At 41.5% G+C, this 107,844-nt stretch overlaps 3 protein-coding genes across 3 annotated transcripts; 2 read left to right on the top strand and 1 right to left on the bottom strand.

Moving 5' to 3' along the window:
* Positions 1–6,620: 6,620 nt before the first annotated feature.
* Positions 6,621–12,433, top strand: LOC103175829 (transmembrane protease serine 9). Its single transcript, XM_007889056.2, has 6 exons — positions 6,621–6,835; positions 8,152–8,220; positions 8,937–9,105; positions 10,400–10,668; positions 11,304–11,440; positions 12,124–12,433. The coding sequence occupies exons 1-6, from the start codon at positions 6,697–6,699 to the stop codon at positions 12,202–12,204; spliced, it is 864 nt and encodes a 287-aa protein (XP_007887247.2). The 5' UTR covers positions 6,621–6,696; the 3' UTR covers positions 12,205–12,433.
* Positions 12,434–20,385: 7,952 nt separating this feature from the next.
* pi4k2b (phosphatidylinositol 4-kinase type 2 beta) lies at positions 20,386–48,376 on the bottom strand. Its single transcript, XM_042341875.1, has 9 exons — positions 47,936–48,376; positions 40,268–40,468; positions 38,088–38,219; positions 35,057–35,210; positions 31,121–31,188; positions 30,361–30,460; positions 23,239–23,372; positions 22,132–22,191; positions 20,386–21,378 (listed from the first exon to the last, which is right to left on the bottom strand). Exons 1-9 carry the CDS (start codon positions 48,374–48,376, stop codon positions 21,205–21,207), a joined length of 1,464 nt encoding a protein of 487 aa, XP_042197809.1. The 3' UTR covers positions 20,386–21,204.
* sepsecs (Sep (O-phosphoserine) tRNA:Sec (selenocysteine) tRNA synthase) lies at positions 47,730–89,431 on the top strand. The gene is given in 13 exon segments (XM_042341093.1): positions 47,730–47,784; positions 56,332–56,424; positions 56,427–56,452; positions 60,634–60,788; positions 64,326–64,444; positions 66,853–67,011; positions 68,045–68,198; positions 69,203–69,305; positions 73,281–73,410; positions 75,130–75,221; positions 81,776–81,869; positions 88,199–88,289; positions 88,832–89,431. Coding segments are annotated over 12 exon segments (1,539 nt in total). The 5' UTR covers positions 47,730–47,784; positions 56,332–56,339; the 3' UTR covers positions 89,163–89,431.
* Positions 89,432–107,844: the final 18,413 nt, after the last annotated feature.

Genomic DNA, 107,844 nt, shown 5'->3' with positions numbered 1-107,844 from the left:
AATTTGAGGAAGTCCAGCATTGCCTCGGAGTTGGCATTTGAGGTGAGGATGGGCGAGGCAAGGAGTAGGTTCGTGATGGGAAAGAGGAGCCTGGGGTTGTCGTCAACCCCAACACATCAACACATTTACTATTTGAAAAGAGAAGGCAGTTTCTCCCTGCGTCCTGGTGAACAATCACCCAAATTAAATTAATTATTCACTTCATGCTGGTTACCGGATGTTGCTGTGAGCAAATTGACTGCTGGGTTCACCTACAAGTGTGTACAGTCACTACACTTTACAGAATAACAACAACAACTTGCATGTATATAATGCCCTTCACACAGGTAGTGTCCCGGAGTGCTTAATATCATATAAAGTGCTTCAAGACATCCTTTCAACATGAAAGGCACTAAATCGAATGTAAGGTTTATTATCACCATGTCTCCCACATTTCCCAGTATTTCTCCTCAAAGCAGGAAGTTCTTTGCATTTTGATTGATTTGCAGCCTGACCTATATAGTGATGTCTGTTCAGGGAAAATAAACCAGCAGAGTTAACAGATTAATTTTAAATTAGGCATGAGTTTGATTTAAATTATTTTAATTTATAGACAATTTAAAACAAGCAACAAGAGGCGCATTAATTGGGCACTATGAGCAATATTAATGTATTTTTTTATTAGCAACATTTGAATTCACACAAGCTGCAAATTTCTTACAAAGCTGAATTAGTAGCTAGTGTTCGTGCAATAAGCCTCAGTCCGGCGAACAAATTCATAACACTGCTTGTTTAAACGCGTTTATAATAGAGAAGCTGTTTTGATGAGTGAGCTCAAAGCCGTTCTGCCCCTACTCTCTCGAAATCCATCACGAAAACCCTGCAAATCACTCCTTCTCCCCCGCTCCCCCCCCTCCATCCCGGGTCAAAATCCACCTCAACGTACTTCTGTGACCAGGTTCTTGGTCATCTTTACTGTCCCACTCACTGGTTCCCATCCCCAGCTCTGGTGCCTAATCAGCAGTGTCAGGTGCTTTAAGACATCCTTCCAACATAGAAGATACTCTATAAAGGTAAATTGCATTTTTTGAAAATAGTGTTATAATTCTTCATCCATACATTCATTAAATCCAGGCTCGATTACGGAAACTCCCTGCTTGTCAGCCTCCACAACTTCTCCCTCCACAGGCTGCAGGTCAACTAGAACTCTGCAGTTCTCTCTCACACGAGGCTCCGCGACCCTATCACCACCATCCTCGCCCAGCTCCCCATCGTTCAGATCGTACAGGTCTAGATCCTGCTCCTCACCTTCAAAGCCCTCCGTGGGAGTGAGGGTGAGACACAGTGAGTGTTGGTTAACCCATAAAACCTGCCTAAGGATACTAAGGCGCCTTGCCACCTTGGGAGGACGTCCCAAAGAGCTTCACAGGATTCACTGTAAAGTGTAATGACTGTGTGTTTAATGTGGGAATGAGACGCTCTCATGCGTGTTTTCTTGTCACAGTCAAAAACGAAAGTCTTGAGATGGGCCTTCAAGGAGGCAATGGAGAGGTGATGCAGAGGGACACCGGGATGGAGTTCCAGATAGGTAGAAAAGCTGAAGGTCCGACTGGCAATGGTGTATTGGGCAGGGCGGGGACATTGACCAGACACCAGCATGATCCTCCCCACCACCACCCACCTCTAGTATTTTTGCTAGGATCATCAGCTTGATGATCCATTGCCGTCTCGTTCCCTCAAGGCACAAGTGTGAGCTGCTGAACGCGCTTGGTCCAAATTCAAACTCATGGTCCATCGGCAGATTTGGCTTCACACCAAGTCCTATTGCTGCGCTCTTGCCTCCGCCAAATCCTCCTTCTAGTCCAAGGTAATCTTGGAGGCAAAGGACAACTCTAGGCTTCTCTTTTCCACCACAAACTGTCTCCTCCGTCCACCTTCCCACGTCTCACCTATCTTCTCCTCAAACGCCAACTGTGAGGAGATGCTGGACTTCTTCGAATCCTAAATCAGGGGATACGTTCAGCCACCTCTGCCCTGTCCACCATCACATCACCTCTCCCTCATGACCCAAACTCCACCCATCCCTCCCTATACTCCTTCAATCCTATCTCTCCCTCCTCCCTCACTACGACTGTTTGCAAACTCAAACCCACCACCTGCTCCCTCAATCCCATCCCCACCTCTCTCCTCGTTTCCCAGCTCCACCTTCTGGCCCCTCTTCGGTCCGATGTCATCAACCTCTCCTTGTCCACTGGTTCAGTTCCCATCACCCTAAAAACAGCTGTCATCACTCCCATCCTGAAAAATCCTTCCCTGGACTCATCCCTCTTCTCCAGCTACCACTCCATCTTTAACCTCTCATTCCTCTCCAAGGTCCTGGAACGAGTCGTCAGGTCCCAGCTCCGCTCCTTCCTTTCTCGCCATTCTCTCTTTGAACCCCTCCAATCCGGCTTCTGCACGGTCCGCAGCACGGAAACAGCCCCGGTCAAAGTCACTAATGACATTCTGAACATCTGTGATCAGGGCTCCCTCTGCCTCCTTGTCCTTCTCGACCTCTCTGCCGCCTTCGACACTGTCGACCACTTCATCCTCATACACTGCCTCTCCTCTTTACTTAATCTTCGCAGACCTGCCCTTGCCTGGTTCGATTCCTACCTCTCTCACCATCTCCACTTTGTTGCCTCTAACGGTTTCTCCTCCAGCCCCCGCACAGTCAAGTCTGGTGTCCCCCAGGGCCCTGTCCTTGGCCCTCTCCCCTTTAATATCTACATGCTCCCCCTTGGTGACATCATCCACAGACATGGGGTCAACTTCCATATGTATGCGGATGACACCCAACTCTTTCTACTCCACCCTCAACTCCAGGACCACTGCTGTCCTGACAGACTGTCTGTCGAACATCAAGTCCTGGATGAGGGCAAATTTCTTACAGTTGAATGTGAACAAGACTGAGGCCCTCCTGATTAGCTCACGCCAGCGCCTCAGCGCCTCAGGCTCTGGCAGTATCAGCCTCCATGGTTGCACACTACAACTCACCATAGCCAGTCAGGAACCTGGGTGTCTTGTTTGACCCTCAACTGTCTTTTCTTCCCCACATCCAAGCCATGACCTGCTCTGCCTTCCCTCACCTCTGTAACATTACCCGACTCCGCCACTACCTCACCCCTCAGGCCCCTGAACCTCTTGTTCATGCCTTCATCACCTCCAGGCTCGACTATGCAAATGCCCAATTGTCGGCCTTCCCAACTCCTCCCTCCACAGGCTGCAGATAATCCAGAACTCTGCAGCCCGTGTCCTCTCCCGCACCAAACTCCGTGACCCCATCTCCCCCATTCTTGTCCAACTTCTTTGGCTCCCTGTCCTTCAGAGGATCCAGTTCAAGATCCTGGTCTTCACCTACAAAGCCCTCCATGGCCTCGCCCAACCCTACCTCTGGGACCTCCTAAACCCCTGCCCGTTCCCTCCGCTCAGCCGGCTCTGGCCTGCTCCACGTCCCCCGACCCACCCGCCCCACCATTGACAGGAGAGCTTTCAGCCACTCTTCCCCGAACCTCTGGAATTCCATCCCCAAATCACTCCATCTCGCCTCCTCCTTAGCCTCCTTCAAGTCCCACCTCAAAATCCTCCTCTTCGACCATGCCATCGGTCACCCCCCTTCCCCTCCCCTCCCTTCTCCCCCCCGACCCCAACTCGGGTCTGAAATTCTGTACACTGTCCAGTACCTTGGGACGTCCTCCCTACGTGAAAGGCGCTATACAAAAATGTAACCTTGTTGTTGTTGATAGATGTTTCCTGCGAGAAAGAGAGATTGTGTGTGTTTGAGATAGAGTGAGAGAGACAGACAGACTGTGTGTGAGAGAGAAACAGAGAGAGATTGTGTGTGTGTGTGTGTGTGAAAGAGCGAGAGAGACTGAGGCAGAAGATTTGCAGGGCCCAGGGGGCTTGTGTAAGCCAACAAGGATCACTGGATCCTTTACAATACAATACAAAATTACATTTATAAAGTGCCTTTCACATCGGGAGGATGTCTCAAGGTGCTGGACAGTTAGAGATTAGGACCCAAGTGGGGGGTTTGGGATCAGGGAGGGTGGAGGGCAGAGGTCGAAGGCATGGTTGAAGAGGAAGGTCTTGAGGCTATGCCTTAAAGGAGGAAAGGGAAAGAGCCAGGCAAAGGGAATGTGGGATGGAGTTCCAGAGCGTGGGGGCAGAGAGGCTGAAGGCCTGATTGCTGATGGTGGGGTGGGCAGGGCTGGGCTGGGGACATGGAGCAGGTCGGAGCCTGCAGCGCAGAAGGAGCGGACAGATTGATAAGATGCTTGCAGAGCCGGTCATGGCACGGATGTGTGGGAGAAAGGATGGTTGAGGGTCGAACAAGATGGCTAGGTTCCTGACTGGCTTGGTGAGGTGGAGTGTGCATCCGTGGATGCTGAAGCTGCCAATGCCTGAGTTGGGGAGGCGCTGGCATGAGCCAATCAGGAGAGCAGATTAAGAGGAGGATTTCAACACGTTCCTAGCTCAACCTGCCACCTTTTGGTGCACTTTATCTTAGCATCACCTCAGATGTTGTTCGTACCCACTAAGGTAACAGGCATGCTCTGCCCCATTTACTTTCTGGTTAGAATCCAAACCATGAATCTCAGCATCAAAATAACTTATTACCTTTCTGACCGCGGTCCTATTATTTGGTAAACATCTCTGGTAAACCCACAAAATGAGAAAACCTTGCCATACATTTCTGTTGTTGAATTTACATAACAGGAAATCAAGGGGTTATAGTACAAGGAAGTAAGTGCTTAATATTATAGGCTTTGGTTTACCAGTCTAGCTCAGTTGATAACACTCTTACCTCTGAGTCAAGAGGTTGTAGGTTCAAGTCCTGACGTGGAGCTTAAACTCACATAGTCTAATCTGAGACTCTAATACAGTGCTAAAGATGTGTTTCATTGTTGGAGGTGACTTTGGATGAGACGTTAAACCAAGGCCCGTCTGCAAATTCAGATGGACATTAGAGATCCCATTTGCATTATTCAAAAAGAGAAGGGAGTTTCCACTATGTCCTGGCCAAAAATTCCCCCAAATAAAACCGATTATTCTTTTCCTGGCTGTTTGTCGGAAGTTGCCGTGCACAATTTGGCTGCCGTGTTTGCCAACCAATTCCCAGACCCAGTCACAGTATTTACATTTTTCCCATTTGGCAAAGATGTGTGCTACACTCCCAGGAAAAGAACAGGATTATTATAAAATAACAACAACAAAATTACATTTGTAAAGTGCATTTCATGTTGGGAAGGATGTCCCAAGGCGCTGGACAGACAGAGTTACGGACTCGGGTTGGGGGTTGGGGTGGGGGAGGAGGGAGGGCAGGGAGGGAAGCAGGGAGATCGAAAGCACGATCGAAGAAGAGGGTCTTGAGGTGGGTCTTGAAGGTGGTGAGGGAGGGGGCAAGACGGAGGGACTGCGGAATGGAGTTCCAGAGGGGGACAGGAAGCAGGCCGGAGCCCGCTGAGTGGGGAGAGCGAACAGGATGGTAGGTATTTATGTAATATATATAATATAATAATAGAATATAGGTCATTTCTCTTGGCATCCTTCCTTGAGTTCTCCATTGTCTAGTTTGTACGAAAGTCTAGTCTACAAACTGAATTTTCTTCTCTAGATTTTAGCAGGAAAATCATAGCAATATCCAAAAATACCAATAGATTTGAAGTTTGTTGACTGAAAGCCAATTCTCTGCAGATCTTAGAAGAACCAGTTTCCAAATTTAGAGGGATTTTCAACAATTCCGCACAATTTTAAATCTTCAGTAATCCTACATCAGGTGTAAACCAGGAACAAAATGATAAACTTTATCCCTATCAACTTGAGATGGCCTCGCAATGATTACTGAAGCTCGAGTCGTGTTCAGTTCAGTAATCCAAACCAGTTGGCGAAGAAAGTGAAGTAGGAAAGTGGCTCATTTATACTCACCCAATGACCCATTGGCAAATCAAGGCTCTTTAAGGATAGTGCAACCTATTCAGACTTTTCACATAGCCAGTTGACTTTTATCTTATGTTTAATACTGTGCTTACATTATTGTTCTGCATTTTATTTCATGACTTGCAAACAAGTTATAATAAATAATAATCCTTGCATTTGATTATAGATGTCTCAAAGCGCTTCATGGAATAGACTGCAAAGTGAGTTGACTGTATATTTGTGGGCAAAACATGGCAGCCAATTCCGCACAGCAGTGTCCCACAAACAGGTGGATTGAAGTGACCAACCTTATCATTGTTCTTTTTTTGAAGAAATATTATCAAGAGTAAAGAAATTTGCCCAAGGTTTTGCCCTGCCAGGAATCGAACCCAGGTCTCTCGCTTGCGAGGCGAGTGCTCTAACCAATGAGCTACAGGACTCCTATTCACTTTGCAATAAAGACACCACACCCTTCCCATCATTACTGCTTTAACTTGATCCACCACTTTCCCATCCACAGTGAAAGGCTGATGTACGTGCGGGTGTCTCAAACAGGAAAAAGTTAACAAAAAATAGGCAGAAATTCCAATTATGTCTTGAAATCTACGTTGACTAGCTGGAGGCTATTTTTGTATCCTTTGTAATACTCACTTCACTCTACCATGTGCATATGACTTCAGCTTAGTGCAGGAGTTGTTCAGGAGAAAATATATATTTCATGCAGTGAATCTCCTTTGCTCTGATCGCAAACAGTGACAAATGGAAGGAAATATTGAAGCACCGAAGGCAGAGGCAATCAAAACACAGACACTGACATACAGACATTGGAAGATTCTTGCAATAGTTTTATTTTCAGTGTCTTTTTTGTTATTGGGGCTAGCTGTTGCTGTTACAATGTGTGAGTATTCTATTTGTTGCTGTAACACGGATTGCATGATTGTACGGTCTGCTGTGTAATCCTAGAAACTGAAAGCTGAAATCGTAGTGAGATTAACAGTAGCTGTTTCAGAATGTCTTTCTTGAACATTTACAATGACTTGGATGGGATGAGAGACTTGCCGAATAATTTCCTCTACCAATTAATTAAAAGTGTAAACTTTAAATGTCAAATGTCTTTAGCAAAAAGCTTTTTAGCTAACATTCTTTTTGCAAGCTCTTCACCTATTTATTCTGTTCCGAACAAGTTTTACCAAACGTTAATTGATGAAGATGGTCTCTGTTTAACTTAGTTTAGAACTAGGTCATTGAAGTATACCACAGCTACCTAAAGGGGCACAAATCTCTATAACTGCATCTGAATATGATCTGTGATGAAGAGAATGAGTTCTGTAGTGTCCTGGTAAAATTCATGGCTGCCATCATGTTGAGCTAGTGACACTCTTGCCTCTGAGTTGTGGGCTCAAGCCCAAGGTCAGTACTTTAGCTCATAGATTTACATGCCACTGTTGTATTCTTGAATGGATTCTGTGGTTCAGACATTAGCACTGACAGCATCAGCATCCAAGGCTGCACTCTGCAGCTCGTGTACTGTCCCGCACCAGGCTTCGGGACCACATCACTCCCACCCTCGCTCGCCTCCACTGGCTCCCCATCCCCCAGAGGATCGAATTCAAGATCCTCATCCTCACCTACAAGGCCATTCACGGCCTTGCTCCCTCCTACCTCTCCAACCTACTATCCCCCTACCTACCTGCCCGTACCCTCCGTTCCTCTGGCTCCGGTCTGCTCCACATCCCCCGCCCCAACCGCCCTACCATCGATGGCCGGGCCTTCAGCCTCTCAGCCCCTAGGCTCTGGAACTCCATCCCCCAGTGCCTTCGCCGCCTCCTCCCTTTCCTCCTTCAAGGTCGGTCTCAAGACCTTTCTCTTTGACTGTGCCTTCAGCTCCCCTCTCGACTCTCTACCCCCTCCTCACCCCCTCCCTTCCCTCCCCTCACCCTGACCATTTTCCCCCTAATTAATAAAGTTCTATTAAGACCAGATCTAAACTAGTTCTCCCTTTAGTTAGCTTATAATAGCTAACTTGTGAAGCTTTCAAGGAGGGAGAAGGAAATGGAGAGGGAGTAGGAGCGGTGATGGCTCATGTGAACTATAAATATTAGTGTACTACCGGTTCGGCCAAATAGCCTATTTGTGTGCTGTAGCATTCTATCGTGGAACTGGTGTATAACTTCTCACTGCACCTGAGGTAAAAAATTTAACTTTTTCTTTCAGATCTTTACTTCCCTGTCCAGTGCACTGATAATGAAGCTTGTAGAAACAGTCGTGATTTTGCAGGCTGTGGTAAGTGCTTCCTGTATTATGGAACTCTTTTAAACAAGCTGTAGTCCTGTAGCTTAGTGGTTTGACAACTCACCTCGCAAGCGAGAGGACCTGGGTTCGATTCCTGGGCAGGGCGAAATGTTGGGCAGGTTTCCTTACTCCACACGCCTCTGTTTTCCGGGAATAATAATCTATTGAAACAAGAAATAAATAACAATAATAATTTGGTCACTCAATCCAAGACACTGCTGTGCCCATTTGGGTGCCACACTTCTCCCACAAAATATACAGTCAATTCACTTTACAGTATATCCTGTGAAGTGCTTTGAGACATCTCAACAATGTGATAAGGCACTATAGCAAATGCAAGAATTATTATTATTAATCGATTTAGACACAGAGGTAGTTAATCTTTTTGGTTGGCCAACCGAATACATTTTTCTTTGTTGAATTTTTCTTTATTTATGGCTTTGTAGTAGCCCACGGACTACTTTGGGGGTGTCAAGAAATGGCAATAGTCCAGGCAAATCTCGGCCAAATCTTTGTTTCCAGTTGCTGCGATGCTCAAGGCGCTGCCATAAATAAAGAAAAATCAATTTTAAAAAAACTGTATTTGGTTGACGGACCAAAAACTATTGGCCACCACTTGAGTTAGAAAAAATGGGAAACATTGCTACGAATAATTCCTTTATTGCCTTTCAACGCACTCTAATAACTGCATTCCTTTCCTGTAACAGGTTGCGGAAGACAAAAAGTAGTAACTCACCGAATAGTAGGAGGATTGAGTACAACAGACGGCGAGTGGCCTTTTCAAGTGAGTCTGCAACATCACGGGCAACACTTCTGTGGAGCAACACTAGTATCCTGCAGGTGGATTGTCTCGGCTGCACACTGTTTTGAGAACAGGTAAAGTCTGCCACAGCTGCTTCATAATGGAAGTCAATCCTTGATATTATACCTTTCATGTCAGGAGGATGTCTCAAAGTGTTCCCCAGAATTATTTTGTGAACCATTGTGACTATGCATTTTGAAGGCAAGTTGCAAACTGTTCAGCTTACAAGTGTTTAGAGCACACGTGTATCTATTGTATACTGTACTGTTTATTTTTAGAAAGGTTCTTGTACTGCATTTTAGTGTTACTGAATCTCCATAGGATTACAGTGCTTCCACAATCCACATAGAATGAATTTGGTTTGTTGAATTGTTATTACACAATTCGTAATTGTGCAAGTCTTAAATATATGTGTATATTTTAAGAATTATATATATACATATATAAATGTGGGTATGTATAAATATATTATATACTCATCCTCAGCACTTTTAAAGCTCATTAATTAAGTACTCTTGCACTGAGTCTAACCTGAATAAGACGCATCTACATTAATTATGCCTCTACAGGTTATGTCCATTCTCATTTTTCCTCAATTAAAATGATTGGTTTAATACTTTGAGGATCTGGGTTAGGAAATAAATCATAATAATTTCCCAGCAAATAATGCATGACTAATTTTATTTTCTTCTCATCCACCGCCTCTCCTCTCACCTCAAAGCTTCACGGTTCTGCCCTTGAATGGTTCAGATTGCACCTCTCACACCGCCTCCACTTCATCTCCACAAATGGCTTCTCCTCCAGCCCCTGCCCCATCTCATACAGCGTTCCACAGGGCTCTGTCCTTGGTCCACTCCTCTTCAATATCTATATGCTCCCTCTTGGTGACATCATCCGCAGACATGGGGTCAACTTCCATATGTATGCGATTGACACCCAACTGTACCTCTCTGCCTCCACCCTTGACTCCAGGATCACTGCTGTCCTGACAGAATGTCTGTCAGACATCAAGTCCTGGATGAGAGCTAACTTTCTTCAGTTGAACTTCAACAAGACTGAGGCTCTCCTGGTTGGCTCCCGTCAGCACCTCCTCAACTCAGGCTCTGACAGCATCACTATCCATGGATATGCACTCCACCTTGCTAAGCCAGTCTGAAACCTTGGCGTCTTGTTTGACCCTCAACTATCCCAAGTCTCTCCTCTTCGACTGTGCTTTCGATCACCCTCCTTCCCCCCCTGCACTCCACCCTCCTCAATCCCAACCCCCAGCTCAGGTCTGGAAAACTGACTGTCCAGCACCTTGAGACATCATCCCAGTGTGAAAGGCGCTATACTAATGTAATTTTGTTGTTGTTGTTCTATTGGCAGGAATGAGGATTCTTTGACTGCAGTCTTTGGTGTGCATTATTTGAATAAGGAAATGAATCCAAATGTTCAGATTCGAACTATCCGGAAAATAATCATTCATCCCGATGCAAACTTTTCTACAACTGATTATGATGTTGCTCTACTGGAGTTGACTACACCCATTCATTATACAGACTTTGTCCAACCAGCTTGCCTGCCTCCAGCGACACCATTGTTTACTGATGGTCAATACTGCATAATTATTGGGTGGGGAAAAATATCTGAAAATGGTATGTATTTTTTTATTAATCCTGAACATTTGAGTCCCAAGTTAGAATTGCACCCCTGATGTCTTGCCTTTAGCTTTTTCTAAGAGTCAATCTGTGGAGGTCACCAGGGCAAATTAACTCAGGAAAGACCCTTTGTAGTGTTGCTCAAGCATTCTGGATGGAAGGATCACATTGAATCGTGATGTTTGTTCTGGAAATTTGTCTTCAAAATAGTCTTTGTAAATAAAGGTGCCCAAAAAATCTACAGTCAATTCAGTTTACAGTGTATTCTTACGGAGGGCTTTGAGACGTCTCGAAGATGTGATAAGGCGCTTTATCAAATGCAAGCATTATTATTAAAGTGGATGCAGTTTCTGCAATCGGACGAAAAGAAATGTGCCATATATAATCAAACTCTCCAAGTGGACTGTTATTGTTGAATTAACGAGAGCTTAGTAACAATTTCTTTACGGCAAATATGACTGGTAGCAAACAAATGTATTTTCTGAACCCACACACAGTGTGCTACCTCTGGATGTCATTGACATATGTTAGAATATATTGTACACTGTTTTGCCACTCTTGACTGGGTCCGTTGTTCTTTAATGCGATTGTACAATCTAAAAGTATTGTATGTCCATCTGTTTTGTTAACAGGAGCCTCCAGTAATGAACTTTTGAAGACGGAAGTTAAGCTTTTCAACAATAGTGATTGTGAAGCCTTAACATCCCAAACGATAACTAGGCAGATGATGTGTGCAGGGGTCCTAGAAGGTGGCAAAGATACGTGCCAGGTATTGAATAACAATTTTATTGACATTTTTATTTTCCTAAGATGGATATTAACATGAAGACATTTCCAATTGTGGGATGAATGTCAGCATTGAATATTCTACATCTGCTGTAACACAGGCAGATATTGTAGTCTTGCCACCCTACTCCTCAAATCACCACCACAATGATAATGCTCTCTATTTGCCATAGATCACATTGTGACCTCTCTGATTGAGATTAGTTAATACTGAATGTGGGTCTGTATCTTTACAAAGTGGTTGTGGCTCCCTCCAAAACATTTTATATCCGTCAGCTTGTGATGCAATCATATAACAATAACTATAGAAATTAGCCCATTTGGCCCACTGTGTCTGTGCTGACTTTTTCAAAAAAAAATCTATTCAGTCCCGTTGAGCTGCAAATTATCCTACTCACTGATTTGATACTTTGGATTTTTTTTTTTTAAAAATCAAATAGTACAAAATGAGTTTAATTTGCACTTGTTCAGATTTTTGCTGTTTATTGATCAACAGTTCTATTTCCAATTATAAAAATGTCTGCAAGTTCATGAGTCACAGAATAAACTTGCATACTAATAGTACACCAGATTTTTCAAAAAATAGATGATACAGAATTGAACGCAGATCAATCCTGATCTTTGCAATCTTCACGTATCTGAACTTTGTATTTTGTGTATCCCTAGGGAGATTCTGGAGGACCTTTGCTGTGCCAAGATGTGGATTCTCGGCTTGGATATTGGCAGGAATTGTTTCCGGTGGAATAGGTTGTGCAAGACCTAATCTTCCAGGAATATATGCAAAGACCACTGCCTTCAGTAATTGGATTACTGAAATCATAAATGGATGAAAATTGTGACCCTGTATTCTCATGAAACGTGATGTTCTCAATAGGCTTAAATTACCTGTGAGATGGGCGATTGAATTGATTGTGGTTAGACTGAATGATTGTAACAAAATACCAGGGGGCAAAATTACTCCCAAAGACTATTTTAATGATGCAGATTGTTTTTGAAGTGTGATTGAATAGATACACAATGGCTTCAAAGCAGTTTTAGATTCTTGCTTAGACAGTTGTCTGTCAAGTTGTTGTTGATCACGTTTTTGTGATGCCTTGCATTCCTGATAATGTATAACATTTCTGTTGCTCATTTGATATGCTTATTGTAAGTCCTCTTCCTGTGCTATGACCAACACTTGCTGTTCTTGGAACGAGTTGTTGCAAATCAAGTTTGCTCACACCACACCCTCCACTCCCTCCCTTACTCGAACCCCTCTGGTCCGGTTTCTGCCCAGCTCACAGCGCTCGTCAAAGTAACAAATGATGTCCTCTCTTTCTGTGACCAGGGCTCTCTCAGCCTCCTCGTCCTCGTGGACCTCTCCTCTGCATTCGACCATGCCATCCTCCACCACTGTCTCCCTCATCCACCTTAGTGGGACTGCACTCACATGGTTCGAGTCCTACTTAACCAACCGCCAGCACTTCTTGGTTTTTCCTGTCGCCCCTGCCCAGCCCCTGCAGGGTACCCCAGGGCTCCATCCATGGCTCCATTCTTTTCTTCGTCTATATGCTCCCTCTCAGCAATGTCATCTGCAAACATGGAGTCAGCTTCCCCGTGTATGCAAATATGTCAACTTACATTAAATGAACATTGTACAGCCTTTGTTACAATTCTCTAGTTGAATTGTTCACTATTTTCTAACTCACTGTTGGTGCATAGGCTTTTTAAAGGTTAATCTTAATTAACCTATTCTTTCCATTGTAAAGTAACTCCAGGCTAATACTAACCTTATACAAACTCACTAATTTCAGCAAAATGTTCTCAAATCAATGCTAACCACTCCCAAAATTATAACCTTGCAATAGTAAAGCTGGGCAAGCATTACCAAGTCCACTTTATCAGGATTGAGATGAGAAATTGCATGTAACATTCTTTACTCTGTGCTTTACAGGGTCTCATCTATTGCCTCTAAACATTCATTGAGCCATAAACAAGTTTTTTGGATAACGTTTTATTGATTGAGTTTCTGTTTGAGAGTTTAACAAGGTCACCCCTGATTAAAACCTTTTTGTTAGCTTGGAATTACATATGTTGTGAAATGCTTCCACCTGTGTGTGTATATATGTGTGCTTTTGCCTTATTCAACAGAACTAAATTAGACATCAAACCTTTTTTAAGGTTGGCAGCTTACATCTGTATGTAATGTGGACAGTTGATCAAGCATAGAAGGAAATGAAAATGAAAGAAGGAAAGAGTTGCATGGTCTCCTGTATCTACTGATGCATTACATCAAATACTTGCTGCAGAAATCCCTATATCACATCCAGGGAAGAAGAGTAAGATTTTTAAACAATATATTTATATTCTCTATTTATTAACTAGGACTCCTAATGATTAATAGGCCTAGCCATTTCACAAGGACATCTTTAAGATGTGCTCACATCATTGATTTTTTCCCCCTGTATGTTACAGTGTAACGTGAACATTCAGATTGTATGAAGTTACATCCTATATTTATTGTACGTTTGTGATCTAAATGTTTTCAAAATGCATGCCTTAAAACAACCTTTCATTAAAAAGTTTAATTTCTATAAAAGCTCTGAGATCTGTTTGTTTTCTTGGGAACATGTATAATATCATTCTTCAGTATAAGTGGCTATTTTGGATGCACTTGGAACTTAGCATTCCAGATTTGCCATTTGGAGATGCTGATACTGTTAAGTGGTCTGTTCCATACACTATAAATTCTGCAAAAAATGCTGCCTGCTATCAAATCAATGTCAAATCACAATAACAATATAAATCATGTTCTGGATTCAAGACAAGTTATTTGCAGGACTAAGCATGTACACATAGATAGAGGCTGTTTGAATTACTGGCTTAAGTGCTTTGAGCCAGTACCTCATGTGGAAGACGTTATATAAATCCAAGTTGTTGAGTTATTTTGTAAAAAATAATCACTGCAATATTGACTTGGGGGAGTCAAATGTGTAATTGTAAGTGTGGGTGTAATTTGGGTGTGTGCTTGTTAGACATGAGCTGATGGCTTATGTCAATGTGGTCCAATTTGACACGTGAAGGACAGCACTTCTGATAATGTAGCACTGTACTTCTTCCAGCAGTGACAGCAAAAACAAAATGTACTTTTGACTTTGTAGTTCTGAAACAAAACTTGTGCAAAATCAAAGCAAATAAAAATTTAAAATATTTAAAAATATTTAAAATAGCAGAGTGAGGTTAAAATGGTAGGAAGTATTCAGTGGGGTGTCCACAAGTCCACGCTGGGACCATTGGAACTAAATAGAGCAGTCAGTGCAAAGTAATACATTTTACAGACAGAGGGTGAATTGTGAAATCAAAGGAGGCACCCAAGGTCTGGAAAAGAGAAATCAACATGGACTGCACCTGCTCTGATTACTGATAAATCAAATTCAATGAAAATTAAAGGTTACTGCATGTAGGAATTACAATTTGAGGCGTATTTACTATATGGTGGAGTCCTGTCCTCAGTGGTTAGAGCACTTGCCTCGCAAGTGAGAGTCCTGGGATCGATTCCCAACAAGGGAAAACCTTGGGCAAGTTTCCTTACTCCACACACCTAATAATAATCCCTCATGAAGAAAAAAACAATAATAAATTAGTCACTTCAATCCACGACTGTTTGTGGGACACTGCTGTGCGCAATTGGCTGCCGTGTTTTGCCCACAAATATGCAGTAGATTCACTTTACTTTTATTTATTAATTAATTTATTATTTAATTAAATTAATTGATTTATTATTTCATTTAATTCGGGTATGAAATGCTGTACACTGTCCAGCGCCTTGGGAAGTCCTTCCGACGTGAAAGGCGCTATACAGATATAATCTTGTTGTTGTTTACAGTATATTCTGTGAAGCACTTTGAGATGTCTAGAAGATGTGATAAGGCACTATATCAGATGCAAGGATTATTATTATTATAAATCACTATAAAGTTAGAGAAATATTTAATATTAGCTGTACTCGATGCAGCTTTGCTTGCAACCAAAGGATCCGCTATGGAATGTAGATTGAAAGATAGACAGCAGCCTCCGGCCTGCTTCACGTCCCCCGCCTCGCTCGCCCCACCATTGGCAGGTGAGCCTTCTGCCACTCTGTCCCCACCCTCTGGAACTCCATCGCACAGTCCCTCTGCCTCGCCCCCTCCCTCGCCTCCTTCAAGACCCATCTCAAGACCCTCCTCTTCGACCGTGCTTTCGATCTCCCTGCTTCCCCCCCTGCCCTCCACCTTCCCCGACCCCGCGCTTGGGACCAAATCTCTGTCTGTGCAGCACCTTGGGACGTCCTCCCAACGTGAAAGGCACTTTACAAATGTAATTTTTTTTTTGTTATCTATAATCAGCTGGGAGGACTCCTTTTGGAGGACTCAGTAGGACTCAGTAGGAGGACTCCTGTGGGAGGACTCCTATCAAAGCTACTGTAACTGAAGGGGTTTACTGTGTGATTCGGCAGTTCCTTGAGTTATTGCAAGGCTTCTGTTTAGATTACATTTGCAATTTTTCCTCCTTCGGCCATGATTTACAGGTTTTGAGATGAACCCACATGTGAGCATACAACATAGAACTGTCTATTAGAAAAGCAGGGTGTATTCAAGAGGAGGCCAACAACCTTTCATCTCTGCCCATGCCTTGATAATTAACATGGCAAAGCACATTCGAACAGGGAATTGGAGCCTTTTGAATTCAAACGGGTAGTCACTTGGGAGCTGTGGGATGCAAGGAATGAATACATCTTCCCTTTTGAACTGACCAGTCAGAAGAGTTACTTCTACAATATGTGGCATCAACTGCTTTACCACCAAACTTGTGCCATTGCATTGCTTCGGTGCATCTTGATTAAACAGTAGCTTGATTTGTTGCAGAGTATATATCTTAGTACAGCTGCATCTCTTTAGAAGGGTGTGCGATTTCCTCTGCAGAATACCATACATACCTCATACTTTGAGGCCTAATTAAAGCATTTTTTAAATATAACTCATCAACAATAGGAGATCTGAAAATAAAATGCCAATGACACTCCCATCTGCAAGACCTTTCCGATTAAGTATAAATCATGTCTCTACGTCAATCGGTTATTGAGTTATTGGCGGAAACACAGACACACAGTGACACTTCATCTTTATTAGTATAGATTTAGTTTGGAATTTCCAGGCTACATTTGATTTGTGATTACTCCAGATGATAGATTTAAATTTGTACATTATTCTCATTGTATTGTAACTGGCAAAGATTTTCTTGCATTTCAGGTTTCAGAACAGAAGATAATCTCATGTCAGATTCAAAACAACTGGTTTTGTTTGTAAGACTGACTGAACCCTATCATGACATTTAGACAGATTAAAAGCAATGGCATTGCACTTGTGGCATTTCAATTTTCAGAACACAATATAACATATCAGAATAAAAACAAGTTGCATTTATATAGCACTCTGGAGCCTGGGTAGTCTCTTGGAGTCTGATGCTGAACCAGGGGGAGGTGACTGTAGGCATACTCAAAAAGGAAGATCTTAAGGCGTGATCTAAAAATGGGATGGGGGAGGGGACAAGGTGAAGGCGGTGAAGGATTGAAGGAGAGAGTTCCAGAGTTTCATAGCGTAGTGGATTAAAGCACTGCTGCCGATGGTGGAATGGAAGGAATGAGAGAAAAGCAGGAGGCTAGCCGAGTCGATGTGGCGGGTGGTGGCGTGGGGAATAAGCAGGTCGGAGAAATAGAGAGGTGCCAGGGTGTGAAGGGATTTGTAGACGAGTATGAGGATCTTGAAGTCGATCTGTTCTGTGATAGGGAGCCAGTGGAGCCTGGCGAGGACTGGTGTGATGGGAGTGGTTTACTTTGTTGCCTCTAACGGTTTCTCTTCCAGTCCCTGCACCGTCACATCTGGCGTCCCCCAGTGCTCTGCCCTTGGCCCTCTCCTCTTTAATATCTACATGCTCCCCCTTTGGTGACATCATCCGCAGACATGGGGTCAACTTCCATATATATGGATGACACCCAACTCTATCTTTCTGCCTCCACCCTCAACTCCAGGACCACTGCTGTCCTGACAGACTGTCTGTCGGACATCAAGTCCTGGATGAGGACAAATTTCCTACAGTTGAATGTGAGCAAGACTGAGGCCCTCCTGCTTGGCTCGCGCCAGCGCCTCAGCACCTCAGGCTCTGGCAGCATCAACCTCCATGGTTGCACACTACAACTCACCATAGCCAGTCAGGATCCTGGGTGTCTTGTCAGGCTGCAAAAAACCCTCAACCAATCATTCGTCACCTCAAGACTTGATTACGGGAACTCCCTCCTCATCGGCCTTCCCAACCCTTCCCTTCACAAGCTGCAGATCATCCAAAACTCTGCAGCTCGTGTACTCTCGTGCACCAGGCTCCGCAACCCCATCACTCCCACCCTCACCCAACTCCACTGGCTCCCCATCCCCCAGAGGCTCGAATTCAAGATCCTCGTCCTCATCTTTAAGGCTATCCATGGCCTTGCCCCCTCCTACCGTTCTGATCTGCTGACTCCCTACAAGCCTGCCCGCTCCCTCCTTTCGTCAGGCTTCGGCCTGCTCCATGTTTCCCGCCCAACCCACCCTACCATCGGTGGCTGGGCTTTCAGCCTCTCTGCCCCCACACTCTGGAACTCCATCCCACGGTCCCTTTGCATCACTTCCTCCCTTGCCTCCTTCAAGGTCGGTCTCAAGATCTTTCTCTTCGACCGTGCCTTTGGTCTCCCTCCCACCTCTCTGCCTTCCCTCACCCCTAGACCACACCCCTCCCCCATGCTCGGGCCCCGACACCCGACTGTTCAGCGCTTTGGGACGTCCTCCCGACTTGAAAGGCGCTCTATAAATGTAATTTTGTTGTTGTTATTGTTCAACCCTCAACTGTCTTTTCTTCCCCACATCCAAGGCATGACCCGCTCTGCCTTCCCTCACCTCCGTAACATTATCCGACTCCACTACCTTATCCCTCAGGCCACTGAAACTCTCGTTCGTGCCTTCATCACATCCAGGCTCGACTATGCAAACTCCCTGCTTGACGGCCTTCCCAACTCCTCCCTCCATAGGCTGCAAATAATCCAGAACTCTGCAGCCCGTGTCCTCTCCCGCACTAAACTCTGTGATCCTATCTCCCCCATTCTCGCCCAACTCCATTGGCTTCCCTATCCATCAGAGGATCCAGTTCAAGATCCTGATCCTCACCTACAAAACCCTCCATGGCCACCCTACCTCTGCAACCTCCTAACCCCCTGCCAACCCGCCCACTCCCTCCGCTCAGCCGGCTCTGGCCTGCTCCATGTCTCCCGACCCAGGTGTTTGAATAGTTGAGTTGGTAAGTGACGAAGGCATGGATGAGGGTTTCAGCTGCAAGGCTTTGTCCTTTTTGTAAGATTGGATATCTGCACTCATGACATTTAGAAAGATTAAAACCAATGATGATGACTTGGATAGTTTCAACAGGTAATTAGCCATGCCTGGGTCTGTGAAACATTTGGATATGCAGAACCTGTTGGGCATGTGCTGAAAGCTAACACCGAGCCCTGGAGTATACATAAAGCACAAAAAGTTAAAAGTATATAATGAAATAATTTGGCCAATTGTGTGTCTGTACTAGTACAGTACTAGTCCACCTTTTTTAAAATGCTGTTCTGGACTCAGTTTCAAGTCATTTGTAGGAAAGAATTCTGAATTCCAAGAATCTCCCAACTTTATGTACTGTCCCGCACCAGGCTTCGCGATCACATCACTCCCACCCTCGCTCGCCTCCACTGGCTCCCCATCCCCCAGAGGATTGATTTCAAGATCCTCATCCTCACCTACAAGGCCATTCACGGCCTTGCTCCCTCCTACCTCTCCGACCTACTATCCCCCTACCTACCTGCCCGTACCCTCCGTTCCTCTGGCTCCGGTCTGCTCCACGTCCCCCGCCCCAACCGCCCTACTATCGGTGGTCGGGCCTTCAGCCTCTCAGCCCCAGGCTCTGGAACTCCATCCCCCAGTGCCTTCGCCGCCTCCTCCCTTTCCTCCTTCAAGGCCGGTCTCAAAACCTTTCTCTTTGGCCGTGCCTTCAGCTCCCCTCTCGACTCTCTTCCTCCTCCTCGCTCCCTCCCTTCCCTCCCCTCACCCTGACCATTTCCCCCCTCCTCTCTCCCTCCCTTCCCTCCCCTCACCCTGACCATTTCCCCCCTGCTCGGGTCATGACCCAACTGTGCAGCGCCTTGGGACGTCCTCCTGACGTGAAAGGCGCTCTATAAATGGAATCTTGTTGTTGTTGTTGTTGTTATTTTGCGATTTTTAATAAAAAAAGGTTTTCTTCCTTTTGTGGACCACTTAATAATATTAATTCTTGCTTTTGATATAGTGTCTTATCACATCTCTTAAACACCCCACAGCCCTTCACAGAATATACTATAAGGTGAATTGACAGACTGTACCACAGAACCATTCAAACTTATGGCACAGAAGATGACTTTATAGCTTTAAAGATGGGGAGGGTGGGTGCAAGCAAAGGGTCTTCGAGATGGAGCTCCAAAGGGTTTGGGTAGACTAAAAAACAATGTTGGGCCATTAAAAAAAAATGAAAGCTTGCCCACTGATGAGTGGATTGAGCCAATAAAATAAAATCCATTTGGTTCACTGTATGTTGTCATGTATAAAATAGATTCAAGTTAGCTTTAAACATGACGTAGATGGATATATTTATTTCCCTTATTGGAAGATTTAATTTTTAAAAATACAGTTGATGGAACCAGAAGCTATTTTGGAAAAAATATAAAAATAAGATAATTCAGCAATCGAACATGTTTCTATTTCAAGACCTGATCTTACAATATTTCAGACTTACCTTAAAATGGAACATATTCTTAGCTACAGTTCCTGAGTGCTTTTTCAAGAAAAACCCCACCATTTGCAGCAATGGTAAAGTTCACAGCAGTGTTTATTGAAACACAACCAGTCACATAAAACAGCGATGTTATATGAAATTCTCTTGCATTTCAAAAAGGCATTTTTCAGTTATTACAAGTTTAGGGAAAAATTTCCATCCAGAAAATATTCAATTACAATAATATCCTTTAATAGTTCGTCAAGTTCAAAAATAAAGCAAGCATATATCATTCAGTAGTCTTACCATTCAAACACAACTTTGCTACAGTGTAATGTAATGCAGTGTATTTAACTATAACCGAACAAATTAATCAATTTGAAACACTATATTTGAGGCCTTTTAATGAAACAAAGTGGTCAAATCAGTGCTGCTTACAAAAAGCATTTTCTCCTAAACTTTCATTTGTATGAAATTAATTACAAAGTTTTTGGTCTGAATGTACAAACACATAAACGTCTTTATTCAAGAATTTCCCTTTATAATAGCCCTGCCCAGATATTTAATACATTATGAATCGAGAATTAATGTACATATCCTATAAAAATACATTACGACCGGAGTTTGTATATTCCCTGACACTACAAAATTCACGCAGAATTTCAACATTGCAATATCTGTAAACTTTACTTTCAGAATCTAACATTTTATGAGTTACATCAAAGCAACTGTTTTTGGCAGTTTTAGATACAGTAGATAACTTTCACCTCATTTAGAATGCGTCCACAAAAGGAGACACCCAGTGCAATCAAGCTATTCATTTCCCGAGTCATTTTCATTTTATTGCATTGTATTTACAGCAGTAGGCCAAGAGCATCTCTCTCTAAATCAAAAGTTTGTTTCTTTAAACGTTCTCTACCAAGAGGAAAAGAAGGGTTTTCTGCAATGAAAAGTCTGGGTAAAGGCATTGCTCAAGTGGACTATTCTGCCTTGGCTTCCAGATTGACTTCTTTCCACAATCACACGAGGCATCTGGACGAGTTGAATAGGGCTTTTGCCATCTTTAAGTGCCTGAGTAAGGTTTAAAATCTAAACATAGAAACAAAAGAAAGGTCTAAAATAAGCAATTGATAAACTGATAAGCAATTTAACCTACGGCAATAGGTGGAGGAGAAATGGGAGGAGGCCTGCTCAGAAACAAAATGTACTCTTGCTAAGTTGACAAATGAAATTGCTATAGTAATCTTGCAAAACTCATAATAATTTAAAGGAAGAAGTAGCAGAAACCTTGTTTCAAGACCAGGATCTAATGAGGAATGGGGAACACATGCATTCTGCAGTTTGGTTGAAATAAGTGGTTTACTTCAGTGATTTAGTTTTTGGATGTTTTCAATTTTCTCTCCTCCAACCCCTTATCAAGATATTTTCATTAGTAGTGTCAGTCCTCTGACAACCAAGTGGCATTTAAAACATCTCTGTGCGTCACAAGCATTTCGCTCCCATAAGCCCTGCAAGGCAAAGTCCCAACAGGTGGCATGGTCCAAGCTGGACAAGCAGCAGTGAGCTTGTCAGACAGTGTGTGCAATGGCAAGTTGCAATTTTAGCTGATTAAACTAACTAAATACACACTTTGGCTCTTGCCTACTTGCGCCTAATATTTTCTGGAATCGGGTAAGCAGATCTGCCCGTCTGAGGAAAGAGTGAGCACATTGTTTCATATAGAAAAATGTCCATGTATATGTGAAACTCTGTCTGGTTTTGATAGTCCTAAGCATGGAGATGGATTTGCACACCAGACACCTGACACCCAAACCAAATGGCAAAGAAGCATGTTCAAGTTACCTGGCCTCTCATTACTGACATTTGCAATTCAAAAGTAGCTTTGTCAAATCCTTTATCAGTCTGGAATAGAAAGAAAAACATCATCGGTATTACCAATTCCATTGGAAATCATTTCCACTCATTGGAAAGCATTAGATATCTCACCAGAAATTCTAAAAGCAAAAACTAAAGGTCTTAATTTCCAATAAAGTGCTTGTCAGCCAAATGACTAGTCAATGATTCCAGAAAATTAATACCAACATGGTTTTTGCATGTTAAACTAATAATTTTTGGTATCATCTTCCTGATATTTTGATACATTTCACAAGAATAAATGTGGAAGTTGTCTTTCAACCTAGGCAGGAAATGGCCCCCCCGTGAAAAAGTACATGAATCTGTTAGCCATCGTTATGTATGAGTAAAAATCCTTCTATTCCTCTGCACCATTTTATTTTGTCAATATTTCATCGTTTTTGCACCTTCTCCTCTCCCAAAGATGTCGACACGTTTGGATATGGTTCCATGACGTCCTCCCATACTTTCATGGATCAAAAGTGCCCATTCTTCAGGTGACCCCAGATAATGTATTAACAAGCTATTTAATCATGCAGCCACCAGAACCAAGTTCTTTCCTGACCCAATAACGTGCACTTTCCAGAAGTGGGGGGTGTCCACGGGATATTTATTTATCAGAAAACTTGATTGTTTCCCTTCCTAAGGTTAAAGGTAACTGCCCTTTACCCACCTCATCTTGATTCAGAATGTTTAATTTCAATGAATTGAAGCTTCACAAATATGAAGTTCAGTTCTTTGTGTATATTTTAAAAGGATAAAAAAACAAGTCGATGGGAACAGCAACAGCTTTGTGAGTCCTCATAACGTTAAATATGAAAGATGAATCAACAACCAACCGATCTGCAGCAAGACTCAAAATCATTTCTGCTGCCTACCTTATCAACTGTCACTAGTTGATATATGAATGCACTGTATAAAAAAACATGCATTATTTTAGTGAGGAATTGTGTTTACATAACCAGTAACCAGAATGTCATTTGAATAAAATTAACCTGGAAATGTCTGCATAAATATTCCTGCCTTTACTATGTACATAGAATAAACTAAACCAACCTTAAACAGTTCATAGAGATCTTCACAAAGGTCCTGCACAAAATTCATATCTGAAATTCGAGGAAGAACAAAGTCTCGCGTCTCCTGTGTAAAAGGAACTTTGGCTTGAAGAAGCCAGGCCCAGTGAAATGGATCTGTTGAAGCAGACAGAATATTGAGCTCCCACATAGACAATAATGTATCGTAGTGATGGTTATTTTAAAGAAAAAAGAAATTGTGATCATATACTAGCTAAATTCAATTTAGCCAAGTCGTGCATAACAATAGCTCTACATCATTAAGATTCTCCATTGACCCAGAAACACAATATTGTAGTTAGAAAAAAAAATCACATGAGTTTTGAAGGCAACACATGTCAAAACAAAGTATATAGCAGATTATGTGCATTAAAACAAAGCAAGCACAACAACCAGAAATCTCCATAATGCATTTATCCACATAATTAGATAGAAAAGGCAACTGAGTGACACTCTTGGTGTCACATTATTGTCCCTAATTAGAATTTTATGTTTTAATAGCTAAAGGCAGTCTGGGAAACATGCGTACTATCCTGTACTGACACAAAGATTTACTTCAGTGAAAGAAAGTGACCTTATTACAGTATATAAACTCCTTTGAAGCATAGTAACAAATAACTGAGGGAATCATGTAAAAATAAAAATTAAGCCTATATTTAATGAACTTATCAATTATGGGTCTTTAATGTTGAACACGTTTCTACCTTCCAGCAGCATTATCAAAAATTTTAGAACAATACTCATCTCTACTGCCTTAATCTCAGTGACACAAGAGCACCAATCTTCTGAGGATCAACACTCAATTAAAGTGGGTTAAGGAATATCCAAACACATTCTAGTTAGGAACCTTCCAATCACAAAAGTGTTAAATCACAACACATGTTGAATCCATGTCAACGGGAAATAACTTATTTAACCCAAACATGTGAAATGGTCATCAACAAAGCAAATTAAATACTAACTTACATCTAAAGGGCATTTGATGAAGTCTAAATAAGTTATGCCAACTATGTTTAGATTACTGGTGATGTCAAATCTAGTTTTGGGTACCCTACCTTCAAAAGGACATCGGAGAAGGTTCTGAGAACGGTGACAAGGATGATTCCACGACTTAGGGCTCTAAGTTATGAGGAGAGACCTGCAGAGCTGAACGTGTTCTCATTGGAGAAAAGAAGATTGAGAGGGGACATGATCCAGGTCTTTAAAATGCGGAGGCATAGATGATATAGACGTAAACAGGCTATTTGATTTAGATAGTGAGCATAAAGTTAGAAAACAACAAGCCTCCAACGAGAGTACAGATTAGATTTATTTTTTCCTACCAAGTAGAGGATTTGTGGATCACACTTCTAGCAAAAATATTTAAAGTTTGGTCAATTAACTTATTTAAAAAAAGGAGTTGGATAAATATCTAGTGGGAAACACAAAGAGGGATTATAAGGAAAGGTTTACACTGAGATGGTGTGTGTAAGAGGGGAGCATGTCAGGAATTAATAATGGGAGAGGGGAGGATAGATGAATAGGAGATTTGCATAAAAAGCTTTAGGGAGTAGGGACTTTGATAGGATTATCTATCATGAGATTAAAAGGGAGAGGGGAAGAGGAGGGGTAAGGTCCATGTTGGGGTACCTTGTAGGAGGAAGGAGCAGGCTTGAAGGGCCAATAAGGCAGTACATTAAGCTGTACCACCACCCAGTCTGTAACACTTCCATAATATAACACTTAGCATTGTGTAATTATACTTCCTTCCTCCAAATAATGCACAACTCACTTTCCTCCAAATATATACTCAAACACCTGCAAAGTGCATACATATGCCAGATATGCTATTTTGGGGCTGTCAAATATATTTATTACATTTTAAAAGACTCGGTTTGATTTCCATTCTCGACATTAGGCATTCTATTACCATGCATGACTTCCACTTTTGAAAAATGTAATAACAAAGAATCCAACTTTACTTAGTATCACATCATGTCTAGATCTCTGCTATAGCTGAATTATCTTGGTATGACTATCAAATAAATCACCCTCATGTATCCTCTCATAAAACCTTGCTACAAGTTGAAATATTGAAGAGACAATGATAAAGAGAATAAAGCCAGACTTAAATTCAAGGTAAAGTGAAATCTACAACGAAAGACTTTACTCAGGAGAAAAACAAATTTTCTCTATTAAAGATGGCACAGTGGAAATTTCCTGGTAAAGACAGTCAATAGCTGCACCTGGTTTGTTTTTATTGGTAATATGTCCTTATTAATGAATTTAGGATTTTGTTTCAAATGTAAAAAATACATGAAAACATACCTTAAATAATAAGATATTCTGATTACTGAGGTAGCTATAAGATCACCATTTAATAAATCTGGCATAACTGAAATTCACCATGTTTTGCTGTGTCACCTTGACTCAGGTGGTAGCTTATTCACCTCTGAATAATAATAATAATCGTTGCATTTGAAAAAGTGCCTTATCACGTCTTCGAGACGACTCAAAGCGCTTCACAGAATATACTGTAAAGTGAATTGACTGTTTATTTTGTGTGTGAAACGCTGCAGCCAATTGTGCACAGCAATGTCCCACAAACAGTCGTGGATTGAGTAACCAATTTATTATTTTTTTTGAAGGAATTATTACCCCTGGAAAAGCGATCCGCCAATCAACTAACAACCGGGTTCCTACTTACTGCTAGGTAAACAGAGGCTTGTGGATTAAGGAAACTTGCCCAACATTTTGCCCTGTGAGAAAAGAGCCCAGGTCTCTCACTTGCGAGGCGAGCGCTCTAACCACTGGGCTACAGGGCTCCAGGATGGATCACAGCGGGTCTCGGAGGTCATTCGACCAGTGCAGCGTCTCCCCCCCACTCATAACTGTTGTTAGGACTTGAGGAGAGTTGGGACCTAGAACGTCTTCATTGTAAAACATGCAGATATCCTGGCTGCTGGAAAATGGGAATCATCGCTGCGGGAACCTTAACTTTACCCTTATACATATTTTATCAAAAAAAACCCTCTCAATAAAGCCAGGCGCACACACTGATCACTGACTGACACACGCTAGTTAATCTGGGGAGTCGCTCACTTATAATAATACTTACATTTGATATAGCGCCTTGAGGTGGAATATTCAAAGAAAGAAAACAAGTTGATGATCGGCACAATTTCTGGGTTGTCAACCTCCCCTTTCCTCCCCTCCTCCCCCACCACCATATATACACACACACCATACATGCAAGCGCGCATATAAGGTAGGAAAGACCTCTTGAGGTAAGCCTGGTGTAGCTCAGGCTCGGATAGTGAATGCTTTCGCCACTGCAGTTGGTCACCGATCGACCATTAAGTGCTACATGCTCTCAAGCAGACTAAATTCTGAAGCAAGGGTCTAACCTTAATTGACAGGGTATCAGCAACACCCTCCCCCGCCCCACCACCTAATCAAGACTAACAGACTCAGTCTAGGTTGACAAGAGTGCTCTACTGTTGGGAGAGTTGGTTTTTGGATCAGACAGGTCTGCTTTCTTTTTAGGTGAATATTAAAGATTTCATGACACTGTTAGGAAAGAGTGATTGTGGTGATAAATTCATGAATTGATTATTCACCTCATGGCCATTTGTGGGATCTTGCTGTGCATAAAATGGCTGCCATATTTGTCTTAAATAAAGCTCACCCCATTTGACAACAATTACTGTAATGCATTTTTGAAGCATTTGATGAGATAAGATGCCAGAAAACAGCAAATTATTCATTAAAACAGTCAATGCTGGATGACGATGAAATGAACCTCAGCTGTGATAACACCCCCCACCCCATGTTGATTCAATCAACTAAACAAACCATGAAAAAACAAGAGTATAAAGGAATTTCTGAACACAAGTAGAACTTTATCTAGGAAAGAAAAAAATATCATTGGGGAGCAGAAAATTGGTAGAAATCCCTTCCCCAAAGTATCAAATCCTTGGAGACTTGATTTATTTCGGATAAACAGTTTCCGTTCTAAATGGATGGAATATTCTGAAAACCTTGTCACCCACTCTAAATGCAAACTGCATCAGCCAGTTACAATTCAACACACTCATTATTTTAATTAGTTGAGACAAAAAATATGATTGCAAAAAGAGTCTAGGTCAAGGTAAGTTGTTACTTTTTTACGGTATGTCCTATGAGAGCTCGAATTCATCACAAGCAAGTCATACAGAAGTGAATAGAAATGTATCTTGAATCAAACTATATATAGCTGGATTCACTCCTTTTCTAAGCACTTTGAAGTAATTAGATACAACACTAATAACTCCCATATCAACCTGTCCGCTCCTTCCGCTCAGTAGGCTCTGGCCTGCTCCGCGTCCCCCCACCACCAACGGCGGTCGGGCCTTCACCCTCTCTGTCCACCATCCGCTGAAATTCCATCCCATATTCCCTTCGTCTCTCTCCCTCTCTTGCCTCCTTTGAGGCATGTCTCAAGACCATTCTCTTCGACCGCGCCTTCGGCCACCCTCCTTTCCCCGCCCTCCCTAATCCCCAAACCCTGCTCGAGCCCAAATCCCTGACTGGCCATCACCTTGGGACGTCCTCCTGATGTGAAAGGCGCTATTCAAATGTAATTTTGTATTGTATTTCATTATGAAATGAGAACATATGTTCATTTTGGTTACTTTTTCTCATAATATTGCACTATAGGTACTGAAGTCCGATGATATTCACTATCAGGATGTCTCCATTGATAGTTTGGGGAGAGGGTGAGTGTAGATCAACAATTTAAAAACTAACCCATCACCAATGCATCTGCCTATCCAAGTTGTGCAATAGAATAAAGAAGGATCTCAAGTGAAATGTGAGAGCATTTGAGTGATAAATGGAGATCCTCTAAAGGTGAAAAATGTTAGTGGATTTGCTGTGGATACAGGATTTATAGTCACATTCACAACAATTTTCTGCTTCAGAAAAATCACATGAATCTATTTGTCTAGCCAACCCGAGATGCAATAATCTATGAAAGAATTAAACAATATGGAGATACTTTGAAATCAATCAATCTTTGCAAAGCTTCAAAAGGATTTCCATTTTTTGGATTTTTTTAATTCAGTTCACTCATTTGGAGATTTTTTGATAGAATTCAAAATATTTTTGTGCCAATTAATGGTTAAAATAAAACCTGACTGTGTTTAACAGTTTAGCCATGTAGCTATTAATAAATATCCATAAAATCAGATTTTTCAAACATTAACTGTATAAACAAGTCAACTTAATATTTGAGCTACCTAGATGTAGATTAGAAAGGTGTGGAATCAAACAACCACTAATAAATTGCAATTACCCCTGCAGGTTACTGGTTACATGTCCAATTGAGACCACTCAACTATAGAGGGGCAGGTCTGTGAGAACATCAACAACATCTGTTTGCTCTTCAACGAGCAACAATGCCATGCATTACTGCAGACCCATCTTTACCCAGATGAGCCACTTATCAAAACCACTTCAACACCAATCTTGACTCCACCCCAAGATATGGAACCAATTTTATTTATTCTGAAACGGTGAAGGACTGAGTTAGACAGCAATTTAGCCACCAACTCTTTTAACATTAGAAAACAAGCATCCCATTTTGGTGTTCTGTGTACGTGCCAAGGTGCACGTGTGCAAATTGATGAATGGGGTAATTATATTTTTGTTCTGTCCTAATTCAAAGTGATGTTGAGTTGGAAGTATAGATCTGACTTTCTATTCTACTTAGCTGCCAGGAGGAAAGCCACTTTGCAGCACAAAATGTTTCAATAGTCTTGTATTAGCAAGTGACAATTCTATATGCCCCCACTTGGTGACATCATCCACAGACGAGGGTCAACTTCCACATGTATGTGGATAACACCCAACTCTACCTCTCTGCCTTCCCCCCTCGAATCCAGGACTGCTGTCCTCAGATTGCCTGTCGGACATCAAGTCCTGGATGAGAGCTAACTTCCCTTCTGGCCCTCCTGCTTGGCTCCTGTCAGGACCTCCATACCTTGGGTGCTGGTGGCACCTCCCATCATGGACGCACTCTACACCTCACGGAGCCAATACGGAACCTTGATGTCCTGTTCAACCCTCAACTGTGCTTCATACCCCAAATCCGTGCCATGACCTGCTCCACCTTTCCCCACCTCTGCAACATTGCTTGGCTCCGCCACTGTCTCAGACCGCAGGCCGCTGAGCCCCCTCATGCACGCATTCTAAACATCCAGACTTGACTACGCAAACTCACTGCTTGTCGGCCTCCCCAACTCTTCCCTCCATAGGCTGAAGATCATCCATAATTCCTCAACCCATGTCCTCTCCCGCACCAGGGTCTGTGATCCTATCACTCCCAACCTCGCCCGACTCCACTGGCTTCCTATCACACAGAGGATACAGTTCAAGATCCTGGTCCTCACTTTCAAAGCCCTCCATGGTCTTGCCCGCCGCTACTTCTGTGACCTCCTAACCCCCTACTATCCTGCCCGCTCCCTCTGCTCAGCGGGCTCCGGCCTGCTTCACGTCCCCCGTCTCGCCCACCCCACCGTTGGCAGGCGGGCCTTTAGCTACTCTGCCCCCACCCTCTGGAACTCCATCCCGCAGTCCCTCCACCTCACCCCCTCCCTTGCCTCTTTCAAAACCCATTTCAATACCCTCCTCCTCGACCGTGCCTTTGGTCACTCTCCTTCCCTCACTGCCCCCCCACCCTCCCTGATGCTTACCCCCAGCTTGGGTCCAAAACACTGATTGCTCAGTGTCTTGGATGTCCTCCCGACATGAAAGGTGCTATACAAATGTAATTTTGTTGTTGTAGAGCTCAACAGCTCACTCAGTCACAGAAATCTTGGTATAGCAGAACATTCTGCGTATGTGTGTGTGTGAGGGGGAAAATAAGAATGCGTGGGTAGGGTGATGATAAAGGATAGGGAAGAAGGAACTTGCATCATAAGCAAAACATTTCACAAGATGTAATAAGAGGAAATATGTAAAATATATTAGAATTTTAAAGATACAACAATAATAATCCTAAATAAACAATACTAGTAATAGCTCTTCAGTGATTTCACAGCACATTAGACTGTACACAAGTGGGAACACCGCCAATTGTACTTACAGGCTCTCCACTCATCAGGATGCTTAAATGGAAAAGCTAATCCATTGTCGATAGCCGCTATTTTAACAGCAGGTTCTTTGCTATCTGCCCATTCAATGTCCTATTAAACAGAATAGGATTTTAACGGTTATTAAACGGAAAAACAAATGATGGAGGAGAATTTTACAAATCATAAATTGGTTTTATAGGTTTTAAACAAATCTATACAGCAAAAATTTGGTTCAGAATTGAGTACAAAGTCAGTTATGTTAATTGACTTTGACTAAACAATCTTAAATAATGGTACTGACTCATGCTTTTAACATCACTTTTACAGACAAAATACCAATTACAGGAATTAATGAGTCATTTTAATACATTTTGCTTCTGCTGCCAAATTGATGTTCGTCTCTAAACTATATAAGCCAAGACTAATATTAGTCTTCAGCACATAATCAAATTATACATGCCCAAATGTCTAACTGGCTTGAGTCAATATTAATAATTTGTTGCATTTTTTTTCAATCGACATAAATCATCCAATTTAAACACAGAATCACCTAAGTGAACAAACACCACAGTCCTTCAGAAGAACCGAGTGGATTTGAATCTGGTAAGCATTCTATTTTGCACACAAATTGCAGATAATAAAACTCAAGTAGTAATGCTTTCTGGGAGCTATGTTACACAAACCACGCAGCAACATATAACTTGGATGCTGCTTTTGTCTGGGATATAATACATTATGAAAAATTAACAAGGTGAATGTCCAGCAGTCTACCTTGTCAGGAGATTCCCTTCTGGTTTCTGGCTTCTCGTACTTAATTAACCAGTTGTCATTTCCTCTATCTGAGGAAACAAAAAACAAGTCACAGAGCTGCTAAGTACCGTTGACACAATAAGTTTTAATATGATACAGGAATGTGAAGGTCAACAATCCAGCCAGCTAGCTAACAATCAGCACAATAACAGTTTCATGCAGGAGTAGATTATTGGTCCATTTAGTCTACCCATCCATCTTCCCAGAAAATAATTTTGACATCTAACAACCCTGACACCCTTTGATAAACCCTTTAATCTAGGAATTTCAGTCAGTCCCTTTTTGAAACCCCTTCAATTAATGTCCTGTTATTGATAAAGGGTTTCAACTATGTCAGTATTTATTACACCAGCTCGTGAAATGGTCTGTAGGTTAACTAAAAGGAAAATTTGGTATGGAATTAAAACATTTTAATTTGTTGTCAGACATATTTTGACATCAGCGTCTTTCTGCAGAAATATTTTTAAAAATGCTCTTCTCAAAAGGTCTAAATATTTTTTGAAAACAGATAGAATCAGAGGTTGGTAGCCAGGATCTGGGTGAGGTGAGCTATACAATAGTTTCATTAGATTTCCTTTTTGAGGAAAAGGAGGAGAATGTAATGTATTTTGCTTCATTATCAAATATTGATATCACCATATGCAAGAAATTTGATGATGTGTCTTGGATATAGTTATTAATTTATTACAAACACTGACAGTTTTGAAATTAATTTCAGAAATGATATATATGGTATAATACACAGAATGGGGGTCTTTTCAACACCACTGAACATATCTAGGAAAAAGTATACCCACACCCATTTTTTCTTCACGAAAAATGGGGGAAAAGGAATGGGAGAAATATTTAAACACTCTCCCCATCACCCATTTTTGTTCTATTTATTTTATTGCTTTAGTTACTATTGTTTTTTCTTGTAACTTGTTCTTACAACAATAAACAACATGCATTACCTGATGTATTTTTATTTAAAATCTTTATTTCTTTAAATAAAAACACACCAGGTAACAGATTTTTTTTTAAAACTGTCTTTTCTCCTCACGGAGTTCCTTGTGGGCACCATTTACTAGTAACGGTGTAATTTATGCCCTTTGTACTGTGGAGATTTAGAACGAACAAAACAGATTGATAATTCTCACTAAAAATGATTCTTGCCAAGATGACTTTGGCAAGAACAACTAAACATTTTAATTCATTGTTGTCAAACACTTTAGTCTCTCAATTATTTAGAATCAACTGGAGTAAAAGTGGTTCCAGAAATAAACAAGATTACATTTGTATAGCGCCTTTCACGTAGGGAGGACGTCCCAAGGCCCTGGACAGTGTACGGCATTTCAGACCCGAGCTGGTGTCAGGGGAGGAGAAGGGAGGGGAGAGGAAGGGGGAGGCCGATGGCATGGTTGAAGAGGAGGATTTTGAGGCGGGACTTGAAGGAGCCTAAGCAGGGGGTGAGACGGAGTGACTGGGGGATGGAATTCCAGAAGTTGGGGGCAGAGTGGCTGAAGGCTCTCCCGCCAATGGTGGGGCGGGTGGGTTGGGGGACGTGGAGCAGATCAGAGCCGGCTGAGTGGAGGGAGCGGGCGGGTTGGCAGGGGGTTAGGAGGTCCCAGAAGTAGAGTTGGGCGAGACCATGGAGGGCTTTGTAGCTGAGGACCATTATCTTGAACTGGATCCTGTGAAGGATAGGGAGCCAATGGAGTCGGGCGAGAATGGGGGAAAATGGGGTCACGGAGTTTGGTGCGGGAGAGAACATGGGCTGCAGAGTTCAGGATTATCTGCAACCTGTGGAGGGAGGAGTTGGGAAGGCCGACAAGCAGGGAGTTTGCCTGGAGGTGATGAAGGCATGAACAAGAGCTTCAGTGGCCTGAGGGGTGAGGTAGTAGCAGAGTCGGGCGATGTTACGGAGTTGAGGGAAGGCAGAGCGGGTCATGGCTTGGATGTGGGGAAGAAGACAGTTGAGGGTTGAACAAGACACCCAGGTTCCTGACTGGCTATGGTGAGTTGTAGTGAGCAACCATGGAGGTTGATGCTGCCAGAGCCTGAGGTGCTGAGGCGCTGGTGTGAGTCAATCAGGAGGGCCTCAGTTGTTCACATTCAACTGTAGGAAATTTGCCCTCATCCAGGACTTGATGGGTGTCATCCGCATACATATTGACCCCAAGTCTGCAGATGATGTTACCAAGGGGGAGCATGTAGATATTAAAGAGGAGACACACAGTGACACTCGTCTTTATTAGTATAGATTTAGTTTGGAATTTCCAGGCTACATTTGATTTGTGATTACTCCAGATGATAGATTTAAATTTGTACATTATTCTCATTGTATCGTAACTGGCAAAGATTTTCTTGCGTTTCAGGTTTCAAAACAGAAGATAATCACATGTCAGATTCAAAACAACTGGTTTTGTTTGTAAGACTGAATGAGTTGGATGTCATCCGCATATGTCGTGGAGGTAATTTCAAAAATAAAGTTCAAAATATACATTCTATCCAAGTGATTCACATTATTTTAGGATTGATTCCAAACAAGGACTCACAAAGCGTGCAAGATTTTAAATCACTGCTAAAAACAAGGAAGTTTTGCTCCCTTTCTTCGTACCTTTAAAAGGATGTCTGAACTCACGTTTCAGAGTTTTTGAAAGTTTCAGGTTTTATACCTTAATTACTCTTTAGTTAATGTTAATATATTACAGTGATTGACCCAGTTAGAAAGTCTATATTATAATTTGAAAACTTAGCCTTTTACAATATTAAGTTACAAAACTTCTGAGTACAATCAACTTTGAGGCATATGCTAAATTATACCTTGTGGTCTGAACAACACATTATCTGAAAACCACACAAAATACCTCTTCTGAAAACCACAGAAAAAAACTGAATTCAATTTAAATAATTTTGAATGAGGAACTCGGTCAATAGTAAACTTGTAGTTCAACTCGGTTACATCTAGAAAGTCGTGACAGCCTGCCCCCTAAAAGGGACCAAGGACCATTTTACCCTACCATCTTGGGTGTGTTGGTCCAATCTGGAGTGATAAAGAGCCATGCAGGGCAATGTAAATAGAATTATCTTATTTATATTGCAGATCTGCCTCTGAAGGAAATCTTAGATATAAATGTGGCAAAAGAACAACTTTCATACTTAGCAACTTAACTTAGGGGATAGACTGCCACCTGGTGGAGTGAAAATTCACAGAAAGCATTGAAAATGTTTTCATAATTCAACACCGAGAAGGATACTCAGACCAGGAAACAACAACACAAACATGAAGGTGTATAAATTGGATTTTAACTCAATTTCCTAATTTATGGCAACCAACTTAATACCATAAAGCCAATGTAAAGAAATGTTTTGCTGCAATAATCAAATGAAATTAATTTGTATAAATAAATGTGTTGCTGTATTTTACAATAAAAAATACTGGGAAATGTTGTACATTGTCATGTTTGGCCTTCCGGTCACCAACTCAGTTTGTCCTCTGTGAGGACTGAAATAGAACAAGTTTAGTAGTTTAATTGATGAATGGCCTTATTTCTATCTTACGTTCTGATTTCCAAGTATTTTAAAGGAAAAATTTTATAAATTCCAAATAATGTAAAATCCAATGTTTCCCCAATTTCCATATCTTCTACACAGTTCTCCAGGTGACATAAATTATACGCTACAATATTTTCATCCAAACTTTAACCTCCTTAAATACTTGATACTTTGCAGGATGTTCACGTCTGGTAGGCAAAATGGGATAACTGCAAACCCAATTCTCTGCTACAGGATTATCCAGCAGCTTCATACAAAAATAAAAGATCACAGATTACTTCAAAATAACTCAATGTTTACATGTAGTCATACTTTAGTTTTTGAACCAGAGTCTCCACGTGGTGAGATTTAAACACTTGCCTGTATTCCTAATGATGTAATCTAAAATCACCAATCTCTCAAACTGAGATTGAAGCTGCTTGCGTGTATTTTCTGGTAAAGGGTCAGTTTCAAATTTCCGGAGCCAGTAGTCTGCTTCCTTATAACCTTCTACGAATAATTGGAAGGAGCCAACCTATTCAGGGAGAAAAAAATCTGTCAGATACATATACAAGGAATAATTGCTTTAGGTGTTGTTTTTCGTGTTTCTTAGTCCAAAGGTCTTCGCAGTTCTACAGGATTAGCAATGACATGGTAAGAGATTATATTTCATTTCCCCCTGAAAAACTACAGCCCTACATAGTGGTAATGTTGATCACACAATATTAAGCATCACTGCTCCAAGCATTTCAAACCAGAAAAAAAGCCTCAATTTAATTGAATATATTGATAATGATGCAGCCTCGCTTTTTTATAGTGCAAATTCAGTTATAATCACTGGTTAGGACATAGCTGGAGTACTGTGTCCAATTCTGGGCAGCACACTTTAGGAAGGATGTCAGGGCCTTGGAAAGGGTACGGAGGAAATTTACAAAAATTATACCAGGGGTGAGGGACGTAAATTGTGTGGAGAGACTAGAGAAGATGGGATTATTCTCCTAAGAGCAGAGGTTGAGGGGGCAATTTAATAGAGGTGTTCAAAATTATGAGGGGTTTTGATAGAGTAGACAGGGAGAAACAGTTTCCTCTGGTGGTGGGTCGGTAACCAGGGGACATAGATTTAAAATAACTGGCAAAAGAACCCAGAGGGGAGATGTGGAGAAATTGTTTTACCCAGAGTTGTCACCGTCTGGAATTCACTGCCTGAATGGGTGGTGGAGCAGATTCGATAATAGCTTTCAAAAGGGAATAGATAGGTACTTAAAAAGGAAAGGCTGAGAGCTATGGTGTAAGAGTGGGGGAGTGGGACTAGTTGCCTAACTCTTTCAAAGAGCCGGCACACAGGCACGATGGACCGAATGGCCTCTTTCTGTGCTATTCTGGGACATCCTCCTGACGTGAAGGTCGCTATACAAATGTAATTTGTTGTTGTTGTTAAGATTCTATGATCCTGTGATGTGAACCCTAATGTGCGCGTATGTGCAAAGCAGGAAATTATGTTGATGATAATCCAATGACTTGGAAGTCAGGACAATTTCGTTCTTTTTAAGATCTAAAAATCAGATCATCGCTGACATCACTTCCTGGTTTGTGCATGTTCAGCACAGCAAGTGACATAGACATTTATCATGATGACTGGAAGGTGGCCATTTTTCTTTTAGTACAGGAACTGGCCAATACGCAGGAACTGGCTTGTGACCCAGACAGCATACGCAGTGAGACCAGCTATAGCATGAGGTTGGAATTTGATGGATCCCAACACGTTGTAACGGGCCCCACTGCATCTGTTCTTCAAAAATGTCTGCAGAAAACTGATAAAAAGAACTGACTTTTTTTTTAAAAAAAACTATTGGCCTCATTCATCATGGTATTAAGTCATTTATGAAGTCTTATTGGATTAAATCCAGTGCACCATCTAACCAGCTGCTTCAGCCTCTATACTGCAAAGGTCATTCACAACTGTGCAATAACCAGCCCATCACATCTGCCTTGCATCATTTTCTTTCTTGAAAACTGACTGAGACCCCATCTTGGGTGGTTACATCAATTTAGCCATATTAAGATTAAGTTGACAGGCTTTTAATGGCATAATTTTTTTTTACAGTTTTAGCACTAATAAATCCTTCCCAAAATAATCACTTGTCAGGAATTCTTGTTTATATCTTATGGTGCTGACATCAGGAAATTCCCAAAGGTTGAATGCTCAAATTAAACCTTTATTCTAAATGTGCAATGTGTGTGTGAAGAATGAAGCACAAGTACTGTATTTTTGATCTGCTGGGAAACCTTTATGCCCAAGAAATGAGACATTAAACTAAGATCCTGTCTGCCTGACTTCAAATGGGCGTTAAAAATCCTATGATGCTATTCAACAGGAAAAGAAAGTGTCTCCTGCAATTCTAGTCAACAATACTGCCAATTATTTAGTCATTCACCTCCTGGCTGTTTGTGGGACCCTTTTATGTGCAAACAGGCCTTTGCGCTTACCTTAAAAAAAACAGTAATTGTATTCAACAGTAATTACTCTAAAGCACTTCGAGACTTTCGACATATAAAATGCAATCAAAATGCAAATTCTCTCTTTCTTCTTATGTCTAGGAGCATCTAGTGGGAACTGATTTTGTGCCTAAGGGGTTCAGCTTAGTTTTTTTTCAGAAGCTGTTGACTGGACAGAATGAGAATGGTTTCTCCAGGAAAGGGGTAAAATTCCAGCAGGACAGCAAAAAAGTGGTCACCTTATCTTATCAGTTAAAGAAAAAACTGTTCTTTGGTGGACTAAGATTGTTAAATGAAGAGATATTCTTACTAAAAGATGATTTGCCCAGCACAGACTTTTTCAGTGTTTTATAGTGCATACAGGATCTTGTGCTGAGTAACTGCTGGAAATGTGGTTTCATACTTTTGATTTGATTGTAAATAGAGACAAATTACTTTAGGCTGTAAAACAATAATCCAGGTTTTGATATCTACTGCATCAAGAGACTTTGGCCATGTGGTGCCATGCTAAGCTGCTATTATAAGCAATGATAACTAAGCTGCTTTATAAACAAACTCAGTAACCACTGCATCTAGATTAACTGTTAAGCCCTTGGGTTACAGCTTTGTGAAGGTAGAGTATGTGGGGGAGGAGCAGCTTCTGTATTGCATAGGGCAAACAGATCTTGAGACTCTGTCCAAAAACAATAGAAAATAGAATTTCTGAAACACAAACCAGGAAAAACAGAAATAATTCACGGTTCTACTTCAAGATCTATATTATACATTATTGATAATAGAAGAACTTTCAAAAGTTGTCCCTTCATTCTGAAAGCAGCCCAATTGCTTCCATATAAACTTCACAGATTAACCACTGAAGTGATCAGGAATTCTCAAACTGTATGTTTTGTCAAAAAGATCATTTAAAATTCAATACCTTTGGTGGCAGCCCGATTCTGTGAAACCTGCGACCAACCTTTGGCACTTTTTCTAGAGCATATTTCTTTCCTCTGGATTTTGCACGGTCTATTGCACTATAATTGAACGTTTCACTCGCAAGCCAGACTACCTGTGCAAAGAAAACAGAGAGGGAGAATGCTGTTATAAAAATAAAAGTTTGAAGTGTGTTTTCTGGATATTCGCAGCATAATAAGTGACCGGAGTTTGCATCTTAAGAACGATTCTGATGGGGCTCCTCACAAAATCATTTCAAGGTACAATTATGGAATACTGGAAATATATAGAAGAAAGCCTCTGAACCTTTTGAGTTTTTGTCAAAGGATCTTGTAATATTTCTGCATACAACTTTGTATGATACTAAAAATAAATTTGGAACCCCCAATATATTCCCTTAAGGTGAACAAACACTCGTCAGAAAATTGATGAGCCACTGAAGCTGAACAAAGATGGAGTAATGGGTTTGTGGAGTCTGCTGCAGGAGACAACAGCCTGGAATAATCTAACCTGCACATAAATGCTTGGTCTCGCTAACCCGAGGGGGTGGAGGTGGGTGGGGGGCATAAAGAGATAGTGACAGAGTTGGATGATGTTGTGGAAGTAAGGGAAGGCAGAGCGGGTGAGAGCCTGGACATGGGGTTTGAAATTGGTGGTCACACAGACATTGAGTGAGGTTCTGCACCTGCTCTGTGATGTGGAGTGAGCATCCATGCAAGTCAATGTGGTCTTCGCCTAAGATGAGAAGGCACTGATGGGAGCCAAGCAGGAAAGTCTTGTGGTGGAAGCAGCTGAGCGAATAGGACTGGAGTTAATATTAAGTCAAGTAGCTAATTTAAACATTTTGAGTACAACCCCGTCAAGGCAATTATGATGATGATCAAATGTTAATTTAAATTTTTCACATTGTTATTTGAATGTTTGTTAAGTTTTTTTTAGAAGATCTTGAAAGACCACTTGGAAAATGGTGATCTTAAATTCAAGCTAATGTTCAAACAAATTCATACCATAATTCCCACATACTTACATTTATTACAATTATCTAAGAATTTTCTTTTTACTGTGAGCACAAAGAAATCCTAGATAGTTTGTTTTTTTTAATATAAAAAGGACCACAGCAATCTCTCTGCAAATTAGACACAAGGGAACAAATACATTGGAATACTATGGTAAGCAGAGATTGATTACAAGGAAAACGGCTCTAGAACACAGATTAAAGTAACCATCGAAATGACCAACAAAACAATAAAGTTAAAAATTTATAAGATTCCACATTTAAGAGATAACAATGTATCGTCACAGAGGAGTGGACCAAACTTCTGTCACACATGAGATTGTGCAGTTATCAATGTTACCTCACAGGCTAAATGTTCCCTCACAGAGAGAAAGAAACTCAGATAAAGTTCTCTCCACAGTAGCTTGCTCAGAACTAACTGTATGGAACAAATTGCAACCTTGGCCAAAGTTAGTTTATGGCTTGGAGAAGAAAGAGCAAGATGCTTTCCTTTTAAAAAATAAAGTTTCAGTTTATTCTAGCTGATGATATATTGTGTGTGGTTTGCTGGATTAAGAATTTCCATTACATCTTAATTGTTTTAAAAATTAAACAATAATCTTGACTACTCAAATATCAGAAATAATAAATGATTCATGTGGTAATACTAAGTAATCAAGCCTCTGTACTATCAATCAAGGGGACTCCTGGGGGGCAACGTAGATCATCCATATTGCCTATTCATCTATTATGATTTTGGCTGGCCATTACATTATATATCTTAACTTCCGGTGAATATCTGACACTGTGAAACTAAATCAAAACAAGTTTACTGTCCAACATCTAAGTTTCACAGAATACAACAAATTAAAGAAGCCAATGATAAAAAGAATGATTTCACCTGAAAAAATGGATGGAAGACTGATAATGTTGTATTTTTAAAGCAAAGCCATTCATTGTCTAAAATTAAGGGAATAAGTATAAGGAAAAGCTCTTTCCTCTCTTATATTACATCAGTTATCGATTTCACGATTCAGAGTATTTTATTATAAATTAACTTTCATATCAAAATGTACAATGAGAAAGTTCATATAGTTAGTACAATGAGAGCATGAAAGGTTCAAAGAATTACATAAGAAACTAGGAGGAAATGGAGCGCAACAACATACCTTTGTTTTTGGTACGACTTCCAGTCCTAGTTTTTCATCTACAAGGTATGCACCAGCTTCAGACAGGTAACCTTGATTAGGAATAAGACAGCCACGCCCAAAACAGCACGGACAGCAGATCTTGTGGAAAAATTTGGTCCATTTGGGATTTAACTGTCCATAGGGTTCTTCTGTTTTTGGTTTGTATACTCCAATTATTTTCTAGGAAAAAAGGGTTAAAAAACTATCAATTCATAAACATCTCTTAAATATAATCTTGCAGATAAGAAGCTAAATTGTTTCAGCAGCGCTCACAAACCATTTTCAGTAAAAAAAAATGCTTTGATGGAGAAGTGTGTGAATTTCTACAATAAACAACACCTAATGAAGGAAAATTAAAGTCTGATGAAACAAAGGCTCATCACATTTGTTTCAAGTCCTACAAATGCCTGAGGTGAAGTATGCAGTTTCAGACTGACATGGTAAAGAATCTTCTTAGCATGTTCTAGTGCTCAAAATAAACCCAAAGGATATAACAAGACAATTACTTGGCAAGAGTGATGAAAATTGATTTTAGTTTTAAACGGAGGCGACACGCCACTTCTTACACATGAAGAAACGTGCCTGAAATGTGCCAATCTGGATGCTCAGTTCAAAGTATAGCCACTTTCAAAAGCAAATCAAATTGGATGAGGGCTTGCTGCACATCTTGGCAAAAATCTGTTATGCTCCTACTTAGCGCAACGCCATCCTTAAGGCTTCTCAGTGCAAGGTTAGCTACATTAATTTCAGCACAAATTGGCAGTTGTACACTGTGGACTTCCACCCACTTTGAACTGGTTTCAAAACCCACTCAAACAGAGGGCCTTGAACAGCCACAAGAGAGACTTTCATCCCATCAGACTCTGTTAGATTGAAGCAATTTGCGGAGATGAAAGGACATTTTGCCATCATGCTGTCCTGTACAGAAGAAAAAAAAATCTATTATTTACTTTACTTTCATTTAACTTGCCTGCGTCATCCCTCCAGTTCCATAATCACTGTTCATTTCAAATAACCTGTTTACATCTCGTTACATAGAATTACAAAGACCAAATAGCACCAAAGCAGGTTGATCAGCCTGACTGCGTCACCTCGGCTCAGTTGGTAGCACTCGGCTCGGAGTGAGAAGACTGGGGGTTCAGCCTCCGTTGATCTGGCACCTCAACGCAGCCTGTTCTGATGAACATTACAAAATATCCACGACACTATTTGAAACGCGAAAAGGAGTTTCTCCTGGTGTCCTGGCCAACAATCTCTCAAATAAAATTGGCCATTTACTTAACAGCCATTTATGGGACATTGGGATAGTGCACGTCTGTCATGTTTGCCTAAACAATACAGTCACTACACATTACTGTGAAGCACTTTGAGAGGTCCTCCTAATGTGAAAGGTGCTTTTTCAAATTTATTTTATTATTATAATCATTTTGTGCTACTGGTTATACTGACACGGGTTTCCACCCATCCAAATCTCACTTCCCTATCTCCCTCCCATACCCCTATATTCCCTTATTCCTCAAGTATGTATCAAGGTTTCTCATAAATACAGAAGGTGTAGTTGAAGCTTTCTAACCACAGCTTCTGGCAGTGAGTTTCAAATTCTCGTCACTCTCTGTGTAACCATGTTCATCCTAAACTGTCGTAGCTCTGCTGGTGGTTATTTTATATTTATGCTCCCCCTTGTTATGGACTCTATGACAATTGGTAAAAGCCTATTTCTTATACCCATTTTAACAAATCCTTTTATTAAAGATTCAATAAAATCGATACAATAAATAATTGAACGATTTTCATTTTAGTTGAGAATACTTCATTTTTAAAAATTTGGATCGGACTTCCTTGATGGCTCTGTGGGTAAATATTATCTCTTTCCCCCACTCTGAGTAAAGCATTGGGCAGTACATCCTAGAAATCCTTTGAACACGTTATCTCAGCCTGTTTACGTAGTACAGGTGAGTCATTAAAGATCCCACATCACTATTTTTCAAATAATGAACATATTAAGCTGACAAATGCTCCGACCTCAACACCAAAACTGGGTACATTTGTCCATTCACCCCATTACTGTTTGTGCACAGATTAGCTATGAAAAGAATGCAATTGGGCTGACATGGGCACATTTCATTTAACACTGATGAATGTAAAGGATTCCGCATACAATTGGTAGAAAAAAATGAGTAAACAAGTATACAACAAATAAAATTTAATTCAAGGAAGGAGACGTGAACTGAACCTCAAACAAACAGTAGGCAGACCACCTCCAATGTGGTGAAGTGATTTAAAAAACTAATGAAATAGTATATATACAGAGGTTGTGTTCGATTTTACAAATTCAGAAATCAGATCATATCTAGAAGATTGTTCAACTTTTGTCACAATGGCACAAAAATAATGTCGAAACACTGACTATTTGGAGTAATGCATCAAGAAAAGCAATGGAATCTGTTGAGTTTCTGCAGTATAATTAGATGGAAAAATGTACTGGGGTGAGAGTTAATGGACTGAGTCAATGAGCTAAAAGGCCTTTTTTCATTACAGACTTTTAATGTTTGACATATAAGCTAATGCCCTTGAGAACAGGCTCGTTCTTTACTTACCATGTGATAGTATCCAGTCAATTTTAATCTATTTTCAATGAACAGTCCATTACACTCAAATTTTTTTCCACCTTTGTAAGCAAACAGCCATTGATTTCTATAAATTTTCTTTTCCTGTTTAAATGTGTATTACCTTAATCTACAATATAATCCATCTGCCATCACGCTATTGAAGGATAAGAAACTCTTATCACTGCAGTGTTGCAAAATAGGTTATTGATGCTACTCTAATTATAGAGCTGAACAGCTTGGATAACAGCTGAGAAGCTTGCATGATTTCTAACAGAAAGTAAAACTAATTATTTTTAAAAATGGGCATTTACATCTTAAGAAAAACCTATATTTTTACATGAATCAGTTTAGCACTTGAAAGCAGACTAAAGGCTTAAAAAAAGCAGATTCATTGTTCTGAATATGCAGATTCTAAAGCATTCTGGATTTCTTAACAAAGATAAATTGTAGGCATTCTCCTACAAAAATACGCAGTCGCCACACTTTACATCAAAAATCAGGTGAGGTGCTTTGAGATGTACAGTACTCCCAACATGAAAGGTGCTGTATTAAATAATGATGATCCTTACATTTGATATAGCACCTTATCACGTCTTCGAGATGTCTCAAATCGCTTCACAGAATAGACTGTAAAGTGAATTGACTGTATATGTTGTGGGCGAAATTGCGGACAGCAGTGTCCCACAAACAGTCGTGGATTGAATAACCAAATTAATATCAATTATTTTGAAGGAATGATTACCCCCAGAAAAGCAATCCACCAATCGACTAACAATGGGGTTCCCACTGACTGCTAGCACTGATTTTTTAAATTAAATTGTTCTAGACTGAAACTGGTAATTCTGAACAAGGGTATTATATGCACATCACAAGATAAACTTGGAGGAAGCCCCTTGACACATTCAATTTCATTCTTCTTGTAACCAACCCTACCACCTTTTCCATGCAGCATCAAGCTGTGTTTTAAATGTCCTGACTTCTCCATATGTGGCAGCTGTTGATTATGTTAGGTATGTACTAAAGAAATACCTCCAGGAATTTCTTATAAACTTGCTCTTCACAACCTTGAATCTGTATGCTCATGTCTTCTTGTCACAGTGCATCTGAAAGCATACTTTCTATATCCCGTTAAGCATCTTACACCTTGAATTCAAACGACTGGAAGATAGCGAGCCAGTGAAGACAAGCAAGGATGGAGGTGTGTGGAGCCTGGTGCGGTTGAGGATCTAGACTGCAGGGTTCTGGATATTCTAGGGAAAAGGTGGGAAGATAGAGTGGATGTCATCCACATACATGTGGAAGTAAACCTCGAGTCTGAGGCTGATGTCACTTAGTGGGAGCAAATAGATGGTGAAAAGGTGAAAGAATAGAGCCCAGAGAAATTCCTCAGGGGCAGCAGCAGAAGCCGTTAGATGGGAAGTAATTCGTCAGAGCTCCCTCTAAAGAGTCTCTCGTTGCTCACTTCTGCGTGGCCTGCTCCTTTACATTGGTGCAAACAGAACGAGAGGTAGTACTTCACGTGTGACCTAACTAGAGCACGCTACAGCTTGACGACGTTTGGGGATTTGAATTCAACTGATTCAGCAATACAACCCTGCATTTGGTGTCGTTTTTGTGGTCTTACACAACTTTGACATGCTAAGTGACAAATGAACATCCTGGGACCCAATTGCTCTACTAGTAACCATTGAATTTGTGCAGTAATGAGGCTGCATTGCCAGAAATGCTGACCTTCTGTTGAGACATTAAACTGAGATTTCATGTGCCTGTCCAGGTGGACGTTAAAGACCCCATTTGCAACACTATGCTGTGTTTTCCCTCCAAATATACACAGACACACTATTTTACACTATAACCTGTGAAGTGCTTTGAGATATCTTGATGACGTGATAAGGCACTATATCAAAGGCAAGGATTATTATTAAGAGACATTAACTTAGTTGTAGAAATTCATAATTTTCGGAATCACCAGGGGAATAAAACAATTTGTAGCATATGTAATTTTCAGCAAAAATATCATTAGCTTCGACTACTGAATTCAAGTATTAAACTTAACTAAATGTTAAAATTAAATTGCCAAGAAGGAGCAAACCTAATATGGTGGGGATAGGAAAATAGAATCCTTGAATTTCTGTGGAACTGTTTGAAAACCGTGTACCAAATACAATAATCACTCTGAAAAGAGCTCATCTTTGACTATGGCAGATTACGGTTTTATGATAATGCCTATTCTCCTGAGTCCCTACTCTTTCCACTACAGTAGTTCCTAATTGCATCTTAGTTTAAAGACAATCTTTAGGAGCTGGCTGGAAGTAACAGATTTACTGGTGATCTTTGCAACTTGGTTGATCATCAGACAAAATACCAAATCTGTATTAAACACAACCAGTGGCTACATTAGTTGATTTAAAAAAAAGATTTTCAGGTCTGAGGGAAATGAATAGTGCATTTATACAGCGCCCCTCACGCACGGTAACGTCCCAGTGTGCTTGATAGTGGCAGAGCACAATGCCGAGCGGGTGGGGAAGGAGGTGACTGAAGGCACGGTCGAATAGGAAGATCTTCAGGCGCAACCTGAAGATGGGTAAGGAAGGGGCAAGATGGAGGGATAGAGGACTGGCTCCGGCCTTCTGCACGTTTCGGGGCTTCCAGAGTTTCGGGGCATAGTGGTATAATGGTGGAACGGAGGACAAGATCGTGTCGGGCAATGTGGCGGAGGTAGAGGAAGATGGTTGTAGTCAGGGAATGGATGTGGGTAAGGAAGCATAGCTGTGGATCGAACCTGACACCTAGGTTGTGCACTGGTTTGGAAAGTCTGAGGGATAGGCCAGGGGGGTTGAGAAGGTCAGAGCCGCAGGATAGAAGGTGTTAACGGGAGCCAATGAGTACGGTTTCCGTCTTGTCAAAATTTAGTTGTAGGACCTTTTTGCTCATCCAGGCCCCGATATCTGCCAGATAAACTGAGAGAACATTGGCGAACCTGGAATCACAGCGGAGGAGGAGCAGTAGATTTGTGTGTCATCCGCATACATATGATAAGCCTGATAATAATCCCTCAAGAAAAAAAATAATAATTTGGTCCCTTCAATCCACAACTGTTTGTGGGACACTGCTGAGCACAATTGGCTGCTATGTTTTGCCCATAAAAAATACAGTCAATTCACTTTACAGTATATTCTGTGAAGCACTTTGAGACATCTAGAAGGCGTGAAAAGCGCTATATCAAATCCAAGGATTATTATTATATGAAAGTTTATCCCATGTTTGCGTGTGACATCGCCAAGAGGGAGCATATAGATGAGGAAGAGGATGGGGCCAAGGATGGAGCCCTGGGGTACACCACAGGTGACATGGTGGGGGCGGGAGGAGAAACTGTTTCAGGAGATAAAATGGAGGCGTTTGTTAGGTAGGATTCAAACCAGACGAGTGCTGTCCCACTGGGGTTGATGAGGCAGGAGAGTCGGTGGATAAGTATATTGTGGTCTAACACGGCGGAGAGGTTCAAAAGGACGAGGAGGCAGAAGTAGCCCTGGTCAAAGAGAGAGGACCGTTCTGTGCTGTGGCCAGGGCAGAAACCAGCTTGTTGGGGCTCGACTTCCAGAGCTTTGGCAATGGGTCAGTAATTTGAGGGTCTTTTTTGAGGAGTGGAGTGATGACAGCGGTTTTAAGGGGGAGAGGAACAGAACCTGAGGAGAGCGACTGGTTGACAGATCATAAAACAGATTGAAAAGTACCTGAAAATGCTTATTCTGGAAAATGAAGGGTCTGAAAATTTCCATTTTGAAACCTTGCCCTAATATCACCAGGCAGTTCAGTACTTGTTGTGTGTAAGTCATAAAAGTCTGACTTGCATATAACTCTACGTAAGTCATATATTATACAACTTACGTGAGGTTTACTGCATTATTCATGTCGGGAGGGCATGTGAATATGTAAGCTCATGTCCTGACATGGAGCTTGAACCCACAACCTACTTTGGTAATCCAGAGCTCATTCATACAATACAAGTTGGGTCTTTTAAAATTTAAAACATTTCCTCTCCCTAAAAATCAAGAAACAATAATAATCCTTGCATTTGATATAGCGCAATTTCACGTCTTCTCGACGTCTCAAAGCGCTTCACAGAAGACTGTAAAGTGAATTGACTGTATATTCGAGGATGAAACGCGGCAGCCAATTGCGCACAGATGTGTCCCACAAACAGTTGTGGTTTGAAGTGACCAATTTATTATTGTTTTATTTTTCTTGAGGGATTATTATCAGGCGTGTGGAGTAAGGAAACTTGCCCAAGGTTTCACCCTGGTGGGAATCAAACCCAGGTCTCTCGCTTGTGAGGCGAGTGCTCTAACCACTGAGCTACAGGACTCCCAGTAGTAATTTAATAGATCTCAGATGTCCAGTTTATCCTCTTTCTCTCCACCTATTGCACCCTTGGATTTTAAAAAAAATCCTTATGTTTGATATAGCGATATTCGCGTCAGGGGAACACTTAAAAGTGACTTGTGCATTGTTCTGAGAAACGGGGCAGTGAATCGGCGCAGAGGCACGTTCCGCAAACGGCCGCGAAGCGAACGACCGGCTTTCCGGACCGTCGGCCCGGACACGGGCGTGAACGCCATTCCCTCTTGAGGACGAGGGCGGCGGGGCTTCCGCGGGCCGACCGGACCCACGTCCGAACACATGCGGCGGTGGACGTGACGCCCGGACGGTGCACCGGGCAGCTCCAGGGCGGGGGGGTCAAAGTCCAGACTGGGGCCTGAGCCACAACAACAACAACAACAACTTGCATTGATACATCGCCCCTCCCCCCCGCCCCACCCCCATACACACACACACACAGGGAGAGGAGAGGACCTGAGGGCGACCATTGGACCCACAGCCGAGTGGGTGAGTGAGTGAGTGACTCAGAGGTGAGAGTGCGACCCTCTCCGCCAGACTGGTGACTGTGTATATAATATTAACGGTGTGTGCCCCCCCCCCCCGGGCCCGGGGCCCCCCACCCCGGTGTGCCCTCCCTCCCCCTCCCCCTCACACTCACCCCCTTGGGGTCCCTGACGAAGTAGCTGCCGCTCGATCCCTGCGAGATGCGCTCGGGGCTGACGCCGCTCTCGATGGCCTGCTCTGCCCGCAGCACAGTCTCGGTGAACCAGGGGTCGTCGGGGAAGTGGTTCAGGTCGGGGCCGCCGGCGCCGGGGCTGTGCGGGGGCTCCGAGGAGGCCGCGGCCCAGCTCAGCAGCGGCTCCTTCTCGGCGCACAGCCGCGGCGCCGGAGAGCACGAACTGAGCGCCTCGTCCTCCTCCTCCTCCTCCTCCACCACCACCTGCTGCTGCTGGCGATGGTGGGACAGGAAGCGCACGGCTCCCCCCGGTTTGCTCCTGAGCTGCCCCCGGCTCAGCACCAGCACCTCCTCCTCCTCCACCACCACCTCGGGTCGGGCCTCGTCCGGCGGCTCGACCCGCCCCAGCGTCACCGACTCCATCGACGGCTCTCAGCGAGCGCGAGGCCGCCTCCATCCGCGCTCTGCCCCAACCCCCCCCCCCGGCTGTCACTCACAGCCCCCGGCCCCGCCCCCCCCCGGCTGTCACTCACAGCCCCCGGCCCCGCCCTCCCCCAGGCTGTCACTCACAGCCCCCGGCCCCGCCCTCCCCCAGGCTGTCACTCACAGCCCCCGGCCCCGCCCCCCCCAGGCTGTCACTCACAGCCCCCGGCGCCTAGCAACTCCGCCCCCGGCCACGCCCCCCCTCCCAACCCGGCAGCTCTCGCTCTCTCTCTCTCTCGAGGCACGCGCCTGCGCATCAGCCACCAGGGGGAACCTGCCGGTTCATCCTGCGCCGCGGATTTCCCAGGGATCCCTGCGAGGCTAATCGTGACAATGGTGTCACAATGGAACTGTTTGTGGCTGCTCTGTGATGTCACAACGGTACTGTTGCTGGTATTCTATGATGACGTAAAGACGCCCTGTGATACCTGTTGAGGTGGATGTCAAAAGACCCCAAGAGGTCAAGGGGAGTTCTCTCCCACTGTTGTACCACCAACAATTCTCCAAAATAAAGTTTGCCATTTTGTGTGACGTGGCTATTTGTGGGATATTGCTGCGCGCAATTGGGTTGCCTCGTTCTCCGACAAATACGCAGTCACTGCACTTCACAGAAAATCTTGCTGGGCGCTTTGGGATGTCCCCCGACCTGAAAGGTGCTATACCAAATGTAATAATAATAATAATAATAATCCTTGCATTTGATATAGCGCTTTTCACGTCAGGAGGACGTCCCAAAGCGCTTCACAGAACACACTCTAAAGTGGATTGACAGTATATTTGTGGGCGAACGCGGCAGCCAATTGCGCACAGCAATGTCCCACAAACAGTCGTGGGTTGAAAATGACCAATTTTATTATTGTTTTTGGTTTTTTTGGAGGGATTATTATTAGGCGTGTGGAGTAAGGAAACTTGCCCAAGGTTTCGCCCTCTGCCTGGAATTGAACTCAAGTCTCTCGCTTGCAAAGCGAGTGCTCAACCACTGAGCTACAGGACTCCAGAATAAATGTAAGGATTATTCTTTTTTATTACTGTTACCAGTGCTCTGTGGTACAATGGTACTGTTATTGGTGCTCTGCTATGTCATAGTGATAGAGTTACCACTAATGATAGTTACCAGTGGGTATCTCATAACAATAATAAATTGATCATTTTCAATCTACGACTGTTTGTGGGACATTGCTGTGCGCAATTGGCTGCCGTGTTCGCCCACAAATATACTGTCAATCCACTTTAGAGTGTGTTCTGTGAAGCGCTTTGGGACATCCTCCTGACGTGAAAAGCGCTATATCAAATGCAAGGATTATTATTATTATAACATTGAAGATCGAGGATTAGACAGACAGTGAATTAGCCACAATGTTCAGAAGAACCTTTGGAAACACGGATCAAGCCAAAGGATTGGAGTGTGGCAAATGTTCAAAAGGAGGGAAGAGGATAAGCTGGGAAATGGCCAATTGATCCTACCTCAGTTGTAGATGAATGTCTAGAGACTGTATATAGGTTAGATTGTTAAATTCTAATAAAAACTGGGATTGATCCAAGAGAGTCAGCATGGATATGAAAAAAGAGAAGTAATACTTGACTAATTTGATTGTATTATCTGAGGAAAGCTGTGTGTTATTAATAAAGGGAATGCAGTATATACATGGATGCCATATATACAAGATACCATATAAGATCCTTGTTGAAAAAATGTGAGGCACTTTGGTAAATTAAGGCGATGGATATTAGCTGTGCATGGGATACAGTAATCCGTAGTAAATTTGAGGGATCTGTGCCAGGACCACTATTAATTTTCATCTATGTTAAAAGGCAATTAGAAGAAAATATTTCTGTTGATTAACTAAATTATGGGGAAGCAAACAGTGATGACAAATGCAAGAAACAACAACACATTACATTTGTTTAGCGCCTCCACATTGTGACAACAGCCCAAGGTGCTGGACAGTCAGAGATTCGGACCCGAGCAGGGGGTTGGGATCAGGAGGGGTGGAGGGCAGGAGTAGGAGGGTGACCGAAGGTGCAGTCGAAGAGGAGGGTCTTGAGATGAGCATTGAAGGAGGTGAGGGAGAGAGCAAGGCAAAGGGACTGGGATAGAGATCCAAAGAGTGGGGACAGAGAAACTGAAGATACCATAAGGGTATCAACCAATGTTGGTGGGGCGGGCCAGGTGGGGGACGTGGAGCAGGCAGGAGCCTGCTGAGCAGAGGGAACGGAGAGATCAACATGGAGAACCTGGAGAATGATTGACTTATTCCTTCCAATTTGATTTACCATTGTGAACAGCTAAGTTGGCAGATGCAGTGCAATGTTGAGAAATGTGATGTAGAACAATTGGAGAAAAAATAAAGTGTACCCTAAATGCTAACATTCTTAATGATTTTCAGGAGAGGTCTAAGGGTGCAATTATCCAGACCTTTAAAGGTGGGAACAAGTACAAAGAATTCTAGGTTTATATATAGGGTTAATGAAACAAGAATTTATGTAAGACATTGGGTTAGGCCACAGATGGAGTACTTGTGCAGTTCTGGGCACTTCATTACTGAAAGAATATGAAAACCATGGGAAGGATGCAGTGTAGGTTCATAAGTATGAGAATTTATTTATTCGAGAAATGGCCTCCTTCTGTGCTGTAATTACTGTGTTTTTAAATGAAATAAAATCCCATCTGGAGCAATTAACAGTGTGTAACTAATCTCTTACTGGACCAGAACGAATATGGCTTGAAGTATGGAGTGCTTTGTTACAAGTGATTATTGAGGCTGAGACCATTATCAACATTTGAAGAGAAACCATATTTATAGAAATAAAAAAATTAACCTGCAAGGAGCATGTTGTATTTACTCTTTTAACTATAATGTTCTTATACAACAACAACAACAAGATTCCATTTATTGAGCGCCTTTCACGTCGGGAGGACGTCCCAAGGCGCTCTGTATACTATGTAGTATACTATGTAGTTTTGAGTAAGATGTGATTACCTTATTGAAATGTATCGAGTTGAAAATTATACAGGATTGTTCTGCTTTAATTCTTCTGTCTTCCTTTAACTGCTTCAAAATGTGACCACTCAAAGTTTAGTTTGTGCACGTAGACTGGAAAGTTGTTCTCAGGTTCCTATTTATAAGAACTTATTCTGTGCTATTCATTATTTTTTTATGGACAAACTCTAATATGATTTAAGAGCAAATTAGGAATTGCATACTTCGTTCAACAAATGTTTCCCTGTCTGTATTACACAGCCTTCATTTACATTTCTTTGCATGTATCCTGAACTGCTTGTGATGTGGATAAATCAATAGTCATTTGTAAACTGGGAAGAGCAGGCCACTGAAGATTGTGGTCCATTATCTGATGTGACTTGTTCTGGAACGCCATGTTGAGCGAAGATGGATTTCAGATATTCAATTAAATCAGATGACAACTTGGTGACATTCACATATCTCAAAAAGTAATTTACATCAAATAAATAACTACACCTTCTAGATTCAAATTGATCTGTTGCAAGCTTCTGCAATGGAAGACGGGCACAAGAGGAAGCCATTTGGCCTGATCTGCTGGTTCAAGCTCCTTTCCTGGATGTACTTTGCTCTTTTCCCCATAACTTTTTTTTTCTAAGTTACTATTTATCCAATTCCCTTTCAAATGCTGTTATAAAGTTTGTGGTAAGGCATTCCACATTCTTACAAATATCTATGTGTGCAACAAAACATCTTCTAAAAAATCTCCCATTTCCAGAATCTCCAGTTTAATACTCTCTCAATGACAATGATGTCCTATTGTCCTATCCACAATGAGGTGTCCAAAACTAAACTTAATACGCCAAATGAGGTCAAGCCAGCGTATTGTACATAATTAACATAAATTAATTTCTCTTGTGTTCTGTGCTCCTAAATGTAAATCCAGAATTCTATTTCGGGATTTTATCATTTTATCCACTTGCACTTCCACTTTTAGAGGCATATGGCTGTACTCTTCTTTACCCGACTTTGCCTGTTTTATTTTTTGCAGGCTGTCTTATTTCTTGAAGATGTTGTTCTGAAGCAAGAATGTCTAGCTCATGATGCAAAAACATAAATATCAGTCCTTTCCTAAATGCATTTTGTACAGTATTTGCATTTTAGTTTAAATGTACCATGCTTGTAGATAAACAGCATTTTATGCAGTCTGTCACTATCATCTTGCTTAAGAGTATCCAAACCAGATTGACAGACCCACATACATATGCCACCTACATATTGAAAGTTTCCTGTGTCTGGAAATGGAATACACGCTCAAGAACCAAGCCAAAGGTCTGTAGTCAGTTGAAGTGTGTGAAAGCTCTTCCTACCAGATTGTCTTAGGATCCAACCAAGAGAAGTCATTCTTAATAATTTAATTGAACGCTTACTTCAGCCTCTTCCTAGACAAAAGGATCATGGCCAAGATTTCTAAAAGTGTAAAATATTTTCTTTTCTTTATCCAAACAATTCTAAAATCATTAGAAAAACATCACAACAAAATCGGCTTGACTTGTCTCACTCCCAAATTACAAGAGAGCTCCTTCAAAGCTTTTTTTTCGAGGGGTGGGGGTAGAGTCCACCTTGACCCCTCATACATATTCATATTCAATATTTTTGCACAGTAAAATAGAAGCAGATTAAAATAGTTACTATTCATCACCACCACCATTTAAAACATATCAACAGAAAATCTCATGATGTAAACATGAATATCAGTCCCTTCCTAAATGCATTTTGTACAGGTACAGTGTTTGCATTTTCGTTGAAATGTACCATGCTTGTATACGAGCAGCCTTTTATCCAGTGTATTGATTTTCTCCAATCTCTTGCTTTCCTCACCTTCAAAGCCCCCTCCATGGCCTTGCTCCCCCCTACCTCTGCAACCTCGTAACCTCCTACCCATCGTGCTCGCTCCCTCTGCTCAGTGGGCGGCAGCCTGATTCACTTCCCCCGGCTCTCCTGCCCCACCATTGGCGGGTGGGCTTTCTGCCACTCTGCCCCCATGCTCTGGAACTCCATCCCACAGTCCCTCCGCCTCGCCCCCTCCCTCGCCTCCTTCAACACCCATCTCAAGGCCCTCCTCTTCGATTGTGCCTTCAATTATCCTCCTCCCCCCCCCCCCCAATGCAGAGGGAATGAATGCAGCAGGAGGGAGGGAGGCAGTGCTGCTGAGGCTGAACTGCTACACTGAGAGTCTGTAGACTTTGGGGAGAGGTTATAGTTCAGAACTGCACTGGAAGCGGAAAGCCTGTGCCTGGCGGAGCTTTGCAAACTGAACACTTAAGTGGTAACCACATCTTTTTACAATAAATCCAATGAAACTCCCAGCCTGATTCCTTTGACTTTAGACCCTGGCTGCAGCCTCTCGCTCTTCATCTCCGAGGTGAGGTTGGTGTCGGGCTCAGCACTGGAAGAGCTGGTGACTGTGGGTGTGTGAAGCTCTCAGTAAAATGCAAATACTCCCTATACAAGGCGGTACCATCAGTGCTGTCCTTAGGCTGGTTTGTGCTCGTGTGAGAGGGAAGGAGAATGACTGGTTATAGGTATAAAGGACTCACTAGTGACCTGGTGCTGGAGAGAGAGAGAGAGAGAGAGAGTGTGTGTGTATCATCCGGTGCTGGAGAGAGAGTGTCTGTCATAATCTGGTGCTGGAGAGAGAGAGAGAGTGTGCGTGTGAGTCATGATCTGGTGCTGGAGAGAGTGTGTGTGTGTGTCTCATAATCTGGTGCTGGAGAGAGTGTGTGTGTGCGTCTCATGGTCTGGTGCAGGAGGCTGTATCTGCAGGGGGTGGGCTAATGCTCAATAAATTCGCATTCACTTGACAATGATAGCCTGATGTGTGTAGGGGTCCAAGGCTGGCCATTCAGCCAACTCCAGCTGCCAACCCTTTACTCCCATAGAAATCTACCCACAGGAGATGACCGTTCAGCTCCATAGTATTTGTGTCTGCTGTTTGCTCCTCCAATAAATCCATGTATCCCAAGTCACAATTTCCCACTCATGCCCACACAAAGAATTATAGAAATCATATTGGTCGTAAGAAACCTTAGTACATCCTCAAACATCTGAGGTTAAGATATTTTTATGCAGTTTGTGGACTCATCTGGGGACCTTTTGCGCTGCACTCCCCACCGTGAACACTGTAGGACAAGGTGGTGGGTGCCCCCAAGTGCGGAGTCAGGACAAAACCAAAACAGTAGTGCTTCCCAACCAATGAAGCTTCGCCTCAAAGAACATTAGGCAAAGGTCAAATACGAGTTAAAAAATGATGCCTTACCAGTTTGATTTCAGTGAATCTTTTTGATCAACAGGACTTGCAGAACCTGTAACACCTAGTTTGATGCTTACCTGACAGTAAAATATGTAGATATATATTCAAAAATGGAAGTTAGAATAACTTTATAGAATCATGATGCCATTTTAATATTTAGTATCCATGAATTCATTCTTTCCTCTCGCCAGCCGCTCTACCCATTGTATCTTTTGCTAACGGTTTCATTTTACTTTCTTCAATTTTCTTCAGATCGCGTAGCCTGAGGGCTTATGACCTTTATTCCTCTTGGTGCAAAGGCTGAACCTAAACCTTGATCTTCTTCAAGTCCTTTGACGGGCAACTATAATCTTGTTCATTTCAGTTCCTCTTATATTGTTTCTTCATTTCTCTCACAAGAACCAACCGATAATGTGACACTTATCTTTGATGCTCCCCTCTTAATCTTTCATCATCTATCTCCTTTGACCTTAGGTGGAATGCTCACATCACCTCTGTTGCTAAAGCACTCTCAGGACGCTCAGTTTCGTCTATGTGCCAAACATATTCTGAATAACTCTTCTCTCCATAAAGCCTAAAGTTGTTCAAGCTTTGAATGTTGCTCCCTTGTCTAGGGAAGCTTATCTGTGGCGACCTCTCTTGCTTTCCCAGACAGCATAAACAAAAGTTTCACTTTTGATAAGTGAACATTCTCTTACTTGCACCTTCTCTGTTCTTGCAAACACTTCTTTCATTCTCTTTTATTGATTGTTGTTGTTATAGTTGTCATTCTGTCTCAAAACTTCCCCTCTTGTAATATAAACAGATTAATAAATGATGGGCTGTCTGATGTATATATTTCTGTATAGTACATGTCCGTAATTCACCTATTGACAATCTTTATTTATGGTTATTTTCTGGCAGAACTTAAAGATCCCTAAGTACTATTTCTCAAAAGAGGAGGGAGTTTCATCAGTTGTCCTGGCTAGATTAAATGACCAATTGGCTTCTCCTTCTAGCTACTTGTGAGGCTTGTTGGCATAAACATCCGCCATATTTACAAGATAATAAGATGTTGTAAAATTACAATTTATTTTTTAAACAAATGTCCACTGAAAAGCGGTCCCTTCCTCACCGAGCACTGGCTTGCGGGATTCACCTTTCTACCTTCATTCCCACCCCAGAATCCCTCCAAATCACTCTCTTACCTTGTTCAAGATCCACCTCCAGACTTACCTTTTTGCTATGCTTTCCATTTTCTTTCCCCTTCCCATATTTTCGCCCCAGCTCGGATGCTCATCAAATATCATTAAGTACTTTGGGACATCTTCCCGATGTAAAAGGCGCTATTTCAAAATACATTTGCTTTGCTCGGAAATGCTACCCTATATAAAGGCAAGTTGTTGTTGAAAAATATGTATGACAAGTCTGCCTGATCAGTTGTGAAACTGATAAAATAATACTAATCCTTGCATTTGACATAGCATCTTATCACATTGTTCAACGTCATCTCATAGTGATTCTCAGGATTTACTGTAAAATGTAGTGACCATATATTTGTAGGCGATATCAATCTGAATCAAACTCAATGCAGCATTAGTTGATTTTTATTCATGCATCGCTGGTATTTTTTGTCTTCACAGCAGCAAGAATGAACACTGAAAACTTTTCCTTAAGTGAGCACATTGTTTCCTCTTCATATATTCAACAGGGTTCACAGGCACGACGCACACATGAGTCTTGATTCGCCTGCTTATAGAAAAGGTAAGAATTGCAAATTAGTGCTTCAGCCAGTACAGACCTGTGTTGTCATTTTTGTCTCAATTTCTTTCTCTATTTGTACATGGGCAGAATCTAAAAAAAAGTAGTTTTTGTAGTGTTAATTCAAGTTAGCCATATCCTTAGCTAATGCTAATGCTTGATATGCTCTTAATCCGGTTTGCTCACGCTTCCCCTCTCTGTCTCAAGCTTTTTCTATCTGTCTTTAAATCCCACCTTAAAACATAGCTCTTTGACCTTGCCTGGGGCATCTATCCCCTCCTCCCTTGCTAAAAGCCTGATCATGTCTGTGAAACATTCTGAGATGTTAACCTGCTTGAAGGGCATGATATGAATGCAATTTGTTGTTGTAATTCCTTGCACATCTAATTAACATCCTCTTAAAGGAATGTTCATCAAATTGTAACTAACCCTTCCTATGTGCTGTACTTGGAGATTTTTTTTATACTGTAGGAATGTACTCTGGTATTCCATTAGGTTCCTTCACAGCTTTGCCACCTGCTTCTCACCTTGAATTTAATTCTTGTATCTTAAACACTGGGACTCTCTGATTTTCTAATCCTTTTTTAAATAAAAATCCTTGCATTTGACATAGCGCTTTTCACGTCTTCTCGACGTCTCAAAGCGCTTCACAGAATAGACTGTAAACTGAATTGACTGTATATTTGTGGGCGAAATGCGGCAGCCAATTGCGCACAGCAGTGTCCCACAAACATCGTGGATTGAAAATGACCAATTTATTATTGCTTTGTTTTGGAGGGATTATTATTAGGCTCTGTGTGGAGTAAGGAAACTTGCCCAAGGTTTCGCCCTCTGCCTGGAATTGAACCCAGGTGTCTCGCTTACAAGGCGAGTGCTCTAACCACCGAGCTACAGTTTAGCATATAATTGCTCTCCCAACTCTTCCTCCCAAAATGTATAACCTCACACTTTCCTGCCTTCAATTTCATCTGTCCGATTTGCTAATCTGTTTACATCTTGGAGTACTGAGGACCTGCCTGGCTCAGGAACTCGCGTGGCAAGACCGTCACAAACAAATGACTCGATTCCAACATTTCACTGATTTTTGTTTGATCAGCAAACTTAGAAATAGTGCTCCATGTACTAGGCTCCAGGCTAATTTCTATCCTGAGGTTTTGTATTTTATCTTACTGCTAATTCCGGGATGTGATTTTCACTGTATTTAACCAGCATACCTCATACAGATCAACTGCCTCTCTTGCTGGATAGAAATAGGCAGGACAAATTCTCTTCCTTCATTTATGTAACTAATAAATTACAAGTGATGGGATGTACTAAGCAATAAAAGTTAGATGCAACTGGGACATCCTGCCATCTGTGACTCAATATTGTTGACTCCACAATGAAATAATGGTGACTGGTAACGCTTGTCTAAATTACCTCAGCTCAGGAGAAAGTATGACTGATTGTCTGATTCAATCCGTCATAGTGAAACAAACGTTTCAAAGCACTGTTAAACCCAAGACAACTACTTTAATGTAATACAGTACTCGACATTTTCATACATCTGGACTCCACAATCTAAATCAATTATTACAAACAAAATATCGGAATTCTGGGGGAAAAAAAGGAGGGTACAGGATGGGCAGCTGCCATAAATTAGATTTTAATGTTCTCTGAGACTGGTGGCTACAGATTTGCAGTGTATGGAAACTTAATATTCAGTGTATTATTTTATGGCAGTGACCATATTGGTTCGTGCTTGTGTTATTTAATTTTGAGTTGCTGAATTGTTTATGTGAACAATTATCAGTTATGCGTTGCAGACCTCTCTCTCTTTCACACAGCCTCTCTGTTGTTCCCACTTTTAGCTTGTTGTGGTAATGCAGATTCTTACAGAGCTGTGTACTCTTGCAATTACGAAGCTCCCTCTGAGAGTTTTTGTTTGTTATGTACTGATAACTGCAAAGTATGCACTAAAATCCTCTTGAATTCTTTTCCTTTCATACACAAGCTGTTTCTATTGTATGTTGTGGAGCTGTTTTTAAAAATGTTGCCAAGCAGTGCTTGGCATGCCCACTTCACTGTGCTCCCACAGGCATCCAGTGTTTGTGATGCCTTTATTAAAATGTTGCCAGTAAACACTATTGTGCAAGGTGCAGTAACTCATGAGTATGATGGTTTATTATTGAAACAGGATTATTTGTTTTAGAGCCTCTTAAGATTTATTATTATAACAATAATCCTTGCATTTGATATATACAGTAGTGCCTTATCATGTTGTTGAAATCTTTCAAAGCAATTCACAGGATTTACTGTAAATTGTAGTGTAGTTGTAGACAAATTTGGTAGCCAATTTGCACATGGTAATGTTCTAGTTTAGTCCTGTAGCTCAGTGGTTAGAGCACTCGCCTTGCAAGCGAGCACCTGGGTTCAATTCCAGGCAGGGCGAAACCTTGGGCAAGTTCCCTTACTCCATACACGTAATAATAATCTCTCCAAAACAAAACAATAATAAATTGGTCATTTTCAATCCACAACTGTTTGTGGGACACTGCTGTGCGCAATTGGCTGCTCACAAATATGAAGTCAGTTCACTTTACAGCATATTCTGTGAAGCGCTTTGAGATGTCGAGAAGACGTGAAAAGCGCTATATCAAATGCAAGGATTATTATTTATATTACAAACAGCCATATAGTGAATGATTAATTTAATTGGATTGTTGGTCTTCTCTTTTTGAATACTGCCACGGGATGTTTAACATCCACCTGATTTGACACCAAATTCCTGCTTTTGTGGTTCTCCTAAGAGTTAAGATGTTCTGAGTCTGGGTTAGTGAGAACCTGCAGTAGTGAGTAGACAAAATTTACGTAAACAGGGACAAAGTATCTTACTGATAATAGACCCTTTCTAGTTATTTCATCTCACTTATGATTCACATCAACTAAAAAACCCCAATAATACATTGTCTCAACAAGTTTCTACTGTATTTCAAAGTAATTAGCAAAAAAAAGTGTGGATATTTGCCAAGGAAGTGAAATTTTCTCTCAGAATTCAATTCTATAGCTCCATAATTGTATTCATTCAAAGCTTTACTGGCAGCTGCAAAATTGACCTTTTCCTTTCATTTGTATCCTTACAAACACTGTAATTTCTAATTCTAGATTGAAAATTTAGAAAGTTGTTCCAAAGGATTTAAAAAATCCTCCTTTGGGGGGGTGGTAAGTGGAGTCTCCCTCGAGCTGAACTGGCTAGGGTAAGTCAGAATCGAGCCAACACTCTGTGGCGGTCTCTGAAGTCCGTTCCTGAGCCAGGTGAGTGTGCGGTCCTGCTCGGGCTCTGCTGTTGACAGCCCAGGCACACCGGCTCAGAACTTAGAAAATTGGAAGTGTACACTCGCATATGTGACTGATGTTGCTTCCTGAGTCCATGCGCAAGAAGCTCTACTTATGTTACTTCCTGAGCCATTTTTTTGCACTCTCTTATAATGTGAGGGCCTAAGAGATTGGATCCATACGAGCATATTGTAATGGCTTTGCCCTGTGCAATGAATCCTTATAACTTTGTAATACATTGTGATTTCAGCATATGTATAACATCTACAGTGAATGCATTTTACTCTAGTGGAGGTTTTGTGTTCCTGTTGCACAGCTTAGGGCTGAGTGGACCCAATGGGCTTTGAATTCTGATCCGAAGACAAGTGCTCAACCAATTGACCTACCTGGGAATTTGCTGTAGGAACTAAATTTCTCAGCTACCAAGGAGACAGTTACAAAATATTTTCCATTTTTTTCCCTCGCTATTTGTTTCCCTTATTCCTTATTGCAGGATAGGAAATTGAGATTTTCAAAAAATAAATGATTAAAGGGAATAGAATGAAAATGTTAGTAAGCAGTGAAGATTTTCTTTCTGGGGTTTGACTTGTAACTTCCATTTTGTATTTTGTCACTGTAGATTCTAGGATGCATAAATTTTAGTTGAACTGCATAGAGCCTTCAGCCTGCTGGAAAGAAACATCATCAGAATACATACAAGGAATCTGTGTGTCAGGGGCTAAGAGTTGAGTTATAAATCCCAGTTACTGTCATGCCAAACCACTATTCTGTTAAATGATCCATATCCCACTGAAGGTCCAATATATGTCTTTATGACATTTTTTTCAAAACAAATGTTCAGAATTCTATCTTATTCCATTTTTTTCTAGGGTAAATGCCCAGAAGATGGATGGGAAGAGAGTACCATTGAACTGTTTCTACATGAGCTGGCTATTATGGATAGTAACAACTTTCTTGGTAATTGTGGAGTTGGGGAGAGGGAAGGAAGAGTGGCTTCAAACTTAGTTGCTCAAAGGCACTACAGGTACAGTCAGATATTCTCTCTGTTTGCTTTGTGTGTTCCCATCTGAGGCACCCCAATAGAGCACTTGCCATATCAGCTCCATGTTGCCAAAGAAAACCTCACCTTGCATTGCTTATTATCAGATTTGAATTGTGTGTTACTGTGGCTACACTAGGTTCTATTTGAGTTGGGAATGTGTTCTTAATCAAAATCGATTTCCATTAAATATTTTGTTAATGCCACATATGGTACATTCCTCACTCAATGCGAATATAGTAAGTTATATATGAAAGCCGCAATGAATTTTTGGCCAGTGAAATAAATGGCTAGGCTTAAAGGCAAGCTAAAACATCCAAACAATTAGATTATTCTTGACTGATCTCCTGAGTATTATCTCATATTCTTGCAATGACATCATAATATTCCTTGCCCTATCATCTAGCCAAAATGTCACAAAGTAATTTACAGGATTTACTGTAAAGTGTATTGACTATGTTTTTATAGGCAACTGCGGTTGCCATTTTGCACTCAGCAATGTCCCACTAACAGGAATGACATGAATGAAAGTAAATATCCCTTGCATTTGATCAATTTTATCTGTGGGATTATTGGGCAAAACACAGGGAGAAACTCCCTTCTCTTTTCGAATAATGCCGTGGGATCTTTAGTGGCCAGGTAAGAAGATAGACAGGACCTCAGTTTAAAGTTTCATGTTAATCATGAGCTCAAAGTCCCAATGTGGGGTTTGAACCCATAGCCTTCTGACTCGGAGGTGAGAAAGCTACCAACTGAGCCAGGAGGACGTTAATTTTAAAAGACCTCAACGTGACTCTGCATGATGGTTTTATGTTAGAGCATTAATAGAAACATAGAATATTTTTAAACAGAAAGGCATGATTCACCTCATTTATCTGTGCTACAGCTACCTTATTAATTAATCACACTTTCCCTTTCTCCATGTCCCTTAATGATTTTTACTGCTCAGGTGCTTATCCAGTTCTCTTTTAAACAATTCTATTGATTAAACCTCAAAAGCCACTTATATCAATGCTCTCATGCCCCTTTAGTATCTTAAATAGGACTGTTTGCACACAGGTCGTGTACGCCACATATGTATCCTTTATGGATTTGGATCCCAACTCTACCTTTCCTCCTCTACTCTCAACTCCACGACCACCGATGTCCTGACAGCCTGCCTGTCCGACATCGAGTCCTGGACGAGAGACAATTTTCTTCAGCTCAACGTGCGAAAAACCGAGGCCCTCCTGATTGGTTCGCGTTAGCGCCTCCGCACCTCAGGCGCCGACACCATCAGCATCCAAGGCTGCACTCTCCACCTCTCAAAGCCAGTCAGGAACGTTTTGTTCGACCCTGAGCTGTCCTTTCTCCCTCACATCCGCACCACAACTGGCACCGCCTTCCATCACCTCCGGAACATCGCCAGACTACGGCATTACCTCACCCCTCACGCTGCTGAAACCCTGGTTCACGCCTTCGTCACCTCAAGGCTGGACTATGGAAACTCTCTCCTCGCCGGCCTTCCCGGCACCTCCCTCCACAAGCTGCAGGTCATTCAGAACTCTGCAGCTCGTGTACTGTCCCGCACCAGGCTTCGGGACCACATCACTCCCACCCTCGCTCACCTCCACTGGCTCCCCATCCCCCAGAGGATTGATTTCAAGATCCTCATCCTCACCTACAAGGCCATTCACGGCCTTGCCCCCTCCTACCTCTCCAACCTACTATCACCCTACCTACCTGCCCGTACCCTCCGTTCCTCCGGCTCCGGTCTGCTCCACATCCCCCGCCCCAACCGCCCTACCATCGGTGGTCGGGCCTTCAGCCTCTCAGCCCCGAGGCTCTGGAACTCTATCCCCCAGTGCCTTCGCCGCTTCCTCCCTTTCCTCCTTCAAGGCCGGTCTCAAAACCTTTCTCTTTGACCGAGCCTTCAGCTCCCCTCGACTCTCTTCCCCCTTCTCGCTCCCTCCCTCCCCTCACCCTGACCATTTCCCCCCTCCTCTCTCCCTCCCTTCCCTCCCCTCACCCTGACCATTTCCCCCCTGCTCGGGTCATGACCCAACTGTGCAGCGCCTTGGGACGTCCTCCTGACGTGAAAGGCGCTTTATAAATGGAATCTTGTTGTTGTTGTTGAGCTCCTGGGGATGCACCGGGGAGGCTTCCTCTGAGCCATCTGCAAATTCCAGGATCAAGCAGTGAGGTGGATTTGTGGCAAACACAGGAAGTGGCTGTAGGAATGGGGGCGGGGGCTCCAGCCTACACTGACCTGTCACTAAGCACCCTGGAGGTGAAGTCAGCTTCACAGCGGTCACGTCTATTTACCAAGGCCCCTTGCATGAGGTCCTGGATTAAGCAACTGGTGCTGTGTAACCCGGGTATATGGCATTGGACTTGAACTGCGAGAACATCAAGGTGGCTGGATGTTACAAGCTGTTCTGTAAAGGTCCTTACACCACACTGAAGGCGGCTGCCTGCCAGACAGCTGATGAGGAAACTCTGAGACTTGGGGCAATAGGTGCTGGAAGGAGTTACCTGGAGTCTGAGTTCACGAACGTCCAGCACATGGAATCCACCTTGATTTGCTGCAGGGAGGCAAGCAGCTGCTGCTTAAACTCCACACCTCAAATTGATGGAATAGGAAGGGACATGTGCACGAGCTGCAGACGGGAAAATGGTTACAATGCTATCACCCGTTTCATGCTGAGATGCAGGGAGTTCCTTGTACCTACCATCCACCTAGTGAGGCTCAAACCCATACTTATCGGATGTCAAACATCCAACTAGTAACTATTCTCCTTGGGGAGGTAAGTGAGGTCTCCTTGGAGCTGAAGGTGACTTACCTGACAATGGAACGTAGGAACCAAGCCATCCCTCTGTGGTGGTCACGGTAGTCTGGTTCCTGAGCCAGGATTGTCCGCAGTATTCCAGGACACTGCTGATGACAGCAGAGCCATCCTGGTTCATTGGCAAGACCTGGAAGAGCAGACCAGTCACTGGGGGCATGGAGTCATCACACTCAGCTCATGTTAACTCTGCAAACCACAGCCCTAATGGGTAGGGAAGTCCTAGCTGGACAAGCAGTGGAAAAGCTTGCCAGACAGCAATATCAATGGCAAGCTATGTATTTTTAAAAAAATCTTAAATAGGATATATGTGAGGATACTTTGTATTGATTTTATATTAATTTTACATAAATGTTATATCAATTTTACAAAACATTAATCTCTAATGGGAATATATCTGTCTGATAATTTTCTCTGGTGAACAGCAGCTGAAATTACATTGATATAAGCGGTCTAAGCTGAAATATATCTTGCGCTATCATTTTGACTTGAGGATTCATTTGTACAGTCTTAGGAGGCTGATGATTTTGGCAGAGATGATCTTTTAATTTTTGTGCTTTGAATTAAGAGTTTGTGTGTAACAATTTTAACTATACCTCTAAATAAACAATGTGTAGCACTGTTAGGTTTCAATAAGTCTAACTTTTCACAAACTGCCAACAGTTTTAAGATTTGAATTTGTGTTGCCTTAATTTAGATTTATGCATGGGATCGGGCGATCAGGAGACGTTGCTGCTATTCAACCCAAAGCAGCAGGATCCAGCCTCATGAACAAACTCACAAATTCGATAGTGCTGGACATTCTTAGAGTGGCAGGTTTGATCACATTTTTGCAAAATTATAGTGTCCTTTTTACGCAGTCATAACAAGGAATATAGTATCTGATAACAATAACCTTACATTTGATATAGCGCCTTATCATGTCTTCAAGATGTCTCAAAGCGCTTCATAAAATATACTGTAAAGTGAATTGACTGGATATTTTGTGGGCGAAATGCAGCAGCCAATTGTGCACAGCAGTGTCCCACAAACAGTCATGGACCTAGTGACCAAATTCTTATTTTTTTTTAAAGAAATTATTACTCCCGGAAAAGCGATCCGCCAATCGACTAACAACTAGGTTCCTACTTACTAGGCAAACCGAGGCTTGTGGAGTAAGGAAACTTGCCCAATGTCTCACCTGATAAGTTGTTAATAGACAACTGGAATCCCACTGCAATTGTTCATTATAGGTTTGCAATGCCAAGGTTGTTAAATCACGTCTTATGTCAGGTATTATGCCGATTGGTGGCTTGGGTTGACTTTTGCAGTTTGGATGATACTATAGTTTGATAACTGAAGGTGACCCTAGAAGGTAGGAAATAAAGTTTAAAAGGTTGACATGACTTGGTTTTTATCCTATCTCACCTCGTACAACCAAAGAATGTCAGAAGGTGGATTTGTTTCTTCCTACTATTTCTAACACAATGCATTTCCAAACTCTGTCTTGGGAGGTATAAAATGGGGCAAGTCAAACTCATGTTGCTTCTGTTCTTTTGAAACAGATGCAATTGGCAGAGGAGTGTGGCCCTCTCAATTGTGGAATGTTATGTTATTTTCAGTATCTAAGAAGGAAAGAAAGGGAGGTGGAGGGAAAGGAATAATAATTCAGGTGTTCAAATCATATTGATCTCAGTTCAGACTCACTCTTCATTAATTTTAAAATAATGCTGGAGAACATTTTGACAGCTGTTATTACTTCTGTGACCACCAATCCTCCCCATAGCATTACAAAAAAGAATTTCTGAGCCAGTCTCAGACCTTGTGGTCCCTGGGGGAATTGTATAATGGTGAAGTTATAAACGCTATGATTTATGGTTTCTTCGTAAATTATTAATGAGTGCCAGTGAAACGGATGGGGCTGTTTGTCACTGCAAAAAATATTTTTTACAAAATAAAAATTAACTCAGTTCAAAAATAGACATTTGCTTCCTTTTTATGTTCTGTAATATGAGTTTAGTAATATTGTTTACAAGTGTACTTCAGCAATAACTTACCACATTTGGAAAATTGCAGTGAAAATGTTTTGTGTGTATGTGGATAAACTGAAACAGATTGCAAACCCATTGAAATGAATAGTTTTTACAATGAGACAGATTGCACCTCATTAAGATTAATGGAGCTGTACTTTTTTATCAAATAGATGTAACTGAGATGCACAGAAACTAGCTCAAAATTTTTCACAAAAAATATTCAGCCTTGCTCATCTGCGTTTTCATTAAAATATCATCAATACTGCACAGAATTCAAGAACCAAATAGTAGGTGATTTTATTAATTTGGATTCAAATTAATGATTTTCTAAACTAGCTTTAATAAATAATAATAATCCTTGAATTTGATATAGAGCCTTATCACATGTCGAGACTTCTCAAAGCGCTTCACAGTATATATTCTAAAGTGTAGTGACTGTGTATTTTGTAGGCAAGCGAGGTAGCCAAGTATTAGTTAATAAAAGCTCATAAATGTACTGTTTAGAACATGAAAGCATACAGCATTGAATAAAAGCAAGTCATTTTGGTTATTGGAGCTAACATGATCTCTACCCCAGTTATTTAATCATTTGAGGAAAGATCTGCAATATTTCTCCTTGTCTCCCGGAAACTCAGTACTCCACAATATCTACAATATCTGCCATTTACTCCTCCATTATTCATACCTGACCAATTTCCTTCCAGCAATGTCATTAATTGTGTATAGTCACTGATGCAATGCGCAGCTCTGTTGCAGCACTGCCGAATTATTTAGGCTCATCAAAAAATATTTCATACATTTTTATAATAGGGTATTAAATAGGCTGCTGAGAGTCACACAGCAGTAACCCATCAAAGCATTCAAGTGACACGATAAACACAAGAGCACAGCTTGTGCTGTAAGAAAGCATTTTCTAAACTCACAAAAAGTGCCTTTCGTCCTTGAAATGTAGGTTGATTTGCGATGTACTAGATAATATACACAGTTTAAATTCCTAGAGCTCTCATTTTGGTTATTTTTCTTCTTTTGTTGGTAGCTCATGTAATAGAGACAAGTTTGATCCCAAATCTGCACTGAGTAAGCTGATCTCAGCCTGAGCTCTTATGAGCTGTTATCTTTCACATTAGAAGTTGGTTCCAACTTTAGGTTCACTTTGTTGGTGAGCAGTATTGCAGAACTTGCTAACATTCATTGAACTGCTTATATTGCCAGGTGTTCGAACTCTTTCCAGCTGCTTTGTTGTACCAATGGCAACAGGCATGAGCCTGACACTTTGTTTTCTTGCATTGAGGCCGAGAAGACCGAAAGCCAAGTTTATCATTTGGCCAAGAATTGATCAGAAGTCATGCTTCAAATCCATGATCACTGCAGGTAAGAAAGTTCTAATATTATTGTGTTATATGATTGTATTAACTGTTTACTGACTTGGATTGAGAGGCTTTGATAGAAATGATTCTTCTTTCATTCCTACCCCCACTCCCCACCACCTCTTACTAAAACTTACACTTTAACTATTATCCCTTTGGCACTGGTTCTGCATAATTCAGGTGAAATAAGGAGCCAAAAGCAACGCATGATTGAAGCTACATACCGTTATTGTGCACTGATAACTCAGAGGTATTAGGTGATGTTCACAAAGTGTAACAAACTTTCTCTACATGCTTACATTGGGATTTTTCCATGATGTCTACCATGATGAAAGATTCCCTACACTGGGTGAACGCAACATAATGACCCCAGAGTGTACCTTGCACGTGTAAAGAGTCGATGTGAAGCCAAAGTAACTATATATATGTGGGAAGGGTGGTGAGGATGACCACAATACCAAATGATTTCCCTTTGTCCATAAACAGACAAGATGGGAGTAGTTTGTGTATTGTCTAATCTTCTGTTCTGTCAGGTGCACTTAAACATTAACTTCAAATGTTGTATTGAATTTTAAGCTGACCCGATAAAGAGCTTCTTTAAAATGCATATTGCATGAGATGGATATTGTACTTACATATGTAAATGAATCTATGAGTTGTAAATTCTGACCTTAATTTATATTCCAAATGTGACTAAATTTGTTTGAAGCCCTCAGCGAAAAAACTTTTTGCCAACACTGATGTACCATTATGGATTAAAAGACCCCAATAATCTATACTGTGATAGTGATACAAGTTTGGTAATGTTTTTGTAGTTTTCCAATGAAGTTTGTACGACTGTGTATTCTCTCTTTGGGACACTGACTTTTTAATTCACTTCTACAACTTTATTTGTCAATCCTTGTCATCAGTGGTCTGTTTTGTTAGTTAGAAAGCCATGTTTTTCCATGATGATTGAGTGCTGGTGAAATCTTAAATGTGTCTGGGTGAATTACACCAACCACTGATTTCCACACGTATTTGTATTTCTGGGTCAGGGTTTGAACCTATAGTGATTGAGAATCTGCTGGAAGGAGACGAATTGCGCACAGATCTGCAGACTGTGGAAGCCAAGATTCAAGAGCTCGGGGCAGACAACATCCTTTGTGTACATTCCACTACCTCTTGCTTTGCCCCCAGGGTCCCTGACAGGTAAAGTATTGCTCTGTTTATTTCAAGTTAGCTTAACTGTATAACATTTTTACACAGTGACCTGGCACTGTAATCTCAGTTCATCAATTTAACCCTTACTGGTGGAAGAGCAAAATTTTGTTCCTTTGATGTGTCGCAGATATTTCACCCACCACACCATAGGAAACCTTAGACAAAACAATATAGAATAATAATAATCTTGGCTTTGAGACGGTACCTTTTTTGATAGGAGGTCGTCTCAAAGTGTTTCACAGGATTTATTGTAAAAATGTATTGACTTTTCATTTTGTAAACAAATTTGGCAGCCAATTTGCGCACAGCAATGTTCCATAATCTAGGAGATTGTTGGCCAGGATACCGGGGGAAACTCCCTTTTGTTTTTAGATAATGCGATGGGACCTTTAATGTCCACCTGAACAGGTAACAAGATTTTAGTTTAACTTTGGAAGGACGACACTTCTGACAATGCAGTGCTCCTTCCCCCCCTCCACCCATCACACTGTTTTGGAGAGTCAGCTTACACTGTGAGTTGAAAGTTCTGACTTTAGCCCAAACCTGCTCGATTACCTGCAGTCCACCACACACAATACCAAACTGTAGATTACAGAACTCTAAGATCAAAATGCATGCTGAGTAAAGATCTTATTTCCATCAGTGAATAGTACAACCCAACTTGGTGCAAAATATGTAAGATCCTCAATTTGTACATCTGTAATAGCCTTATAACTTGATTTGCATCACCTAACTTGAAAAGTGAAATATTTGCGACGTTTAATAGAGTAAGACACTTACAGATCAGAGGAACACAATTTCCAATAATCAGGCTAAAGACTATTGGCTTAAAACTTAAGTGTGCACATTTTGGAGAATTCATAAATTCGGCCTTCTAAGAATATGAGGAAGTTTAGGGTTGAACTGTATTGATATGACAAATATCCCATCATTTTTTTTAAAAAACTAAACATGCTTACTCAATTTATATGTCCTTGCTTCTGTTGTTGCAGACTTGAAGAATTGGCTAAGATTTGCTCAAAATATGATATCCCCCATATAGTCAACAATGCTTATGGTGTACAGTCATCCAAATGTATGCATCTAATTCAGCAGGTATGAATTAAGATTAATTCAGATACTGTGATTTAAGAACTATTTTATCTGATGGTTTTAGAGAAAGTGACCTTGACATGTCCTTCTTACTTAGGTATGTACAAGATCATTGATCACCAAGAATCCTTTTGTGAGATCATGTGTAGGGGTGTAGTTATATATAGAATCACACAGTATTATAGCACATGGACCATTTGACTCTTCAACTCTGCATTGGTGCATTTCTCCTCAGGAGCCACCTAATCTCCAAGACGGTACCCTGTGTGAAGCTGTTGTTGTAATCTAATCCTACTCTTCTACTCATTCCCCTATACATTAATATCCCTTTATTTCTTGAAAAAAAATCTATAAAATTCCCTTATTAAGGACTTTCTGAACTCTGCTCAAAAACAGTTTGTGGCAGAGAATTTCACACTCCAACCACCCTCCTGTGTGAAGAAACTTTTGACAGTAACTGGCTGAGTAGTAGATTTAAATATCTGAGGCAATAAAGAAATAAACTGTAATGTAATAATTAGGCAGAATTGAGCAGATGTTTTGTTTTAACACTTTGGATCTGTAGATTTTAATAGATTTCGCTAAACAATCACAGATCAGGTACAGCAGAGCCAAGCAGACAGATCTCCTTCTACTCTGCAGCAACAAAATGCATTTATCTGTATTGCACCAGATTTCCACAGATTAACTATCCTTGAGGCTTTTCTAAGTAAGGATAGCTATTTATTTTTGCAAATTGTGGCCTATTTTGTGTTGAGGACCCACTTGTCACAGAATTGAACCACTTGCCCCAGATCCTTTCTCCAGTAAAGGAGAATGTCATCCCTTCATGTAGCTTCAAAATACAATACAAATTTACATTTATATAGCATCTTTCACATTGGGAGGACATCCCAAGGTGCCGAATAGCATAAGGTTTGCATCCGAGCTGGGCCGGGGGGTGCAAGGGGGTAAAGATGTCTGAAAGCATGGTCAAAGAGGAAGGTCTAGAGGTGGACCTCGAAGGAAGAGAGAGAAGAGATTCCAGGATGGAGTTCCAAAGAGTGGGGCAGATACGCTAAAAGCATAACCACTGATTCTTTTTTTGGGGGTCTGATACATGCAGAAACCCATCACTGTGCTTAAGAGTATCCAAACCAAGCTGAGATTTCCGTGCATCCCACCTACACATGAAAATCCCAGAGATAGATTATTGGAATGGAATGCACACTCTCTCCCTGAAGGGATGTATCCTGCTTACATAATTCCGGAAAATATTAGGTGCAGGTTGGCAAGAGCCAAGGCTTGGGGACCCCAGAGTGTGTGTTGGGGTGCTGCTGGAGTCTATCTAGCTAAAACCATATAGCTTGCCATTGATATTGCTGTCTTGACCAGCTAGGACCACCCTACCCTTTAGGGCTGAGTGGGATGAATCCCAGCCCCCAGTGACTGGTCTACCCTTCCAGGTCCTGCTGCGCTGTCATCAGCAGTGTTTTGAAATACTGTGGACCCGCCTGTCTCAGGAACCAGAATACCAAGACCACCACAGAGGGCTGACTTAATACTGACATTCCGTTGCCTGCCATGTCACCTTGGAGCCAGTTCAACTCCAAGGAGACCCTGCTAACCTCCCCGCCTAAGGAGGATATATTATTAAGAAGAACAAGGAGGCACAATGAATTTATTCAATAATTACTTGGGGTGACTTTGTGCCTGATTAGCAAGCTATCTTTGTGCAACTCTTAGAATCAAGGAACAATTACAGCAGAAATGAGGCCATTCAACTCTTTGTATTTATAGTAGTTTTTGTTCTCCACCCCTCAACCCCACTAGATCAATCTGCTTTTAATTCCATTCCCCTCCTCTCCAGACAATTTTGAGACATCTTTGGAGCCTAAACTGAATTTGATAATCAGACATGATTTCAACAAAACGTCATTGCATCTCAATGCAGCTGTGAAATTGCTGGTTCGTTCACCAGTTAGCTGACTGATAAACTTGTGGCTGATAACAGAGGATTTGTGCACAAAATATAAAGTCTTCTCAGCCGTGTGTTCATTACCGAGTACAATGAATATTAAGTGTCCGGCACATCTCTTGTTATTATTCAAATTAATTAATAAAGTGTGAAAGATTATAGACTCGAGTTCTCATTAAAATATGCTATTTAGGAGCAAGATGGAGGGATGTTGGGCTGTGAAGTAGTGCAGAGAGTCTTTTCAGTTTATAACCCTTTATATGATTTTTACTGTATTGCATGTTTTTACTTTCCGTCAGCGATTGGCTTTAGCTGTGTTAGCTTTTACAGCTGGATTCTTTGGAAGTACAGCACATTAAAGCATTTCGCACCAACAGCATTTTCACTCTTACAAAAACAATTCATTGTTGTTCCAAAGCTCTTCAGCTGCATTTTGAAGCTCAGTGCTGTCTTTTATATATAAAAAAACAACCTGTGAACAAAGCCTTGGAGCTTCTACAACCTGACAGTGCATACATTAAAGGCTTCTATCTTGGTCTCTGGTCATGGGTAAAGTTATGGGTGTAACACTTGAGAGACAATGTTCTCATGAAATGCGAATAGCTAAATAGATTAAAGCTGGCTGTGAAGCAAGATGACAGAGCAAGGATCACGGTGTTCTGCTCAGAACAACAGTGAAAAAGAGATCGAAAGAGAAACATGGAAATGTTAGAAATGTGAAATTAAAAAAAACACACACAAAATGCTGGCAATGCACCGGATCTCAAAGTGAAAGATGGGTTGACATTTCCAGTGCAACCTTTCATCAGAACTGGAGCTAACAGACTGGAGAGGCCCCCTATTATAGGACTGGAAAGTACAAAATGTCCTGCCAAAGAAGACAATGCCATGCTTACTGAATAGTAAATTTCCATTTCCTCAAGTTTTCTTCTTGTCCCTTGCTTAATGCCCTCGTCACTCAAGAATCTACCTATTTCCTTTTTAAATGTCACAGTAAAATTCTGATTCAATTCTGATAGAAATAATCATTAAATAAGTTGTCACTGGAAATCCCGATTGCAACATGAAAGGTGGAAATTTGATTCTTTTTCAATGAATGGGTAGAAATTTTTCGCCCAGAATTGCTTTGCAAATTAGTGGCATGTTTTAACGGGATTAACTGCCAGGAATTCTTAGTCCTATTGTTCAAAAGTCTGCTGGCTAAGCCAGAATACTTAATAAGTGTTGGCTACAGATCAAATATTCCACTGGGGCAAGATAAGCAGAAACTAGTTTTAAAGAGACAGTCTCGTTCTCATAGATTCCCTCTTTTCAAATCACACCTTTAAAAATATAGTTGATTCATTCCACTTCCTACTATTTCAAAGTTTTCCTTTTACCGATATTACTTTTAAACATTCTTGTACTGAAGATTTCATTGGAAAGATTTTATTTGGGGGAATTACAACATTGAAGAGCAAGGGAGCTGAATTAGATATTATCAGGTGTTTGTACATCTCCCTCAAACTGTTGGCTCAATATCTTCACCAAACCAGTTTCCATGACTGTGCAGTCAACCTTTACTGTGTAAGATGAAAGACTGTAAATGTCAGCCAAAAAGTAGACAAAAATAATGCAATTTAAAGGGAAGATTTTTTTTAAAGTTTGCAGGTTTTGCTTATGTATAAAGAGAGGATTGTTAGAATGTGGAAACTTTACCAGAAATGGTGGTTAAAGTTAAATCCAAAACAGCATTTAACATGCAGCTGCTATAAATACTTGAAGAAAATTATACTAAAGATATAGGGAGAAATTTAGTGGAATGGAATTACAGTAGACATTACAGTAGATGGGGAGCTAGTACCAGTAGAGACCCAATGGGCCTTTTGTGCTATAATTTTTCAAAGATTCATTCTGATTTTAAAAGGCTACAAATGAGAAATATCTTGTTCAATATAGTTAGAATCTGAGCATGCTTTTTAAATAAATTGCCCCCGGTATCTCCTTTTTATTACTTTTAACTTTAAATTTTTTTTCTCTAGGGAGCACGTGTCGGCCGAATAGATGCTTTTGTTCAGAGTTTAGACAAGAACTTCATGGTTCCAGTAGGTGGTGCTATCATTGCTGGCTTTGATGATGTCTTCATAAAGGAAATCAGCAAAAGTTATCCAGGTAATTAAGTGCTATCGCTCACAACTGATGAAATTAAGTTAAATGCAAGGTCGTATTGAGATGACTGCTATTTTAGTTTCAATCTTGTTGTAGTTTCAATTTGTGTCAATATCAACTGCAAGACAAAGTGTATATCTGAAACTCCCTTTAAGGATCTTTAGCCTAGATCTGACCATGATTTTCTCTGAATTTAGGGTAAAGAAACAGTCTGTTCAATTTAGAAAATGGTTAAGTTCAGGAGCTTAGCCATGAGTGATCTTTTCTACCGTGAGGAATATCAAGCCTCCAATATTAAATGTGTTGGCAATATGAAGTAATATATTGGGCAAAGTTACTTATTAAAAGTGTTTTTTTTCCACTTCTAATATTTTAAGGGCTCAAAGCCACATTTGTCGAATGTTAAATGACCGACTAGTGACTGTGCCTCTGGTGGAGAGAGGAGTGTCTTTGGAGCTAAACAGTTTGGCAGAGAATGTCAGAATCAAGCCAATCTCTGGTGTTGGTCTTGGTAGTGTGTTTCCTGAGTGAGGCGGGTCCGCAGTATTCCAGGGCACTGCTGATCAAAATACAACAACAACAACAACAAATTACATTTGTATAGTGTCTTTCATGTCAGTAGGAGTTCCAAGGTGCTGGTGCATTGTACTGGCTCATCGGCAGGACCTGAAAGGGCAGAATGTCACTGGGCGCAGGGAGTCATCCCACTCAGCTCCTGTTAACCCTCCAAGCCAAAGCTCTAATGAGTAGGGAGATCCGAGCTGGACAAGCAGTGGGAAAGCTTGCCAGACAGGCCTACGTGGTTTTAGTTGGTTAGACTCCAGCAGTACCCCAATGCACATCTGGGGTCCCCAAGCCTTGGCTCTTACTGACCTAACCCTAATCCTTTCCAGAATTAGGTAAGCAGGATGTGTCCCTCCAGGGAGAGAAGGCGTATTCCATTCCAACAATGTAGGTGCGATGCATGGAACTCTCAGTTTGGTTGGATAATCTTAAACATGGTGGTTAGTTTCTGCACGTGTTAGACTGACCAAAAAACCCAAATATTTTGAGTATCTCCCTTAGTATAGAAGGTATTCTTATTTCAGACAGTGGCTGATAGTTGACGGTTTGACATGGTGGAAGGGAGGAGAGTTGCTAATGGCCCCAGCAGAGGAAGCCTCTTCGCCGAGCTGATCTCATTATATGTAGATTTCCCATTCATGAACTTGTAACAGGCCACACTCCTAGTAAAGGTTAATGGATATCTTAGAAGTTTGCTCTTCCTAATTCTCCTCTCCTGAAGTCTGAGATACTGAAGCTATGTGTAGCAACTCCAGTGTCCACTTGACTGAAGACCATTTTGCCTATGAGCCTAAGCTGCTCAGAGATCAACCACTGGAACAACTACTGTGAGCACAATTCCTTCTTTCCTTGTATCCTTTTATATTCTCTCTTTTCAGATATTTATTCAATTTCCTTTTAGATGTTATTATGGTCTTAACCTCAATAGTCAGATTGGTTAACTTAATAATAATAATCCTTGCATTTGATATAGCATTTCTATATTTGATATAACTTAACCCAGACCAGTGATTACATGTTGGGTTCCTGATCTGTGGGATCAGTATAACATCTGGTGATGTGTCTACCACTAAACCATGGGGGAGGTGTGCATATTTTTAATAATGAGAAGCAATTCAGTTCAGGATGAAGGAATCAAAATGTCTCTTTGCTTTCTAGGCAGAGCTTCAGCATCACCCTCAATGGATATTCTGATTACATTGCTGTCGCTGGGTGTGAACGGTTATAAGAAACTTCTAAAAGAAAGAAAGGTGAGTCCAGTATGTCCCAGCCCAGAAACACATGCTTACGTAGTATTCTATAATCTTTATATATTAAAATGCTGCACAGTTGAAAATGATGTTAGACGTTGCACCTCTCTGATGCACTTTGTGTGCCTCTTTTCCCGATGCGTTGTGTAACTAATTTTATAGCTATCCAGTACTTATGCTTCCATCCCTCTGACCTTTAAAGAGTGTAAAAGAGGAGCCAAGTTCAGATGTTACATTCTTAAAATCACTGAGTTTTCAATCTTTCAATTTATCTTATGCATTTTTCATCAAGGTGATAGTTGCCCGAATTGGGGAAATTCGAATACCCAAGGGTTTACCCAAAGGCTTCACAAATTCGAGGACCCAGATTTTATTCCTGGCCAGGGTGATGCCTAATGCAAATTTCCTTACTCCACACGCCTGTTTACTGAGCAGTAAGTAGCTACCCGATTGTTGGTTGATTAGGGATCACATTTCTGTGGATAATAATCCCTTAAAATTAATAATAATTTGGTCCCTGTTTGTGGAACATTGCTGTGCGCAATTGGCTTCTGTGTTTCGCCCATCAAATATACAGTCAAATCATTTTACAGTATGTTCTGTGAGATGCCTTGAGACATCTCGACAACTTGATGAGGCGCTATATCAAATGCAAGGATTATTATTTATTATATCTATATGGTCATGTTTGCCCTGGTTCGCAGGTTGTGTTTTCAAAGCCAGACCAACTTTGGGGAGACTAGTTTACCTCCTGCTCTGGGGCATGAGGCCCTGAGTGGGTCTTTGACCGCTTTCATCAATATTTTGCAAGAAAATTTGGAAAGCCTGGAAAAATCCAGTGTAATTTCAGTCTCGCCATATCCCAAACAAATGAGGTCATGAGAGTTACATTTTTTGCTGCAGATAGACCCAGCGGTGATTCACAGAGACTGGAGAAGAGGATCCCTCTGGAATGCTTCCACCATTACTGAGGGTGTATTAACAGTCAGGTCCAATTTGCTCATCAAATACTTGTGTCCAGATTGAGATCACTTGGTGATGGAATGCAGCCGCTATCACTAGGGGTTTCAGAAAAAGTTAAGTAGGCTCCCAGTTGTGTGACTATTGGGAACAGATTCTCCCCCACAGTGGCCTTGTCTGTATCTGGCACAGACTCCTGTCTTTCAAGTCGGTGCTAGTACTGAGCTCTCACACAACCCTAAAGTACTGGCTGCTGGAGCCACCTCAGACAGGAGTGAGTTCACAGCAGCTGCCTTACCAGATTCATCTGTTACTGATGGGGAAATGTTAAATACAACTGACAGCGTTATTAGGAACAAATTCTGTATGTGGGAATAAAATGACACAATAATTATTCTAATCCCTGATATTCTACAAATGTCCTGATTTTGACCATAAGTCCAGGTCCGGGCATCATATTTGTTCCCAAAATAGACATGCATTTATCAGGTTTCTGCTGTGACGACCTTATTTGCATCAGATGAAGAGGATTTACTGCATTGAAACGCCTGGTGAGATTAATCATGTCATAAATCTTCCCATAAGCTATACTAGGAATTGTAAACTGCTGCAAGAAAAATATGGACAAGAATATTCTGTTTCAATCAGAAATTATTTTGATATATTAATCCAGATGGCCATCTGCAGAAACACTATGGTTCTGTCATATCAGTTCTCTATATTGTTTTAAAATTGACTTTGGCAGCCTTCTTAGATTAGTAGGCAGAACATAAATGTTCAACTGGAATAATCATGTGCTATCCCATTAGAAAATAGCTGACTTCAAAGTTATTGCAGTGACAAGTAGATGCAAAATCTAATCGAGGTATTGCAGCTGGTCAGAGCCTGGTTCAAAAGAGTTGAGAATAGAATCTGATTGCACACAATCTGAATTTAAAAATAGATCTGGGACTGAATGCTTGCACACAATTTTTAAAGGTGAATTTTTGTGTAGCCATGAGAAAATTAGGTTATATTTTTCTTGTCATTCTACAATTGCCCTTTGGCATTCCCGAGTTAGAAGAGGAAAACATTGCCAGAGTTTCAATTTCTGATTGTTATTCTGCTGGAAGTCTGTGTGTGCCGGTCAGGACAGAGTTAGACATGGACCTTACCAATGACAGAGTTAGGCATGGATAGAAGTAAAGGACCCTGCGTGTGTGTGTGAACTCTCAGTATCGGAAAAGATTAACATATGGACGTGGTCACTTGAGCAAGGTATTGCAGATTCAGCACAAGTGAGTTGCCTTCAGGAGAGAAGTAAGGGGAGAAAATGGTAAGGAAATTAGATTGAAAGGTGGGCAGGATGAATATTATATTGCTCAAGAAAACTGCCATTGGGAGCATAGACAATTTGCTGAACCTGCTAATAAATCTCTTTTTTGATTTTGACAATTTCTCTGTAGCAATTGTCTCTTGTTCTCTTCTTTCCTCAAAGCACCTCATTTGTATTCATGCATGAGGCTTGACAGCGACTATTATTAGGCCATGGGCTGTTCATCACATCTGAGTCTGATCCAACCTCTAGTAGGAGTCACTGGGACACATAGAAGGAACCCGAGCTGTTATTTCCCTCCCTTGCCCACTGCTGTCCCTACTTCAGCTGTGGTTGAGATCAGTTCACGAGCACAGACCAAATATCAAAGCTGGCCCCTTCCCGATTTGTATGGATCAGGTACTTACCAGATAAACAAGTTCAACCATTCAGGGATGCTGATCCTTTCAAAAATAATGCATAAGGTTATGTGTGATGCAAATAAGCTTCTATTCTGCAAGATACAAATGAGTGTCAGTACTGAAAAGATTAATGCAGTGGAAACGTTCTTGATTTATGGCGGCTGTCACAGCACTTTACTGCATTCACAGCAGTTCTAACTGTGCAGTAATGCCTGACTAGTTGCAAGTCTGAATGCTGAAAACAGCAAAAAAAAACGACACAGGTGCAGTTAGACCAGCTTGGTCTGTCATTTGCAGATACAAAATAGCTTAGAATAGCATTGAGGTGCCTTGTGACCAGGCAAGGCAAGAAGCCAACTAATTAGCTCCACAAACTAGGGTACTCCATAGCTCATTTTTACACATTTGAGAAATGTATGCATCTGTGAAATCCTCCACCATGAACTCATTCAAACAATAAATCTAACCTTCAATGTGATTAATCAGAAGAACTGGTGTTCACACCCCTTTCTTGAATTAATTGAATACCTGTCTATTCCTTTGAACCCCTCCCTGATGCATTCTGCTGCTGCCATTTTGAAAATGACTTGTTTTCAAAGCATAATGCAAGGAAAAAAGTTCATTGAGGGCTTTTAACCAATATAGTCTCTGCTGAACACTGATGCAAGGGGTGTGTTGTATTGTCAGCAGTGCTGTCTTTCGGCTAAGAAGTTAAACCGAGGGGATGCCCCATATACCTATTCAGGTGGACGTTAAAGATTCTAAAAAAACAAGGGAGTTTATCCCGGTGTCCTAGCCAACAATTCCCCAAATAAAAATTAATTATTCCCTTCACGGCTGTTTGTGTGACATTGTGCAGATTAGCTGTTGAGTTTGTCTGCAAAATATCATTAGGTCATTAGGTTTTACAGTGTGAAATGCTTTAAGGTGCTCTTCTCAGAGTGAAAGGCGTTATACCAAATGCAAGGATTATTTTATATGCACTGATTTCCTTGTTTTGATCTGTAATCTCGTTGCAGTGTTTTGTATTAAAGGCCAAGTCTGAGAGCAGATATTTTATGTGACACCGTAAGGTCCAGTGACATAATTGAAGGGAATAGCCCAAAATCTGTTACCTCCATTGTCCCCGTTCTTGATGCCATGCGAGGGTGGGAGAAGCTCTGCAACTAATAAAATAGTGCAATAGGGTAGATAAAGTCACCAGTAAGTGTGCAGAAAGTTCCTGTTCTAACGACAACAATTTATGTCTGCAGGTATTACCTCCATTTTAATGAATTTTGAAGCTGGAATATATCACAATGTTTAGATTTTATTTTATGTAATCATTGTCCAAAAATTCAATTCAGTTGTCTGCCACAGGAACTAACACCTCAGATAGAAGTTAGGAGATGAAGATGAGGGGGCCTGAGAAATTGCTATGCGAACATAGGTCAATGCCTTCAAGGGAGGAGAGAGGGAAAGTAAAGTTATCAGGTGATGGAGCATGGGCAAGGACATTTTTTGAAAGCAATGAAATATTGTTTATCCTGCTATGTAATTCAGAAGAATACTTCTAAGAGAAGAATAATGTGGGTAGCTTTCATATATACTGTAGTTCAAAACACACAAAAAAAATTGTACATGTACCATTATTAATATTAAGGGGATTTAGCTGTGTGTTTGCTACATTTCTGGTCTGGTTTCATACAATGTCAGGCAGTGCCACTAATGCTCATGAACAGATTGGAAACTCAGCATTTCCTTTGGCTCTAATGCTGTGTGCAGATACGTTGCAAATAGATCCTTTGAAAAGCTTAGGTTGCTGACATCTTTCTGAAGATGGTACAGCAACAATTTGAAATTGGAAACAGATTGTTAGTCACTTAAAAAAATATTGTGAATTTTAAGCTTTCACTGTAAACTGGGACCTGTACATGTAGTTGGGCTTATTTGGCTGACATTCCAGTTGACATTATTGATAGTGCCTTTTGCAATGTTGATCAACAACAACTTGCATTCATAATAGCAACAGTCAAACTGCCAAAAGGGGATCAGGCACTGAACGAGTTGGGGAGGGACAACTGGTAGATAGCCACAGACCATTTAAAGCCAGGATTTAAAGACAGATGGAGAGCGACAAAAAGGAGGGGGTAGAGGAAGGAAGTTCCAGAAGTTCGGAGCATGGAATGTGAATTATTTTTAGCAATCAGTGTATGATAAACCCTTCTGACTGCAGTCTGTTGAATATTTCATAAGGTTGGGTTGAAACTTACATGAGCTAACCTCTTTATTGCAAGTACAAGATTTGCTTGAAGTGTGTATTATGTTAAGTCTGTTGATGCTAAATAATAAACACTGGTATATATTTTAAATGCATCAAGCACACTACAAAACAGCAAACTTGTTTCTCAATGTTATACCTTGTATGTGTCCAATGATATGTCTACGTATGTGAATATTTTTTTCTCATTTTATTTGCCTATCTTGTATTTTCCCTTTTTAAGAAAAAAATGAACTTTGTGGTAGTGTTTTTAATTAATATTGTATTTTAGTTTAATTTGAATTCTGAAGGGACTGTGTCCACCATAAACATTCTTCTTGGTCCTATTTACACAGGATCAATTCCGCTTTGGTTTGTGCAGGGATTCAATTAAGATGAAATGGCACAATTAGATTAATTTTCAAAGACTCATTAAACGTTCATTAACAACGTCATTTACACAGATGTAATGTAGTCAGACAGTCACCATTCTTTATTTAGAATTCATGGAGATTTAATAGCGTGGAAAAGATAAATTGTTGCAATGAAATGCATATTTATTNAAAAATAATTACCGATTACAGAACGACACTATAAGGAACATGTTCTGCTGGAAATATGCAGTCAGAGGTCCTTGAATCAAGCAAGTGATTGATTGAAGGTTTTACGTTTTTAGAGGTGTGGCAGTAAATCAATAAATACAAGTAAAGATTTGGATAAAAGGGACACCCACAAGATGCAGTGCTTACATTTTACTGTGCTGCAGGTTATTACAACCTCCAAGCCCTGGGAATGTGACTCATGCAGTGATGTGAATAGCATTTTATTCCCTGATGTAAATGTTGCTTCGGTGATTTTTACATTGGTATGTACGGTGTGTGCCCATGGCTGTAGAGGAGATAGTGTGGAGCTAATTTGTCTTTTTTTTGCATAAAAAAAGGTTTGATGTACAAGTCAGCTGATTATTTATGGCCTATTATAATGTGTGAATATAGTGTGCTGGAAAACCTAAAGAAAGAGAAATGGTATGCTTCAAACCAATCACCAAGGTCACAGTCCTAAATGAGGCACCAGCAATAATGCGAATTGACAAGTGAAAATAAATATTCAGAGATGCTCATTAATGTAACCAGCTAATGATATCTGTCAACACTCTCCTGTCAGGAGCAATATCTTCAGAGCTATGAAGCATGAGTTATTTTTAAAAAAACAATCATGTATCTATTGAAGTTATAACCTTAAAGAATGGATAAGGACTAGTTTCAAGATTTATTCTATTGATGTTCTCAACTGTGTGTAAGTTGCCAAAAACATCTCAATGAATGTGTCCTATTCTAATAAATGACAGTGTGTACAGCTTGGAAGATCAATAACATTTCATGTTTTATGTTGTAATATTTTTTGCTTTCCCCTGTATTCTGTGCCCTTTTCTAGGCACAAAATGAACTGATGTTTATTTTCTGCTGTACATTAGCTTAACAGCTTACAAGATGATTTTGGGGAGGGAAGAAGGTTGGGTTATGTGCATGCTGACAGTGTGCACAGTCTTTCACTCGATCATTAGCATCTAAATGATTCAAATTCAAGTAGAAATTGTGGTGAATCACTTTGTAGTGATATGAAATTTGTTATTTTGCAGGAAATGTACACTTACCTTTCAAATGAGATGAAGAGGTTGTCTGAAGCTTATGGAGAAAGACTTCTGGAGACGTCACATAACCCTATATCTTTAGGTAACTAGTATTCTTTTTAATATTTGATATTCACACTCACATGTGTTTTGGGGAGAAGAGAGGACCAAGGGGTTATACAGTGAATATTCCTTGAGCTGGGTAATGCTACAAATATTAATGAGGGTAATTGGGGTAGCGGAGGACTAGCATGGTTAGGCAAGCTTTTCACACTAGAGGTCACTGTAGTACAGGAATTGGTGTTTTAGTATAGTTACGCTCTTAAAATACATCTTCCATTAGTTTCCAACAGTGCTGTCTCTGCACTACTTGTGAGCTAAACAAGCAATATATCAGTGGGGCACTCCCCATTGCTTAACATTCATCATGACCTCATGTTTCATTGTTTTGCCATCCTATTGTTGGGTGCTGCACGCACAACCAAGAGCACCAAAATAATAATCCTTGCATTTGATACAGCACCTTATATTGTTGAGACGTCTCAAAGCGCTTTCCAGAATATACTGTAAAGTGAATTGACTATATATTTTGTGGGTGAAACACGGCAGCCAATTTCACACAGCAGCGTCCACAAACAGTTGTGGATTGGGTGACCAAATTATTATTTCTTTATTTTGAACGGATTATTAACCCCGGAAAGTGATCTGCCAATCGACTAACAACCGGGTTCCTACTTACTGCTCGGTAAACAGAGGCGTGTGGCTTCCACAAATAATAAATAAAAGGAGAAATAAAAGGAGTAGTACAGAAGTGATGGTGACTGATAATTTGAAGTCAGCCTCAGGACTTTAATTTTGCTCCTGTGTAGTTCTGTGCCTGCGCATTATGGTCATGCGGCAAACATAATGCCACAATATGTGTGTAAGTTGACGTTGCGCATGTTGACAATTTCACCCAGAAAATATTACAATCAATTCACTTTACAGTAAATTCTGTGAAGCGCTTTGAGATGTCTCAATGACATCATAAGGCTCTTTATCAAATCAAGGATTCTGCTTCTTATTAAAATTATATCAAACTCACTTACACATGTCCCAACCCCACAAAAAGACAAGAGAAGGGGAACCAGCACAACTTGTGAGATATAATTAACAGTGGAGGAGCCATATGTCAGCATTCCCACTTTTCTGCTGCTCATCTGCCACTCATAGCATGACATTTCTCATGGTTTTAGCCTTAAGGCTATTGACTTGAAATTTAATATTATACAGGATTTTGGAAAATTGTGAAATTTAATCTCGTTTTGGAAGCTGGTTTTCTGGAGCCCTTAAAAAATCGCTGAAGGAAATAGATTTCCAAATGAAGGTCGAATTAATAAAGAATTCAAAATGATCTCCAAATGCATTACAGGATTCTGACTCACAGTTACCTGAATGTACCTGAAGAAGGATAGTGCTTGCTGTGAGTGGTTCACCTTGCACATGGTGGACACTGTTTTCTGGCCTTGTATAGTGGTAGAAATTTGCTTTCAGCGATTTAATATTTTTGCCAAACATTTATGTAAAGTACACTCTGTCTGTGACAGCACAATGTAGCAAACCTAAGAATAGGTTTCCTCCAATGTTGACATGAATTTATTTTGCATTAGTCATGTCACTAAGAGCTGGTAATTCAATCAAGAAGTTCAGGTGCCACCAAATGTATTCCATCTGAATGCCAAGGCTGGATCTGTGCCTCAGATTGAGTTGGATGGATCAGCTACATATTTATTATAAAGATTAACTAGAAAGTGCTAGAGGTCCAGAAGTTGGCATGCTGGGCTTTGGCCTCCGCATTCTGGATTTTAATCTAGTCCAGATTTATAAGTCGCTATTGGCTGGGGTTGGTCGTTTGACATGCGACAAGCAGAGGTTTGAGCCCTCACTGCATGCAGAGAGCTGAGTAGCTGCTGCTCAAACTCCGCTCCTCCAACTGGTGAGAGCCATTGCACAGTGGGTGGAGAGGGATGTGTGTTTGAGCTGTGGGTAGAAAGATGGTGGCAATACTCTTGCATTTCATCCTCCTTGAGAAGTTAAGTAAAAAGGATCTTTTTGGAACTAAACTGGCTCCAAGGTTACGTGCTTGGCAACAGAATGTTGGAATGGAGTCAATCCTCTGGGGCAGTCTTGGTGTCTGATTGCTGAGCCAGACAGGTCCGCTGTACTCCAGGGCACTGTTGATGATAAACCAGCCAGTCTGGCTCAGTGATAAAACTTGGAGGGGCAGCGTTTACTCTCTGGGATAAGGTAAGCAGGATCCATCCTGCCAGGGATGGAATCTGTATTCCATTCCAAGCATAGACATTTCCACATGTAGATGGCATGCATGGAATTCTCAATGTCTTTTGGATATCTGTAAGTATGGTGTTGAATTTTTGCATGTATCAGACACCCAGCTGTCCAAAAAGAAAATAACTTTAGCAGATTTCGACCCAATTTCTTACAGATCTGACGTTATAGCACAAAACTGTCCTGAATTTGACACCAAATTGGCAGTCTCCCCGATGGCAGTTGCGAGAACAGAAAAGTTCACACTGGTTCAGTTGGGGATGTTCTTCTGAAGTTAGAGCAGAGTAGATCAGTTTTGCTCTGTATTTACCTGGGCTTTTTCTAGTCTGGGGGTGCTTGTTGCTAAACCGGGTGCCCAAAAATGGAAATATATACCACTTACTGGCGGTAACATCTCTCACCTTCATGAGCGCACAATTCTCCCTCTCAAATGAAAAAAAAGTACTTAATATTTTATCTTTTAAATCTGACCTTATCATTCACAAGAGTAGGTTGTAAAGATGATGTTGAGGTTTTGGGATCCTGTATTGAATATTAAAATTAGAGGAGAAAAGAGACCTGAAGGTATAGTAGATGATGGGATACAATATGCAGTATTGATGGGTTATTTTTAGTAGGAGATCACCATCTTGCATTTGGTCAGCTGAATTATTTTAATGAGAAGGAAACAGCAGCATATAGTAGCAGAGGCAGAGATCTCTCAGTTGTCATTTGCTTTTTTTCTTCTGCGTCGGGGAAAGGTTTTAGCATTTCAACTCCAGATGTCTTTTATTAAAAAAAAATTTTTTTTTGATGAGTTTCATTTCTGCTTTTAAATGTGATGACATTGTCTCCCTGAAATATTTTCATGATTAAATGACGGAGAACAGTGAAGAAAGCTTTGCAATTTGTCACACAGGTACTCTGGATCCGTATCCTGCTGTTAGGTGTTGGGTTTATCAGGTTTGTCTGCATCTGAGTCACAAAACCAGATGAAATTAGCTTTGAGAAAATGCAGACTCTTTTCAATTCCTAGTAACTTCTGGGTTAAAAAAATTTATAGATTCAAAGAGACTACAACTCAGAAACAAGCTATTTTGCCCATCCAGTCCGGCCTGCGTTTCTACTACACACGAGTGCCCATCCTAGATCCTTTCCCTCTTCCCGTATCCCAGCCTTTCCCCCGTAACCTCAACTTCATTCTCCCTCAACTTGTGTGTTCAGTCTTTTTTTGAATGTGCACATTGATTTCTGCCCCAACAACTGACTGTGGCAGAGCCTTCCACACTCTCACCACTCTCTGTGTGGGAAAGCTCCTCCTAATCTCCATTCAGGACTTCCCAGGTATGATTTATAATAATAATAATAATCCTTGCATTTGATATAGCGCTCTTCACGTCCGGAGGACGTCCCAAAGCGCTTCACAGAGCACACTGTAAAGTGAATTGACTGTGTATTTGTGGGCGAACGCGGCAGCCAATTGCGCACAGCAATGTCCCACAAACAGTCGTAGATTGAAAATGACCAATTTATTATTGGTTTTGGTTTTGGAGGGATTATTATTAGGCTCTGTGTGGAGTAAGGAAACTTGCCCAAGGTTTCGCTCTGCCTGGAATTGAACTCAAGTCTCTCGCTTGCAAAGCGAGTGCTCTAACCACTGAGCTACAGGATTTAACAGATAATAATAATAAGATTAATAATCCTTGCATTTGATATAGCACCTTATCACGTCTTCGAGACTTCTCAAAGCGCTTCACAGAATATACTGTAAAGTATATTAAAATAAAATATATTAAAATAATACTTTAAAATATATATATAAAGATAACAACAACTTGCATTTATACAGCACCCTTCATGTGGGACAATGTCTTGGAACTCTTTACAATTATGGGTTTGGATGACAGGCAAGGAAGGGATGAGGAGGAGAAGGTGGGGCTGACCAGAGGCACGGTTAAAGAGATAACTTTTAAGGTGGGACTTCAAGACAGATAGAGATGGAGGGTGTAAAGAGTGGTTGTTCCAGAGGATTAGGCATAAAATCTGAAAATTTGGCCACAATATGGAAAATATAGAGAATAAAACAATATGGAGAATGAAAACCTGTGTTTACAATCTGAGTTTGGCTCATTTTGTAGCATTCTCTCTTCAGAGACAATTATGGGTTTAAACTGTAACATGCCAGTCCAGCTAATATTGCTGAATTACTAACATTGTTAGAATTGCTGGGCGCTGCTGTTGACAGACCAGCTAGTGTGGTTCATTGGCAGGACCTGGAAGAGTAGACTGATCACCAGAAAGCCAGAGTCCTAAAGCATAGGGTGAGCCTAGCTGGACAAGCAGTGGGAAGCCAGACTAGGCAGTACTTTCAATGGCAAGCTTTGTGATTTCAGCTGATTAAACTTCAGCAGGATCCCAACACTGACTGTAGGGCCCCCAAGCATTGGCTCTTGCCAACCCATGACTAATCTCCAGAATTAGATAAAAAATGAGGCATCCTGCAGGGAGAAAATGAGTATTCTATTTCATGCACAGGAAAACGTTCATGGATAGTTGGCATTCATAACATAATTCATATGTGGAACTGACGGTTTGGTGTGGATACTCTTAAGCATGTTGATGGATTTCTGCTTGTCCAGCTAAGACCACCCTTTGCTTTAGGATTTTGGCTTGCAGGCTGATCAAAGATAAGATGAAAAGTTAAAGCAAGATTCTATCTGTCTGTTTTAGGCAAAGATAAGATACCAATTTGAAAAGAGAGGGGAATTTATCCACGGTTTTCTGTCTATGATCGTACAGATTAATTGGCCATTCAACTCATGACTGACTGTTTGTGGGACCTTTCTGGGCATAATGGCTGCCCTGTTTACCTACAATAACAGCCACTGCACTTGATGCTAACTACTTGTGAAACACTAAGACTTTTCAATGTGATAAGGCATTCTAAAAATGCAAGTTCAAGGTGTAATCTCTAGCCTGCTCACGTGATGTTTGACACTTGTGGGACGTAACTGATCCCCCGACTCATCATACAGCATATTCTTCCTATCTCAGTCTGCTTCTTGGAGACTTACCTGTGAAGTAGGTGACAGCAGTGTAATGTACGCATAGCGTAGTGACACTTCAGATGTTCTGGAGCCGCTAGTGCTTAATTTTATCAATTCAAGTACTTGAATTGATAAAATTAACGGCTGAAAGAGATTTAATTGGTTTTCTCCCAAATGAAGCATCTGCAGGCTGAGAGTTCCGTGTCTGGTGTTGCTGCTTCATAACATCTAAATGTTTCTTATCAATAAGCCGTTCTGGTTTTATAAAATCTGGATGTCAGTTTCATTACTATAAATATTATCATCGAACAATATGACAGTGTTCATTACAAAACAATGACTGGGTTTTCTTAATTTAAGTTAATAGCTGATTTCTTTAACCTTTTTCCCCATGAGCAAAAAAGGAAATGTTTTTGAGTAAAACAAATCTTATCTTAAATTTGAATGCAGGACAATGTGACCATAATTGTAACTAATTGTAGTTCTACATTTCAGAAAATTAGCTATCAGTTCTGGGAATTATGAAATATGTTTTTGCAACATATAAGTATGCCAGGGCCTCAGTTCCCACTTTTATTGACCTGGAACTTATTGTTTTCTCTTCACTCCTTTCCCTCTTGTCTTTGGGTCACTTTTGCTACCTACATTCAAAGCTAGGTGGGTCAGACTCTCTGCTTCTGCTCTGCAAGCAGCTGCTAGGCTACGTGTGAAGTACATGTTTCCTCCTTTATTTTTATTCCTCCTGTCTCTTGCGTCTGTAGGAAATTCATTGCCTCGCATCAGAGTCTTTCCGAGACTAGCATGGCTCTGATTGAGAATGCACCATATGGGGATTGTGACTTTACAACTTAAGCTTGCAGTATTCACTTCCTGTACTTTAGCCAACTATCGGTGAATTAGATGCATGCCTGGACAGGTGTATGAATAGATGCAGAGAAGTGTTAGAACACAACATCTGGCCTCTCTTCTCCTATGTGTCTATTTTGCATTTAAACACAAATTGGCCAAGAGGCAATCCCTGAGAAGAGTAGACTGTGCATACAACTCATACTGCAATTGCCTGTCTTATTTGTTTCAGCAATGTCCCTGAAAAGATTCCATCAATATGGTGATGAGTCGGTTACTCAGCTTGGATCAATGCTTTTCACCAGACTGGTATCTGGAGCCAGGTGAGTTACTAAGAGGATCTTACCCTTTAAAACATCGGATAATTCCCTTCTGTTTTGTTTATGTTCTTGAAGATTGAGGCGAGAATCAGGATTGATGTTGCTGTACATGTGGTGATCTATAGTGAGACCATAGTGGTTACAGAATTTGGTGCCATTTTTACGTTCTTCGGTCTATCATATGTCACTTTTTGTTCTCGATTTGCTACTTTAATTCAAGTGCTCCAAGACGCTACCTCGCATGAAGGGTGTTATATCAATGCAAGTTTATGTTGTTAACTTTTTATTTTAAGTAGTTTAAGTTGTGACCTCTATTGATTTACCAGCCAATAGAAATAAGCAATTACTATTTACCTTATCGTAAACTCTTCATAATATTGAAGACCTTTATTAAGTCCCCCTTTTAGTGAGAGATGCTCATAACTTAAAGTCTCTTAATAGCTGAAACCTCTCATCCTTGGATTGGAGCAGGGATAAGAGGAGCAAACTTGTTTGGACTGCTGCTTGGCCAGGATCTAACAACTTTCTTTTTCTTCTCATTTCAGAGTTGTTCCTCTTGGCTCAAAACAGACTGTAAATGGGTACACATTCCAGGGCTTCATGTCACATGCTAATGACTATCCGTGCCCTTATCTGAATGCTGCATCGGCTGTCGGAATGAAAAAACAGGACGTGGACCTCTTTATTAAAAAACTGGATAAGTGCCTTAAGAGTTTGAGGAAAGAGCGAGGAAATCTAAGAAGTGAAACTGGAACCAAAACATTGGAAAAATCTGAAGATGCTGGTGTATGTGAGTTATCAGGAAGTGTCCACGATGTTCTGAGAATTGGGACGGATGAAACAGCTGCCCCAACTGATGGAGTGGTGTCATTGTAAAATGTTCTTCAGGGGCAAGCACTCAGCATTATGCTCTGGAAATGCAATAATAACATCTTGAATGGGATCATTGAGAATTGTCATTATTGTTCACAGCTAATTTTTTTTATTTTCCGCTGCTCTGTGTAAAAACTAGTGGTAGAGGATTGTGCTATTATTCTGAATTAATGTACGTTAGTAATTTAATTGCAACCAGCTGAAAGAATAATTCGGTCTTATTATGATGTATAAATCATTGACATGAATAAAAGTAGTTTTCTCCATCAGAACAGTTGCTGTAGTGGTGCTTGACTGGAAAACAGCCATGACTTGCCTTAGGATTGCGCTTACCCTGAGCGATCAGTGAGTGTTTGTTCACCGACCAATACAATCACCGCACCTTACAGTAAAATCCTGTGAAGTGCTTTGAGACGTTTTGAAGATATGATAAGGCTCTATATAAATGTAAAGATGATTATTATTATTATAAGGTAACATCTTTGCATAATTATCCAACTAACTGCATAATAGCAATATTTCCTTTGGTAACTATCGTGTCCCAGCTTTGCTCTTTCCTCTCTTGCCATTCCCTCGCTGAACCCCTCCAAACATGTTTCCATGCTGCCCACAGGAAAGTCACCAACAGCATTCTGAATATCTGCGACCAGGGCTCTCTTTGCCTCCTTGACCTCCTCTGCTGCCTTCGACACTTTCGACCACTCTATCCTCCTACACCGCCTCTACTCTCAAATCAATCTTTGCGGATCTGCCCTTGCCTGGTTTGAATCCTACTTCTCCCACTGTCTCCACTTCGTCGCCACTAACGGCTTCTCTTCCAGCCCCCGCACTGTCTCGTGCGGCGTTCCTCAGCGGCTCTTTCTTGGCCCTCTCCTTTTCAATATCTATATGCTCTTCCTTGGTCACCGCAGACATGGGGTCAACTTCCACATGTAAGCAGATGACACCTAACGCTACCTCTCTGCCTCCACCCTTGACTCCAGGACCACTGCTGTCCTCACAGACTACCTGTCAGACATCCAGTCCTGGATGAGAGCTAACTTCCTGCAGTTCAATGTCAACAAGACCGAGGCCCTCCTGCTTGGCTCCTATCAGAATTTCCATACCTCGTTCACTGACAGCATCTCCCTCCATGGGTACGCTCTACATCTCACGGAGCCACTACGAAATATCGGCATCCTGTTTGTCCCTCAACTGTCCTTCATACCCCACATCCGTGCCACAAACTGCTCCGCCTTCCCCCACCTCCGCAACATCGCTCGGCTCTGCCACTGTCTCACACCGCAGGCGGCCGAGATCTTCATACACGCATTCATAACTTCTATAACTCCCTGGCTGTCGGCTTCTCCAACTCCTCCCTCCATAGGCTGTAGATCATCCAGAACTCTGCAGCCTGTGTCCTCTCCCGCACCAGGCTCCGTGACCCTATCACCTTCCTCACCCAACTCCATTGGCTTCCCATCACACAGAGGATGCCTTCGATCACCCTCCTTCCCCCCCCTGCCCTCCACCTTCCCCAATGCCCAAACGCTAATTATCCGGCACCTTGGGACATCCTTCTGATGTGAAATGCACTATACAAATGTAATTTGGTTTGTTGGTTGTTTGTTATAAACTATTGTAATGAATACAAAACAATTATGCTGCGCCAAAGATACATGTGAATACACGATATCCTGTGAATAACTGGGGAGAATGGAACTGCGTTTTTTGTGTGGGTGAGGGTTGGAAGCATTGAAGAATGACACGTTCTTTAATATCTGAAAAACTAATTGGTAGTTCAACATTGCCTTAAAATAACACTTTACTCCTCTGCGCCAGCCATTACTGTGCTTCTGCTTTGCAGCTGCTCGTCAAGTCAATTCTACTATACACTACACACAAAAAATGCCAGAACTCATTACACTTGAGACCCTTAACAGGTAATACTTGACAGAGTTAACACCCTGAAAGTAAGTTATCATTCTTCAATTGGATTATAGATCAGGGACTTGAGTCTATTTGGAGCACAGCCGCACAGGGTAAGTTCTTGATTTTAGTCACATGACTGGGCACCACTATATTTAAAATGTATTTTCTTTTGCCGATAAGGTTCAGATTAAATTTTGGGGAAGAATATGTACTGTAATGTGGTTTCAAAATAATATTTGTTCTGAGCAGTTTACAATGAGCGCAGAGTTATCTTTAAAAAGTCGACAAAACCCAATGCAGTTTTGACAAAAGGTAATTGGAACTAACAACTGCAAGGGGACCAATTAAGCAGGTGGTTACCACATATGTTACATGCATTAAACCGAACCCAAAAGAGAAATAACAACGTGATAACCAATAAACCACCCAAGTGAAATCTTAAGACTCAAGTCTCCATGGTAAATTATCCTGTGCAGCGGCTGAAAGGCGTATCACAAGAGTACATTTGGATGCAACTTAAAGTCTATAAGCATGTAAAGCACGTATATGTTTTGATCCCAAGGTGGATAGTTAAGAAATCTAGGGCAGAATTTTATCACTAATGTGCTGCTGCTAAACAGCATTAGTACCACAGTCCATGGCATTAATGCTGCTGTGTTTAGCAATGTACAAATCTGATGACACACCTGAGGCCTCCCACCACACTCAATTAGTGTTAAATATAGGTTCTCAATGGGGGAGGCAAATATATTATCACTAATGCAGTATGGAAAGCACTAATGCTGTTATGTTTCTTTAAAGCCTTCATTCATTCTGTTTTTGTTGTTTTTGTTTCTCCATGTTTTATTCAATTATTAACTGACTGCTCTGTTCCTTCCCCCTTTGGTTATATCTTCCCTTGATTATGGGGTTGAGATTGGGAACTCAGCAAACGTTCAATGTGGCTCTTGACTTAGTCCAGTAGCGCAACAGTTGGCTCTGGGACTCTGGTGCTCTGGGACGCCGGTGCTCTGGGACTCTGGTGCTCTGGGGCGCCGGTGCTCTGGGGCGCCGGTGCTCTGGGGCGCCGGTGCTCTGGGACTCTGGTGCTTTGGGGTGCCGGTGCTCTGGGGCGCCAGTGCTCTAAGATGCTACCCTGCATGAAGGGCGCTGTATAAATGCAAGTTGTTGTTGTTGTTCCTCTTCTATTATATTTCCTATCCATTTGTGCTGACATTCACGCCTGGTCACATTAATTTGGATAAAAAGGCCCTTCAGCCCAGCGGATGTCAGCCTCGCAAAATACTCTGCCCTCCTCCCATTCACAGCATCATGCTGTTTTTTTTAAATTAGCCCAGTGTCCTGGACTCAACCATCCTTCCTGCCAACCTGTTCGTCATTGCTTACCCTCCGGGTAAAGAAATGCCATGTTCAAGTCAGCATTTTTCATTTGTGAAGCAAGACAATGATTTTCAGCAGGTTAACCAAGCAATGCAGAATGCAGAAGCAATGCAGTCAAACCTGATCTCATCCTTCCTGATGAACAAATATATGCGCTTCCCATGATGTTTACTGGATTAAGATCAAAAGTGGGAACTCCTGCATAATCCTCCCTAACCACGGACATTTAGGTGAGTTGCCAAACTAGCCAAGATCAGCTAACTCAGCATACAGCAGGAATTGATTATGACCATTTCCTGATATCTATGGTTGGTCTCATGTCAATGACTACCAGCTGAGTCACTGGGAAACATTGATAACTTTCTCTCTCATCCCAAATATATGATGCATTTCTCTCTCATCCCCTAATTTTTTTAATACAGGTGAGAATGTTCTTATAAATTCTCAGCATTGTATTTAGACATTCCTTCTCAAAGCTCTAATCAAAATACAACCAGACATGATTAAATCCCATTACAAAGATGTAGCAAAACTATTGCAATTTTGAATAAGACCTGAACATGGAGAAAGTTTGTTTTAAGCTATGCTTTAATATTCATAAGGCTCCACAAATAGCCAATTTAGTCTGCTGAATAATTTAATATATTTTTACATGCTACAACTTTCCTCAAGTGTCAGATTGGAATCAATCCAATAGAAAAATATCTTAGATTAATAGAAAACTTAGTTTTCTCGTTGAGGCGAATGGAGGTTGGAGCCTTTCTGCAGAGTCCTTTAGAGTAAGCAACTCAATGGACTTTCCTCTTGCAAACTGATGATGCAGGTTACTTTATGCGTAATAAATACTGTTTTAATGCACAACACTAATGTTTATTTTTAAATATGCTTGTGATTTATCCAAATAACTATAAGATTACATCTAAAACAATAATATTTCTCTGATGAATTATTTGACTTGCTCTTTGGTCACTTGATTGACGCTGTGCTATTTGTAGTCTCCCTGTGCAATCTGTACCGGTGCAAGGTGCGGATGCCCTCACTGTCCGCCGAGATTGATGGACTGTGAAAACTAGAACAACCCAACAGGCTAAAGCTCTCCCAGCAATTTGCTACAAATAACTTTCAGTAGGCTTCGTTCCCCTTTCTTTATTATTCTGCAGGTGTCTGGACAGTAGTCATGGTCTCAAACAGGTCCTCATCACCTACCTTTGTTAATCTACTCACTCCCCTCCTCAGATGAGCCTTTTAATTGGTTCTAATATTGCTTATTAATAACATGTTAGGAAAGCTGCAGCATCATCCCCACCAGAACTGATTTGGTGCTAAGTAATAATAACATAATAATCCTTTCATTTGATATAGCACCTTATCACTTTGAAATCCCTCTATAAGCGGTTCACGTAAGTTTTTCTGCGAAGAGTAATGACTCTGTATTTTCAGGCAAACTTGCTGAATCAAACTTGCTCTACCATGCAATGGAATCTCTTCCTTTTCAGTACTCTGAGTTGCTTATATAATCCTAAAGCACATTGTAAAAATTCAAATTCAACAGAGAAAAAGCAAGAGTTAAAAAGGCACCGACACAATAATTTGGGTTATGCACAGGTGATGAACGAAGCACCCAAGCAAGCAATTGGATGCATGACACAGTGTAAAATCTCAGTTGACAGGGTATTTACGATTATGTTCTAAAATGTTAGTTTAGGGGATGTCAATCTTCACCATAATGATAGCAATACAGCTGAATTATCTGTGTCAGAAAAATATCCTGTTAAAGGCTAAGATAACATTGGTAGCCTGAGTGGAAGGAAGTGCAAGATGATATGAACCATGGAATGAAATACAGTTACTTTTAGGAGACTGCAGGATAGTGCAGTCTTTTCACTTGGGATGCAAGTTCAAATACAGGCCAAACTGGTGGAAAGAATATTTGCTTTCTGTGAGTCCTTCATGACTTACTCCTCGGCCCATTTCATGGTGAGTAATGGTCTACAATGCAATATTGGTCACAGTTTGGCCCTGCATTTGTCCGTCATTTAGTGTTCATAAGGATGGTTGGTGTGGAAAATAGGAATATCACAATGTTACTGTTACAGACAGAGGGTCTTTTCTGAAGATTGGGTTGTGGTATATTATTAAGGTAGAAGGGAATACATTTTGAATAATAATAACCATTACATTTAATATAGCACCTTACTAATTATTGAATAATCTCAAAGCACTTCACAGGATTTGCTAGAAAGACTGTATTTTTGTAGGTGAACACAGTAGTCTATTTACACACAGTAATTTCCCACAAACAGCCATGAAGTGAACAACCAATTTGTTTTGTTGGTGGGGGTTGTTATTGGCCTGGGCACCAGGGGAAATTTCTCTTTTTGAGTAATGCATAGGATTGTTAATATCCACCTGAAAGGACAGGAGGGACCTTGGTTTGAAACCTCCTCTGAATGAAACCTTAGGCAAGTTTCCTTACTCCACAAGTCTCTGTTTACCTAGCAGTAAGTAGGAATTTGGTTGTTAGTCGACTGGCAGATTGCTTTGCTAATAAACCCTCCCCAAACCCCCCCATAAAATGTGGTCACTCAATCCACGACTGTTTGTGGGAAGCTGTGCTCAATTGGCTGCTACGTTTCGCCCACAAAATATACAGTCAATCCACTTTACAGTATATTCTATGAAGCGCTTTGAGACGTCTCGAAGACGTGATGAGGTGCTATATCAAATGCAAGGAATATTATTATTACGAATCATCCTTCATTCATGTCTGATTGTGATGCTATTCATCACATTGTGCTCTGTGATTTGCCTGTCCTTCAATTTCCTGAAGTCAGCGAACAGATCTGTTATCTTCTGTTGTTGCAAATGGCTGTGTTAGCTGTGCTGTTTAACGCTGTTTGTCTTTCTGTTGCAGATTGCATTTGATCTGCCAACGCTTAAGTAAAACTGTGTGTCCAAATACGGTTATCTTGCTATTGGAGACCCAGTTTTAAATTTAATTGCAAATTAATGGGTTAAGGTCAGTATAATCCCTCCCAAAAATTCAAGTTCATTGGCTACTCCTCTTATCTCATGTCGGAACATTTCTAAGCACTGTTTAAAAAAGAGGGAAGGTGACCATAGGAACAATCGAAAAAGAATGTCTTCAGGTATGATCTGAAGATGGGTAAGGCGAAAGGATTGACGCAGAGAGATTCAGGGCATAGTGACCGAAAGCATGACCTCTGATGATGCAGAAAACAGAAACAAAGGAAGTTCAGAGATCAGAGCCAGCTGAGGGAAGGGGGCAGGAAACGAAGTGGGGAATAAGCAGGTCGGAGAGGTAGAGCGTGCCAAGGCATGAAGTGAAATAGTGCTTTATCACATAGTTGAGATGTTACCAAGCATTTGACAAGATATTTTGTAAAATGGTGTGACTGTTTGTATTTTGTGGCAAAATATCCCATAAAGATACTGTGGCACTCTTCGAAAGAGAAAGGAGTTTCTACCATTTACCCTGGCCAATAATACCAGTGCGACAGTGGAAGCAGAAAATGTCATTTGTTTCAAGAACAAATTGGATAGATTTCTAATAGAAAATAATATCTCGGGATACAGTGCATAGTTTGGGACACAACATGTCAAGTGACTGCCAGGATGGTGGAAGGTGAATTAGATGGACCTTGGTCTTCTTTCGTCCAGCAGATTCTTATGTTCTTGTGTACCACAGATAAAGTTGACCATTTACTTCATGGCTGTTTATGGGACATTGCTTAGAAATACATAGTCACTATACTTTACAGTAGAATCCTGTAGAAGCACTTTGTGATGTTTCAATAACATAATAAGGCACTATAGTAAATTCAAGGATTATTTATTATTATTATTATTGTTTGTGGGATGTTGCTGGTGATGATTAGTTGCCGCATTGGACTAGATTTCAGCATTCATTACATTTAAAAATAACTTCTTTTTAAACAGCGCTTAGAGATGTTCCGATATGGTAAATGGCTATATTGCAAGTATGTTTATTATTTTCTTTTGGATTATCATTATGTTTTCTAATGAGTTAAAACTAGATCCCATTTGCTTTGAGACAGATGAAAACTGCCATTTGAAAGAAAAGTAAGTTTTTTCCAAATGTTCTAGTTAATATCCCTCCCTCATCCAAATTCACCTAAAATAATTCTGATTAATTGACTACTTATCTCATTATTGTTTGTGGGACATTTCTGGTGCAAATTTGCTGCAAATAATAAACATAAGCGCTCTGAGATGCTACCCTGAGTGGAGGGTGCTATATAAGTGTAAGTTGTTGTTGCTGCTGCCTACATAACGTCAACAACAACAACTTGCACTTATATAGCTCCCTCCACGCAGGGTAGCATCTCAGAGCGCTTAACAGTGACTCCACTGTCGAAGAGGAAGGTTTTCAAATGGGACTTGAAAAGGGAAGAGAGGGAGCAAGGCGGAGAGATTGAGGGAGAGTGTTCCAGAGTTTGGGGGCGTAGTCGCTGAAAGTGCGACCTTCAATGGTAGGATGGAACGCATGAGGGACGAGCAGGAGGCCAGTGCCAGTCCCAGTTGAGCGGAGGAGCCGAGTGGTAGATTGGGGAGTGAATACGGACTTTATTTCAAATTATACTTATATTATGAAGTGCAGGAGCATAACAGCCTCCTCAAGAACAAACTTAGCCAAAATCCGGAACTGTCATATAGCTGATTTTGATTGCTTTAGAAATTCGTGAAAATATGTGAAGTTCATAATGAATTACACTTTGAGTTCTGGAATTAATTTTTGCTACCAACAACAATAAGCTACGGGTTTTTTTTGAGTGATGAAATGTATTTTGGGAAAAAATTCCATTGTCAATGTTGTTGCGTTGAGCTGAGCACAGTGCATAGCAATTATATTTTAAATTGAGGTAAATTCAAATTTGGCCTTGCGTAACCCAATTCCTATTGAATGTGAGTCAACTGCTCATAATTCAGCACTCTTTGATGCATACCAATTTTACAGTTTTATGCACAGAGGTCAAAATGACGCCTGCAGTGGAAAATGAGAAATGTATGCATTGGCACAAAAAGAGGTTGCTTTTCTTGCTTTTCTTGAAATGTCAAACCTCCTTCCCCTCTTTCAGATCGCAACCGAAGACCTTCCTCTTCAACCGTGATTACAGTCACCTCCTCCCTACCCCCAGCTCAGCGTCGGGCTCCGCCACTGTTAAGCGCTCCGAGACTCTGCTTCGCGTGAAGGGCGTGATATAAGTGCAAGTTGTTGTTGTTTACCCTCAGCGTGCCAAGATGCTACCCTGTACGAAAGTGCTATATCAACGCAAGTTGTTGTTTACCACTAGAGGGAAAGACTCCGGACATAACTACAACCCTTTTCTCTGGTTCTAGCATCTTGACTTCTTGGATCAGTAGGTAATTTTTCAGAAGCTAGGCGACATTTAACATAACAACATGTCATCTAGCCAATGCATTCCATAAGTCATCTTTTCATTTCTGTTTATTTTTGCATGGTTTGATATTGTTCTTAAAACAAAGAAAACAATGCTCAGAATTGTTAACACAATTGTACCTGTCAATGAAATGTATTAATGCACAGAGAAGGAGCCTAGGGCATTTTCATAGATCAAAGTGGGATATTTGAGAGTCGGAGAATTCAGTCATGCAATTCCCCATATTTAGAAATTGCTACAAAGTACAACTTAGCAACTTTAAGTAAATTTGAAGCAATTTTTTTTGTTGTAGCAGGTTTCATGAGAGAGCTAAGGCAAAATGTGGCAGCTGATACAGCAGTGTTTTTGTTTAACATATGGCTGATTTGACTTTTAATGAATCAGCCGTAAAGCTACTGCACTATTGTTACTAAATTGTTAAGTATGCAAGTATCTCAAGGCTGGAAATTATACAGGGATTATTTAAAACTGGATTCTCAGCTTAATGAGAGGTTTGACATTTGAGGAAATATTTTTGGTTTTAATATGCACTATCTTTGTCAGCTCATATTAGATGTGGACTGAGTGGGAGGTTTAATTTGTTTATCCTTTTTGAGGAATGCATTAGCATATTTACTATATTTTTAAAAATGGAATGCAAAGTGAAACACAAAATGGTCTTTGTATTCCTTTCGTTCTTTCTATTCACCATCTGGATTACAGAAGGCAATTGTTCAGGTTTACATAAACAGTAAAAAAAAAGTCCTGAATTTTGATTCTGTATTTTTCAGAAGAGGAGAAACTCAACAACTCAGAATTGGCATACAGTATTTCCAAACTCCCAAATAGTGACGCACTGAACATCTTTTCCTTTTCTGCCATGACAACTAAATCCTAAATGCAACTAAATGACTTGTAGGGTTAACTCTTTATGGACTCATCCCCACTCCACTCCTTATCTCTCAGCTCCACCTCATTGCCCCACTTATCACAGACATCATCAACCTGTCCCTCTCCTCTGGGTCTGTTCCCATTCACCTAAAAACTGCCATCATCACTCCCACTTTGAAAAAAACCCTCCCTTGATGAGTCACAACTAACAAGCTACCGGCCCATCTCCAACCTCCCCTTCTTGTCCAAGGTCCTTGAAAGAGTTGTTGCCTCCCAGCTGCGCTCTTTCCTCTCCACCCATGCATTATTCGAACACCTTCAGTCGGGTTTCCGTGCTGCCCATAGCACAGATACCGACCTGGTCAAGATCACCAATGACATCTTGACCATCTGCGACCAGGGCTTCCTCTGCCTCCTCGTCCTCCTTGACCTAGCGGCAGCATTCGATACGGTCGACTACGCTATTCTCCTCCACCGCTTGTCCTCCCACCTCAACCTTCAAGGCCCTGTCCTTGAGTGGTTTGGTTGTACCTCTCCCACCATCTTTATTTTGTTTCCACAAACGGCTTTACCTCCAGCCCCCGCACTGTCTCGTGTGGTGGCCCTCAGGGCTCTGTCCTCGGTCCCCTCCTCTTCACCCTCTATATGCTCCCCCTTGGTGACATCATCCGCAGACATGGAGTTAACTTCCACATGTATGCGGATGACACCCAACTCTATCTTTCTTCTTCTATGACAGCATCAGCATCCAAGGCTGCACTCTCCACCTCTCAAAGCCGCTCAGGAACCTCGGGGTACTGTTCGACCCTGAGCTGTCCTTTCTCCCTCATATCCGCGCCACAACTGGCACCGCCTTCCATCACCTCCGGAATATCGCCAGACTACGGCATTACCTCACCCCTCACGCTGCTGAAACTCTGGCCCACACCTTTATCACCTCAAGGCTGGATTATGGGAACTCTCTCCTCGTCGGCCTTCCCGGCACCTCCCTCCACAAGCTGCAGGTCATTCAGAACTCTGCAGCTCGTGTACTGTCCCGCACCAGGCTTCGGGACCACATCACTCCCACCCTCGCTCGCCTCCACTGGCTCCCCATCCCCCAGAGGATCGAATTCAAGATCCTCATCCTCACCTACAAGGCCATTCACGGCCTTGCCCCCTCCTACCTCTCCGACCTACTATCCCCCTACCTACCTGCCCGTACCCTCCGTTCCACTGGCTCCGGTCTGCTCCACATCCCCCTCCCCAACCGCCCTACCATCGGTGGCCGGGCCTTCAGCCTCTCAGCCCCTAGGCTCTGGAACTCTATCCCCCAGTGCCTTCGCCGCCTCCTCCCTTTCCTCCTTCACGGCCGGTCTCAAGACCTTTCTCTTTAACTGTGCCTTCAGCTCCCCTCTCGACTCTCTACCCCTTCCTTGCTCCCTTCCTTCTCTCCCCTCACCCTGACCATTTCCCCCCTACTCGGGTCCTGACCCAAATGTCCAGCGTCTTGGGACGTCCTCCCGACGTGAAAGGCGCTCTACAAATGAAATCTTGTTGTTGTTGTTGACTCATGGGTAACATAATATTGGGACCACTTAAATTCATGAGAATGCATCAATTATTCATGCATTGTTCAACAGGGGGAGTTGGACAGTAACCAAGCGTTGGAAGCTGGTTTATTCTTTCTCGCTCCCTAGGGCAGGGATACTGAGGCAACTGCAGCAAAACTGCCAGTGCTCCTTCTAAGATGAACTAACTGAGCCCAGGGCAGACATTACAGTTGGGATTTTCACGGTTTCCATCTTGAACATTTTCGCAAATTGTTGTGATTTGGTTTATGAGGAATAATCAACTTCGTATGGAATAAAAATCCAATCAAAAACATATGATGGTGACCAGGTGCTCATCCAGAGAGGGAAGGAGGACAAAATGGTGGAACATTCCTTGACTGGTCTTACACATCCTCCAGCAAGTTTCAATAACAGAGGCAGTAGAGGATAAAGGACAATAGATTAAGTAATCTGCCAATCACCTGGCCCATGTTTTATTTGCTGGTGTACTAGGAAAGCTAACCAACCTATATGGGAAAAAGTCCTAAAATGGTGTATTTTTGAAAAATTAAAACAATCTAAATGAATTAGTTGTTATAGAACACTATACTTTAAATACAGAGTCTACATAAATGGATACCTTTGATAATGGATTTTCATCAGTTTTTTTGAATAAATTATTCCCTTTACAAAAATGCACTCCGCTGGTAAAATGATGTTTGAAGCATTTCATGAAAATGCCACTGATCTGGTGAAAGGAGAAAAGCAACATGACTCCCAAATGTTCTCGGTTTCTTAATGGATAATTGGATTTAATTATCAATCATTGGGCCCATTTACTTTATAAATGAAAGGCTGTGGCATTTGAAAATGTCAAGATGTTATTATTCATCTGATTTAATCTACCATGTAGTTTGAATTATTTGAGAAAAGGCTTCTTCAGTTTGAATAATTAAGGTCTGTATTCCAACTTGTGTTAAGATTTCTTCAATAAGCCTTAACTGTTTTTGTCACTTATCCTTCACACTCTACTAGCATGCCCTCCCATACAAAATGATTGTAGGGTTGCGCACTATTTACTCTAAACATATAAGATTTCTGTTCAGCGTTGTAATTTCAATGCAAAGTCAAGTTACATTATCTATAATTTTTGTGAATGTCACAGTTGTATTCTTCAGCAACAGAATCAATGTTTTCAGTTCAAATACTCGCAAATTGACAGTGGGAGGCCATATGACATAATATATCTAGATTCCAAATGATGTTTGACAAAGTACCACATGAAAAATTCCTTCACAGACTAAGGTTCCTGGGCATTAAGGTCAAGAAATAGACATGGGTCCCAAATTAGCTGAAGGAAAGGAAGCAGAGACTTGTTGTTAGGAGAGCTAGATCAAAAATGGGGAGATTTTGAGCGGGTGCCACAGGGGCTGTGTATTGAGATGGCTCCTACACCTTTCTAAATTAATGATCTTGATTTGTTGCTTAGTGGAGGCTGGTAGGTTAGAACACCCACCTCGTAAGTGAGTTACCAGGATTTGATTCCCGGGTAGGGTGAAAAGTTGGACAAATTTCCTTACTCCACACGCCTCTGTTTATTCATTCAGCCACCTTTGCCCTCCCAACTGCCACCCCCTTCCCATCTCTCCCTCACAGTCTGGCCCCTACCCATCCCTCTCTCCACACTTTCAAACCTGTCGCACCCTCCTCTCACACCATCACTATAACCCGCATGAAGCCCACCACCTGCTCCCTCGACCCCACCCCTACCCCTTTCCTTATCTCCCAGCTCCACTTCCTCGGCCTTTTATTCTCAGGCCTTATCAACCTTTCTTTCCTATCCAAGGTCCTTGAAAGAGTTATTGCTTCCCAGCTTTAATGCTTTCTCGCCAATCGGGTTTCCGTGCTGCCTACGGTCTGTACCTGGTCAAGGTGACAAATGACATTCTGTCTATCTGTGACCAGGGCTCCCTCTGTCTCCTCATCCTTCTCGACCTCTCTGCTGCCTTCGACATTGTGAACCACTCTATGTGGAGTCCTGTAGCTCAGTGGTTAGAGCACTCGCTTTGCAAGCAAGAGACCTGAGTTCAATTCCAGCCAGGGCGAAATCTTGGGCAAATTTCCTTACTCCACACGCCTAAGAATAGTCCCTCCAAAACAAAAAGCAATAATAAATTGGTCATTTTCAATCTACGACTGTTTGTGGGACATTGCTGTGCGCAATTGGCTGCCGCGTTCGCCCACAAATATACAGTCAATTCACTTTACAGTATATTCTGTGAAGCGCTTTGGGACGTCTAGAAGACGTGAAAAGCGCTATATCAAATACACGGATTATTATTATTATCCTCCTCCACCGTCTCTCCACTCACCTTAACCTTCAAGGTTCTGTCCTTGAATGGTTCAGATCCTACCTCGCACACCAGCTCCATTTTGTCTCCACAAATGGATTCTCCTCCAGACCCCGCACGGTCTTGTGCGGTGTTCCTCAGGGCTCTGTCCTCAGCCTTCTTCTTTCAACCTGTACATACTCCCTCTTGGCCCCAAGCCACCGAAACCCTCATACACACATTCATTAAACCAGGCTTGACTATGCCAATGCCCTGCTTGTCAGCCTTCCCAAATCTTCTCTCCACAAACTGCAGATCATCCAGAACTCTGCAGCTCATGCCCTCTCCTGCACCAGGCTCCAAGACCCCATCACACCCACTCTCGCCCGGCACCACTAGCTCCCCATCCCTCAGAGGATTGAGTTCAAAATTCTTGTCCTCATCTTCAAGGTCCTCCATGGCCTTGCCCCCTCCTACCTCTCTGACCTCCTAACCCCTTATCAACCTGTTCACTCCATCTGCTCTGCAGGCTCCGCCTTGCTACAGGTCCCCTGCCCTTCAGCCTCTCTGCTCCCACCTTCTGGAACTCCATCCCATAATCCCTTCGCCTCACTCCTTCCCTTGAAGGCATGACTCAAGTCCCTCCTTTTTGACCGTGCCTGCACCTTCCTCCTACCTCTCTGCCCTCCCTCATTCCAACGCTGCCCTCCATGCTCAGGTCCTGATCCCCAACTGTTCAGCGCCTTGGGCCATCCTCCCGTTGTGAAAGACGCTTTACAAATGTAATTTTGTTGTTGTGCCTTCGGCCACTCTCCTACCCTCTCTGCTCACTATCTCACTATCTCATTGCTCACTATGTCAAAACAGTGTGAGTCATTACTAAACAAGGCTAACAGGGTGCTGGACTTTATTACCATAGCTAAATCTGTTGAATTCTAATGCCCAGATATCATATTCAAGCTATATAGTTCTCTGGTCAAGCAGCACCTAGAGCATTGCATATAGTTCTGGTCGCCTGGACCTAGAGTTAGTGCAGAAGAGAGCAATGAGGATGATCCACAGTATCAGAGGAATGAGCTGTGAGCAATGATTGGAATATAATTAGAATATGAGGAGTCCTGTAGCTCAGTGGTTAGAGCACTTGCCTCACAAGCGAGAGATCTGGGTTTGAGTCCCGGCAGGGTGAAACCTTGGGCAAGTTTCCTTACTCCACCTGTTTATTCTACAATTATTGCTAACTACTTCTGTTACCCAGATTTGATGAAGATATAATAATAATCTTTGTATTTGGTACAATGCTTTATCACATCATTTAGACTTCTCAAAGCACTTCACAACGATACACTGTAAAGTCATTGTAAAAACGTTATCTTTTATGGGTGAAACGCGGCAGCCAGTTGCACACAGCAATGTCCCGCACACAACAATGTCCCAGAAACAGCTGTGGAGTGGTGATTTTTTTTAAAATTTGAGGTTTATTGGCCAGGACATCAAGAGAAACTCCATTCTTTTATTGAATATTGCCATCAGATCTTTAACATCCACCTAAACAGGTAGAGAGGAACTTGGTTTAACATTTCATCTGAAGGATGGCAGCTCCATCAAAGAAACTTACCTCTAGCACTGCATTGGAATGTCAGTTTAATGTTGCATTCCCATCCCCAACCCCCAGCCCCCCAATCTTATTCAAGAAATTCTGTCAGGCTAAAGCGTCAATGGAATCATGAAAATGTCCAGCTCCAAATGGATCACCTACAGCTATTTATAATGAATTCTGTAATTTAAAGTAGAGATGGATCCCCTCCAGTTTACCCCCAACAGATCTTTTCATTGTCGAATTAGTATTCAAATTTGCAGCTGAAACTTTAGTCTTACATCTTAATAAATTGGTTACCAAGTAATTCATTGGATCAGATGGGATTCATCTGTGAGAGGCAATTTTCTAATAATATCTATTGGCTGTTGACTGTAGTTTATTATGACTATATAATCTGCATATTTGTGAGTATGTGAGTGTGTGTGTGTCTGTGTCTCCGATGTGTTTGCATGTGAGTCTGTGTTTGTCTCTCTTTGTGTATGAGTTTGGGATTCTACAATAGTACTCTTCCTGGAGGCAGAGAAGGCTTTTAACAGATTTGAATGGAATTTATTGAGAGCTATTATGTTGAGGTTGGAGCTTGATGACAGCCTTACTGGCTGAATCTTTCTTGCATTTATTTTCTGGAGAACAATAAGATGTGGAAAAGAAATGAGTCATCAATGCAACACCAATTAATCTCTTTAAGAGCACAAGTATAGATTTAGATGATCAAACACATTCCAGAACACAGTTATTTCAGCTTTGCTATAGGATCAAGGGAAGAACAACAGAGTACAATGTCAGGATTGATGTCCGAGACTTTACTATCAATTATCTTTTGGAGTTTGTGAACATTTTCACAAAAGCTTCTTGTTTTGGAGCTGTTATTATTCTAGTGGAGAAAAGTGTACATTGCTACAAATTGTTCCTGGTCTTTGGCAGAAGCATATTTAATGCACTGAATTACACAAGTAAAATGATCAAAGTCAGTGGCTTGTATTTCTTAGAATACAATTGGTAGTTTGGAGCATTATTAAGCACTCAACTATTTGAGCTATTAGACTCCCCCTAATTAGCTCATATTCAAAATGTTGAGGTCCTTTTCATAATGTTATTTAAACTTTGGTAATGTCTATAACTGAAACATCATAAACAGAATAAAATTAAAGTAATTAATGTTTCTTTCTACAGGGATTGTATTTGCTCAGTTTGTTGATTAATGCCCTTTTTGATCATTTGCCATTAAGTCTGGAGAAAATGTACTAATGTACGTTGTTGCTGTGGCAGCACCAGCAGCTTATACAATACAGTCCATTTTATTCAATCAATAATTGGTGAACAATCCAAACATTCCATTAGTACTAAATTATCTTCAGCAACATTCCTCTATTTTGCTTTGTGAACTGAAGTTGGATGCTTCTTACAGTGAAATTGATCCAATAATGATAGAAGGAATCCATTAATTATTGAGGTAAAATGTTCTTTGACCCCATCGATGATCTATACCAGTGTGCTAACCATAGACCCCACCATTCGCTCTTAGTCTCTGCGTGCACATTTTGGCTGCCGCCACCAACCCGAGCTACTTCCCCAAAATGCTCCCACCCTGTCCTCTACCATTCACTACTCTCAATCATTCCTCCTCTCCCACCATCCTCTGCGATTCCTATCCCTGCTCGACCTTCTCACAGCCTTCCTCTGCTCAAGCCTATGAATCCTCCATTGGGCCCACTGTGGCAGCAGCCACTCTGACTATCCTATCCCTCACTTTTCCGCAAGGTCCATCGGTCCCTAACCCTGGGGGCCAATCTCTCCTCATCCATATCCCCACCCTCCTTGTCAATCCTCCCCCACATTCTGCAACCAACTGTTCTCTCCGCATCGGTCTACAAAATGTCCGCTCCCTCGCCAACAAAACACTCACCATCCAAGACCTGATTGTTGACAAAAGCATTGACATTCTCGTCCTCACCGAAACCTGGGTCACTCCAGGCGACACCTTCCCCCTGACAGAGGTCACACCACCCGGCTACACCTTCCATCATAACCACAACCTAACTGCCGTGGTGGCGGTATGACCCTCACATCCTGCTCCCCACTCCACTTATCCCCTTACTCCTCCACAACCTTCCCCTCCTGGGAACACCTTACTCTTTATCACCTCTCTAACCTTTCCCTCAAAATTCTTCTTATCTATCAACCCCCTAAGCCCTCCACCACCTTCCTCCCCGACATTTCCCCCCTCATATCTTCCCTGTCCCTCTGCTCCAAATGGCTCCTCATGCTAGTCGAGTTCAACCTTCACTTCCTCCCCTCCTACTCTAACTCTGCTGACTTCTCCTCCCTCCTCTCTCAATCCCTCCCTCCATATCCGCTCTGCCACCCACGTCCACGGTCACCCCCTCGACCTGGTGATCACTCGGGGTCTCACTGTCTTGGACCTCACCATCATCGACAAAGTGATCTTGGACCATCACTTAGTCTCCCTTAACTCCTCAATCCCTCTTCCTACCGTGACCCACCCCACCTCCTCCACTTACTGCTCCTGGAAAAAAATCTCCCCCCCCCTCTCCACTGCCTTGGAGTCATCTGAACTCCTCCCCCTCTGGGCTTCCTCACGCAATGAACTATCCCCCTTGGTCACTCTCCTCCACAACTCCCTCTACACCACTCTCAATGCCTTTGCTCCTTTCACTTCCCGAACCATCTCCTACTCACAAAAATCACCCTGATACACCAGCCACCTCTAGCCTCTCAAGGCACAGATGTGTGCCGCTGAACGCACCTGGCTCAAATCTAACTTACCGGCCAATCGGCAGATCTGACTGGACCTTATAAAATCTTACTGCTCCACCCTCTCCTCCACCATATTGTCATTCTACTCCAAGACCAGCTTGGAGGCCAAGGACAATTCCAGGCTCCCCTTCTCCATCACCAACTGGGTCCTCCACCCACCCTCTCATGCCTCAGGGCTCTGTCCTTCCCCTCCTCTTCAATATCTACATGCTTCCACTTGGTGACATTATGCACAAACATGGGGTCAACTTCCACATGTATGTGGATAACACCCAACTTTATCTCTCTGCCTCCACTCTTGACTCCCAGGACCACTGCTGTCCTAACAGAATGTCTGCCTGACATCAAATCCTGGATGAGCGAAAACTTTCTTCAGTTGAATGTCAACAAGACCGAGGCTCTCCTGATTGGCTCCCGTCAGTGCCTCCACACCTCAGGTGCTGACAGCATCACCATCCAAGGATGCGCAGTCCATCTCACTAAGCCACTGCCTCACCCAACCTCTGCTACCTCCTGCAGTCAAGCCACGCTCTCCACTCAGCAGCCTGCTTCATGTCCATCCAACCGGCCCTGCCGTTGGTGGACAAGCTTTCAATCATTCTGCCCCTGCTTTTTACAATTCTATCTTGGAGTCTCACCCCCTCCCTACTTAAAGCTTAAAAGCCTGTTTCTTTCAACCGTGCTTTAGGTTACTTCATCTCATCTCACTGAGAGTGCTTGAAATGAGAATGTCATCTGCAGTTACACAACAGGAGAGGGAAGAAACAGGAAGAGCAGGTACCACAAGTGTCCAGTATATACACAGTGCTTGATAGAGACAAAGACCATGACACAGGCAGGGTA

Source organism: Callorhinchus milii, unplaced genomic scaffold (assembly GCF_018977255.1).
Source record: "Callorhinchus milii isolate IMCB2004 unplaced genomic scaffold, IMCB_Cmil_1.0 Scaffold1, whole genome shotgun sequence".
Lineage (NCBI taxonomy): Eukaryota > Metazoa > Chordata > Chondrichthyes > Chimaeriformes > Callorhinchidae > Callorhinchus > Callorhinchus milii.
Note: the sequence above shows the minus strand (reverse complement) of the source record. Positions and strands in the feature narration are given on the sequence as shown.

Coding starts and splice junctions, on each gene's coding strand:
- LOC103175829 (XM_007889056.2), top strand. CDS start 6,697: ATGGAAGGAAATATTGAAGCACCGAAGGCAGAGGCAATCAAAACACAG. Junction 8,221..8,936: donor TCGTGATTTTGCAGGCTGTG/GTAAGTGCTTCC, acceptor TTCCTGTAACAG/GTTGCGGAAGACAAAAAGTA. Junction 11,441..12,123: donor GTGGCAAAGATACGTGCCAG/GTATTGAATAAC, acceptor GTGTATCCCTAG/GGAGATTCTGGAGGACCTTT.
- pi4k2b (XM_042341875.1), bottom strand. CDS start 48,376: ATGGAGTCGGTGACGCTGGGGCGGGTCGAGCCGCCGGACGAGGCCCGA. Junction 31,189..35,056: donor TTACATCATTAGGAATACAG/GCAAGTGTTTAA, acceptor TTGTTTCCTCAG/ATAGAGGAAATGACAACTGG. Junction 30,461..31,120: donor GAAGGGAATCTCCTGACAAG/GTAGACTGCTGG, acceptor TCTGTTTAATAG/GACATTGAATGGGCAGATAG.